This window comes from Emys orbicularis, chromosome 24, assembly GCF_028017835.1.
Source record: "Emys orbicularis isolate rEmyOrb1 chromosome 24, rEmyOrb1.hap1, whole genome shotgun sequence".
Classification (NCBI taxonomy): Eukaryota; Metazoa; Chordata; order Testudines; family Emydidae; genus Emys; species Emys orbicularis.
Genome location: NC_088706.1, coordinates 15,206,986 through 15,338,739, shown reverse-complemented (window position 1 = coordinate 15,338,739; position 131,754 = coordinate 15,206,986). Strand labels below are relative to the sequence as shown.

At 47.2% G+C, this 131,754-nt stretch overlaps 3 protein-coding genes across 3 annotated transcripts; 1 reads left to right on the top strand and 2 right to left on the bottom strand.

Moving 5' to 3' along the window:
- Positions 1–12,515: 12,515 nt before the first annotated feature.
- Positions 12,516–97,553, bottom strand: ELL (elongation factor for RNA polymerase II). Its single transcript, XM_065422086.1, has 12 exons — positions 97,410–97,553; positions 56,600–56,647; positions 44,675–44,796; positions 41,676–41,839; positions 38,348–38,601; positions 33,711–33,835; positions 29,004–29,100; positions 24,955–25,444; positions 20,678–20,744; positions 16,860–17,031; positions 15,534–15,578; positions 12,516–13,097 (listed from the first exon to the last, which is right to left on the bottom strand). Exons 1-12 carry the CDS (start codon positions 97,542–97,544, stop codon positions 12,993–12,995), a joined length of 1,824 nt encoding a protein of 607 aa, XP_065278158.1. The 5' UTR covers positions 97,545–97,553; the 3' UTR covers positions 12,516–12,992.
- A 7,407-nt stretch (positions 97,554–104,960) lies between these two features.
- Positions 104,961–118,340, bottom strand: FKBP8 (FKBP prolyl isomerase 8). Its single transcript, XM_065422189.1, has 9 exons — positions 118,268–118,340; positions 117,211–117,538; positions 115,375–115,544; positions 114,420–114,508; positions 113,673–113,890; positions 112,827–112,999; positions 112,598–112,675; positions 105,944–106,075; positions 104,961–105,189 (listed from the first exon to the last, which is right to left on the bottom strand). The coding sequence occupies exons 2-9, from the start codon at positions 117,506–117,508 to the stop codon at positions 105,103–105,105; spliced, it is 1,245 nt and encodes a 414-aa protein (XP_065278261.1). The 5' UTR covers positions 117,509–117,538; positions 118,268–118,340; the 3' UTR covers positions 104,961–105,102.
- A 7,146-nt stretch (positions 118,341–125,486) lies between these two features.
- KXD1 (KxDL motif containing 1) lies at positions 125,487–131,578 on the top strand. The gene is made up of 5 exons (XM_065422134.1): positions 125,487–125,550; positions 126,359–126,471; positions 127,178–127,330; positions 128,534–128,580; positions 130,200–131,578. Exons 2-5 carry the CDS (start codon positions 126,377–126,379, stop codon positions 130,433–130,435), a joined length of 531 nt encoding a protein of 176 aa, XP_065278206.1. The 5' UTR covers positions 125,487–125,550; positions 126,359–126,376; the 3' UTR covers positions 130,436–131,578.
- Positions 131,579–131,754: the final 176 nt, after the last annotated feature.

The following is a 131,754-nucleotide window of genomic DNA, read 5'->3' as shown; positions in this document are numbered from 1 at the left end:
ATCCTAGCTTCCAGCATGCAGGCAGGAGGAGCCCGCCAGCGACCCAGACGCGCCACAAAGAGGAGCGCAGAAGTGCCTGGGTTTCTGTGAGGCTGCGGGATGTGGGTCGGGGTAGCTTGGGTCAGGCACCGCACCAGGCCAGGCTCATTGCCAGACAGCAACAAAACAGGCCTAGAAGTTTGGCTTATTCCAACAGGTGCTTCGGGCTCACGAGGGCAGGGAGGCATCGGGTTGCTTTGCTGGTGCCTGGTGGAACGAGGGAGAAAGGGGCATGGGGCACGGGCAGCCCCACCAGCGCCCAGCCCAGGACCCCAGTGGACCTACACAAGCCAAAATAACCCAGGGACAGGAGCGCAAGCCCAGTGCAGCCTGGCTGCGGCCCATGACCCCCGCTCCAGCCCAGACCCCCTTCTCCACCCACCGCCCCCGGACAGTTAGTGCCATGACCTACAGCACACCATAGGCAGGGCAGGAGGTGGGGGGCCTGGCTGGGGGGGGTGCTCCCCCAGCTGCTCTGACAGGGGCCGGCCTGGGCACGACGCCCCGCGATCTCCGCTGCCCAGAGCTCACAGACTCAACCGCCCCGTGCCTCAGTTTCCCCCATTTGAATCACGAGGAGCACGGTCGGGCCGCGAGGCTAATCGGTGCCCACGGAGAGGGCTCGGTTATGGGGCTCTCCCACCGGTCCCTCCCCGCCCCCACAGCCAGCCCTGCCATGGGGCAGCAGCTCAGCGGGGCGGGGCCCCGGCACGGGGGGGGCGGGGCCGGAGGGGAGGCACCATCCCACGGAGAACAGGGGCCCGGCCCGGGCAGATCCCAGTTCCCCAGTGCCCCCCAACCCGCGGGGCGGAGCACCCCCAGCGCACGCTCGGGCCCGGGGGGGTCCCGGTGGCCGCGGCCGGGAGCGCTCGGGGGGGGTAGCTCCCAGCCCGGGAAATACACGCCCCCCCCCCGGACCCGCCATGGGAGCCGGACCCGCCCTGGGCTGGGGGGCTCGCCCCGGGCTGGGAGCTGGGGGGCTCGCCCCGTCCCGAGCGCTCCCGGCCGCGGCCACCGGGACCCGCCCGCAACCCCAGCTCACCTGGCTCGGCTCGGCTCTGCTACGGACCCCCGGGGCATGCGGCGGCTTAATCGGCTCCCAGGGCCCGCCCCCCCCCGTGGCTCCGCCCCGCCGTAAATTTCCATCAGCTGCGGATTCCCCCACTCGCCTGGGCCGGACACGTGCCCGCCCCTGGCCTGCCTGTAGCCAGTGCCCCCCCGGCCTACACAGAGCCGGTACCTCTGCCCCCCCCCGCCCCTCCGGATCTGCCTGTGCCTGACAACCCCCTGCACCCAGCAGGTGCCTGCACCTGGCACCCCCATAGCCCCCCCCGGCCTGCCTGTAGCCAGTGCCCCCCAGGACTGCACAGAGCCGGTACCTCTGCCCCCCCCCTCCCCCCCGGATCCGCCTGTGCCTGACAACCCCCTGCACCCAGCAGGTGCCTGCACCTGGCACCCCCATAGCCCCCCAGGACTGCCTGTAGCCAGTGCCCCCCAGGACTGCATGGCCCCAGCACCCTCTGCCCCCCCCCCATGTGGCAGTGCCTGGGAGACCTGCCCCACGCAGCACTCACAGGCTTTCCCAGGATCGCCCCTTTTCTGAGGCAGCTGCCCGGGTGCCAACCCTCCAGGATGGTCCTGGAGTCTCCAGCAATTAACCACTGTGGCATGTGCTGAAACACATCCAGCCAAAACATGCTGCCAGCTGGGCCGCGTGATGGGCTCAGGCTTCACCCATAATGCCCTGGGTTTTGCCCCCGGAGGTGGGCACTCCACCCCATGCCCAGCAGCTGCAGGCACCGGCCCACCTTGTCCACACACGCACACACCCCGAGGGATGTGAGCCTGGCAGCCCCCAGGCAGCATCAGTGCCCAGCACCCCCTGGGACCCACTGTCCTGCTGCTCTTCCCCTGGAGGGCATCACTGTTTGGACCGGGCGATCACCCCTCACAGCCGGTGCCGGGGGGGGCCCTCAGCTAGGCACAGGGCATCCTAACACTTGTTTTTTTCAGGAGAGGGTCGAGTTGCGTATCAGACAAAGCCCCAGATCCCTCCTCACCTCCCAAACTCCACCTGCGGGGGGTGGCGGGGTGGGGGTGCAAAAAATCCTGCCCCCCCGCTTCAGGAAAGGCAAATGCAGAGTTTGCAAGCCATGCATGCGCCACAGGGCCAGGTCTAGCAAAGAGCTTAGGGCTGGCCAGCAGGCCTCTGGCTCCAGCCCACAGCAGAGTCTTGGTAGGTGGAGCAGGGCTGGTGGCCATGTTGCACTCGGCAAAACCCTGCCACCCAGCAGCTTCTGCAGCCCTCCGAGCTCGTTCTGAGGGAGAGGTTGGGATGCTGGAAAAGGGGCCAGCGCCCCGCGACAGTGACCCCTTGGGCAGCCCTGGGCTATGAGCACTGGCCACAAGTCCCACAGTAGCGGGGGGAGGCCGGGCGTAGGAAGCCTGGGCAGAGATTTATCAGGAGCTCAGTGCAGACCCCTTTCACCTCAACAGCCCCTGTTCTTCTGCCTTTTGCTACCCCCCGTTTGCGTCTCTAGCATCCCCAGCAGCTTGCAGAGGAAAGCTTCCCAGGCCAGCGCTCCTGGGAGAGATCCTGCTGCTCGCTGGTCGGCTCCGTGTCCCTGGGAGGAAAGCATCCCACGCGTGAGCAGTAAACGAGGGAAAGGGGCCGGGAGAAGCTGCGGCCCCGCCGAGGAAGCCTGGGCCGCTGGCCCCCGCTGTACAATGCTGGCGCCGGTGGGCAGATGAAGGGCAGAACGTCCTGAGCGCTGGAATTCCAGACCCTCAGCAAGGGCTTGAAACAAAACCATGGCTTTATACCAGGATCTTGGCTCTGAAAGTCCTGGCCAGGAGGCCTGGAGCTGGTACTTTTCCACTGCTTCCCCTTTTTACCCCCTCCCATGACTCCCCCCATTGTTCCTGTCCCGCCGCGCCGGCTCCCCCCTCCCTGCCGGAGCAGCACGTGAGCAGGGGCTCCCTGGCTTCTGCTTTTCCAGCATCGTGGCGAGGCCAGCAGCATCGCTCGCTTCCCCAGCCCTCTTCTGAACACCAGCACCAGCACGCGCTGCCTTCTGGCAAAGTGTCACCCCCGGCCCGTGTCCATGGAGACCAACGTGACCTCGCCAACAGCAGCACTTAGAAACCACCATGAGAAGCCCCCCCCGGTGAAAAGTGAGAGCTGCCCCAGGCTTCTGCAAGGAGCCCTGACCACTCGGCCGCAGGCCGTTCCGCCGCACGGGGCCGTTTTCCTGCTGCGTGAGCCAAGGGAGGCAGCAAAGGCCTAGCTGGAGGAAAGGCGCCTGGTCCCATTAGCAGTGCTCCAGGGCCTAACCCCCAGCCCCACTGCTGATCTGTTTCGCAGGGCTGGAACCGGGCAGAGCCGGAACCGGGCAGAGCCAGACTGAGATCTTGGCATATCAAGAGAAGCCGCGTACGGAGACAAGGGCCCTGCCCCACGCGAGGGGAGGCCCCCGAGGGCTGGCGGGCAGAACCCAGGGAGGCCGGAAGCGTTTTGAAGTGAACAGAGACAGGAGCTGCTGGGTTTTGCTCAGGGTTGGCCTTTATGGGAGGTTTGTGCGCGTCCCAACGGGGCCCTGTAGATTCACACCCTGCCTGGCTGCACACAAGCTCTGGGTCTCCTTCTAATGCTACTGTCCCCCTTAGCAGCAGGCCCCTGACCCAAGGCTGAGGGTATTGCAGATACCAGAACCACGGCCTGCAGCGGGCAGAAGGGAGAACTCCCAGGAAAATCCAGAGACCAGGCTCAAGAGCATCCTTGAGCGTTTATTAAAATGGATTTGGAGAAAGTCCTACGGTCCGATCTCGCCTTAAGAGCCTGCCTGGCTGGAGAGCAGCTCTGGCCAGGTCTGCCCAGGGAAATGGACTAGAATCGATGGGGTAATAAACTATTCTGAACTAGCTCCGCCTGTCGATGCTATTCCAGAATCAAAGTGATTTTATTCCCGAGTAATTACTCCAGGCTGGAAGCAATTCTGGTCACCTGACAATGCAGCTAGAAAAGCCCTGAGAAAGGCATCCCCCAAAGCACCCCTGTGCATTCACTAGTGAGTGTGGCCTGGAGCCTGAGGGAAGGGGCTCGCGTAGCCTGCCCGAGCACGTCTCCATCTACTGTGTTTATCCTCCCACTCCCAGCTGAGGTAGGACAGAGCAGCATCCGCCCTACACAGCAACTCGGTGACATCATATAAAGCAGGAAGCTGCTGCAAGGAGCTCTGGGGACCCTGGGAGGCAGACAGTCACACTTCCATAGCCCTGGCTTTCTGCCTACAACTGGCACCTGCTGCCTTGGGCTTTTGCGATGGTAGGTTTTGAATTCTTCCACCTTAAGGCTACCCCGAGGGAACCACCTTTGTTAGCTCCCACAGATGAACCTTGTCGCTGTTTGCCTCACAGTTGGCAACATCACACTAACTTCAGAGCAAGGGAAGCAGCAGCTTGTGCTTGATGTACCGTAAGTTGACCCCCGCTTCCCCTAAGGGACCAGCTCTACTGTGCAGCACAGAACTCCCTGGGAGAAGTTGGCCAGAGGCGCGTCCTGCACCAGAACTAGCCAGGATCCATTGCTCAGCATGTCAAACTGGCCCCTGTTAACCCATCCCTGGCTTCTGGCCACCCCAAGAGAGAGCTGGGGTTTGGGAGCACGCAGGCTGAGAGCCAATTAGTGATCACACATGAAACGTGCAGCTAAGGGACAGGAGAGTCTAATTTCCAGACAATTAGGTTCCGATAAGAGGGAAGCTTCTGTGGCAATGCTGGGCGTGGCAGAGAGGAAGCGGCCAGTAAATTTCCACTGGCAGTTTTCTCTCGTGCAGCCCTGCTAATGCTCTAAGCAGTCTGCTAATTAGTTCACTTCTTGATCCCGCCTGGAACACAATCTGACAGCAGTTTATGGACTCGGAATTGCCTAGAAGTGACAGGAAAGAAGCAATTTAGTGCTATTTACACACACATTCCATTTTGGCAACCAAGAAGTAGCCTCTGTCCAAAGGGTAAGCTGTCTTCATCAGCGTTGCTAGGTATTGTTTGTCTTCCCCGAGTTCAGTGCTTGCTAGAGTCTCAGGCAGCCCCCTGCACAGGTCCTGGGAACAAGGGGAGGAGATAGAACAGGACTTTGGGATCAGCTGTTCCACACACTGGCTTTGGGAGACTTCCATGTGAAATAAATTGGAAAGCAGGACACAGACAGTGAAGAGAACATGATAGAAACACACAAAATAAGGACTAGAACAGAGAAGAGAGATCTGGCACTCCTGTTATGCATCCGAAGAAGTGGGTTGTAGCCCACGAAAGCTTATGCTCTAATAAATTTGTTAGTCTCTAAGGTGCCACAAGTACTCCTGTTATTTTTGCGGATACAGACTAACACGTCTGCTACTCTGAAACCTGGCACTCCTGTATCTCCTCTGATAACAAGATGAAAGGAAATTCAATGAGATTGAAATAAATTTAAAAATGAAAACAACATTTTTAACAGAACATGTCAAACTATGGAACTCCCTGCCACATGAGATCAAGAGCTTAGCAGGATTCCAAAGAAGAATTGACCTGTGCACATATGGATCACAGCAACCCATGCAGTCTCTACTGCAGCTACATGTGTACGGGATATAAACCCTCATGCACCTACGTCACCAGCCATCGTAAGGAGGTTATGGAGGAGCCTTTGTTATAGGCAGGTTATTGCATTACATGGTTTCCTGCACCTTCCTCTGAAGCATTTGCTATTTAGACAGACAGGATCCTGGCCTAAATAGAACTGCACTAGTCCCGCATAGAGACAGATACGGAATCTCTGGGTGACATTCTGGGGCTTGTGTTGTCAGACTAGATCAGTGGTTCCCAAACTTTAACAGCCCGCGAACCCCTTTCACTAAATTGTGAAATCTCGTGAACCCCCTCCTAAAAATGAATATTTCCAGGGATTTAAGTTTAAATTTCCTCAGTGTGATGGATGCCCCAACTGCCCGCCCTGCTCTCCCTGGGGCTCGGGCTGCCAGCCCTGCGTGGGGAGCGCTGTGGGTTGGGCTGCTGGCTCCCCCGCTGACCGCCGGGACTTGGGCTGCCAGCCCCAACTGCCAGGCCCCGCTCTCCCTGGGGCTCGGGGTGTCTGCCTTGCAACCGGGTCCCACCTGCTGTCTGCAATGCCCGGGGTCCTCTGTCCGCCCTTAGTGAAATTTTTCCAGCGAACCCCCTGTAATGTTCTGCGAACCCCCATTTGGGAACCACTGGACTAGATGATAAATAAAGCCAGAAGGGACCACAGATCATCTCGTCTGACCTCAAGCATAACACAGGCCTGGTCTGAAATACTTCATTTGCACTAGGGCAGATCTTTGATGAAAGCATCCGGTCTTGATTTGTTGCCAGGGCTGGAAAACTCACCACTACCCTCAGTAAATTGTTCCAGTGGTTAGTTACCCTCCTTTGCAAGTTTGCACCTTATGTCAAGTTTGAATTGCTTTAACTTGCAGCCATTGGATCTCGTTAGACCTTTGCCTCCTAGACCGAAGGGCCCCCATTATCAAGTGTTTGGTCCCTAGATAAGTCATTCTAAACTGTGATCAAGTCAGTCCTTAACTTTCTCTGTGTCAAACGAAATAGATTGAGTTCCTTGAGTCTGTCATTCTAAGGCAGGTTTTCCAGCCCTTTAATCATTATCATGGCTCTTCTCTGACCCCGTCAGTTTATCGACATCCTTCTTGAGTTGTTGACACTAACTGGACCCAGGAGTCCTGTGGATGGTCCCTTTTGGCCTTAAAAAAAAGCCACCCACCACCTATGGACACTTGCGTTCCTCTCCCCCTCCAATACAGCCCGTGGTCACAGAACAGACAGCAGCTATTAAGGGAAGAACAGAGGCTGTTTTAGGAATGGGTTTGGATACTGACCAGTCACTAGTAGTTCTCATTTCATTCCTGTGTTAGACAGGATTTCCCCACCCAGCCTGCGCTCTCAGTGCTGGAGGATTCCTAGTATCCCTCATTTACTCTCTCTTTTCAAGTATCGGAAATAAAGGGACAGGCACTTTTGGTGTCTCAAGTTAGACTCCACGAGCTGGACTGCTTTGTTGGGTCCGTTCTTCCGCCTCAAGCTCAGCCAGCCCTGGAGCTCTGCAACCTCCGAGTCCCGAGCCCCTTCACACGCGCCAAGGCATTTCATCTTGAGCTGTCACACTCCCCGCTGCTTCACCCCTACTCTCCCCAGCAGGCATTGCAAGTCATAGGTTCCCGCAGGAAGTCAGAGATGGAGGCAAAGAGCAGAAGTCTTAAGGGGACAAAAATCCACCTTTTGAAGTAATGCCACAGCCTAGAGTTTCCCACGAGAACTTGGTAACGGCCCCTTTAAGGCATGTGCCGTGTTTAACTATGCAGCGCACAGGTCTCATTTGCACATTAAACTTTCAGCATGCCAGAGTCAGGTTTCTAGACAATAAGATGCAAATGAGGAGTTCAGCTTAAGCAGCCTGGGTGGGGCACGGGGGAGCCTGCCGGAAATTTCCACTAGCCAAGTTTTAAATTCTTACTTTTCTCAGCTCCTTCTGAGGGCTCTGCCACCCTATCGACAGGGATCACGTCTCTGACTGCGGCACATGCCCATGGCAGGGGAACGGGCAGAGCTAACCCCCAACCAAGTCTAGTGAAAATGCCCCAAAGCAAGCAGGGGCACCAAGCGCTCTGTGTGGAGCAGGGTCTCCAGCAGCACAGCCTGTTCCACCCGTGCCATGAATCGGTACCGACTGAGGGTGCACCAACACCGCCTCCCGCCCATCAGCTGAGCAAACGTTCCTGGATTGCGGAGGCCTACACAAGGGCCGTAAAGGCAGCCTGGGTCAGGTGCTCTGCTCACTGGTTTGTGGAACAGGAGATGGAGTCCCATGTGACAGCTGAGGTACAGGCCGATTCTCCCTCCCCCAGCACTGCGTGTGGTACAGGCTGTTCCTAATCACACCTGGTGTGTTTTCAGTTAGAATTCTGCTGTTCTTCCAGGTGCTCTCCCACAAGCCGGCCTCAAACCAAGGGATCCCCTTCCACCCTCCCCTCAAGGGCTGCAGCCACTAGGGGACTCCCTGATCCGTCTCCCCAGTTCAAGCTCTCCACACCACTGGGCTTGAGGCTGGGAAGGTGCCTGGGGTTTCTGCTGCCAAAGAGGATTTTCCCTGAGTCAGTGGGAAATCAAACACACCGTCAAGTTTAGACTGACAAGAATGTGTCCTAAACAAAGCAAACCAGGCCATTCCAGGGCCATGGAGAGCACTGCCCCACTGGTTCTCAAACTGGGGGTCATGACCCTCAGGGGGTCGCGAGCGGTCAGCCTCCACCCCAAACCCTGCTTCGCCTCCAGCATTTATAATGGTGCTAAATAGAAAAGAAGTGTTTTTAATTGATAAGGGGGGGTCGCACTCAGAGAATTGCTGTTTGAAAGGGGTCACCAGTACAAAGGTTTGAGAACCCCTGCACTGCCCCCTGGTGGCTGAACATTGTCATACACCTCACTAAGCCAGTTTGGATCCAAATGTGCTGTACACACTGAGGTCAGGCAAGTAGAACGCAGGTTAATTCCTGTCGGTCAAGCAGCTGCATGAGCAGCACTGGAACAGGGACATCCAGCTCCCTCTTGCAGTGGAGGTCGGCCGTTTGTGACATTTTCCACAGAGTCACAGGTCTCTATTTTCGCAGCCCTTCCATCCCCTGAACAGACGCAGGCAAGTAGGGCAGGGCTAACAAAAATAACTATTAATCCCCCAGCAAGAACATTCTGAGATTAGGATTAGTCCACTTCAGAGAGCACCTTGCCCACACTTTACCCAGAAGGGGGTTGAGAGCAATGGAGCACAGGTAAGTATCTAGGCACTGCAGACAGACAAGGCTTTGGATTAAGAACCACCGGGGGAGAGAAAGGGGATAAATCACAGCCAATTAGAGCAAACCTGATCCTAAAGCTCCAAGGACACAAGGCAGCTGATCCTGAATTCAAATCTTGAGGGAGTTTTCTGAGCACCCTGAGCCTCCGTCACACAGGAACAGCGAGATAAAAACTTCACTGAAAGCTACATTGTTCTGCATCTGCAATGATGTTTCCTGGGTGAAAGTTACCAAGTCCTTTGAGGGTGACAGGCTGAACGCTAGCCCTGGGATGTACCCCATCACAACCTGAAAAGTGTCAGACCATACCCTGTGCCATTGTTCCTCTCCCTACTGCAGCGATAACGCCTTACGTTTTGGAATACAGAATTTTAGTACAATATTTCAAACATTCGGGTTCATTCTTTATTGGGGGGTTAAACCCCATGCCAGCCATTTACCCTCCGAAATAAACTCTGAAAAGAAATATACAACCTTGTGCTTGTTTTCCAATACAGTGAATTTATTATATGTTGCAAAATCAGCATTCAGCTTTTTAGTGTACAAAAAGACACTAGCTCTTTAAGAAAAGATTAGGAAAGCTGAAGAGTATGCTGCCTTTAAATTGTAACATTTTGGCAAAGTGAAAAGCTCTTTGTAAACTCCAACTCCATGGCTCAATATAGTTTTATCCACAGTACAATATTACAAAGTAAAACACAGTATCAATAAGTTAGATCATACTTAATCATCTAGAACTGGTTTCTATTAACCCAAAAAGCACAAGATTTGCCTAGCTTCATACTCTCTAAAAAGAAAAGAAAAGAGAAGGGGAAAAAAAAAAAAAAAAAAAAAGGCAGATTTGACTACATAACACAGACCAAAAGAAAAGTGAAGCAGAAAGTTGTTAAGCTAATTGGGTCTCACAGTTTGGATAGTCATTAAATATTTTTTCAGCTTTATATTCGGATTCTAGAAGTTCCAGAATATACATGTAAATGTACATAATACATCTTTGTATACAACTGTTTGCAAAAATATTTTATAGCAGATGTATAAAGACTGAGATCCATCTCTACTTCCCTCAAAAAAAAAAAAATTTCCAAAAAACCCTTTCAAAATATTAAGGATCAGAATGAGACGTGTTTCCATGGAAGAATTTATTTATCTTGGTTCATAACTGATGCCCTTTTCTGCCATTTGGAGTTTTGTGGTTCCTTGCGTTTTCAAGAGGAAGCATACTTTGTGTTTCTTTTGCTAAAAAAACATGTTGGCTGATAAATGTAGTTTGTGCTACAGATTAGACCACCAATCTGAAAGCCACTGACGAAAAAACTCTTTCAAGCCCAACTGCTTGCATCGTCTGGTAGAATGTTGCTGTTTGCATCCTGAAGTCATGATGCTGCCTTCTGGCAGAGGGTTTACACAGATTTAGTGCTGCCACCAGAAAATGCTGGATTCCCACAACTGCCGGCTAGCAAAGCTGCCTACAGCAATACAAAGTTGCTTTTCGGGCCTTGCATTGTGAATCCTCACAACATGCCCAGAGATCTCTGCTGACAACAGTAAGAAGTACACAAACAAGGTGAAAAGGGAGCCCAATAGCAGAGCAATGTAACCCCCCACATTAACCACAGCTGGAACAAAACAGATCACTGATGCTCTAATAAAATAGATCTTGATGCGACTCACAGCCACAGAAAGTCTGTCGGATCAAAGCTGTTTCAGATCGCCTATGTTTTTAGCAGGATTTGAGCTCATACAAGGAAAAATGGACGTCCTTTGTTTCTGATATTCCCATGAAACCACCACTTGCTGTTGGGGGTGAGGGGGAACTCATGCGTGTAACATCAAGAGAAAACTCATTTGACAAAAGCTTTTCACTTTAAATCATCCATATTTTTCAGCTTTCCCTATCCACTGGAAGCCCCAATGGGGCAGGAGATGTTCTGAAGACTGCTACTTATGTCCACGAGACAAGAATAACCTTCCCCTGCTCTCCTCCCCCACGGAACGTTAGTCTGCTCTGTGGGTAGGGGAAGCAAAGACACCAACATTTTCCTTAAAACTTCAGCTGTTTCTAGGACTTCACTCCCACAAACACTGGGTTCTTCCACCAAGTCATTCTGCAGACCTCTGTGAGAGCCTCCTTGCCCTCCCAGCTTCTTACTAACCCTTTACTGCTTGGTTTTGAAAACACATGAGGCCCTCCTGCTAGTCTGCAAATTGTAACTGGCCACTGGCTAGTCATGGATCACAGCTGCAGAACCCCTGTACCAGACCCAGCATAGCGGTATATGCAAATGGCTCCCGTTAGCACTAAGTCAGATCCCCGTGGGAGCAAACTAGGGTAGCATCAGTGATCCCACTGGTGTTGGAGGACTAGGCAGGAAAGAGAAACTGACACTTTAAAACTATCTACACCTTGAACAAGGGCCTTTTAAGACGACAAATGGTGAGAGGTTTTGGAGCACAAGCCTATTAAACTAGCAGCAATAGAGTCCAGCTAGAATGGAATTATTTCAGATGGACGCACATTTTCTTGGACAGCAAAACACAAAACAGAACCTAGTCAGAGAAGAACTAGTCCCCCCTCCTCATTCCTGATGACATGACTCTGCCATTTTACTCTCTCAAAAAGGATCACATTCTCCTGATGCAAGGAGCCACTACTGGGAACGAAATAAAACCTCTGCTGTTTGGAAGATAAAATGGAAGCGGGAGCGAGTAAAATCACACAGGCTGGCAGGATTAAAGGTAAAAAACACAGAGCTAAAGGGCACCTTTGTGCTTTTTGCTGAGTTCCTCACGCCTCGGCCATGTTCTAAAGTATTCCCTTCAAGTCCAAAAATCCAGAGGAAAGGGTTGGACAAAGCACAAGAGTGTAAGTGACCCGCACTGGACATGCTACCTTACTTCTCTCAAATTTCTCTCTTCCGGTTCCTGTTCTGAGCGTTTGGATTCTCTGCTGCTGCTTCTTTGGAAATGTGCAGAACACAGAACAAGAAAGCATCGCCCTCCCCCACCCCACCAAATCCTTTTTTATCCCATTAGAAACAACAAAATAACTTCTCTGGGTAATTATCCAATGAGCATTAGTAATACTGCAGTTATAAGACAGGGAAGGTTCTGAAACACTTGGCCTAAAAGGAAAAGGGAGGCACAATTTTAGAAAAGATGCTTCTTTTTATATATATATAGAGATATATATATATATATATATAGAAAAATAGACCACAGTCTCATTAGCAATTAATAAAATTGGCTGTCTTGGTATAAAACTATAAAAGTCAAAAGACAGACAGGTCTCAGTCTCCCTGGCCTTGGTATATGAAGTATAATGCAGGCTGACTGAATTGTGCACACGGGAGAAGCCATGGCAAAGTTTACGCCGATTGTTTCCAAATGCACAAGCTGGATAAGAGATTTCATATATGAAGAATCCAAAAGTCTGCATCGGACAAAGCATTCGGTGCAGATTCCTGGGCAGTTTCTCTCCTGCTGACACCGCCACCTCCAGGAGAGCACAAACTGGAGAAGATGACAAACAGGAACAAACAAGGAGAGTTCTGGGAAATTGAGTATTTAACATGGTGCCATGTAGCGCAGACAGCTTGCATATCAACATTGCAGGTGCCAGAGAAGGAGGTAACTTAGCAGCATTCCAGTTCCTCACCATCTGCAGAACAGAATATGCAACATGGCAAGAGCTGGGCCAGCGATAACTAAACTTCATTCCAAACTTTATCCATGAAAACAATTGATTCTTTACCTTTGGGAGTTTTATTCACTTTAGGCGAGTTTTCCCTTAAGTGTCAAAAGCTGGCTTCAAAGAAGCAGATTTTCCTTTATTTTCCTTTCCAACATTCAGAGAGGGTAAAACTGGAGAGGACTACGCCAGGCACTGGTTTCACTACTTGGCTCAGACACTGGCGTGACAGACTCCGCGTCATCATCATCTCCAAGTTCTTCCACCACGAGGACTTCGTGCTTGGCTCTGAAAGGAATTAACTTTTTTTGTTGTATAAAGGAAACTAACATCCAAGTGAATTTTTTTTGCACTACCCAGTCCAGATATTAGTGCCAAGACTAAAACTGCTGTTGGTCATACTCTGCTATCAGTTTTTTTATATGAGCCAGTTTGTTGTGGAGGTATTCGCAGCGATTTTTTTCTTGGCTGTAATTAGGGTTTGTCTGCAAGGAAAAGGAAGATACAATTACCGATGTTAATAGTTCTCCAGTTCTATCATAACACACATCACAGATAGAGTGGGTCAGACAGCCCCAAAATGCAAACCATATTGATGCTAGTTAACAGTAGGCACTGAAGTTTGGTTCCTTTGCTGGATGGACAGTCACTGATTAGCTTAATACTTTTACCATCCAATTAAGTTTCTTCATCAGGAAGATCTTTCCTCCTCCCTTAAAAAGGCACTTGGATTTGTTGTTGCCAGGTTACAGCAAACGGTGCTGGTCCTGGATTGTGTGGACCAGTTCTATTCCTCAACCCACCCTCAATCTAAAATTGGAAAGCTGTTCTGAGCAGGGTAACTCCAGTAAAAAAGCAAAACATCCCCTTTAAGTGGGAGATAGCTATAAGTCCCCCTTCCTTCATGAGGTTAGGGTTAGGCAAGGGCAGGTACTGCAGTGTGTATCCTAGCAGGTTGGGTGTTGCAGGTCTGGGAGGGCACAGGCCAGCAATTTGTACGTTTCTCATGAGTGAAGCTCGGGAGTGAACTCCCCCCACCACTGGGGGATGGAAGGGGAAAGAGGTGCCCATTACTTTTGAGTCACTTTATATTACTTATAAAAAGTTTGATTAATAGACATTGCAAGAAATGGTTAATTGTTACAGGTTATAATAGGTTGTTATATTACCATCTACAACACACCGTTATAAATGTAACGTGCTTATAACATTAAACCCTTATAAAACTATCAACAGAACCTTAGAAATGCAACCAGACTTCGTTTCGATTAAGATGATGCCCCTCCTAACAGTGCAAGGATATAGGCCTCGGTGTCTGTTCTGTAACTGGGGCCCCCAGCCCCTGAATTAGGAACGCTAAGTAGGGTATTGCTAGAATAGCCAGATTTTGACTACACTTGAAAAATTTTAATATCAAACTGCAAGTGACCAAATAACCAAGCTCAGCCAATTTATTGTCTAAAGGCAAAGCAGCACAATACAAAAGAGCGCCTCCATGAACCTGTTTTTTGCAGCCTGTAGTTCACCTTACACAGAGGGTATTGCCGGAAGTATGCATTCATATTCATCATATTTTTTAGTAGGGCTATGTACAAGTTAAAAACACTGTGTGTGTGTCACTTAAGATCCAACCTATTCGTTCGTTAACTTGTTCTGCACCTTCCTTTATCTCCTTCACCGGACACCACAGTCCAAGTGCTAGGGGCTGGGAAGACACCTCTCAAGCTGAGGGCATGACATTCACGTGGTCTGGTTTCTGACACGTTCCAGATCTGCCTAGGCCAAGTGCTGAGTTGTGCTGTGCAGGGTATTGTGGGATATACACCTTGACACGAGTGAGCAGAAGGGAACAGCATTGTGGGAAGAGCACAACACATTCAGTTACCATACCTGCCCCCATGCTGGTTACAATGACGTGCAATGCCCCTAACCTATGTATTAGCTAACAAAGGGGGATGTGAGGGCCTCTTCCACAAGGCCCCAAAGGGGACACAAAGGTCACCTGTGTAGATAGGCTATCAAGCAATGGCACAACAGCTTTATCTGCAGCCCGCCAGCTCTGCTCTCCCTCCCCGCCTCGGAGCTGAACCACGGGATTCTTCTAAAAGGGAAGTGGAGCGCAGGGGGGAGTGCCCCAGAAACTCACTTCACAAAGCCCACCAACTCCTCAGCTAAGGGAGGGCTCAGTATCCCTTTCACAAACTAAAAATCTGATAAAAGAAAAACCACAGTGGTTCGAGGTGCACCCCACGTCACTGCTCACCGCTTGGCTCGCTGCCCCCCTGCATTTCTACCTCACCTATCTAGACTACAAGCCCTCGGGGCAGGGACCATGTTGTTTTACATGTCTGAGGCACATAAAACACTACAGGTGCTACACAAAGAATAAAACCAACAGGCCATTATCCTCAGTGGAGGATTTTAATGGCCAGTCCATCTGTATTAGTAGCCACTTTGAACGTAGTTATATCCTCATGCATTGAGAAATGCCAGTGACACCACACAACAAGGGGGACCCCAATAACTGTCACTCAGGCTGTGCACCTCAAAGCCTCAGAGGTGCCCTTTTGCTATCCCAGGCACTAACACAGAAACGTAACTCATTCCAGGGGGCCATGTAGGGATCTGGGGCAAAAATCTGATCTGTTTGGGGATTGGTCCTGCTTTGAGCAGGGGGTTGGACTAGATACCTCCTGAGGTCCCTTCCAACCCTGATATTCTATGATTCTAACACAGACGAAGTGCTGACTAACACATCTCACTGAAGGGCCTTGCCTCAGCCATTGAGCCCCATCTAACCAGCAGAGGGAGCCCTTTCCTTCCTGACAAATTGCAACCAGACAAATCACATAAGCTAAACCTTGTCCCTGCTAAGTGGAGAAAGGGATTATTTTCGTTTGTGGCTGAGAGTTTTCACTCACCTTTTTGATTTTACGATATTCCTGTAAAATTTGATCATGGATAGTCTGAAAAAGAAAGGACATCATCAAGTTCTTTGTTTCTATAAAAACAATACAACTGGAACCTACTTTAGTGAGTGGCACTTTGACTATTCAAAGTTGAGTCAAGTGAGACCCTGACCTCTTTCCCAGAGGGCGCTGTTTATCAAACTATCACATGGAAAGAATTACTGTATATTTCCCCCCCCCCCCCCCCCCCCAGTTTCTTGCACCTGGAATTATTTTGGTGTGTTTTAGGTCATCGTGGCCCTTTCCAAATTGAAAAGTGGCCAGTTGAGAATTTCCACTACAGTGTACAGGAGGTATGCTAACTTAATGGCAAAATAAATAAATAAATAAAAATGCATATTTGCATTCACATAAAAGAGTTGGCTGTTCAATATCAAAAGGGAAAAAAGCAGCTATGGTTTAGTGGAGGAGATGTGGCAGGGACAAAGCCTGAAATAGGTACAGCTGCCCAACAATTAGTTGATCCAAAACAAGGGCCTGACCCCTTCAACAGTTACTGTGCGTTTTACTGCGAGTGGTTTCATTGGCTTCAATGACTCACCCTGGCAATGGTTACACCGACAGCAAGTGCTGGAAGGATCAGGCCCCCAGAATGCAGTTCTTGAGGCGAGCTACCTAGTCTACTCTGCAAGTAGCTTAACTTTCCTCCACTGACGAGTGTTGAATAATATTGCTTTCCCAAGAAAAGCAACAGCGAAACAAAGGGTATTTCAGGGGAGGTGAAGGACATTGGAGCAGTACAAGAAGTGCTCCGTAAAGAACAGTATTATCCTCAGTGAAATTTATTTTCTCAAGCTAATGAATAGTTAAAGCTCTTAAAAACAGTCTGACAGGTTGAATAATACTCTACTATTAAGATCAAAGCGTCAGGAGAAACAGATGACCCCATATTAGCTCGCTTTCCATCTTTAATAAGCTCTCATATGGGTGAAATATTTTTCTGGCGAGGATGATATACTAATGTAATGATATACAGCAGGATTTGGCTGGGGACACCAATTGTCTCAGTGAGGCTGCTCGTTGTCAACAAGTACCACAATGTGTGTTTCAACTGAAAGAACACAGGGCTGTTGTACAAACAGCCTGAAAAGCTGTCAGCTGCATGAACGCTCTGCCTCCATCAGTTCTGGGCTGTGTACAGTGCATTTAATACAGTCACCCAGTGCCTGATGTAAGTCCTCCCAAGACACCCCAACAAGAAGGCCATGTGAACTACAACCAAACCACAGCTCTGTGAGCGGCAGGGTTAGGTTTTCAAACAGATATTCCTGCTTATACCTTATATTCTTCAGAGCCCTGCGAAAGCTGCTTCAGCTGGGAATCTAACTGGGTGAACCGTCGAGTTATCCTCTCTATCCGGGCGTGCAAGTCTCTGTACTCATTGTACTCCGCATTGAAGTCATTCTTATAACTCTGACGCTGCTCCAAAGAGGAAATGGATGCATATTTTCTGAAAGGAACAGAGTTTAAACAGCAGTTTACAACAAATGTCTCTTTTCAAGCAGCAATGTTACTGCAGTTCAAAGAAGCAGGTCTGGCAAGTTCTTGCCTTCCAGGACAAACAGTGTTATTTGCATTGCAACAGCACCTGGACGCCTCAGTCAGCACTGGGCCCCCATTGGTCTGGGGACTGCACAGCACTTCCCATATTAAAAAAGGGGACATATCCCCTCTTCACCTTCTGAAAATACCTTGCACAAACCGAACACACAGAGTGCCCATGCATATCCAAAGGGACATCTCGTAGGTCATTTAAAAGCCATTCAGTTTAATCAAACGCAATTAACCTGACTTTCAGCAGGGCACCTTCTAACTAGTCCAATATAAGGGATCACTCTTCCCTTTTCATCTCCATGTTTGACCTCACATCTGCTTTAACAAGTTTACCATAGGTGACACCACCAATCTCTCACCTTACTCTTTGCAGCAGTGACAGGGGGGCTGGAGATCTGCCAGGCTAACACAGGTCTTGAGTGACTGAAGGAGAACAGAGTGAAGGACTCTGAACTATTACCGCTCTGTATTAAAGGGAGCCTAATTTATTAAGATGCACCACTAAAGTGACTGAATTGACATGTATGTCGTATGCAGTGTTGTGATAGCCACGTTGGTCCCAGAATGAGAGACACAAGGTGGGTGAAGTAATATCGTTTATTGGACCAACTTCTGTCGGTGAGAGACAAGCGTTCCAGCTACAGAGCTCTTCCTCGGGGCTGGGAAAGGTACTCCGAGTGTCCCAGCTACATATCAGTTTATTAGCGGATACGACTGTTCTCTGTGCTGCAAAGTTGTGGTTTTACTGGGCTATTGACCACCAGACTGCATAGGAGAGATGACACAAAGCGATCACTCCATACCTGAGCTATCAATCCTCACCCTCAACATTTTCAAAAGATGAGCCTGGGAACTTAACTTCATAAGCTGCTGGGTACTAAGGCAGTGTCTACACTAGCAGTTTTGTTAGTAAAACTTTTGTCAGTCGGGATGTGAAAAAAAATAAATAAAAAATACACCTGACTGACATAAGTTTCACCGACCGGGGTGGACAGTGCTACGTCAGCAGGAGAGGCTCTCCCGCCAACACAGCTACCGCCGCTCGTTGGGGTGGTTGAATGATGCCGACAGGAGAGCTCTGTCCCGTCGGCACAGAGCGATGATGCAGGAGAGCTCACAGCAGCATAGCTGTGCTGCTGTGAGGTTTGCAGTGTAGACAGCCTTAAAATCATGGTCTTAATAAAGACACTGGATTTATGGCTTATTACAACGACCTGTAACTACTAACCCCCCACCCCTGTTTTTGTCCTATGATACAGGGATGTTAACGGGCCACTTCACCTTGAATGGTCCCTTAGTTTAGCATAAATACTTAGCACATATTCTATCTGTTCCAGCTGTGATGCTGGAAGTTCCTTTCCCAGACCTGAGGAAGAGCTCTATGTAGCTGGAAAGCTTGTCTCTCTCATCAGCAAAAGCTGGTCCAATCAGCATTACCACCTCACCCTTGTCTTTCTGAATTGACACAAACTTATTGCACAAACAAGGAGGCGGCTCCAGTGATGCACCCTGGCCATCTCATCAGAGCCTGACTGGTTTGATTTCTGGAAACTTAAGCCACAGTGACCTCAGGCAAAAGAAGCCACCAATATGGGTCAAGAAACCACCAAGCTGATGGTCGTTTCCACCAGCTAATAACCGTCAGGCACTGAGCTGGTCAACATCCCGGTTGGAAGAGGAAGTCAGATGCTTGCTGGAGATGAGTGTACGTTGCAAATATCTATAGTATGCATTAGTGCCATGCAATGAGAAAATGGCACTCAGATGTAAGGTTTCACATCTGTATCAGGCACATGGGGTGATGGTCAGACTACTCAATGACTCAAATATCAAACATTTAAATCAGACCCAAAGACAAGGTTGAGTATATGGCTGGCAGCTCAGGTGTTTTCTCTCTCTGGGTATAACCCCCAAGGATTCCTCACTCTAGAAAGACATGGTGGCCTATCAGAGGTAACATCTTACATGCATGCTGCACTCAAACAGTCCTCAATTCCTTCAACAGCAGTGCCAACATCCGCTCAAAGAACTCAGTTGTGAAGTCCCCTATACACCAATAAAACCACCACTTTGATTAGAGCACGGGAAACAGTCATACCCTCTAATACACCAAGCTGTGACTGGCCATTTTTGCATTGCAAGCAGAATAAAGGATGCCCTCCTCTCCACCTCTTCATGAAACACAAGGCTGCATGATCCCTGGGTACCCCAAAATGGACCCAATGAGGCTAGAAGAGGGCTGGCAGGACTACCTTGCCCGATTCAGGGGTATATGTGCCAGATCTGAGTGACATTTCACAACAGCAGAAAGTGTGGAGTTTTATTTACAAACAGATCTGGCTTGAAGCAGCCAAAAACTCAAGCGACAAAGAGTCCTGTGGCACCTTATAGACTAACAGACGTATTGGAGCATAAGCTTTCGTGGGTGAATACCCACTTCGTCAGACATCTGACTCTTTGTTGCTGTTTACAGATCCAGACTAACACGGCTACCCCTCTGATACCAAAAACTCAAGTAGAAGGGATGTGAGTTACCCATAGCAACAAGTACTGCTTAATGGGAGTCAGGGGGATTTGATTAAAAAAGGAGTCTAAGGCACCATAACCCAGGGATTACCCTTCCTATGAGGAGTAACCCGACCTGGTATTCTGAGCCTGCTAGCGTGCTGCTTTTCCCCACCTAATTCAACTATCCATTAACTTCCCATCTGGAGCCATCTTTCACCCACACACCACCACAAAGACTTGTGAGCAGGTCACACAACAGGTCAGATGTCACTAAAACAAAGGGAGATAGAACCTCACTATCCTCACCACCCACACAGCAAGGATACCAGCAAAAATAAAATCTCATATCAGATTCAGTCAATGACTGGACAAAGGATCTAGAGAGCCATATTTAACACTGATTGAACAAACAGGTTCCTGGCTTAAAAGTGGACTGATACTAAAATCATTAGCAATATTTGTGAACACTAAAACATTACAGATAAAGACACTTAACAGCAAACATTTAAAAAAGCAGTTTCTCACTTCCCCATCCAACTCCGAGTACAGGGTTTCCCTTGCAACAAGATGATCTTTCAGATACACCCTAAGAATCCAGAGTACTGCTGGGAGAGTGACTGACTTCTGTCTAATACTGAGCAAGTTATTTCCTCTCAAGGTCTCCATCTATAAAACAGGATCTTGTTTACCGACCTCCAAACGGGTTGTCAGGATTAATGTGTTTCAAGGGCTTTGACAATTAGATATTGCTATTTATGGGGTAGGTGTAATCAACCACTACAGGGAAAACAGCCTTGAATTTGGGGGCGGAGGGGAGGAAGAACCAGCCGTAAAACGTAGTTGGAGTTTAAGGCCATACGTTTGTGAATTTGGATTCAATACCTGGGTTTGTGTTTGGTTTTTTAAATATTTTTTACAGAGTTCTAACATAGAAATCAGAAAATAACTGAGTTAGTTATGTCTTAGTCACTAGCTGGTTTTGATGGATAGTTTGGAATTGGATCCCAAGGTAATGATACAATGAAGATACTTACAATAAATAATCTGGCATTTCCGAAGTTGATGTTGGTACACTAGAATTATTGCATGTTCCATTTAAACCTGCAAAAAATAAAAACCCACATTAGCTAAACATACCTTTGTAAGATGTAGGGCTGATGCAAAAGTCCAACTTCATACCCCATTTACAAAATGCATTTTCCTAGATAGAAAAGGATTTGTGGTTCTAGTTTTAACAGACCAAAGGCAGAGTGTATCAACATTATGAGATGGCTGGAATTGCAAGATTTAGCTAATATTCATCTATTTGCAAATGTGTTGAGCAGCAAAAACATCTCAATTTAACTGGTTCGTAAATATTGCTGCATGCCACCCAGCAGGGATAACGTACTAATCCCAGCACTAGTGAACTGCAAAACAAATGAATGCCGTCCAGATGGGCAGATCAGAAAGTTGAGCAGAGTATAATTATTTCCCCTTCTGTTCTATGCTACATGCTTTACTGCTATTCACACTATAGATTCCTGGAGGAAGTTTTACATGTCAGAATGGGATGAAGGGATATGTTCAACACTGCATTTAGAGACGTATGGCTTCATAAAGCAAACGCCTGCTGTTATTCATGCATGTCTACGGAGTAGGCCATCCACACACAGAGCACAACAGGAAGCACTCCCTATTCCAGAAAGCTTTTAGCAACACGGTTGTGTCGCTACAGCCATGCCGCTAAAAGGCGTGCAGTGTGGCCGCTGTTTGTCGGCTCTCTGCCCAACAAAAAACTTCCACCCCCCCACAAGCAGCGTTTGCGTTGTTGGCAGAAGAGCGTTTCTGCCGACAATGCGCTGCTCATACTGGCACTCGTCACAGCAAAACTTGTGTTTCGGGGGAGGGGGGATAACACCTCTGAAAGACAAAAGTTTTGTCGTTCAATTGCCAGTGTAGACATCACCTAAAAATCCTATAAGGTTTTCTTGGGGTAAGAGAATGGCACCAGATCTTGGCAGGCATAAGATTTAGGTCCAAGGTAGACTTGACTTCAATCTGAGCTGAACACATAACTATTCCTTTCAGGTGACAAATCTGAGGAACTGTCCCAGATTGAGGTGTCATTAGAGGAGGTTTTGGAACAAATTAATAAATTAAACAGTAATAAGTCACCAGGACCAGATAATTTTCACCTAAGAGTTGTGAAGGAACTCAAATGTGAAATTGCAGAACTACTAACTATGGTATGTAACCTACCACTTAAATCAGTCTCTGTACCAGGTAAGTGGAGGGTAGCTAATATAACACCTATTTGTAAAGACGGCTCCAGAGGTGGTCCTAGCAATTACAGGCCGCCGATATTGTTAATTTCAGTACCAAGCAAATTGGTTGAAACTACAGTAAAGAACAGAATGATCAGACATACAGATGAACACAATTTGTTGTGGAAGAGTCAACACAGCTTTTGTAAAGGGAAATCATGCCTCACCAATCTATTAGAATTCTCTGAGGGAGACAACAAGCATGTGGACAAGGGCAATCCAGTCAAAACAATGTACTTGGACTTTCAGAATGCCTTTGACAAGGTTCCTCAGCAAAGGCTCTTAAGCAAATCAAGCAGTCATGGGATAAGTTATCCTCTCATGGATCAGTAACTGGTCACTGGTCACTCAAAACTGCTCTCTGCTGTTCTTTCCCTCTGAAGCATCTGGCCACTGGCATGCGATATGGCTATGTTCTTATGACCACGGCAGGGGAGGATACCCCATAAGCAGTGGGAAATTAACTTGAAAGGTGAGAAGTGTGCAATGCTCTGATTGGCCCTACTAGGAAGTCAGCTGCAGTCTGAGAGGAAGAAGCAAGTTGCAGAGGCAAATGGGGGTGGCTTCAAAGCCACAGAACTGAGGGTGTACTCATCCTATTTTGGAGAAGGACAATGTGATTCAAAGCAAATGAGTCAGCAAAGCAAGTAGAATCTTGACTATATATTGATCTTGTAATACAGAAATGAGTTACATAGGAATGGTAGCATATTCCCCAAGACCCACATTTATAGCATCAGCTACAATTACTTTGGCGTTTTCATCCCCCATAAAATTCCTCTGGAGTAGTTACCCCACAGCTACGTCTGAAGTAATAAATCCAGTCCTAGGATGAGCTGCCCCAATTTTCCCTTTTAAGATACATTCCTGTCGGAGGTTGTATCAAGACTTCCCTAAGGCGAAGGAAAGCGTACCAGAAACAGGAAGGGGGCAGAAGAACTATCAGCAGGAGTTCAGCAATCTTGATTTCTGATGGTGAGCGGAGACAGTCCTCCCCACCAAATTACTTACCTACCTGAGTATGGGTTAGTGAAGTGAAGGACTATTTGGGACAAGGGTAAGAAGTAAAGCAGAGAGGAGAGAAAAATAAATCAACGGAGGTTCATTTTGCCCCTGAGTGGCACCTACTGTCTAACTCAGGAGACCCTGATGTGGTCTTCATCTCCAGCTAAAACAGAACTAGTAATAGTCTGCAAGGACAAACTCAACTTCTATACAAAGCATCTGGGAGGCGTGGAGGTGAACCTAGCTAGATTTACCCAACCAGTTACAAGGCTGAATCTATGCATCACCTACTACAGTTTGTTTATGATTACTTATAATCTCCAATCACTTGGAGCACTGCTAGGAATTGCAGAAAATAAGTTACTTTATTAATGTATAGATGATACATGTGGGACAAGTGAAGAAGAAATACCTAAGCCCAGTTCCCATTAATACAGCAACAAGTCAGAACTGCAAAACTGCTGTTTTACCACTTTTCTACCTTACTTTCTGGTTTGGGATTTTTAAAGTGTCAGTAGCTCATTAAGACAGACAGAAAGAAAATTTTGCAATATTTTGCTACTGAACAAGAAGCATCAGGAAAACAGCATGTATTTCCTGCATGACTTATGCCAAAAATTAAGACAGTCACACAGACAAAAACAACAGGAAGAGAAGAAATTCACAGAAAAGTGAGACTCACAGTAAATAAGATCAAATTGTAAAATGAGGTTTGATGTATTAATGGAAAGCATCCTGAAGTACCAAAACCTCCCCCATTTATAATGGTCAGAACAGCCTACACAAGAGCAGTTGAAATCACTTGTCAGCAATCAGATCCTGTGTACATGAACTGCTCTGGCTAGGACGGGAAATCATGAGATTTAATATCTTCTCGATTGAGTTCACCCCATATTGAACTGGAAGTTCGTTCTCTAAAACAAGTGTGTCCCTTTATCAAAAACAGTTACATTGTGTTAAAGCCCAAATACAAGTAAAAAATAGAATGCTCTCCTGTAAAAGATAAACTCTACTCAAAAGAAAGGAAGCTATATGCATTCTCATGCATCAAAGGTGGAGAGGATTTAGTGTGGTTAAAAATGGAGTTTAATTAGAAGTAATGGGGTAAAATTAAGGAAAAAGGCTGGATGTAATGTATAATTTAGTGACAGATCTATGAGCCTTGAACTACTATTTCCAATGGCTGCAGTAGAAGCAATCTCACTTGAGACATTATAAATTAGACTTGACAAAGTAGTAGCAAACAGGAAACATGACTGCACTAGCAGGTGAATGGACTAGATTAGCCAACAGATGTTTTCCCATGTAATTTCTGTGAATCTACGCAGTAAGTAATCTTTGAAACACTGTATTGGGGTTGTTTTTTCCATTCTTTCTTTTTAACACTTGAGATGTTGGTAGCTTTGTTGATCCTTGAGAAAATTAGATCAGGTAAATAACAAGATATAATAATGAACTTTATTAGCTTGAAAGCTTATACTGTCTGAGTCCTAACAACAACAACAACAACAACAGGTATCATGTTAAGTTTATCTACAGCTTCTGTTGTATCCAACATTAAAAGCCTTTGATGTGACTAGTTTTTCCATTGTGGAGTTAAAATCAACACAATGATCAACAATATGAAAATGCAAATCTGTTGGGAAATAGAGTGGCAGCTATAAGTAATCAGTGACAAACTGGTATTCAGACCAGAATGACTATCCATGTACTAATACAAGGCTTTTAATTTAATTAGGAGAAACTTGACACAAATCAGAAGTAGATTCCAAAACAGTATAAAACAAAAAAAATTAAACAGGAAAAACTTGATATACTCTGCACAGAAAAGCCCATATGTTGATCTAGATAGAGATAGTGAGAGTTTCACTAGCATACAGTCTCTGGCCTTGGATCTATAGGCAGGACACTGTTTCTGTTCTAAACCCACCATACAATCGATATTTTCCATGCAGCCATTTGTTCGTACAGGCAGACAAAGAGTTTCAGAATTCACATACCTATGACACCCTTGGAGGTATTCGTTTTTAAGCCACCTTTCTTGATTAGTTCACAGTCCTGCTTCTCCTCTTTGCATTTTTCTTCACTTTTCTCTTTTCTCTCTTTTTCTTTGTGCTTTTTGGATTTTTTCTTTGTTTTCACATACAGTGAGCTACAGTTGTGTTTGCTCGTTTGGGGACAGTCTGTTGACAAAGTATTAGTCAATCTGTCAGTTGCCTCTGGGTTCTCACAGTCTCTGCCATTGTGACTTAGGTCACTGCTGACATCAGAAAGGGGGTCATGAGGCCTTGGAAGCTCCAGAACTGGTAAGTGAGAGCCGGAGCTGACAGAATCGGCCACAGCCGACTGCACCGCAGAAGCAGGTGCATCTTTCCCGTTCGAGGAGTTCAGTTTCCCATTAAAAGTGGGCTGAGTTCTATAGGCCAAGTGAGATATCCTAGGCTTTTTGTTGGCTAGTGGATCAATGAATTCCAGAGGCTGGGATCGTTTCTGAGGACAAAGAAAAACATTCTTTTAAAGACTAACAAGACAGTGATTTCAAATCAGTCATTTGCTTTAAGTACTCTGCTTCACCAGTAGGTGGCACTGCTGTATCATTAAGCAAACAAAAGTCACTAGAAAAGAAATAAAATAAAATAAAGTACTTTGACCAGTGGCCCAATGCAGAAAAGGCATTCAATAAAGGTAATCAAACATTCTTGTTCTGTATATGGGGGAAAAAAACAGATGCAGTCATATTATAACTTTCCATTCCATTAGTATCTCAGGAGGATACTAAACAGTAGCTACTAAAGTTGGACATTTCTAATATCAGCAGGTCCAGATAACTTGCATCCAAGAGTTTTCAAAGAGCTGGCTGAGGAGCTGGCTGAACCATTAAAGTTGATTTTCAATAAGTACTGGAACCTAGAGAAATTCCAGAAACCTAGAAGTAAGCTAAGGTTGTGCCGATATTTAAAAAGGGTGAAGAGGATGACCCAGATAACCTTAGGCCTGTTGGTAACGTATAGGACTCAATTAAAGAATAAAAGGAGAGTAATCTAATTAATGCAGTCAATAGGGGTTAATGGAAAATAGATCTTGTGTAACCTGATATCTTTTTCTGATGAAATTACAAGTTTAGTGAATAAAGGTGATAGTGTTGATGAGACTTCTGCAAGGTGTTTGACTTGGAACTGCATCTAGCAGCTGTCTCTCAGTGGGTTACCACAGGGATCAGTTCTTGGCTTGATGCTATTTAACATTTTTATTAATGACCTGGATAGACACAAGGAGCTCATTCTATTTAGCTTAACACAAAAGTTAAGGGATGACTTGATTACAGTCTACAAGTCCCTGCATGCGGAACAAACATTTAATATTGGGCTCCTCAATCTAGCAAAGACAGGTCTAACATGATCCACTGGCTGGAAGCTGAAGCGAGACAAATTCAGACTGGAAATAAGGCATACATTTTTAACAGTGAAAGTAATTAACCAGGCTCGTGGGGGATGCTTCATCACTGGCAATGTTTAAATCCAGATTGGATGTTTTTCTACGAGCTCGGCTCTAGGAATTATTTTGGGGCAGGTCTCTGGCCTGTGTGATACAGGAGGTCAGACCAGATGATCACAATGGACCCTTCTAGCCTTAGAATCTATGAATCCAATGCAAATCCACCAAGCTGTCTCACCAGAGACCCCAGATAGGACATAAGCTTGTGACTTAGAGTATAAGCTGCCAGCCCTCAATCCAATACAAGGAGAAACCGGATTCTGCTACCCAAGCAGCTAATTCTCTTAGAGACCCTAACGATAACTGCACAGCCACACAAAAAGGAGCGGGAGTGCTACACAGGACTAGAAGGCCCTTGGCCCAGAGAAGCTGTATGAGCAAGTGGATAGAGAAAGCTGTAAGGGGTCAGGTCCTAAAAAGTAATTACTGGTACTACTCTGCTCTCTTCGTCTCCTGTAGAAGCCCAAACTCACCCCTGTCAGTCTCTTTCCAACTTTTTTGTTTCAAATTTCTCCCGGTGGGAGCAAAGCTACCCCCATGCAAGGGGTAATGGAAGAACACTAACAAAACAGAGGGCTGCAATCTCTTCTGTCTGGAGAGCATTTCCAATAAGTATTTGCCAAAGATGCTGCTTTTGCAAAACACCTACGTAGGATAATGGCAAAGGAGGAAGTATATTCAGTGGTTAGAGCTCCAAGAGTCAGGATTTCTGGATACTACTCCAGACTGATACTGACTTACTCTGTGGCCTTTGGTTAGTCACTTGAACTTTGTGCCTCAGTCTCTTCCCCTATAAAATAGGGGTAATATCCTTCCCCACCTCAAAGGGATTCGAGGAAGGCGAAGTGGGCCCAAGGCTGAATGTTTGTAAAGAGCTGTGAGTTCACAGTACGAAAGATGCTAGAGAAATGCTGAAACTTAGGCACTTAATCTTAACCACTACTGACATATGGAAAACTCCTGGCAGGCTGGAAGTAGAGAGAAGGCAGGAATTTTCCACTTGCCCTTTCAGACCTATTGGGATGGAGTTCTGAAGATAATGCTTTGAGAAAATGCTTTTCAGTGATAAATCCACTGCTGATGGATGAGGGTAACTAACCACATCTGCATCTTAAATCAGGTGGCTGTTGGGGGGGTCACAGGTTACCTTAGGAGGAGTTACACTGTGAAAGAACCTTTCTTCAGTCAACGTACAAAAAGCTTAGCTTGGAGCCAGAAGCTATGGCTGCCAGCCCAAATCCAGTTTCAGAGGCAGCCAAATTACCTTGGGTAGCCTTCAGTACCACAGTGTACATTTGCCTTGCTGCAAAAGGCTGCACCGAGTCTGAGGCAGGATTATTTAGCACCTACTGGAATACTGGGGATAGTTTTGATTGTGTTTCTTTTGGATATTTAATGATTGTCCTTACTGTCTCAGACAGCACTGTTGTGTTTGCAAGTGGAATTTTTGTTCCCTCAAAGCGCATTTGGAATTTCAGCTCCTTTGATGGAAATCATCCGATTAGCTTTCTTCTTCCAGTTAATTCCCCGCATTTGCCAACTCGCGAAGGCCCAAGAATGCTTGGTGACAGGAAGTCCTGCTTTCCAGACTAGTTACAATCAGGAGGGATGTGGAGAGGAAATATGCACTCTGCCAAGGATTTATGGGGCAACCACATCACTTCCTCAATGTCTCCTGGTGGCTTTTCAATACTGTTACCACCTCTTTGCTACAAGGTGCAGGGCTGGGCAGACAGAGGGAGGGATGATGAAGACGACTACAAGCAACCCCCAATAAGTGTGCCCCACACATTCTGATGCCTGCAGATCCTGACAGATGAAAACAAACCAAATAAAGAATGGCCAATTTTTACTCACCTTAAACTAAGGCCTGTATTATTGCTAACACCAACACCACCTTGATTTTCTTGGATGAAACATACTAAATACTCATATTTTAGAAAAAGTTCAATTTGAGAATGAGGTACACAGCAAGCACAGTGAAAGTCCCAGAGTGTGCTGCAGCAGTCTCGACATGGGACGTTACTGAGCAGCAAGACGGTGCACTACAGATTCACACCTTGACTTGCCACATAGTAGTTTGCATGTAGACAAGCCCTTAGTTGTGCTTGGGAGCTGGTCGTTACTGGCTGGCTCTAAATTATTGGTAAACACTTTTGAAATTTTTGAAAATTAAGTCCCAGAGAAGCAGAAGTGCCTCAGGATTTCAATAAGCATTCCAAAGCATTTAAGAGGCGAGGTGAAGAATCTTACAGACTGCTGGCTGCTGAACCACACAGACCGACAGCACAGCATCTTGGGAGGGGAATTGGATTCATGTGCGGCTCACAATAATGCTCTAACTTTGTACAAAGTTTTATAATCGGTTAATCTTCACCACCCTTGTGCAGTAATGATGTCCAGTTTTACAAATGGGCAAGCAGAGGCTGAACCACCTCCCCAAAGCCCAACACTGAGCCAGTCGTTGGGTTTAGACTGTGGTGGCTCCAGGCTGGTGCTAATCACCAGACACCAAGCTACCCCACATACTAGCCCCGGCAGTTCACCCACCTACCTGAGGAGGGGAAGAAGAGTTCACGTTGTCTTTGGGGGGACTCAAGGAAGGAGTGTCTCCCACAAAACTGCTAACATTCTGGGGCTGAGAGAGTTTCCTGAAAAACAGAATGTATGGTGGTTTAGACCCTGTACCTGAGGGACAACAAAGCATCAGGTGTCATTGAAGACCCTCCTCTAGCATGAGAGGATCATCTGAAAGTTATTCAGTAAATCTGCACCCATAGGAAAGCTAATGTTCTAATCCCGTGCAATGCCTGGAGGTCTAGTGGCAAAAGTAGTTGCAAGCTCTAAGGGCCAGTGGGGACTTTAGCATTCCAACTCCGACAAATTCTGTAAGCAGCAATAGCTGGTGTGGGAGAAAGCCCTCCTTACCTCAGGGACAGCGGCTACTCTGCCCTTACAAAGGGAAAGGGAGATTCCCAGACAAGTCAAATCTCTTGGAAAGGAAACAAAAGTTCAAGACATACAAAACTTTGCCCAGTAAAATACTGAGGGCACCAAAATAGTGGAGGAATCTCCCTCTTTCCCCACCATTGGCGTATTCATCATGAGAGAATAGGCCCATGTAGTGCCTCCAAGGGTTGAGTCAATAGAGCAGTGAGTACCCCTGCCTGAGAGACTGGGGTCAGCATTCCCTGATGGGGAGGTAGCTTATTTTCTACACACTTACCCTTCGGCTTGTTTTCCCTGATGCCTAGACCTAAATATTGCTACTGTAGAAATTCATTCTACTCTAACAAAATTATTCCTGAGGCATGTCAGATAAAACATTTATATTAAAACTAAAAAGTCACGTGACTGTACTGGATGGCCACAGTGTTCTAGCCAGTGCTTGACGACTGATGGATGCCCTTTAGTAATCAGAATTCGTTTAGATTCTCACTGACTTTTCAATCGTTTTTCAGTCTTGTAGGGTTAAGGTTGTCTTACAAAAAATTAATCAAAGCAGAGACATTCTTACTGGGTCCCTGCTTTGAAGGTAAGTTCAAATGTTAAATGGAGTAAATATCTCCCCATGAGGAGAGCATTTTAGTCCACAGAGGGTGGGACAATTATCCCTTAAAAGTGAACCATTGGGGTGGTAAGGGGGAGAAGAGTGGCATCTCTGACAAGAACCTCATTGGTCTGTTATGCACCAGGCACATTTAAGGCTCCATAATAAATACCCTTTAAACTTGCACCTCCCAGACGATTGCTCCAAGTGCTGCACTTACAGTATTGTCTCAGATAAAATGGCAACCTCTTGCATCAAAACAAGATACTACAGTTCACTTTGATTGCTAAATCCATCCACCTTCTTTTAAGTATCAATCTTATTTTTCTATGCAGTTCCATAGCGACCAGAGTAAGTTTCAGAGAACATTAACTTTGCCCGGGGACTTTTCCAGCATGAGTCAGAGAACCCATGTCTTAAATCACTCAGGAAATAAATGTCTTCTACTGAATCAGGTTGCATCTGTAAAGAAGTTAACTCTGAAGAGGATTTAGAACAACAAAGAAGGTTTTACTGTAGCAGTTCTACAACCCACATGCCGATGTTAAGTATCCAAGATCTAAGTTTTCCCATAAAATGATTCAGTACATAGTTTTAAATTGAAGAATGTTATTTTTTTTAAACTTAAGTTATTTATTTATTTTGCAAATTTGGAATACTACTACAGAGATATCTGCAAAATTTCAGAGGAACTTGTTTCTTTCCCTAACCTGAAGCTTTGATTACACTTCAGCAATACTTCAGCAGCTAATTTCCATGTTTAAAGCCACATTCTCTTAATTAAGAGATTTAAACTAAATGAAGTGACAATATAAACCAAACAACCATGCCTCAATGGTAACGGTCATCTCAAGAAACATGCTTGAGTGGACAGTAATTTGTACACCTATGAAGGGGACTAGCGGCAATGCATATAGATTACAATCGTGTTCTCTGTATGTGTATATAGATCTCCTCACTATATGTTCCATTCTATGCATCTGATGAAGTGGGCTGTAGCCCACAAAAGCTTATGCTCAAATAAATTTGTTAGTCTCTAAGGTGCCACAAGTACTCCTTGTTCTTTTTGTGGATACAGACTAACACGGCTGCTACTCTGAAACCTTTTTAAAGTCAGTTTCTCATTGACTAGCCTCAAGTAGGACGAATTCACCTCCTAAACTAGTTAACAAAAGCAATTCCAGAACACCTTTCTTTACTGAAACGAAAGGTATTCAAAAGGGATAAAGCCACTGAATCCAATGCACAGTATAAGTTGCGAACACTCAGGCCTGCCTACAGTTAAAACTGAGGCTGACACAGTTACCTGCTTAGGGCCAGGGGTGTGAAGAATTTGCACCTAAGCACCGGCGCTATGCCAACCTAATCCAGTGTAGACACAGTTAGGTCGGCAGAAGAATGCTTCCTAGACCTAGCTACCGTTGCTTGGGGAAGTGGAGTTCCTAGAGCGACAGACAGGCCCCTATCATTGCTATAGTCTGCATCTACACTAGTGCTTCCTGCAGCATAGCTGTCGTGCCATTGCTACGCCGCTCTAGAGCCCAGAGCATAGACATGGTCTTCAAAGACTGCGCTACAGCACAGCAGGGAGGCTGGAAAAAGGAAGCAACACTGGAAAAAGCAAATCAACCCAACATTAATTTTGTTAGAAACAATTTAAAAGGTCTAAAGCTGGGTTATTAAAGCAATTCCTAATCCATCCCAAGTGTTTCGTGAGCATAAAAACAAGGAGCTAGAGTGGTGTCAAAGGATATTTAACAGTTGGACAGAACTAAGCAGCAACTGAGGCTACCATGGCAAAACTATGTAAAACCCTGCATCTGGGGTCTGTGCTCTTTGAGAGTGTTTTTCTACCAGCTTCAACTCTACATGTTTTTTCCATTTTGTAGTCTCATTACCTGCATTGGCTGAGCAGGTCTTTGTTTGTACAGTTGAATACATCCTTTCCAGGGTCTATTTTTAGATCTCTGCATAACTGAATGCCACAATTCGAGAAAAGCAGTAAACACTTCTCTACTAGGAAGAATCAACTTTTTTTTTTTTAAGCCATACAGACTGTGTGGATAGTTGTAATTTTCCATTTAACTATAATTCAGCGTGAAGGATGTTTAAATTGGTTACAACACATCAATTTGAGTTTTCCTAAGTATGCCAAAGAACATTTAGTGTTACAGACTTTGCTGGTTTAAAAAGTCTCATCCTCAAGCCAAACTGTGCTTTCAAACCATGGAAACTGTTCAAACAAAAAGCTATATTTTATATTAACCAAAATCACAACAGAAATAAGTCTCAAAACAAGTCCAAATCAAGTCTCTACCTGCACAACAAACAGTGCAGACTGAGAAAAACATGCAGAAACCAGAAGTGGGACTATAAACCTGTAGAACAGAGTAGAGTCCCCTGAAAGATCTGTAGGGCTCGTTGTAATTTAAGGGGTATAGCTGCAAAGTACAGGTAGGATGAGAGTCTCTTCTGGGAACTCCCAGACTGAGGGAGACTTTCAATTCTAGGGACAAGTACCTGATGAAGTGGACAGATTCTAACAGTCTGCTTACTGCCCTCCCCCAGCAATAAACAGGCTTTCACTCTTTCTGCCTGCCAAACAGAGGTTCCAATCCCACAGGCTTTAATGAGGCAAAACTCAAAGGCCTGAAAAAACAGCTGGAAACAGAGAAGCCATCCTAGCTGGCTCTATGAGGGGCTGCTAGTAAATAGGGAAATGTACAAGGTAAGAGGCTTCTGTCCAGGTGGACACCTGGGCAGTGAAGGGTAGGTAAATGGGCAGGGGGGGGGGGGATGGCTGCCATATGCAGAGCTACATTGCCTTGTTTGCTTTAATCTCCATCCACATGAGGTTTAATGTGATTGATCCTGAGTCACAGTTAACCCTGGGGTGACCCTAGGTTACCTGGCACAAACTGTAGCACAGCAGACACACAATTGAGAGACTTGTGTTTGGACACAAAGTGTGTTAAATTGTTCTAGGTGGAACAATCTATGTTAAACACGACCAAAACCTGTACACACAGATACGGCTCAAGAGGATTAAAATAGAAGCTGCCATAAAAAGACATAGCCACTAATGCGAGGGGAATGTCCAGAAAGAGCAGGGAACACAGTAGCCGAGCAACATGCTCAGGGCAGAAGGGGGAAATCACATCTTTGGATAACCTGTCCTCAGGAGAAGGGACTAACAGAAGTCTGTGCACAGAGGACAGCAAGGCAACAAAGTGACATGTAAGGGGAGGGGCAGAGAAGGAGAGGGGACATTAAATGAAGAGCCAAATTTGATGGAGAACTACATATCCTCACTAACTAAATTCTGTTCCAGAGTTTAAACAATCGTTAACTTCCCATCTAAGGAATGACCTTTTCTTTCCTCCCATATTTTTCCTGTGGCTTGCATTTTCATTTGTTAAGAATACAGTGACATGTAACTTGTGAAATTCCTAAGTTTAATAGAGACTGCATACAGTTTTGATGCTCTTGAGCACATTCACCAGCCAAATTTAGTAGCAGACTAAATAGGCTGCATGTTAGAATCAAGTATTTGACACTATGGACCAGATCTGCTTGACGTAGTTCTATTGACTTCACTGAGCTACCCTGATTTACACCAGCTGATCTGGCTCACTATTTATAGGCACAAATTAGTAGATTAGTAAGAGATCCAGCTAGCAGATGACATCACAAAAAGTGTGGAATAATTACCGAACAAGTATCCTCTTCAGTAACTGCTGATCTCCTTCCGAGTAGCCAGGCCAATCTTTCTGTACATCTTTGTACATACAATCTTTCAATGTATAAGTGCTGTCCTTGGCACTCAGATTTGCCACCTGAAATAGAAAAGTAATTTGTGAAAAACCATTAGGGTTTCGCTTTCACACATTTTTACAAAAAAATCTGGATGCAAAGCTGCAGCAGATTTACTGAACCAGTTCTAGTCATAAGTGTCAATAAGCACCAGGATTAATATTTGCTTCCAAATTATTTATCCAACTGTCTTTTTTGTGTACAGTGGCAGCACAATATTATTAGCACCTAGGAGCCCCAGCAAATGTTCATTTATTAAATACATATCAAATTATACTGAGATGCAAGTACAAAAAATTAAGGAGACTACAAATGGCCATTCAATACGGACACAAAATAATCTGGGGCTGCTCCAACGTGAGCTAAGGGAAACATCTGGAAATAAACCCTGCTGGGAACAGGCAGACAATTTATCAAGGCTGTCCAACACCTAAGATGAAGCTGCATATTAACTGATATACAAACTGTTATGGTGACAGCTTTGTTCACAGCTGTCTGAAGACAAAGTTTCCCACTGTAGAGAGGAGTAATTAAAAACAGAAAAGATGTAATAGTCTGGAAGGGCAGGAGAAAGAATGCTTCCCTCGATACTTCAGGGTCCTCGCAATATGGTTTTATGGCATATACTTCTAGTTAAAGTGACCTGCTTAGTTTTATGGGAGAAGAAGCAGCGGTCATGTTGACAGCTACTACGAGGAGAGAAAGCAAAACCTACCATTAATAACTTGTACTCCAGAGCTTAACAAAATAATCACCTCACCCAATAATCATATTCTGTAACTCAGGCCTGCACAACATGCGGCCCGCGGGGGCTCACTGTGCGGCCCGCGGGGGCTCACTCTCAAGCCTGGGAGGAAGGGGGAGCAGCGGCGCGCGAATCAGCTGTTTCGCGCGCCGCGGCCGCTCGGGGTCTCCCCGTCCCTCCCAGGCTCTCAAACCCGGGAGGGAGGGAGAGATCCCGAGCGGCCGCGGCGCGCGAAACAGCTGTTTCGCGCGCCGCTACTCCCCCTCCCTCAGAGCCTGGGAGGGAGGGAGGGAGGGGGAGAAGCTGCGCCCGCGCCGCGGCCACTCGGAGTCTCCCCCTCCCTCCCAGGCTCTCAAACCCGGGAGGGAGGGGGGGAGAGATCCCGAGCGGCCGCGGCGTGCGAAACCGGCCCCCCTGCCCCAAGCGGGACACGGGCAGGGAGCCCTCGTGCGCCGCCGCGCCTCCCCCCCCCCCCCAAGCGGGACACGGGCAGGGAGCCCTCGCGCGCCGCCGCGCCTCCCCCCCCCCCCCCCCCGCCCCAAGCGGGACACGGGCAGGGAGCCCTCGCGCGCCGCCGCGCCTCCCCCCGCCTCCTAAGGCGCCACTTTTGGATAATGTGCTCCGGGGGAGCAGCCGCTCCCTCTGCTCCCCCCCAGCTACGGTCCTGGTCACTTCAACTTACCGGTTGTTAAATTTAGAAGCCCTTTTAGAACCGGTTGTCCCGCGCAGGACAACTGGTTCTAAAAGGGCTTCTAAATTTAACAACTGGTTCCCGCGAACCGGTGCGAACCGGCTCCCGCTCACCACTGGAGACTCCCCTTGCCGCTCTCACCCTAGGAGACAGAGACCTCCCAGCAGGGCTGGTGAGTGCGGCCAGGGAAGGGTGTGGTAGAGTGAGTGTCTGGGAGATGTGCGGGGGGTGCTGGGCTGTGAGGGTGTGGAGGGCGCTGGGCAGTGGGGGAGGTTTGTGTGTTTTGGGGTGCTAGGCAGTGGGGGCCTGTTGGGGGGTGCTGGGCAGTGAGGGAGATCTGTGTGTGTCAGGGCACTGGGGGGTCTGTGTGGGGCATTGTTTAGTTGTGGTGGTGGGGCTGTGGGGAAGGGCACTGGGAGGGAGGGAGGAGAAATCTGTGTGTATTGGGAAACTAGCGAGTGGGGGGAACCCGCGGGGCCGGGAGGTTTCGGCCCTCAGCTGTTTTCTTTGGAGTAATATGGCCCTCGCCGCTTTACGAGTTGTGCAGGCCTGCTGTAACTAATACAGCACATGACCTTGGGAAGCTTTTTGCATTTTGACAGAACCTACCACTGAGAGATTTCCTATACACAGAGACCATTCGAGGCCTAATGAGGAACTCTGTTGGAGCCAACAGAAACATGTCAGCATGGAAACAACTTTGGTTTCCCCCCTGTAATTCATCTTTCACTAGTCAGACTGAAATTTAAACTCTCAGCTGCAATTACCTTCTCATCTGAAAAATACAAGGTTCATACAAATTTATTAGTAACTCTTACACATCCAGGGATCATGCCTTTGTAAATACTCGACACGTCTCTACAGCCTGTCAGAGGACTGCAAAGCACTTTCCAAAGCAACAGTCAAGGATCACAGTTCACTTATGGGATGAAGTACTAGGCTCACTTTTACAGAAAGGGAAACTGAGGCACATATGTTAAGTACTTGTGCAATGTCATGTTTACAAATAGGCAAAGACAGGAAAGAAGTTTCAAATTCCATGGGTTCTTAGTTCCCTGTTCTAAAATAGGTTGCACTTTAAATTTGGACATGTTCTCTTAGTTTGTCAGTGGAGATATGTTTAATCTCAAACTGATAAATAGTGTTTTCTAGGGTTTACAGAGCTCAGTAGAAGCGGTTACATTTTAGGTTGTCTTTATGGATTGTAAATTATCTTGACAGCACACTGTATGAAATGTGCTATTAGATTATCCTCACAAAACGATAAATTACCCCCATAAAAAACAGAAAGTGAAGGAGCAGGAAAGATGACATCTAACAAGAAACACTATGTGCCAATCTCATCTAAAGTTCTAGTCAAGGACTGAATATTGCACGTTTTGCAGATGAGAGATAAACATACAATTGTCAGTTTACATGACAAATATTTTGTTTTTCCTTTCAGTTATCAATGTTCCAAAATCCTGAGCCAAGCAAAAGATGAATTACAATGTACGTTACATGTAAATCACACAGTAATGTCCAATATGAAAAAAATAAGGGAAACAAAAAGCCAGTTTCTGCTTCACAAACTCCCCCAAAATATCTTCTATCAATACCCAGATCATTTTTCCCTGTTGCACCAACAGCGTGCCAGGTACTGTACAGACAGGCCCTGCTCAGAAGGTTTTATAATCTACTCAGAAAAAGTTCTCAGGATTTTTTTAATTGCTTTCCACATCAGCAAGTCCGGGGAACACCGCAGCTCCTGGGACCTGCACGCTCCATTCCCCCAGTAGTATCTTTTGAGAAATTAGACTGTACACTCAATACTATCACAGTCCTGTGTAGATAAAACAGCATAATGAACTGACACCCAGACACATTTGGGCAAGAAGTTAACACAGCCTGTGTTCTGTAGCTTATCTGTGTTTGCTTGAGGATGGGAGCACCACTGCTGCTGAGAGGTAATAAATTTACAAGTGATAAATTTCCAGCCAAGCCAGAGTTATCCTAATCATGTTAGTAGTGTTGTGACTACTATACATAGTAGCAACCTGCTAGAGGTTTGTGACATTATTAGTAAAAGATTACAGCAGACACTGTTCATTGAAGTTACACAACATTAAGACATTCAGGAGGTTAAAAAGAACTCAGAATGGTACTGAACATTGAGGCAGTAGTTCTAGTGGATTAAAATCCAGACTGAGAACCAGTAATGCCAGAGTTACAATCCTAATTTGGCTAATAACTTGCTGTATGCCCTTGGACAAGCTACTTCACCTCTCTGTCTCAATCTCACCAGCTACAGATGAAGGTTAACAATTCCAATACCTAAAAGACAGGGATGTTGTGGGGTTTAATTAAATATTGGTAATGTGCTCTGAAAATGTAAATACTATAAAAGCAGTAAAGATAATTATTACAAATGGCACATTCAGCTAGCACAAATAAAGTCGGAGTATTCAGGCTGGTATTACTGAATTGGTACAACTGGAAGACAAGCATTAACGTCTGGCATACATGAGAACATGTCTAGCAAGAAGCTGCATGATCTTCAGAGTTAAACAATTTAATACATTTCTTTAGCAGTAAAGGCATGATTTGAGAGAAGCTGAGGGACACAGTGAGCAGGGAATATATTTTCTCTTTTGGATGGAAAATATTGCATATGCCAATTTATTGACGTTATTGTTTTGGATGTATTATGAACACCTCTGAACCCTATCGACCATAGTTCATATCAATTCATACTCAAGTGTTACATGTTTGCCACAAAGCCAAAAAACAAGGAGAGGTCACAGTTCGGTATTAAATAGCCAATATACTGCAGTGCAATTTGAAAGTGTGGAAGTGACCAAAATGTCTGTCCTAATTTGGTAGATAATTTATACAAATTGGTTATAAACCCCTGAAAGTGAAAATGTTGAGGGGCTGCTAATGTCTCTCTAGAAAAGCCAATGTAACACTGCAACCTATCCCTTAGTCGATTCTTACCGGGCTCGGCCATTAAAGAAAATTAATCTATGGATCACATTAAAGCTGCAGTTTAAATATGGACTAAGAAAATCTGCCAACATTATGACACCACATGTGTCTTAATGATTTAGGCAAACTAACCTGTTGCAGGAGGCTGTCCAGCAAATCCTTGTCCTGCTGAGAAAGTCCATCCTTTTGCAATCTGAGAATAAGTTCAGGTTTCTTATAAGGCTTTAGTGCCAATAAGTGCACAACCCTATCTTTGAAGGGTCTCTGAGAAATTGCACTATTGCCTCTCTTTATTGCACTAGCGAGGTTGACTGGTGTTGGCCGTTTCCTAGCGGGAACAGCATCGGAAGCTCCTGGTGCAGGCTTACGAAACTGAACCTTTTTACCTAAAATGAGATGAAAACGTAGTGAACTGCAGGAGTCACCTTGCAAAGTCCAGTGTTTTGCCAATGTGCACATGTACATCATAAACTCCACCATGAAGCCCTGACAGACAACAATGGAAGACTCAAATACACACACTCCTGTGCCAATGAAAGTCCGGGACAAACATTCTGCGAAACCTAAGAAGATTTAATTCAAGCGTGTAAAAAGTAACTAAGTCCAAAGCAGCGTCATCACACACGGGGAACATGGCTATTATTGGCTACAAACTTGTCGAACTTCAATTCTCTGCTCACCAGTCCTTCCTTCTTCACAATGTTCTACATCCTCTACTTAGTCCAGCCAGATTTTTCCTGTGAAAAGCAAAGTCCCACAATTGCAATGTACAGCAGCGCTGCAATACAGAGGGATAAGAGCAGAACTGGTCAATGGGAGGCTCCCCCGCTGCTGATCTCAGCGAAACTCTTCTCCAGCAAATGTTTCTGTTTTTAGAACAATAGGAACTTTATGGGTCTGGTTCCACAAGCCTTCCCCAGAGAGCAAATACAAGGACATGAATGGGGTCTAACACTTAGATGACTAGACTAGCATGCATCATAACGACTATTTAATATGACGTTTCTATTTAAGTAATAACTTTCCGCCTCTTAATGAGCATTTGTGTACACTTGAGAACTGTAAAATAGTTTTTAACATTCAGTTCAAATCCCCCAGGAAAACTTCCTCAATTCCTTTTTGGGAGTTTTGTTTTTATCTATTTCCTTTTGATTATACCCTCTGGGCTTAAGTTTTTCCAGCTACCACATAAAGCCTGAATTTTTTTAAACTAGAAACTGTTTTCATGTGACGCAGAGACAAACTGCATCATTTACTGGAAGATCAGTCACCCCTCCTTCTAAAAAAACCCTGGGTTGTTTCCATATGGAAAACAAGAGCTTTCTTAATGAAAAGCCAGATTCTATTACTAATCATAAATGTGCCCCCATGACAGAGAATACAGTCTATAGAAAAGAAAACTAGATAGCCAAACCAGAGGCAAAAGTCTTCATATTTTGCAGTTTTATAGAAGCCATTAAAAAAATTAACAGCCATTTTAGTTCAAGCAAACAGAGTGATCTGATCTGGCATAAATGAAATCCAGCTATTTATTCTGACAATATTTGGAGATCTTATTTCAGCATGGCAGTTTTCTCTGCTTAGGAAACAATGTTTTCAACTGAGTCATCTGAAGATGCTGCTGACTGTGTGCAATGTTTGTTTATTCTACTGAAATGTAGGTTGCATAATTTTTTTAAGTCATCATTTCCTGGGTTCTGATTACACACATTGATGCAAGTCAATAAAGGCTGTTCCACTGGTGAGGTTGAGTGAAGATAAAAAGGGAGAGAACAGAAACGTCCACACATGTTGTTAAGCATCCAGAAGTTCAGAGGTCTAACAGGATCTAATTACTAGAAATAGGATAAGAAATGTCACAAGAACAGACTCGTCAGGTTTCTAGAGCTTGCTTGTTTTTTTGCCAGGAATCAAACACCAGAAATGTGTTTTTTGTAGCGTTTCCATTTACAGCTGGAACCAAGAGGTGGAGAGATACACACAAAATATACTTGATGTTAAACCAAACCCTTTTTAACCTCAACAAGCGTTATGTTCAAGGGTCAGGCTTATCCAGACTGCTCTAATTTTCACACTTAATGAAGAAACTAACTTCTTCATAGCAATCAGGTTGAGCTGCCCGAAATCGCTACATATACATCTCATATAAACATTAATTTAAAAAAAAAAAAAAAAAAAAAAAAAAACAGCTTTCCCTCCTCTTAGATCATATAAAGTCAACAAGTCACATACATGCTTGAGGAGCCTGTAAGTCAGATGCAATGTGCACCTTAAAAGATGAGGCTACTCTGAATACGCATCTTTAACCTTAGGCTGGAGAGCAGGACCCCGGACCCCTCTTCCCTCCCTTTCCTTGAATAAACCTAACTACTGTGCTCCCAGTCCCCTCCTCCTCCCCCCTCCTCACCCCCAGACATTTTGACACCAAAGTCTCAGCTTACACAGTAAGCCCCACCTCCACCCCCACCCTTGTGTGGCTTTGTCTTCATTTTATAAAGGGAAAAGTTCTAGTAAGAATTTTAAAATTTAAGTTTTATTATCCTTTCTTTCTGGGAAGCTGTTTGCTCATGAGCCTGACAACTTTATCCCTTTACTCTAATGGTTTTTCAAATATGAAGAGTTAAACAAAATTATTTTCTAGAGGACAGGAAATCAATGAATTTCCTTCCTGATTACTATCTTACTTCTCAGCTTTGAGCACTTGGCTGATAAAACTGTGAGTGAAGGTCAATTCTCCATTCTGCAACTCACCGTTCTGTTCATAGACATCCTCTGTGAGGAAACAAGTCATCAGATCACATGAGCTGGGAGAAGAAAAACCAACTGACTCATAAAAACTGAGACTGGGTCTTCTGGGTTGCACTAATTGTTCATGTTTTTGGCAGGGGATAGGGATCTGAGTCCAAAGAAAGCACCTCCCCACTCTAGTTTGGAACCCACTGATTTGTCCCCTCTCGCTCTTCCTTCCTAGTAGAGATTCTACCTTTCAGCTTGTATACTAGTTCAGTTCCCAGATGACATTTAATGGCTTTCCTTTCACTGCAGATGCACTCCAGGTATGTAGAATAGGACGGGTGGGTCATGGGTTGTGTACCTGGTCAGTCGGCCAGTAAAGAAGCACTTTTTGTGAAGCAGTACAACGATTTGGTCCCGGTAACAGAAATAAACGAAGACTCTCAAAAAGCAAACTATGTAAGGCCAATCCTCAGCTGCCATCTAGGAACAGAATGGTCACTGAGTATCTGACCCCTAGCTCTGCTATGCTCAGCATCTTTACTCTAGAGACGTTACCAGACCCTCATCAGACACTACCAGATACCGTTTAAAAGAAGATTTGTGAAGATGTCAGATTTGGCCAACAAACCACTTACAGTCAAGCCATGAATAGCCCACACAAACACTAACAGATGCCTCCTAAGTGGGAACCAGGTACAGCTCCAACAATCAAGTTGCTTCTTACCTACATATCTCCCGCCGGGTTTAATAACTATTGCACTTCGGCTGCGCGTTTCCTCCTCAGCTTGTGCCATGCTCTGCCTTGCCTTCTGGTAGGAATCATCAGTAGCGCACACAGTGATTTTATCCTGTATGCTTCCAAGACAATCCAGATGGATATTACCATTGCTGTAAAAAATAAATGATATCATCAGATATTCCTAGGATTAACATACATTTCGCTGTTGGCCTAGTAAGTGAGCCATGGAGAGACCTGAAGTTACCTGAAAGCAGCTATGCTCATCATGGCCTTTTGGTAAATGTCAGTTCCTTATATAACAAGCCATACCAACATTTTTCTATATATGCAGGGGGGGAAAAAACTGCTAGCGAGCTAATCAGTTTATTATATCAGATTCCTGCCAGCAAGTTATTACAGAAATAATTACACTCACATGGCTACGCTTCATCTAAACAGCTCAGACTCTTTTACAAATATGAATAAAGCCTAATATCCCTGTAAGACGACATCTTCATTTGCCATGTGGTGAAGCTGAGGCTCAGTGGTTAAATTGACCTGCGCAAAGTCACACAGGAAATCTGTGGGAGAGCCAGGAATAGAATCCAGATCTCCCAGCTTCAAGTCCTATGTCTTAACCACTAGACTATCCTTCCTCCACAGTGGATTTCTGCAAAATGGGTTCAAGAGAAAAACTTGCTATTCTCCAGCAGCCACTGAGCAGCAAGCTGTTTCTAAAGAGCTGAACCCTGCCAGAATAGTAAGAATGGAAAATTCAATGCAATGGTCTGTGACGCAAGCACATCAGGACTAGTGGATGCCTGAGCTTTCCAAGCCACTGGAGAATTAGGAACCTTTTCCTGTGTTCAATATCTTCATTAATGATCTGGAGGATGGCATGAATTCCATCCTCAGCAAGTTTGCAGATGACACTAAACTGGGAGGAGTGGTAGATACGCTGAAGGGTAGGGATAGGATACAGAGGGACCTAGATAAATTAGAGGATTGGGCCAAAAGAAATCTGATGAGGTTCAACAAGGACAAGTGCAGAGTCCTGCACTTAGGATGGAAGAATCCCATGCACTGCTACAGACTAGGGACCGAGTGGCTAGGCAGCAGTTCTGCAGAAAAGGACCTGGGGGTTACAGTGGATGAGAAGCTGGATAGGAGTCAACAGTGTGCCCTTGTTGCCAAGAAGGCTAACGGCATTTTGGGCTGTATAAGTAGGGGCATTGCCAACAGATCGAGGGACGTGATCATTCCCCTCTATTTGACATTGGTGAGGCCTCATCTGGAGTACTGTGTCCAGTTTTGGGCCCCCCACTACAAGAAGGATGTGGAAAAATTGGAAAAAGAGTCCAGCGGAGGGCAACAAAAATGATTAGGGGGCTGGAGCACATGACTTATGAGGAGAGGCTGAGGGAACTGGGACTGTTTAGTCTGCAGAAGAGAAGAATGAGGGGGGATTTGATAGCTGCTTTCAACTACCTGAAAGGAGGTTCCATAGAGGATGGATCTAGACTGTTCTCAGTGGTACCAGATGACAGAACAAGGAGTAATGGTCTCAAGTTGCAGTGGGGGAGGTTTAGGTTGGATATTAGGAAACACTTTTTCACTAAACCTTCCTTAGAGGTTTTTAAGGTCCAGCTTGACAAAGCCCTGGCTGGGATGATTTAGTTGGGAATTGGTCCAGCTTTGAGCAGGGGGTTGGACTAGATGACCTCCTGAGGTCCCTTCCAACCCTGATATTGTATGGTTCTATGTTCGTCCCCTATCACTGGCAAAGTGTCAGTAAAGTCACTGTAGCTTTCTAAGGATAAGAAAGGTAGGAAATTACAAGCATGGAAAAGGATTGTAGCCCAGATACTTAAGCCCTCCTGCAAAGCATTAACCTAAGACTTGCCAAGGATCTCACTGACAGACCCATTAACCCGTCACTTAGTTCCCAACCACGTTTTTCAGAGGCTCTGTGCACTGTAATGCAAAGGTTTTCTCCTTCACAGTGCATCCTCCCCAGCCCAATTCTCACTGAAGGCAGAGCTCTCCCTGAGGCACACTACAGGGCAGGGGAAGTGGGGGGGGAGGAAGCACATGCTGTTAATCACCTCTAGTAAGAGATTTTATACAGTACAACTAGCTTGTTTCTGCCCCAAGTCAGGCTGAATTTGGTCAGAAGTTTTGGAGGCTGGGATTTTCAAAAGCACTCAGTACTTCACTAGCTCTGCTGCCACTGAGGTCAATGGGTTTTTTCCATTGACTTGGGCACTTTTGAAATCCCACTTGAAAGCTTTAGAGGAACACTTTAAACATAAACAAGCACTATCTACCCCTGGAGCAAAAAATTGTGGTAGCTGTAAGGTTTGGGGTTTGTATTGAACGTAGAGAAAGGATTACTAACACTGTCTCTTTTGTAGTGCAGATTGGGCTATAATGATATATCACAGTCTCCAAAACTACTGACTGACATCAGACACGAACAGGAATCACTAGCCTTGCCTAAAAATTTCCCTGCCCTGCTACCATTTAGCTCCACTGAGGATAGTGAGGCAGGATACTTCGTGTGCACAGGCTGGCCACCAGCATTTTAGTCACCAAGTTTTCTAGACCTGCTGGTCTAAGTGGGGCTAGTCAGTGTGCGGGTTAAAATATTAGTGGCCATTCTACGTTAGCACCTCCACCATTGCTAGAGCTGAAATTTTAAGAAAAAGAAGTTTACAGACACAGAAGAAGCCTGTAAAAGAACAAAAGAATGTGGAATGTGAAGGAGGACAGCGGTAGTCTTTGAAAGTATCTGCAAAAAATCCAGAAAGTGGCTGGGACAGGTAGTCATTTTTCTGTGCATGACCCCTCTGCACACACACTAGGTCCCACAAAGGGAAAGCCTCCTAGAAAAAATAAAAACTTACTTTAAAGGCACATTTACATTTCACTTCTATCCATAGCGTAAGTAAAAAACCCTCATTCCAAGCAACAGGATTTTTTTTCCTTTTTGACGGACCACTCACCTGGATACATACTGCTGTATACAGTCAAAACTCCCCTGGGGGCTGTCCCTGCCAATATTTGAAAAATAAAACATGAAAGTTCGCACTTCCGTTTGGCAATCGGGCCTGGGAATAGTGATGTGCTGTTTGGAAAGAGAAAAAAAGTGGATCATTGGGAAGTCTGCTCTACCACAAAACACCAGACATTCAGAAGGTCACTTAGTGCTGTATTTCTCTTTAGTCACTTTCAGCACTTAACAAAAGTAACGTTTGTGAATTACGGCACAGAACATAGGAATGATGGCAAGCAAAAGGAGCAGTAGTAGGGGATTTTCATATAGTTAATGAACATTAACAGTTGCTTCTGTCTTCCCTTCTCCATCCCAACTCCAAGTCATTTTCTAGTTTTATTTATTTTCTCCAATTATACAGTACCAGAAAATGGCAATCTGGCCTTGGTCACAGAAGGGTAAGATGTGTGAGAGATTTAGAAATCGCGATAGAATGAGGGAGAAAAGCATTATGAACTTTTACCAGCAAATTCAATCTAAGGCAGTAGTTAGCTTTTTAAATTCTGGTTTACCACAGCAAGAGGGAATCCAAACCATCTGGGGAAGGTTTCTGAAGAGGTATACTTCCTATGGATTTTAACCTGCCAGCAGGTTCACCCTAGGGCTGTAGATTCTAGACTTGCCTGCATAGCTATGTCAGTTGGGATGTGATTTTTTGCCAACACAGCTATGCTGGTAAAAACCCTAGTATAAGTGCAGTTATATGGGTACGGAAGAGCTTATGGCAGTATAAGCTTACGTCAGTCACGGAGCCAGCAGTAAGTTATACTGCTGTAGACACTTTGATATCAGTGTAACTACATCTACACGAGGAGGGTTTTGCCAGTTTAGTTAAACTGGTATCGTTAAACCAGCAAAAACCTCCTAGCATAGACTAGACTTTAATGATAGATATTTTTTGGAGGTAGGAAGGCTTAGCAGTAATGCACCACTTAAATCTAGATCAAAGGCTAGACAAAGCCATTTGAAATATTTCTGCCAGATTCCAGAAAGATAAGCTGGAAAAATTGGCTGTGGTTTCAGAGCTCTTAGTAGTGAGAGGAGGTGCTCCTCTTGTCCCCCCAAAATTTCCTACAGTTATCAGCAGTTTTGCTGTTCCACCTGTGTGAGCCCTACTGTGGACAAAGCTGTTTTTAACACCATGTCACTGAGACTTCTCAGAGCAGGTCCAGATGATAAGGTGATAAGAATGCTGGTGAATACCAGTGCTCTGTCTGAACCAGTGCCATCGGTGTCACTACCACTGAAGGAGATGCACTGGTACTGCACCACAGGTGGGAACTTTCAGGGATTTTTTTCAGTGTGCTAGTGTAGATAAGGCTCTAATGTGCTCCTTCATGTAAAGCAACAGCCAGTTCCTTGAAATCCACTTATCTACCCCAAGCTCTAACGTATCTGGCTGCGGGATCAAGATTCACCAGCCCAAGCTTTTCTTCTCTAGTCTTGTGCTCTGCCAACTCCAGGCATTCAAAGATCATGAGTCAGACCCCCACACACCCAAAAAAATGAAGATTGTCACGAGTTTTTTTTTTTTTTAAGCCAAAAATTTGGGATTCTTTTTATTTGCTTTCTAGTTTTGGAGCTTAGAGAGCATTAGGGTTATATTTTCAAGTTGCTATGAAACCATAAGGACTAGAAGCATTTTTTTTTTTTTAACTAAATGAAAGCTGAGATTCTCACAATCACTTGATTCCAGGAGCTAGTGATTTAATAAGATACCAGGTACTGTGATACTCACAGTAAAGTTGCAAGAGCCAGCGTAGCCAGTTTTTGCAACACTTGGTACAGCTACAAGAACACAGCACCTGGTGCCAAAGATCTCCCAAGGGGTGCCCTCCTCACGCCAAGTAGCATGTAGTGCTCAAAGTGGAAGACAGGGAGGTGGGAGACACAGAGTAGAATAAAAGTTGCCACACACACAGGCTTGAAGAAAGAAAAACAGGACAGAGGCAGAAAATGAGCAAAGAGGAAATGGGCCAAACAAACAAACAAAAAATAATAATAATAAAAAAGAGCTGAATCTGTATGAAGGCATGGGTGGGGAGTGACAGCTATCTGCCAATCAATCACAAGGGGAGGGAGGAAGTCTCCCCAGAAGACACTGACAAACACCGCTCTAGGAAGTTGGTCCACCCTCATTCATTCATCCTCAAATCATGGTTGCTCTTGTCAGTGTTTAATTCAAACCAGTGTAGGCTGGGTTCTTTAAAATTAGTGATCTGGCACTAAACAGTGCAAGACAAGCCACTAGAAATCATGATTATTATCTCTTGATAGATTACAATTTCCTAATCAGGATTTCAGGCTCACATTGGAGCGTGACCCTGCTATTATATGAATCAAACATTCAGTGTGCTCTGCAGAGAGCCCTACAGATGACACTGGCATCAGCCGAACTTGTACCATTTTCTCATGGATAACGAATTCCCTGAGTCCTACCGCACTAGTTTTTCAACTGAAAGAGCTGCTTGTCTCTTTTCCATGTATGTTCTGTGCTCAGCATGGATTAGGGCCTTCCACAATATAAATGGTTTATAATTAAGATGGTTGCCAGCAGAGGGTGCAGAATGAATGTCCGTTGTAATCTATTTTCAGTGGTACCATACACTATTTAAAGTTTGACTGTCTATAAAGGCTTGTCTACACAGACAGTTAGTACAAAGGCTAGCCAGAGTGTGAACTGACAGTACACCAACTTGCCACAACACTAACTTGCCATGTGAACACTGGGGGACTTGCTGGAGCAGTGTTCATATGGTGAGTTAGTCCATGACAAGCTGGTGCAATGCGCCTGTACACCCTGGCTTCCTGTGCACTAATTCACCTTGCAGACAAGCCCTAAGTGAATTACTGGTTGTATCTTGTATCACCATACATGCATATATTTCACATCCATGTCTACCATGTCCAGCACAGCCAGGGGTCCAACTGGTAGCCATCTGCTGAATAATATAAACTCCACTTAGTAGGATCTATATGGCTTTCTGGGTGCTCAGAGGCACTTAGTTTTGGCCTCCAAGTACTGTAACAGCAGAGTGCTCTAACAGCCTAGGAACACATTGCTTATTATGTCTTACTACTGTTCTGGCAAGAAATGCTTCAGGGAGCAGGGCTTGGCAAAATGAGCGCCCCTAGTGCTTCTCCCCTACGCAAGTATAATTTCTACATTGACAAAGCTTGCCTGCCCCTAGTTCCTAGAAGTGGTTTTCCTCATTTCCAGAAGAGCAGGTAAACATCAAACGTCACTTCACACAGTTTGCAAATGTGAAACATGACCAAGTTATCCAATCTAGGAATTCACTACTTTAATGTAAATTCACTGGACTTGATTGGGTAGAATTCCAGCTACCAGCGCTCTACCAAGATATAAAGCCAACTCTTCCCCTAAAGTAAAGTGCAGTGGACTGAGTGCTGGGAACTTCTCAGCTATCAAACACATAATGGGTGACCAGGGGTTTCAACCTGTCAGTTTCCTCATCTGTAAAATGGGTATAATTCTGGCCTCTGACTAGTGACATGAGGGGAGGTTTGAAGATTTAAAATGTTAAGTGTCCTCTATTAATTTTTTTACACAGTTAATGTTCCCTTTTATACTACTAGATACACCAGCATGCATCGAACATAGACAAGATGATCTAGTGGGCCTTTGCTCTCTCTCTCTCTCTCTCTCTGTGGAACTGTTCCTTACAGTACATTTTCAAGTGTTTTGTCCAATACTAAGAAGAAACCAGATCAGAAATTAATGAGCTACTACAAATTTGACACTTGGCTATAACTAGACAATGATTGCTACTAAAGTCTCAAACCTAGCACTTCTGTAGAATTTCTCTAATAGTTACAAAGCCAGCGTCCTCCAGGGACACAATTGAGACTGAGGTGGCCAAGATCCGCAATTAACATTTACGTTAAAATTTGCTTGTTTCAGTACTGAAAAGTAGATTTAATGCAAATTGACAGTTATCTAGGAATTATTTTTAGCTGAAGCAGCAGGTTCTCCAGCCACCTAATCCACATAAGTAGTCTTCAAAAGAGCCCCAATGCTGGTGTTCAGTAATCACTCTACCATGTAACCACTGGTATTTAAAAATAGCCCATTTACAGATGTGACTTTTGTTCTCTATTACAAGAAATCACTGGAAACAAAACGCTACACAGATGAATGCAAGTTTCACTTAGAACATTACTGCCAATGCAAGTCCATGCCAAGAAGTGGAAAAAATGGCATGTTTCCAATTAAGTTGTTAGTCACACATTTTGGGTTTTTAAAAATACCTTGTGAAAATATTAAGATAAAGCTGCACAAAAGTATCAGAAGGAAACTTCAGATTTTAAAATTAATTTTAACTAGTTTCTTAACTGTTTTTCTCTCCTTGCTCTTTCCATTCATCACCTGCAAATCTGACCCAGCACTAACCCCCCACTCAGTACATCCTTTTACTGAAATAGAAACTATCTTCAGCAACTCTTGTACATTTCACAATAATTTGCACTGCAAGAACTGCCACCCTTGAGAACACTGATGTTGAAGCTTTTAAATTCTAATTTGGAACCGTCTCACGGAAAGAGTGAAAAGCGAATATTTTATGAAATATTAACAATAAAGTAAAGCGTGTTGATGATGAAAAATATTTATACAAATGTAACAAACTAAGTTCCTTCAACATCAGCCTCTTGAAGGAGCTTAATGAGGACCATAACAAGGCAGCTTATTTCAGCGATGGATCCAGAACCTTTGTGTACCTGCTTTAAGGCAGAGTAACACTTCAGCAATGAAGACCTATTTTTATTATTACAGACATTCTGAGAAGGCCGAAAGTTATAAAAACATTACATGGTAACACTGAGAACGTAGTTAACAAAACCATGCTAATTTGAAGATACACATTTCACAAGAGCAAGGATAATTTCCAACGTGTGATTAAAACGACCTGTCAAAGCTTTCAGGACCCAAATGTAATCTACCTGAGATTTGGAAGATCTTTCCTCCTGATCACAAACTAATAATTGAAAGCTGTCAGTCATATTTCAAGACAACAGCCGACAGCCTCCCTTTCAGCTTTGCACTCCCTAGACAATGAAGAACACTGCCATGCCTCGCTCTTAACCTGAACTTTTTGTGCCTCCCAACCTTAATATCATTTTAATTATGGAATAATGATCAAGACGAAAGGTATTTCCAGGGGATGAATGGACAGCTGGGAGATAGTGGTCTGAGGTACTTACTGCAAACATTACATGCTAATGAAAGAACGTGGACATATGGCTTATTTTAAAATGGGTAATGAAGACTAAAATGGCATGGAGAGCATGTCTAGAGAATTAATGCCAATGTAAAGGAAGATGCATTTGTCTTAAAATGTTTCTCACCCTCTCATTCCCCCTGCTCCCTCCCATCCCCACCAAAACATTTCTAAATAATTTGCAGCATTTTCTTCTCTGCAGGATGGAGGCATACAGGGAAAAAATGCCTCAGCCTTTAAAAACATGTGCTGCTGGAAACTGCATCTTTAAATGATATTCTCTCTTTGAAATATGTCCCAGATACAGAACTTGTGACCCTTAAAAGTTATGATATAAAACTCATCTCCATAGCAACATACATTCTGAGGTAACATACAACGGCAGCAAACAGGTGGGGGGGGGGGCGCAAGAGGATAAAGGAAGAATGGGGGGGGGAAATAAGTTTGTTTCAAAAATAATAGACCAAAAAAAGTATTCATGTGATCATTTGGATGTGAGGACTTGTTAATTACTGATCTTAGCTCTTATTTGTTCCGCTTGAATTAGAGAATTTACCAGAAATTGTTTAAAGCTAAACAGCTAATTCCTTAAAGTGAGGCTCTGTCCCGACGTATATGAATACTACATTTAAAAGCAGATGGTTACATAACTGCCAGCTTCTTGTCCTACCCAGCAAAGACAACAAAAAAAGACAAAGCTCCTTCTATCTGCCCCAATTGAGCTGGTTCTCATCTCCCTTCAAAGCTCTACCTTTGGCCTTTACTTGGCAGTGCAATTAATTACACAGTTGACAACAAGGCAATCAGAGGTCAACTCTGGGCTGCGAACAGCCTCTTTCCACCCTCAATGCCTCAGTGCAGCTCAAACCGTGCAGGTCTCTGTTTCACTCATTAAATGGCCATGTTAGAGGTAACCACACTGCTTAATTCCCTTTTCATTCAACATAGACTACAATTACAGGTGACTGACCGCTGTTTCCATTAAAAACTATTCTGTGAAGCTTTAAATTAGTGGCCAAAAAATTCAATAAAGTACACTAATTTTTTTCTCCTTAATCTGTTCTAATTATCAATATTTTTTTAAAGTATGTTTTATTTAAATTAGGCCAAAAACGCAATAGCTTTAAGAATGCTGGCCCCCAGTGATACTGGTAACTCTGCAATGTCAACTTCACTAAATAAAGGGACGCGAGAGGGAGGACAGGGGCTGTATTTTGAAGTTGTTCGGATGAATTTTCCCACTGTTAAATTACATCCTTGGAGGAGGAAGATAATGTAAACAGCTAGAAAGGGAAACTTCTTCTAACTCTTATTATTATAAAGCTCTACAGTGAAAATCGTATTTAGATCCTTAAAAGATGACCTGCCAAGGAGGAAGTTTGTGCACCTTGTTGGCTTCTTCATTGCAGGCAGGGCTGACGGCACTGCTGAATTAAGGCTGCCCAACACATCCCATTATAAGGCCTTGTTTTCAATTGCTTACAATTGCCAATCTTTAACTTTTGGGGCATGAATTTTCCATGCTGAGTGTCTGCCTCACGTGGAATTTTTCAAAAAAATTCCACCATCTATAAAGAAAGCCTGAAAGTGGCGCCTTCTCTGCATGCCTCCAGCACCCAAAACCAAGAAGGGGCTTGGGGTTATTTTTGTTTGAAACCTTACCAAAGCTATTATACCTTGCTTTCCCTGTTTTGTTGGTGGGCTGCAGAGCTAATGGGATTGCGAAACTACAAGGCACTGAAAGGTGAGCACCTGCGCAGGGAAGGGATTACTAGAGTTTGTTAACACCTATTTAACGCTCACATTTGGAAGATTTTCTTTGCAACCACATAAGGGCTAGAAGTGTAATATTTACAAAATGACAGCATAGATTCTGCTGCACACTTCTTTGGCGAGGGGTGGATTCTGCAGCAAATTCCATGGCTGCAGAATCACAAAAGAGACAGGGAGCTGAGCACAGCGTTTGAATTAAATTCTCATTTCAGCTACAATCCTGTGATGGCGAGTCAGAAGGTAAAACTTTGCTTCCAAGAAATAGACTCTGTAATTTTGCTCTACTTCATTTTCCAAGACAGTGAAACTGAGACACAAGATCCCTGCTTATAAGCTAAGATCTCTCTTGGAAACTGCCCCAGATATCCCCAAATTTGAGTACAAATCTGTTCCACCTCTACTAGGAACGTAGTAATTGCCATTCGGGAACAGACCAGTGGCCACATGGTAGAGTATTCCATCAACAAAGGGGAGTCCCACATACTTCAGAAGAAGCTGTAAGAAACTTTTCAGACAGCTACGGGATAGCTCCCCCAGGGAAAGTTTCCTGCTGACCCCCAATAATTAAAGCTTGACTGATGCTCTGAAACATGAGGGTTTATATCCCTTCCTTTTTTTAATTATTAATTATTATTATTATTTGCCATAAGAACTCTAGATATTCTTGTTACCAATAATCCTTTTTTGAATCCTGATAAGCTCTTGGACAGTGATATCCTGTGGAAATGAGCCTCACAGGTTAGTTATGTTGTGTGGAAGTATTTATTGGTTTTGAATTTGACACTTAATTTCACTGAAGGTCCCCTTGGTCTTGTATTGGAGAGAGGTACCTTACAGTACCTCTGGTTCTTCAAGAGGTGGTAGTCAGTATGGATTCCACTGCAGGCATAATGGGGGGAGCCACAACCTTCCCTCACTTCCCCTGTAATTCAGAGCCAATGTTGTTGAGGACTTTGAAAAGTGGGGATAGAGGGCGAGTTGTGGGATCCACACTGACAATAACATCTCGAAGAACCACGGTCATTGTAGGGTAAGTGACCATTCTTTCTTCAAGTACATGTCCATGTGGATTCCACTGCAGGTGACTGGCAAGCACAACTGCTCAGTACATGGGACTCTAAGCAGACGAGGCACCTGCTGTGTTCCTCTTTCAGTGGAATGAGCCCGTCACAAGATAGGTAGTGCTTGAAGCTCACAGGTTTCAAATCCGCCATGTTGCAAAGGCCTGCATCCGTGTCTGGCTGAACATTCACTCCAGATGGACTGATACTGTTACAGCAGTGGCATGTCAGAGACTCAGAAGAGTTCTGGACATTGTTATGAAGTGTTTAAATAAATGTAGCCAAAGCTAAGAACCAGCAAGTTGGACACTCACTAGGTTCCATCTTGCTGCCACAAGTAGTAAAAGGGAATGGAGGGAAGGTCTTGGCCTCCCCACCTTTTATGCCCTGATACAGGAGTACGAGGGGACATAGGGTGCATGCATGGCCTGGACGGACAGTTACTTAAAAAATCCAATCGCACATGCACACTTACAATAGGATCCACATCAACTTAAATCAGAGAACAGCGCTCCTGATTTCCTGTCTCTATACCATTTATTTTGTGTATTTTTAAAACGTGTTCTCTTATCTCCTCTAGGGGAAGTAGTCCCCAGTTTTTCAATCTGCATAGGACAGCAATTTTCCATGCCACCAATTCATTCCTGTTGCCCATTTCCCTACCCCCCTCTAAATCAGCTACATCTTTTTTTCAGATCGAGTGACCAGGACTGAACATTCCATGTGAGGCCAAACTATTTTTAGGAGGCATTATAGCATTGTGTGTGTTGTTCTCACACACATTCCCTATGCATGTTAACATTTTGTTTGCTTTGACTTCTGCTGCATGTTGAACAAAGGTCTTTATTGAGCTGACCACGATAATGCCCCACTTTTCCTGTGTGCATCCAGTTAAATACATCTAGAAGGTGTGTGAGTTCTAAATATTCCCTCCAACATGTATTTCACATTTATCAACATTGAATTTATTTGAATTTTTATGAAAAGACCTGTCATTTCCACTACACAACCAATCCCTATCAGTTCACTGAGTGGTCAGGAGAGACTGGCCTCGCTGTATATTCAGCCACATTGGAGAGGTAAATCATGTCATCACAACAACATGAGGTTTAAGACTACTACAAGATGACAGCCAGAGAATTCCATCGCAATCCAGCATCCCAAAGACTCCCTCGGGTTAGAGATCAGCATCCCATTGGGATGAGCTGGCAGCAGCAGGGAAGACTTCCAGAACCTGCTGGCCAACGCTGCAGCCAACGATTCAGTGTGAAATTATTTAAAATGAAAATGCCTTGGACGTAGGTACAAACCCTATTACAAAATCCAGGAAGAGATTTGTATACTTTTGGGGCTCATGAAAGTTAAGGTTAAACAGGGTTGGGAAGGAGCCAAACATACATTTGACAAAGTTCTCATCTTAACAAGGGAAAACAGCTTTAACAGGCAAATTATATCTGAGGGCATAAAGTGGGCCCTTTAAACAAAGGGATAAGAAATTGCCTTTACATAAGCAATTTAAAAATCTGACTTCAAATTTACAGTCCCATTCTGTGCCAACCACAACACTCTCCTTTGGGCTACATATTATACTCATATTTGTTTTCTTTTCCAAATAGCTCAGTAGCATTGTGCTGAAAGTGTTGTGTGCGCACCTGGGGGAAAAAAATTGTACGTTTTGCCGGCTATATATAAACTTTCGTTCAGTTAAATGCTGGGATTGCATTTCAACCTAAACTACCTACTTTGATAGAAGTTCTTATAACTTGGTTACAAAAATAAGTGTTCAAACCAGAGTATTTAGAACCATCTTGGTAATCGCTGATTAAATAGGCACTGTTGATTCTGTAGCCATTGTTGTTTGTAATTCTATTTAGAGAAGAAATTGTTCAAAACAGCTTTTGCCCACAACTTGGGCTCCATGTGTTCATTATCTTTATTTAGGGCCAAGTTCTCTCACACTGATGTAAACTCAGAATGACACAATTTACTTCAACTCATAAATTACATTGAAAGCTGCACATATTCAGCACTCTAAGGCCATTTTTTATTTAGGTTACTAAATATGAATTTAGGAGCTCAAGTTCAGGTACTCAGGTCAAAATTTTCAAAACCAAGTTTTAAAACAGGGACCATATTCAGTGTTTAGTTACAGCTGTGCAAACACACAAACAAGACAATGGGATCACACAAAGCAGAACCTGGTTTGTAGAAAGAACACAACTTGTTTCAGACTCCAGGGTAAGTCTGCACTACTAGTGATTAGGAATAAAAGTCATCCTGGAAATGGACCAAACTTGATCTGGAGTTAAGACATAGTGGGAATATCTACATGGCAATTACAAACAGCTGACTTGGGCTCCCAGGACTCAGGCTAAGGGCTGTTTAAGTGCGGTGTAGACATTTGGGCTCGGGCTGGAGCCCAGGCTTTAGGATCCTGCGAGGTGGGAGGATCCTAGAGCTTGGGCTGCAGCCCAAGCCCAAATGTCTACACAACAATTAAATAGCCCCTTAGCCCAAGTCAGCTGGCGTCTAACTGCAGCAGAAACATACCCAGTAAGGGAATGTACAGTGCCATTCAGAGTAGAATTGTCCTTTAAAGGAAATCATTTAAACAAAATCAAGAAGGGTATATACTATTAAGGCAGCTAGTCAATTCTTAGCTCGCCTTCCTATGCCTAAGCATGTCAACACATGATAATTAAAATGACTCAATTCTAAGACTCATGTAATGCTTCGATACAAAGAGTGCGTCAAGAACTGAGTAGCAGAATTGATGAAGAATTATTTTTCTTTTTTCTAGTTCAGAGTCCCAATGTTAAAAATAACACCTTTTGTATTTAAAGATCTACAAGTGACAGCTTTAAAATGTCTCAAAGTGTGGAGTTACTTTTAGTTGAGATCATGGAAATTTAGCCCCTCCATTGTCAGTAACTAAATAAGACAGTTTCATGCTTCCATAAACATCTGATGAATTCAGCAAAAGGAAGAGAAATTATAAAGGAACCAAGACTCCTGAACAGAAGAACTTTGGGCTATGCTCAACATAGGAGCTGCACAGTTGCTTGGGACTGACTTTATGTCAAGCCAAATATCACAGCGCACTAATAATTCAGTCTACCAGCATTATTCTGATTCACACCTCAAAATGTAGCATCAGAACTGCCAGGTTGGGTGAGGTGTTTCCCCAGGGCAAAGGCAAGGCTTCCATGAATTGCTACACTTATCACACATAGTAGTATCACTTGTATTTTTGATTTCCTCATTCTTCTTGGCAGCAAGGCTTTTTTAATGTGCCCCACCATGGTTATCAACAGTGATAAACAATGGTGAGAAACTGTAAGGAAAGGCAGTCTGTGTAAAAACACCCAATGCTCTCACTTGGACAACACTGTGTGCGCACAACTCAATGCTTTAAAAAAGAAAACAAAACAAAAAAAAAAAAAAACACATCACCCAGTAAGGTAGACTTTGATACATGCATAAGAACAGCCAAACTAGGTCAGACCAGTGGTCCATCTTGCCCAGTATCCAGTCTTCTGGCAGCAACCAGAACAGGGAAATTTCAAGCGATCTATCCCGTTGTCCAGTCCCAGCTTCAGGCAGTTGGAGGCTGAAGGACACCAGGAACATGGGAGTTAGCCAAGATGGTCCGGGATGCAATAGTCATTGATGGACCTATTCTCCGTGAATTTACCTAATTCATTTTTGAACCCAGGACAGATCTCACATAGGTTAACGTCAAAGCAGTCGGAATTCACACCCATGGGACAGCCTTCCAGCCAGACCCATACACAAACTTACCCCTTGGTTTCCTTGAAATTGGATTGTTGGTCTCAATGCAACAGAGTCCTACAAAACAAGGAAAAAACAGTTTCAGTCATAACATGCACTACCAAAAATATTCAAATAATTCAGTTTGCATTAACAAGGACACTACAGTATATATCTTTTGAAGGAAAAGGTACAGTGAACTAACCACAAAGTATTGCTACTGATCTTTTAAGTTGAAAATTTAATAGGGATTTGTCCCTAGAATAATAAGAAATGCCATACTGAATTAGACAGTCTATTATGCCATCAGTAGTGTTCAATACCCAACGGTAATACTTCGCACTTACAAAAAGTCTTTCATACATGCTTCAGAGGAAGGCAAAAACCCTATAATGCTCCTGGCACCTTTGAAATGCCACATATTGAATTCCTTCCTGATCCCTGTAATCATTAACTTACACCTTGAAACATTATATTTGAGGCACATACAGACACATTGGTTGTATATTTGCAATGCTTAAGTAGTTTGTAAGCCTACATTCTTAGTAGAGGATTAAGGGAAAAATCTGTTACAGCACTCAAATCTAGAATTTTAGGTAAATTATCATTCCACCTAACTCTTCAAGGTACTTAGCTGTCAGGTTCCTGTTAACAATATCTTACCGATGAGGTTGTGATGCTTTCCGACTGCCCACTTAAAAAACAAACAAACAAACAACAAACAGGTTTTTCCTGTGACACTAATTTGCTTTCATTTCAGGAAGTTGCACTATTGTTTGTTCAATCACGACCCTATAAAAAGTTCCTTATAACAGACATCAATTGAATTCAATAATTAAGTTTTATTTAGATTATGGATGCACTGTAATCCAAAAAACAAACAAAAAAAAAAAAAAAACCACCAAATATATGGTTTGCATTCCCTGATACTTCAACCTTTGATGGCACTGGAGGCTAAAGAAAAGTCAGCTTGAAGTCATTACTTAAAAGATACTAAGATTGAAAAAAATATTAATGTATATAACTACGAATTGGTTTGGAAAGCTTGTGTAATCGGTGTAGGTTCTTTTCACTTCCTAAACCCCAAAACATTTCAGTGCATTTTAATGCAATATATACTTGCCAATAGCCCAGCAATCATGCTCTATTGATAGGGTAGCAAGCATGTCTGATTAATGAACATATTTCGGTGGGGAGACTGATTTCAGTATCAGCCTTCCAAGTGATGAAAAGCAAGTACACCTCTACCCCGATATATCACAAATTCGGATATAACGCGGTAAAGCAGTGCTCCGGGGGGGTAAGGCTGCGCACTCCGGCAGATCAAAGCAAGTTCAATATAACGCGGTTTCACCTATGACGCAGTAAGATTTTTTGGCTCCCGAGGACAGCATTATATCGAGGTAGAGGTGTAGTTACATATACCTTGACTATGGCCATTTCAAAGGAATGAATTCCATTAGGATTTCTCTCTGAATTGCTTTAACTTGTCTGATGTGACTGGGTGCACACAATAGGGGAACGCTTTCTGTGCTACTTCCATGTACCTGGGACATCCCGACATTTCACAGACTTCAATGATTAATCGCCCCAGAAATATGCATACGTAAGAGGGTGTGCCTCGCTGTGAAAGAGTCAATGGCTTCAGAGTCTAGTAAGCAAAGTTTCCCTATTGAATTCCATAAGGGATCTTTCCAACTGACATCAAATTATTGTGACTTAGCAAAGAAAACCTCTGATCTAGAAAAAAAGTCTATAGATAGACAAACAAGCTTAGAGCAAGATGAAACCCACTGGGTGTTTCACTGCACATCCATTATGATTTAAGTCATTAACATAACTTCCAACAATGTAATCAAGTCAGGTACCCACTATCACTAAAGAAAAACAGTGGTCTTGAAATCTGGAAAGCACTCACTTTCTGCATTGTACTGAATACTCTGCAGACATAATATAACTTCATAGTGAAATGATAAATGTCTTTCATGCACTTCATACAGGGTTCACTAAATTCTTTAAGTACCACGACACTGCATACCACAGCACACTGTTTATAGACAGACTGGCCAGCTCTTGTTCCTGGTGTCAGCATGTACTGTACAGTGTATGTCCATAAATCCATATGACTGTAATTAAGGGGACACTGAATTTGAAGGCATTTTAAAGAACACTCACTGCATTGCATAAGAGCATTGCATTTTTGTATCTAATTATAGATTTAAAATCATCTGCACTTAAATCTGGAAAATTACTTAAAAAGCAATCACATGAAGTCCAGACGTATTGTATGCAAATCATGACAAATTTATAAAATAAGTTCTGTGATTACAAATGTACCTATCCAACAAGCAACATTCACTTTCACACCACTGCAGAAGTAAAAGATGATTTATGAAAGATCCCAGGGGAAGGAGTCTCATGAATTAGGTGACAAGCTTTAGCTTTATTTTACAGGTTTCAGAGTAGAAGCCGTGTTAGTCTGTATCCGCAAAAATAACAGGAGTACTTGTGGCACCTTAGAGACTAACAAATTTATTAGAGCATAAGCTTTCGTGGGCTACACTTGAAGAAGTGGGTTGTAGCCCATGAAAGCTTATGCTCTAATAAATTTGTTAGTCTCTAAGGTGCCACAAGTACTCCTGTTATTTTTACTTTATTTTACACTGTACTTTCCCCTACCCTCGAAAGTTTATCTACTGTTCTTCCCTTCCTACACCCAGAGGTTGGCGATTTCTTTGATCGCTTCGTTGGTGATGAAGTCTTTCCATCCAATGGCCAGGATCTTTCATAGGCACTTATTTCTGAAGGAGTCTAGTTTTGGTCCAACACTTTGGTAGATCTCTAGCTCTCGCAGCCGTATGTTAGCACTGAGATTATGTTTGAATTGAAAATGCTCAGTTTTGTTCTGACATCTTTGATTTCAGTTTTTTTCTAGTATCTCTGATTTCCATATGTTGAGTTAAGTAACTGCTGTGGATGCCTTTCCTGTCTAAATGTTGCTTCCTTCTTAAGGTCTCCATTGGTTAGTATGATGCTGCCCAGGAACTGTTCTACTTTCCTTTTGCTTTTGCCTTCTACTGTGATGATGATGCTTGACATCTACGTTTTGAGGATGTTTGTTTTGGTGCACCTAATTTTGAGCCATGCTTGGCCTACTGTTTTTGCCATGTTATCTGTCTTAGAAGCTTTAGGGCAGTGACGCTCTGTAGTGCAACCTCACTGGCAAAGTCTAGACCTTCTAGGCATTTGCTATCTACTCACATTGCAAACATCCTTCTTCATTACCAAGTCTATGGCAATGCCAAACAGTAGACATAACACACTACATAGTGTTATTTGCTCTGTTTCATTATTGTTTCAGATGCCTCAAAATAGGAACTACAGGCAATGATAAATGGATTGAAAGTTTATCAAGGTTTCACTCTTTCCACAAAGACTATTAGCTACTTCCCACAGCAGTAGACCTTGATCCATAAGACAGGTGTCTCCAAGCCACATCCTGCATTACAGTAACAGTGAGGTAGCTATTTTGTGCTCTCTCTAGTAAGATCACCATTAAACCAAAGCTGTACTAAATCATGGTTATGGTCCTTTCTATAGTAGTAGAGTTTTTCTTAAGAGTGAGGGCCAAGAAGTCAGACACTGGAGAGTTTGTACGCAGTGTAGTTGGAGCCATGTCGGTCCCAGGATACTAGAGAGACCAGGTGGGTGAGGTTGGGTCCAATAAAAGATATTACCTCACCCACTTCGTCCCTAATTGGAGGTCTTATAAGTTTAGGGACTAAATCATCTACTAAAGACTTAGACATAAGCACAGATTTCTCACACCATCTAGGATCTGAGCTAGGGAGCAGATTGTCTCAAGTGTAATTTTATTTTTGAAAGATGTCCAAGAAGCCCTACTAAGCATTTACCTAGAATGAGAAATAAGATATATTTTTCTTAATTCATCCATTCCACTCAGGAAATATGATCCTTCCCACCGAGGCTCACAGGTGTCACCTCTCTCCCAGTTCCCCACAGTTAACACAAGTTATTAGCCAACATTAGACTAAAATGAAGCAGGGTTGTACTCTGAGAAGGTGTACAGAATTTTAAGAAAGAGTTGAAGACTTGATCAAGCAATTCAGAATTATGAATAACCCACAGCTCCAACTTCAAATTTGATGCATGTTCTATTTCACAACCTCCAAAATCAGTGATAATCCTGCCACTCTGATAATCTCCAAATTTCACTTATTTAAACAGTGAACTTTACACCCCATCACTCACTTGTTCCCCAGGAGACACAGCCTGTCTCTCCGTTTCCAATTTGTTAACTGCTACTCTCACTGCTCCTGCTCCACATCTCAGTTATCAGTGATGTACAGTAGTAAATTTTCAAATACAAAAGCTCTAGACTAGAGGTTTCAAACTGCTAGTCTGCAGGCCAGATTCAGTTTCTGCAGAACATAAGCATTCATTTTTTCGCTGTTTCTAGGCATTATGGTTGCACAGAAAGCCTTTCAAATGTCATTCAAAGTAGCAGTCTGAGGGTATGTCTACACTACGAAATTAAGTCGAATTTATAGAAGCCGGTTTTATAGAAATCGGTTGTATACAGCCGATTGTGTGTGTCCCCACATAAAATGCTCTAAGTGCTCTAGTCGGCGGACCGCGTCCACAGTACCGAGGCTAGCGTCGACTTCCGGAGCATTGCACTATGGGTAGCTATCCCACAGTTCCCGCAGTCTCCGCCGCCCATTGGAATTCTGGGTTGAGATCCCAATGCCCGAATGATGCAAAACAGTGTCGTGGGGGGTTCTGGGTACATGTCGTCAGGCCCCTCCCCCTCCGTCAGAGCAACGGCAGACAATAGATTCGCGCCTTTTTACCTGGGTTACCTGTGCAGACAACATACCACGGCAAGCATGGAGCCCGCTCAGCTCAGCTCACCGTCACCATATGTCATCTGGGTGCCGGCAGACGTGGAACTGCATTGCTACACAGCAGCAGCAGCTAACTGCCTTTTGGCGGTAGACGGTGCAGCATGACTGGTAGCCTTCATCGGCTATCTGGGTGCTGGCAGCCGTGGGGCTGGCAGCCGTAGGGCTGCATTGCACCAGCCCCTTGCCTTTTGGTAGAAGATGGTATATTATGACTGGTATCCGTTGTCATCGTACTGCAGTGGCTGTCAATCATGGGCATCTGGGCAGACATGCTCAGTCCTATCGAACTGTCTTGATGATGATGGCTATCAGTCATAGTATGCTATTTTCTGCCAAGCGCCCAGTATTTTCTGCTAAGCACCCAGAAGAGGCCGAGGGCAATCTGGGTGCTGGCAGACGTGGGGCTGCATTGCTACACAGCAGCAGCCCCTTGCCTTTTGGTAGAAGATGGTATATTATGACTGGTATCCGTCGTCATCGTACTGCAGTGGCTGTCAATCATGGGCACCTGGGCAGACATGCTCAGTCCTATCGAACTGTCTTGATGATGATGGCTATCAGTCGTAGTATGCTATTTTCTGCCAAGCGCCCAGTATTTTCTGCCAAGCACCCAGAAGATGCCAAGGGCTATCAGTCATGCTGCACCGTCGTCTTAAGATGTAAAAAATAGATTTGTTCTGTATTCATTAGCTTCCCCCTCCCGCCGTGAAATCAACGGCCTGCTAAACTCAGGGTTTTGAGTTCAATCTTTGGGGGGGGCCATTCTGTGTGACAGTTGTTTGTGTTTCTCCCTGATGCACAGCCACCTTTGTTGATTTTAATTCCCTGTACCTGTACGCCATGTCGTCACTCGCCCCCCCCCTCCCTCCCTCCTTCCCCTGGTCCGTCAGATACTAGTTTCGCGCCTTTTTTCAGACCAGGCGCCATAGCTAGCACTGGGATCATGGAGCCCGCTCAGATCACCGCAGCAATTATGAGCACTATGAACACCACGCGCATTGTCCTGGACTATATGCAGAGCCAGGACATGCCAAAGCAAAACCAGGACCAGCCGAGGAGGCGATTGCAGCGCGGCGACGAGAGTGATGAGGAAATTGCCATGGACATAGACCTCTCACAAGGCACAGGCCCCAGCAATGTGGAAATCATGGTGTTACTGGGGCAGGTTCATGCCGTGGAACGCCGATTCTGGGCCCGGGAAACAAGCACAGACTGGTGGGACCGCATCGTGCTGCAGGTGTGGGACGATTCCCAGTGGCTGCGAAACTTTTGCATGCGTAAGGGCACTTTCATGGAACTTTGTGACTTGCTTTCCCCTGCCCTGAAGCGCCAGAATACCAGGATGAGAGCAGCCCTCACAGTTGAGAAGCGAGTGGCGATAGCCCTGTGGAAGCTTGCAACGCCAGACAGCTACCGGTCAGTCGGGAATCAATTTGGAGTGGGCAAATCTACTGTGGGGGCTGCTGTGATCCAAGTTGCCAGGGCAGTGAAAGACCTGGTGATATCAAGGGTAGTGACTCTGGGAAACGTGCAGGCCATAGTGGATGGCTTTGCTGCAATGGGATTCTCAAACTGTGTGGTGGGGCCATAGATGGAACCCATATCCCTATCTTGGCACCGGAGCACCAAGCCACCGAGTACATAAACCGCAAGGGGTACTTTTCAATGCTGCTGCAAGCCCTGGTGGATCACAAGGGACGTTTCACCAACATCAACGTGGGATGGCCGGGAAAGGTACATGATGCTCGCGTCTTCAGGCACTCTGCTCTGTTTCGAAAGCTGGAGGAAGGGACTTTCTTCCCGGACCAGAAAATAACCGTTGGGGATGTTGAAATGCCTATCGTGATCCTTGGGGACCCAGCCTACCCCTTAATGCCATGGCTCATGAAGCCGTACACAGGCAGCATGGACAGGAGTCAGGACCTGTTCAACTACAGGCTGAGCAAGTGCCGAATGGTGGTGGAATGTGCATTTGGACGTTTAAAAGCGCGCTGGCGCAGCTTACTGACTCGCTCAGACCTTAGCGAAAAGAATATCCCCATTGTTATTGCTGCTTGCTGTGCGCTCCACAATATCTGTGAGAGTAAGGGGGAGACATTTATGGCGGGGTGGGAGGTTGAGGCAAATCGCCTGGCTGCTGATTACGCACAGCCAGACACCAGGGCGGTTAGAGGAGCACAGCAGGGCGCGGTGCGCATCAGAGAAGCTTTGAAAACGAGTTTTGTGACTGGCCAGGCTACGGTGTGTGAAACTTCTGTTTGTTTCTCCTTGATGAACCCTCCGCCCCCCCCCCCCCCCGGTTCAGTCTACTTCCCTGTAAGCCAACCACCCCACCCTCCCCTCCCCCCTTCGAGCACCGCTTGCAGAGGCAATAAAGTCATTGTTACTTCACATTCATGCATTCTTTATTAATTCATCACACAACTAGGGGGATAATTGCCAAGGTAGCCCGGGATGGGTGGGGGAGGAGGGAAGGAAAAGGACACACTGCAGTTTAAAACTTTAACTCTTATTGAAGGCCAGCCTTCTGATGCTAGGGCAATCATCTGGGGTGGAGTGACTGGGTGGCCGGAGGCCCCCCCACCGTGTTCTTGGGCGTCTGGGTGAGGAGGCTATGGAACTTGGGGAGGAGGGCTGTTGGTTACACAGGGGCTGTAGCGGCGGTCTCTGCTCCTGCTGCCTTTCCTGCAGCTCAACCATACGCTGGAGCATATCAGTTTGATGCTCCAGCAGCCGGAGCATCGACTCTTGCCTTCTGTCTGCAAGCTGACGCCACCTATCATCTTCAGCCCGCAACTTGCTCTGTTCATCCCGCGATTCAGCACGCCACCTCTCCTCTCGTTCATATTGTGCTTTTCTGTAATCAGTCATTGACTGCCTCCACGCATTCTGCTGTGCTCTGTCAGCGTGGGAGGACATCTGGAGCTCTGTGAACATGTCATCACTCTCCTGAGGATAACAAAGAGCGATAAGGAATGGATGTTGTCTGCATGCCAGCAAACACCGGGACCATACGCTGCCATGCTTTGTTATGCAATGATTCCAGACTACGTGCTACTGGCCTGGCGTGGGAAAGTGTCCTACCATGGCGGATGGGATAAGGCAGCCCTCCCCAGAAACCTTTTGCAAAGGCTTTGGGAGTACATCCAGGAGAGTTTTCTGGAGATGTCCCTGGAGGATTTCCGCTCCATCCCCATACACGTTAACAGACTTTTCCAGTAGCTGTACTGGCCGCGATTGCCAGGGCAAATTAATCATTAATCATTAAACACGCTTGCTTTTAAACCATGTGTAATATTTACAAAGGTACACTCACCAGAGGTCCCCTGTGTGCCCTCAGGGGATGGGAGCACGCCTTGGGTGAGTTCGGGGGTTACTGGTTCCAGGTCCAGGGTGATAAACATATCCTGGCTGTTGGGGAAACCGGTTTCTCCGCTTCCTTGCTGCTGTGAGCTATCTACATTATCTCCATCCTCATCTTCCTCATACCCCGAACCCGCTTCCCTGTGTGTTTCTCCAGTGAGGGAGTCATAGCACACGGTTGGGGTAGTGGTGGCTGCACCCCCTAGAATGGCATGCAGCTCCGCGTAGAAGCGGCATGTTTGCGGCTCTGCCCCGGACCTTCCGTTTGCTTCTCTGGCTTTGTGGTAGGCTTGCCGTAGCTCCTTAATTTTCACGTGGCACTGCTGTGCGTCCCTGTTATGGCCTCTGTCCTTCATGGCCTTGGAGACCTTTTCTAATATTTTGCCATTTCGTTTACTGCTTCGGAGTTCAGCTAGCACTGATTCATCTCCCCATATGGCGAGCAGATCCCGTACCTCCCGTTCTGTCCATGCTGGAGCTCTTTTGCGATCCTGGGACTCCATCACGGTTACCTGTGCTGATGAGCTCTGCGTGGTCACCTGTGCTCTCCACGCTGAGCAAACAGGAAATGAAATTCAAACGTTCGCGGGGCTTTTCCTGTCTACCTGGTCAGTGCATCTGAGTTGAGAGTGCTGTCCAGAGCGGTCACAATGAAGCACTGTGGGATAGCTCCCGGAGGCCAATAACGTTGAATTCCGTCCACACTACCCCAATTCCGACCCGCTAAGGCCGATTTTATCGCTAATCCCCTCGTCGGAGGTGGAGTAAAGAAACCGGTTTAAAGGGCCCTTTAAGTCGAAAGAAAGGGCTTCATCGTGTGAACGTGTCCAGGCTTAATTCGATTTAACGCTGCTAAAGTCGACCTAAACTCGTAGTGTAGACCAGGCCTCAGTACAAAAGAGCTCTGGGGTGTGAACTATCATCAAAAAGGGAAATGTACTTATCTTATAGTAACTGGAGGTTCTTTGAGATGTGTGGTCACTATCTGTATGCCACTGTGGGTACACATGTGCTCAACGTGCCCAGAGCTGGAGAATTTTGAAAGCGGTGTCCGATGGTCCACACTTGTGCCCTGGCTCACCTCAGGCCTCTGACCAAGGAGATAAATGACAGATCAGACCGACTGCCTCTCCAGTTCTTTCTCCACCATGAATCAGAGAAGATCCGACGCAGAGGGGAAGGAGGGCAGACAGTGGAATACAGATGGATTAGACAACAAATCTCGAAGAACCTCCAGTTACAATGCTGCTACTGAGGGTGCCACTGGAAGAAAATCACAACCCGAAGATGGAATGGGAGACAAACTCCTTCCAAAGGATGGCTCCCTGGTGGAATAACCACCTCTCTCAAAAGGGAGGGACCCAAAGGAGTGGGAGACTCCAGGTTTGGAAGAGCGAAGATGACCTCAGGAGGAGTGTAGGTCTCTGTTCTTCCCAGCATGAGAAGAGTCCTGTCTGCCTGAACCGCAGGAGCTGCAATAGAGACAATCTGTGCCACAGCTGCTGAAAACGAAGATAGAACTGCGGATGATCCGTGTTCTCAATCAATCAATCTTTGTCGGTGCCAGCGGATCCCAGGTTTTTGCTTGGGAAGTACCACAGGCACAGGCACCAAAAGATTGTGATCCGGTGTCAATGGAACACTAGACTGTGGGCTTTCGTATCGTGCCTCAGACTTAGGACATCCTAAATTCTCTTGAGCTGAGCTAGTGCTTGTTTAGGCAGGGCTGGATCAGACCTGCTTGAAGTGGATTTGGAGGAAGACTTAGCCTCATGAGTATGAGAATGCTCCCTGCTCTCCCAACAAGACCCGGCCAAAACTAGACTCCGCTCCTGATTTGGACCTTGTGGCAGGAGGCACTGTCTTTGCTGAGTCAGGCAAATGTACAGGGGAGTGCCCGAGTCTGGGTCCGATTGCTGCCTCATGGCCTTTTCCATTAGGTGCTTCCTAAGGCAAAAGTTCCCACCCTTCCCAGCCATAGATAAGGAACGAACTAGCCCTTACTCTTATAGGAAGAGAGTGGAAAACATGACCCAAGTGTACCCTAAAGGCCCAAAAAAACATAAGGCAAGTAATTCTATTTGTGTAAATCTCATGACTTATGCTCCAATCCTATGATATACTCAGCACAAGCAGACCCCTGTGCCCCACTGAAGTCCTGAAGAGAGTAGTTTTGATTATCTACTATTTATTGTTTTGTTTCAAACACCTCACCCCAGTCTTTCTGCAGAGTGAAACTACATGCAGCAAAAACCAAAGCAAAAACATCCAAAGGCTAATTGCCAAGGAATCATAAGAGATCCACATCTCAGAGTCCCAAAGTTCATTAAGAGTTCTAGTAGCACAGCATACAAATCCCACTGGTAATATCTGTAAGGAACGTACTACAGGAACATCAAATGGTGGGTGAAGAAAATTCAAGTTCACTAGTCACCAGTTAATTAAGTTAGCATCTATAGCTCTGAAAAGGGCATAGACATCTTTCATCTCTATTTAGCCTATCCCAAGACATTCCAAAGTCTGACTGCATAGAGACACCATCCATCCAGAAGGGCATATTGTCTGGAATACTGTCAACTCACCTATGCTTTTAAAAGTGAAATGTACCACCTGTCTATTACTTATATTATTAAAATGGTGCCTTCTTGCAAGCCAGGGGTAGTAGCACCTACAACCCTCTGACATGACCAAGACCCCGTTTTGCTAGGTGCTTTACGAACACATAATAAAAAGACACAAGAACAAAAAGTTCACTTGGATTGCGAAGTGTTAATCCACCATAAATTAATAGTTTAGAAACCTATACTGTTTTCCTTGCCCCTCAACCACATACTCAAACTGTATTGGCATAGTGAAGATTCCATCTCCTCAGCAATGTAGCACCTTAAATTAGATGTGCTACTTCATTTCTGTTCCTATTAAAAAGTTCAAACTGACGTTTTGGTCAGAGTGCCAATATGGAGTTAAAGGCACTTAAAAGATTTTAAGCTTCCAGAACTATGGCTTTAACTTGGAGAATTTCAGCACTAACAGGTTCAAAACAAAACAGGTGCCAGCTTTTGTAGCCCTGTGATTTTTAAAAAGACCACTACCAATACCAGCCCACTTGAGTCACACGAGATGGTTACACAACAGTCAGTTTAGGGAGTAAGATTTACAACTCCTGTGGAGCAAGTTAGGTTTTGTACTGTGAGCGCGCACACCCACACACACCCCGTCCCTAACCTGACAATAGTGTGCATCAAACCCCCAAGCAACTGACTCCCCTGTCATCAGGATATCACTTCACAAAGAACTCTCGAGCTAGCTCAGGTCGAGTCTATTCTCTCACGCATGCCCAGATACAATGATCTCTTCTAATCCAGGTTAAAAAATAGACTGTATTGGAAAGCCAGAACTGTATTTCTTTACATGATCCTTGGATGGAGAATTCATTTGAGTTTAGATTCTCAATTGAACATAACTGAATCCCTTAACTGTGAACTGCATTACAGGAAACCTGTTGTCACTTCACTTCCCCATCACACAGTAGTTTGAGAGATGTAGGAACTTCCTGCAAGACACACTCAGGACTGCTATACTGCTAGGACTCTGGAGGCAGGACTTCAGAAGGAGAGAGGAATCCTAATTTCTGTAAATGGACAGGTTTGGAATTGACCTCAAGTTTTAAATGCAACTTGCCAAAGGACTTTTTTTTTTTTTTTTTTTTTAAACCTGCCCTTCCCGCCACCCCTACCCCCTTCCTCAACCCTCATGAATAAAGGCAGCCTGGAAGATTGGTTTTTTTTAACCTTAGAAATATCAGGAACATGAAGTCTGGCCTTCCCAGGGTTCCATTGGAGACATTCCTGGGGTGGGGGTGGGGGAAATCTCACACAAGCCCAGTGGGAGCTCTCACACCTTACTTGAGGGGATGGAACGCTGAATTGTCTGAAACCTGAATTGTCAAGGTGTCTTTTCACCCAAGGGTTCATTAAGCAGCAAAATTTAGATGTTAAGAAAAAACAGTAACAAAGATTTAAATATGCCTCCTTTCTTCTGTTGAGCTTTCAGTCTCTTCACTCTTGTGATGTTATAATTTCGTTAGAATTCTGTTAGAAATTGGTTAAGAGACAACAGTAATTAGAACTTCAAATTAGCTTGAGAGGAGCCCAGTGTAAGACACCTCCAATCTATAAGAGACAACAATTAAATTTACAGTCTGATGTGGCAATAATTAACACGTATCAGAACAAGAGATCTTCAGCCACTGAACAGATAAGAGTTTTGCTTTACCAAGATCCTCATACTGCACTCAAGGACTGGGCTTGCTACCCATAGAACATGTGCTTCTGCCAAGTCTAACCATGAAAAATAACTTGTGAAGACAAACTAAAAATCACTATTTTCCCCTCAGAAAGTCTGATAGTAATTAAAGGATCATTAAATATACTGTTACACCACTGAAAAATGAAAAGGTTAAAAAGCATCATTTAGAACAATCTCGATGCAACAGCTACATGATCACCAAGCATCTTAAGCTATGCTACGTGTACAACAAAAAGTAGGTCACTAAATCAGATTCCTGAACTTCTGGGCAGCAGTTTCCAGAATTTGTTTCATTGCTCTGAATCTTGCTGGAAGAACCAAACTGGAACAATACTTTTAAGCTTCAACCCATCACAGATAGAGCTTAATTAGGATTAGTCTTACTAACAATATCCAGATTGTTAGTTGGGGGGAGGGATAGCTCAGTGGTTTGAGCATTGGCCTGCTAAACCCAGGGTTGTGAGTTCAATCCTTGAGGGGGCCACTTGGGGATCTGGGGCAAAATCAGTACTTGGTCCTGCTAGTGAAGGCAGGGGGCTGGACTTGATGACCTTTCAAGGTCCCTTCCAGTTCTAGGAGATGGGATATCTCCATTAATTTAAAAAAAAAAAAAAAAAAAAAAACCCTTCATAAGATTTTGTAAAAACAGTTTATTTAAAAAAAACAAAACAAAAAACAAAACACCACCACTCTTCAGCCAGTTAAGATCAAACTTCAATTGCAATATCAATAAAAAAGTTATGAATTCTCGGTGGATGTTGTCATAAGTGAGGTTACTATGGTCAAAGGTAGACACATGCTAGTGTTAGCTTTAATCTTCATCCTTTTGACATTTCATACACTTGGAATTTAGAGCTTCCATTTTGTACACTTATCAGTTTATGAAAATGTATATATGAAGTTTGAAGTGGATCTTAAATACTGCTAATTAGAAATATATTCAACATTAACAGTATGTGGTAGGAATTGAATCTATTGGTTGGGAGCAATCTAAATGCAGGAAGTTATTTCACTAAATCCCACTACTGTTTCTTCTCATTTTCTATTCTGGAAAGCAGTTTACTTTGAACAGCAGCAACTCAGTTTCTCACAAACAAAATCTGACGAGCTATTAAGGAGTTTCCCAAATTGTTATGAAGTACTCTCAGAATATCACTTTAAAAGATGCTACAAAAAAATTAGTAGCCAAGGGTTACTGCACAAGCAATTTTATCCTCTTAAATGGTATCTCATAGCAACTGCCAATACTTTTTTCCAAGCATTTACTAGAAAAATCTAAATGTATTCTGTTTTTGGGGCGGGGGGGTTGTTTTAGAAACTACAGTGGATCTACTCATTATGACTCCAATCCAGTAAGACACTTAAGCAGGTGCCTAACTAAGCACGTGAGCAGTACCACTGCAGTCACATTACTCGGTGAGTCAAAATGCCTCAAGACTCTTGCAAGAAGTTTCAGAAGCTATACAGAAAATGGAGAACATGAACAGGCAACGAAGGGAGTTGTATCTTTCAACAAGAGGCTTGTCAGACCTGATGTGTGGAAGGAGGATTTGTGTCACAATCAAGAATCTAGGGAAATGGAATGCGCTCCAACAAGTGGAGCAAAGTCAGTATTGGGAATGCACTGGCATGAAGAGATTTCAGAATGAAAGTCAAACCTAAAGCTGAGCTTCAGACAATGCACACACTGAGCTAATGTAAACAAAGTGTATTAAAATGAGCCAAGCGTGCAGCACCACGGATAAAAAGGAACATGGTGTATTTAAGTATGGAATGTTTAAACAGGCCCAGCAGTACAGTTCCCTTACTAAAAGTGAATTTGTCCACTGCTGGTATTAAAAAATGCATTCGAGTTTGCCATATAAGTTATGTAGTCTGATTCACATATGTAGTTCAAGACTTTTCCCCTAATCACGTTTAAATCTAGTTTGAAGTATAACTGGATGATCCCAAAACTTGTAGAAAGGACAAGAGTCTGGTCCTTCTAGTTATATCTGATACATACAGCTCAAGTTAAGCAGTTTGTATGCGTGGGACGCAGGACATAGATCTGTCATGCTACAGCAGATGAAATATAAACGTGTACTTAAATATGCACCATAGATCCGGTACAATGGGTACTTCAGCCTGCTTGCAACTTGGGGCACAACCAGACCTCTCACTCACCGGCAGCAGAGGACCACCCTGCCACTGAAGCTCCCTCCAGTTGAGACAGATTCCATAGCCAAGATAATTCCATTCTATTTTCCTAAATTACAGATTGTATTCAATATACTTTGAGGAAAGAGTATGATTTTTCCTAATGCAGACCATGTGAAATTCCCACTACTGAAACAAACCCAAGTGTCTGGACATCAGTTCTCATCTCTATTTGGGATGATCGGTATCTCCTAGGCAAGAACCTTATTACTTGGAGTGTTCCTATTCTTCATCATTCTATGGTCCACAGATCAACAACAATAAAAATGGGATCTTCACACCCTGTACCTCCAGGGTGGGAAGCAGGTTTATCCTTAAATACAGGCATCTAAATGAGGTATTTTATATATCCTCCATCTTCATCTGGGTACTAAGGCATGGAGAAGACTTCTACCAAAAATATGGCTTTGGCTGAAGACTAGATGACTGACAGATTCTTGGTAAATTTATGTACTGACAGACACCTAGCAGATCCCAGTACAGGAGAATGTACTTCTCTTCCCTTAGATGGTCAGTGGTCCTAAGGTGTGGACTTTGATGCTTATCAGAAGGAAGAATATTTCTTGAATTTACGTTGAGAATGAATGCTGTGATAGCTGGGAGATCTGCTTGTCTTAATTAAAAGCACAACACTAGATGTCTCATTTCAGAAAGCTCCTAATTTCAAAACTTGTCTGACTGGAGATCACTATCAGGAAGTCTACTTTGATAGCACAGAGAGATTCCGTCTGGATAATTCTGTAAGGAGCAGAATGAGGTTCCAAGATCATGCATAGGGAAGGAGGCACCTGAGCTCTGCAGTCCAAAGTGTGGCTGCTCATTTGGGCTCTAGGGACTTAGGCACAATCCTCCATCTGGTATGCTGCCCTTCCATTATCACTCATCTCATGAAGCTGCTTACCCCTTGAGGCAGTTTTTCCAACCCTGCCTGGTGTCGGCACAGCTCCAATGAAACACTTGATAAGGGGGTGAAGCCAGAGACAACCTCTGGCTCTTGGCCTACCTCTTTCCTTGAAGCTTGTAGGGACAGCAGCTGCTTCAAATGCCTCAAAAGGAGAAACAAAGCTGAGAGGGCAATCTCCCCAAAAGGAAAACGCAGTCCTGGGACACCACTGGGAATTAGAGACACGGAGCCCCAACGGTTATCAGAAATTTGAAATAAAACTTTCCCTCAGAAAAAGCCCTGCAGCAGGCTGCTGGGGAGACAACTAAAACACAGGGCAGAGGCAGCAGGTTTGTATAATTTTGGTGGTGCCCAGAACGGGTCCAAGTACCCCCCCCCCCCACACACACACACACACACACACCCCTGCCTAAGGCTCTGGGAGGGAGTTTGGGTGCAGGGTCTGGGCTGTGGCAGGGGGTTGGGGTGCAGGAGGGGGTGCAGGCTCTGGGAGGGCGCTTGGGTGCAGGGTGCAGGCTCTGGGCTGGGGCAGGGGTTTTGGGAGGCGGTTTGTGGGACGGTGGTTGAGAGGGAGTTAGGGTGCGGGCTGGGGAAGGGGGTTGGGGTGCGGGAGAGTGGTGCAGTGCTTACCTCAGGCGGCTCCCAAAAGCCACCCGCACCCCCCTCTGGCAGCAGCTCCTAGGCGGGGGGGGGGGCAGAGGGGTGTCTGCGCACCGCTGCCCGCAGGCACCACCCCCGCAGCTCCCATTAGCCACAGTTGGCAGAGTGGGCACTCGGGGTGGGGGCAGCATACGGAGATGCACCCCCCCCCTCCCCCAAGGACCGCAGGGACATGCTGGCCACTTCCGGAAGTGGAGCGAGTGGGCAGGAAGTCACCTTAGCCCCGTTGCGCCGCCAGTGGTGGCTAAAGTAACCATTCTAATGGAACTGTGGATCTCAGCACAATAAGGAATTGGGAATTAAGTGCCTAAATAATTCATTTTATTTTTTGGAGAAGCTGCAACTTGGGAGGCTTGTACAAGCAAAGGGGAGAAGAGTATGTCTTGGTCATGATCTCAACAGTAGGAGAAATGAATGCATCCCTACAGTCAACTGAAGAGATAGTCTTGTTGGGAACTAGAGAAAGGGAGGACTTTAGAAAGGTTTCATCTTGAATTTTAACTTTTTTAAAAAGAGCTCTTTAGGTCTAAAATTGTCCAGATGCCATCAGAACATTCTGAAACCAAGATACGGAGTAAACTTCTTGAAATTTTTCTTTGAGGTTGGTTCTATTGCCACAACTTGTTTGATATGTTGAACAGTTTCTACCACTTTGAAGAGTAAGTGGATTGAACAAAATGGGTGAAGGGAAGAATTAGCTGTGAAGTAGCCTCAAGTTTACTGTGGTAAGTGGCCGATTCCTTCCAACCCCCATCTGTCTGATATGGAGGAGGTCCAATGGAGGCAAATTAACAATGCAGTCTTCTAAGCTCCGTAGTATTCCTGTTTGATAAGAGGGTTTCAAAAAGAGCTCTAACACTGGTAATTAATATTTGAATGCAATATTACTATGATTTGTTTACAGAATGGTTTTAAGTTACATAAACCTTCCCTTTAAGCACAGTGAAAACTGTTTTAATTTCAATTTCAGTGCTGGTGTAACTTCACTTCACTAAAGGCTCTTGTTCTTGAGAGAATTTTCACCTCGCTGCAGAGCCACACTGTGTTTTTACTTACACTGTATGTACAAAAATAAGCCTTTAACACCCAAGAGAACAGATGCCTCTGAGACATGAGATGTGATATTCTGAACCTCTTTTTAGCACCAGCAGACAAATATTGTGAAAGGCACCTTTGGTAATGAAATCAACTCACTGTACACCATAGTTAAAATCCAGGGACTTGGAGTAGACATTACTTGCAACCAAAAAAGCTAAGGCATTAAGAAAAAAACAGGATACAGTCTTCCAACAAAAAAAGGTGCACATAGTAAGTACAGGTCAGGGGTGTCTTTCAGAAGGAGAGCTGCAAGAAGTTCAATTCCTTACAGAAACATTTTTCAAAATAAATGGGATTTGACTTTAGCACATGCTAAAGATTATGCAAGTAAACTAAAATAACGCCGGAGATTAGGCACTTACTAAACAGCCGGATTTTCACAAGTGCCAAGTGTGATGGATGTGGAATTGCTATGTAATCTAATACGGAGATGTAAGAATTTTATGTACACTATATGTGACCTGGTCAGTGAGGAGAAATTATAACCCAATATACAACAATATTTACTGGACGAATGTATTGATCTAGTTTATTAGGGAGCTGTAAGAAAAACAAACAGGGATCCAGATAAGCAACCTCCGAGCAGAAACTTGAGAACAATTACAAGACAATATGGGAAACTATTAGCTCTGCAGATCCTACATCATGTCTCCCGTGAAGATGCAAGCCTTCTTTTGCCAAGCTAGAAACCCAATGATGACGAACACTTAACAGTTAAAAAGTCCTTTTCGGGAGAGGAGAGGTCAATTGTCGGGGGACAGGTTGATAGAGAAGCTGTGTAGGAGTCTCAAAGAGCTGTCTCTTCCCCCACATCCAAAGAATGGGAAGCCTTAGGAAAAAGCAGGCATGCAGAGAGACTGGTTTATTGTTTACAGTCTGTCTAATGTTTTTGTTCGAAATAAATGCTGTAAGAAAACAGTTGGGTCACTGGATGCCACTGTCATTACTCCTGGAGGGAGCAGATCTTCAGTGCCTGCTGCAGTAATCATGGTTAATACCAGGGGACTGCAGTTCAAGGGTGGTTTGAGAATAGGAGAATCACAAGAGTCAGGTGATGTATAAAGCAGTAGTTCTCAACCAGAGGTCTGGGGCTTCCTGGGGGGCCACGAGCAGGTTTTAGGGGGGGCGCCAAGCATGGCCACAGGGTCACTGCAGCCCAGGACAGAAAGCCAAAGCCCTGCCAAGCAGGGCTGAAGCCCGGGACCCCGCCACCCAAGGCTGAGCAACTTAGCTTTGCTGAGTCCTCTGTGGTATAGGGCCCCAGGCAATTGCCCTGCTTGCTACCCCCTAACACCAGCCCTAGCTTTTATATGCAGAAAAACAGTTGTGGCACAGGTGGGCTAGCTATGGAGTTTTTATAGCATGTTGGGGGGGCGGAGGGGGCTCAGAAAGAAAAAGGTTAAGAACCCCTGGTCCAGAGGCCTGAAACCTATGGGGGGTACACTCCAAGAGACCATCAGGTGCAATTAGTCTTGTAACCCAGACACCAAGCACCCACCATTCCCAATGAAGTCAATGACAGCGACGGATCCTCCGTGCCTATGAAAAATCAGGGTATGTGGTTAGGCGCCCAAGTTTGGAAACTTTGGCCACAATATTTCACACCTGTTTAGCATTCTATATCTTCACAATATACGACACCTTAATAAAATAGCCAGTTGCCTACTATTAATTCAAATTACCATCCTAAACATCAATAAGAAAATAGCTAATTGGTCACATACAATGTGGTAACACCAGTACCTCCCGACCCACTAAAACATATGCAGAAGTTTGAGAGATTTTTCTTCTTTTTGTTTTTCCCCCCAGAAAGTGTCAGGATTTCAGCCCACTGGAATTTGAAACTAGGTTAATAATGGAAAACTTTACTGTGCCATTTTAAATGTAATCTTATTAGACAGGAATGACAATTTCCAGGATAAGCTGCACGCATCGCAGAAGAAGCCCACCAGTATGCTTACAAGTTACATTCTGATAACATAAGAACTTTGTTTCTGAGAGTAAGAGTTCAAAAATTAGAGCCATTGGCCTTACAACAAGTATTATCTTCATCTCAGCTGGGATTTTGGGTTAAACAGTGACTAGACTTAATTTCTACTCACCTATACAGTTTTTAATGAAGGCAGGAAATACCTGAATTGAAAGGATTCCGTAGCTTGTAGAAAAAGGTAACAATTCTGGAACACGTCACTGTTTTACCTTTGGACAACTACTACTTTATCATGATGTAATTGCTTTTTATTTAATGCAGGGAGGCCCTATTGCTACAGTTTAATTTATATTTAATTGTTTTGTTCACTCACATTCTGAGTATTTCTGTCATCTTTACCATGGATGAGAAATAAACCTCACCATAAGAGAGCTCCTGATAATATTTACTAATTAAAACCATTCCAATAAGGTTTGTGGAACTCTTTTTTTTTTTTTTTTTTTTTTTTTTTTTGAGGTGGCCATCCTGAATAAACCCACCTAGAGGAATGACAATCAAGAACTCTCAATTTGCCTTGCTAAAATTCAAGGCTAAAGAAGTCTGGAGGTGACTAGCTGGGGGAAAAGACACTTATCCACAATCTTCCTCTAAACTCACTGACAAAACTCCCAAGGACTATGGAAGCAAAGTTAAGCTCCTTAATGTTTTATTTGCCAGAAAATAATAGGCCAAACCCCAAGTGCTCACAACCACTCCAATGGAGTTGAATGGCCTTGCACCTCACAGCATCAAGCCATACTCAACAATTCTTAAACTATAGTATGATCATTCAGAACAGTCCAGCAGTCTGCTAGCACTTTGTAAGTTATTGTTAGTGACAGCATGTGAAACCACTCCCATCCACAGTGTAATATCATGAGCTTTGGAAACTTCTGTTAAACATGGCTATTCTTCTCTCTCTTTCTGTTTGTGTATTAGGAACGGACAGATTATATTGACAAGATAGTTCTTATAACTCTCAGACTAGCAGCAATAAAAGCCAATACCAGGAGAGTATAAAACAAGTTGAAACAATATTTCCCAGAGCACTTGAGAGTATTATGCTGGGCTGTCAAATTCACAGTCAAGAGACAGAAGTAGAATAGAAATAAAAAAATTATACACTTTTTTGCTTGTAAAGGATATAATACAACTCTAGGAAAAATCCATTCTGCATTAATGCAACAGTTCCCAAAACCCATTTCTTACAAAAATACCCCTCTACCCCGATATAACGCGACCTGATATTACACGAATTCGGATAGAACGCGGTAAAGCAGCACTCTGGGGGGGCGGGGCTGCGCACTCTGGCAGATCAAAGCAAGTTTAATATAACGCGGTTTCATCTATAACGCGGTAAGATTTTTTGGCTCCCGAGGACAGCGTTATATCGGGGTAGAGGTGTAGCAGACATTTAGTGATTTGCTTATGAAGGGGGAAATGTTTTAGAAAGACTGAGTCAGAATTTAAGTCACCTCTGAAGGCCAGTACCTCTATATCGCAAAGCACAACCATGTACCTTCTAGCATAGTTCTGTTGGTAGAATCACCAGCAGATTTCAAGATTGCTCTGCGGCTCAAAAATAGGATAGGGACAAAAGATGAAATGACTGCATTTTCAAAGCGTGTACCAACAAAACAAGATCTTTCCCTTTGTGATTTTTGCTTTTAAAACCAAGGGTAGAGTTCTTAACCAACAAGGCAGAAAAACTTTCACACCAGTAAAGTGTACATAGCAATTCAGAAAAATTGTTATAATTGTGCAATGGTGTTAAGGTTCTAATTACCAACATTATCTCTCAAGAAGCTCAAATGATGCAGCCTACTGTATATACAAGTTCAGGAGGTCTCCTCTGTATTGGAAGTTAGTTTACAGAGACCTCAGTTCTGCCAAGATTCCCATGAAGCCATTCATACTCAAAACTCCCTAGATAATCTCTTGGATGCAACACTGGTTTTTCTGAAGAAGTATTTTATTGGCATGATCAGATCTTGTTAAATTGGGAAAGGAATGAAAAAATACGGTAGAAGGAAACTGAATATTCCAAAATTCCCAACCCTGTTAAAAAGTGAATAGAGTTGCTATTTTCCCCCTAAAGATTTTAAGCAGTTTAAGATTCAAAAATCAGTAATATCAGTTAACTATACAGTTAGACTTCATTAGATTAATATGTCAAAAGCCATTTCCCTGAGGCAGCTTGAGGTCAGGCTTCTGTACTCCCTCCAAGAGAGAAGAGCTTTCCTGAACTACTTACTAGTGCAGCGTCTCTCAAACTTTTGTCCTGGTGACTCTGAGTGCAACCCCCCGTATAAATTAAACACACTTTTTTATATATTTAACACCATTATAAATGCTGGAGGCAAAGTGGGGTTTGGGGTGGAAGCAGACAGCTTGTGACCCCCCATGTAATAACCTCGTGATCCCCTCAGGGGTCCCGACCCCCAGCTTGAGAATCCCTGTACTAGATGCTTGAGATGTGATCACCTCTCATGAGGGAAACAAACAAGTTGTGGCCAGGAAGAAAAGAGAGAAGAGTTAAGAACTGTCTGAAGTACTCTGAAAATTTTAAACTACACACAGTTCATTAGTGAGCTAGGTTCCTAGATAGTTTGGAGGTGGTGAGGGATTTCCCACACATGACTGGAAAAGCAAGGCATCTTTCACAATACACTTCACCAACCTTTCCAAAATAAAAATTGTAGACTAATTATTCCTGCTGGTCTATTTTTTAAAATGAAATCACATTACTTTCAGAAGAGAAGTAAATCAGAACTCCTGGCCATTTGTGGACAATGGAGATTCCATAGCATTTTTCACTAGGGGTATTAACCTATGGCTCTGGCCAGTTACAGCCTGCTTAAAAATCCCTTTCCTCTTCAACTTGTTATGGTATTCCTTCCTGAGCTCCTGTTCCAAACTTTTGTGTAGTGTTGTAATGCATGGTTAAACAGCTGCCATGTTCCACTACAGAGGGGACAGAAGTGACTCCTGTATATAGTGCAATATAAATATATTATTAAAGTGCAACTACAGTTAATACAAGTTATGTGTATCTGCCGAAAGAAAAATAAGCCCTTTGTCTTCTATACCACATTTCCCCAAATCAAGAGCTACTGAGTGTTTTATGGCAAATTTCCTCATACAAACTGAACAACAAGAATAGTGACTGACCTAGTCAACCTTCCATCCTTTCCCTATTGGCTTTTGTTTGAAATGCTTTGGCCAAAACTAATGAACTTTGACATTAGTAAAAAAAAAAAAAAAAAGTTGCCACTGCTTCTCTCCATTTAAACAGTAAAGTAGTTCAAAGAAATCTTTTCCATGCTGAACTGTATCAAATACAGGCACTGCTTAATACTACAGACTGTTTATTTAAGCTCCCTGTTTATTTTGGCTTCAGTCTTTGTACTGTACAAAATCCTGGACTGTGAAAAGAAAGAGCTGCTTTCCCACATGTAGCAAAATTGTCCCATGGAAGTCTATTTCTTCCACAACTTCCTTCTCGCCCACTCCAAGAAAAAGTGAGAGAATATATATAAATTAGTAAAATAGCCAAGTTATTCCATCATAAAACATCTTCAAAAAAATAAAGTACTTATGCTGTGGAAGTTTTATCAAGTGGCCAGAGCACAGGATTTGGAGTCAGGACCACGGTTCCATTTCTCCTCCTGCCACAGGCTTGCATGACCTTGTGAAGCCACTTCACCGCTGTGCTCCTGTTTCTTTCTGTAAAAGATGGCTAACAACTTATGTGATACACAGGGGTGCTGTAAAGCTTAATTTATTAATATCTGCCAAGCACTCAGATCCTCAAAGGAAAGCTGGAATTTAATCAGCATCTTTAGAGTAATACTGGAAATGGGAAAAATCTAAAATCCCCTGTCATTCTGGAGCTCTTGACAGTTCTAAATGGTTATTTCTGGTTATCACTGTCATGTCAAACAGCTGATTATTTTGCCATAACTAAGCATTTGTTGCTAGCCTCCCAATTACTGCCAAAATGAATGAGCATCATTGTCCTTTCCTTTTAACACTACCTAGTGGGTTTCACTGAACCCTCAAGCACCTTTTCACCAACAGCTTTTTAAAAAAAAAAAAAAAGGTGTTGAAGAGGCCCCGTCAAGTTGAAGTCTAGTCATTTAAAAAAGTAATACATCTGCCCTTTTGCTCCCTTCCCAATTTGTGTGTGTTTACAGTTATTTTCCTAATTTTTAAACTATTTCTGTTTTTAAGTGAAAGGTTCATAAAGGGTTGGCTATACAAGGTAAAGAATTGACGAATCACAAACTCCTAACAAATGTACAAAGTAAACAAAGCAAAAAATGGGGAAAAATCATTTTCCATTAGTGTAACAATAGGTAGTCAACCTCACCTCTGAAAATTTACATGACCGATGTCCCCTTAATCAACTAGTTCTAAAAGGCTGAACAGTTGCACTAGCCTACTAGTGCTTTGCATAGGGAAAAAAATATTTCCAGCTGTAAACTAATAAAGGGAAGACAACCAACTAAGGCTGGTAGAACCCTACAACAATGGAAGAATGTAAAAATCTTGAGACTGCTCTGGTAAAAATCCACTTGTAATGGAGATCCACTCTCCTTGTAATAGACAAGAGAACACTGAGCCCTTGGAAAGCTAGAAAGAAAAGCTGAGAAGTTGAAAAACCACTGGAGAAAACGGAGAGAGGGTTCACAGCACAGATACGCCAATATAGTCACTTCAGCCTGCCATTTTTTAGTCCAATATAAGCGATAAGGTATCATGTCCTATACAGAAGTCAAACAAACACAACCCAATAACAGTCCATTGCAAGTAAGTTTGCCAAACAGAAACCAACGAGAATGGACTTTCAGGCCCTATTAAATAGAAAACACTTAAAACATTAAAAAACAGACTAAATTCCATGGGAAATAAGGCATTTAAAGTGCAAGAGTTTCTGAAAATTGCAGCTCTGAGTTCTTCCTCACTTATTACGCTACAAACATCAAGATTCCACCCTCCCTAAATTCCATTTGCACCTAAGACAAGTTGAGAAGTCAGTTCAGAGCCCCAACACCCATGATGCCAATGACAGTTGTTCAGATATTGAGTGTAAGGTCATTTTCAGAAGACTTGACAAAATGTTTTGCTTATAAAAGTTCCATTCCTTTATTAAAATAATTGTATAGATTTATACTCAAATTCACATTATTACTGAAGTCTATTGTATGACAACTGCACCAGAATAAGTGTCAGCCAGTAATATTCCCCTTAAGTGTGTCTTTTTTATAGAACTTGAAGAAAACAGCATAATCCTAAACATTTGAAAAAATGAGAAACAAATTGTAAACAGAGTCTATAAACTGAAAGAGTGTAAAAGAGTAGTCACTACTGAATTAACATTGTCACCCCCTATCGCAGCATACATGTACCAACTGGGTTATTGTTAACCTAATGTCAAATCATTCATTTGAGGGGTTGCTTTTAAAAACATGCAGAATTGGTTGAAATAAGTACACACTCATACGTTAGGACATCCATGGTTTTTTAATCTTGCTAAAGGGACACTGTCAGGCAGTTTAGGTATCAAATTTAAGTTAGTAGAAAAGCAGTTTTATAAAAAAAAAAAATCAAAAATATCCTAGAGATGATCTTATGTTTTTGGGGAGTTGGTTTATATTGTTTTAAAACTTAATAAATGCTTTTTTGTTTTTTTTTGGATTGAAATGCCAGTGCTTCATTTGCACACAGAGTCACTAGAAAACAGAAAAGTATTAAAATTCATTTGTATAAAAGGCTTTGTTAAGTATTTTTCCCCACAGACAGATTGATAGGGTTGGTCACATGCACGCTGTTGACTTGCAACTCCTGTAAAGGAGTCCTCGGGGACTTAGAATGCAATTGCATTTTAAGTCGAAACATTCTAAGTCGAAACTGCTTTTCCTCATAGGAATCAATGGTATGAAGGGGGGATTGGTTCCTGAACCAAGGCTGGATACACTATTTTCACCACAATAACCCAGATTTTTGTACTAAAGTGAATTATAGATGACGAATGTTGCAACATCAGTGTATTTACTGTACACTGTATTTTGTAATCAGCATTCAAATGAACATATAAACTCACATATGCTGCTCAGAATGCTGGCAACACAAGCTCAGAAAGTCAGGGAGAATGGCACACATGCTGAGCCTCAGCCAATCACTGTTCAAGCTTTCTGATTGGCTCCCGGGCTCAGCCAATCAAAAACATGCAGCAACCCCACCTGGCAACAAGCTACCCTGCTGCCTCGAAACCAATCAGAAGCAACCCCTTCCAGCTCCATACCAGTATAACCCATGAAGTGATTTCAAGCAAACTTTATGCAAATCGAGCGTCGTAAGGGCAAAACAAGCATCGTAGGGGCGAAATGGGCAGTCAATTGAAAAATGTCCTAAGTGGCATCTGACATAAGTCGAGCGTTGCAAGTCCGAGGACTCCTTGCACTCTCACTCAGAAATGCAATCTATTAAGGTCCCTCCAACTACAGGCAGTTAGTGGCCATTTGTAACCCCCATGAAGTTGTAGGTCACCGACCTGAAATTTGTCTGGCTTTAAAATGCCCTTTGTACTAAAAACAAAGTTACCAAACTACTAGCAACCGAAACTTCTCTTCCAGGCTCTAGAAACTACTACATTTAAGTTCTGGAAGTTAGTTTCTGAAAAAGGAAGTTTAGCCAGTAGACCAAGTGATAATCTAACGGGGGGGGGGGGGGGGATAGCTCAGTGGTTTGAATCCTTGAGGGGGCCATTTAGGGAACTGGGGTAAAAATCTATCTGGGGATTGGTCCTGCTTTGAGCAGGGGGTTGGACTAGATACCTCCTGAGGTCCCTTCCAACCCTGATATTCTATGGCTCTATGAAGGGTAGCAATGACGACACCAGTTCTGTACCCCATTCTCATTACACAACGTAAACATTAGTGATTGTAATTCTGTTAACAGTCAGTTAATGGATATTATGAAACCACATCAAGGCTGAATTTTAAAGAGGGTTTTTTCTCTGTATTCTTTTAATGAAAATATGGTAATTCCAAGCCTCCAAGTTCAGTAAAGGAAACATCTCATTTGTTTTAGACTATGCTAAACAAAATACAAGGCTCTTTCATATGACTACTTGCCCACAGAAGGATCTTTGCTAGTTGGCAGAAATGTCACTGTGATCCTTACGCTACTTTTGATGCGGGAGAGACTACAGCAATGGAACTGAGAGTTCAGATTGACTTAACATGCCCACTGTCCCAACCATGGCACATACTTCACCACATGCATTGCTGAACCTGGGACAAACAGCCAGAACTGGTTTTCTTGGTTTTACTGCTGTGGGACATTTATCTTTTTTAAATAATTAGGCTGTACAGTTGGAGCAACATGGAGATGAAAGTAGGCTGCTGCAATGCAAGGTACACGACCTTCGGAGGGGGAAACAAGAATCAAGGGAATCCTGAAGAAATCCCCCCCAAATCCATCCCAACCATAAAAAAGGAAGCCAAGAGTCCAAATTTAGCTTCCACCATGCTTTCACGCAGCATCGCCAGCTAGGCCAAGGCGCTTTCAGTCTACACTGGAAACTTCAAAGCGCTCCCGCGGCAGCGCTTTGAAGTGCGAGTGTGGTCACGGGTTAATCCACCTCCACGAGGGGATTAGCTCCCAGTGCTCGGAGCCTGTCTACACTAGCGCTTTAAAGCGCTCAGACTTGCTGCGCTCAGGGGAGTGATTTTTCACCCCCCTAAGCCAGCAAGTTAGAGCACTAGAAAATGTAAGCGTAGACAAGCCCTTAGTAAACGTCAAACACAACATGAACTGAAGAGCACCGTTACACTCAATCAGGGCTCCTCTGAGTCACAGAAATTCAGGGAAACCACTAGTTCTTCCTTGCAGATGAATGAGAAATGGAGTCATTGCAAACACTCAACACTTCCACTGGAATGATACTGAGTTTGTTTCCAACGAAGTTGACGGCGTTATGCAGCAGACAAGTTAACTTCACAATTCATTCATCTGCCTAACTATCTTTCCCTCCCCATTCCAATTACTGCGTGCTGCTGACAAGATGCAACCACCATCCCTCTGTGCTGCTGGACGCTTTCCTCTCTACTAACACTTAATTGGCTGGAGAGGCCTCCGTTGAGTAAAGTGAGGCTCTCCCTTCCCCTCAATAGACCTTCTGGATGAGAACACACAAAACTAGCACTGTTCTAACTACATTTTTATTTGCACTGCCAGGTTGATTGGTAACAAAATCCATTCCAAAAATAAACTGACAAACAATAGAAGAAACACTTCTAAATTGAAGAAATCTGCCCTTAAAATCAGATGTTTCTCTGCTCCCCACCAGGCAGTCTGTGAAAGTTAATGGTTACAAGGGATTCCAAAAGTGAATATCAAAAGTCTTAAGATAAGAACAGTAAAAATATACTACCTCTGCTGACTAAACAGAGAAAAACCACATCCCTGCATCAAACCTCACAGTGGTACAAGCTTCAATGTCCTCGAGAGACTTTTACAGCCTAGCAGACAGAGAATCTCTTTCACTGAGCAGAGTTAGTCTAGTAACACACATGCGAAAAAGATAGTATGGCTATTGAATCTTCACCCAGTTATGTGATCAGAATTTTTAGCCTTAAAAGAATGGTAATTGGAATGCTAGTGGATTGTTCTAAGAAAGCAAATGGCTGGGCTATCTGAGCTCAGACACAGTATGTTTCTTTGCTGTCAGTTCATCCAAGCTTTATTTTATGATCCAATTTTAAAAAAAGCTTCTCAATACTGGGCTAGATGCAGATGTGAAAGATGCAGTGTAATCTTTAGACAGGTAGGTACTACCACTGTGGGTTTCTCTACATTGCAAAGGGTTGCAGAGTCTCAATTGGAAGTCGTACAAATAAACCTTAATATCCAGTCTATACACCGCAAAAATATCAGCGGTAACTCTTCCTGGTAAAAACAACGAGGAGTCTGGTGGCACCTTAAAGACTAACAGATTTATTTGGGCATAAGCTTTCGTGGGTAAAACACCACTTCTTCCTGGTAAGTGGGAGTAAGACTTTTTAGCTTTAGGAATTACAAAATAAACATTTTCGTTGATCTTGATATAGAAATCAGTCCTGCACTATTTAAAAATGGCATCAGTGGTGTGTGCGCAGCTACAACAAAGTTCTTGTTTTATTCTTCTAGGACTTATAAATCATGCCCCTAGTAAAATAGTTGCACCAAGTTCCTAATCACCACTGTTACACACATTGAAATTCAGTTTTCAAGCAGATTTAAAAGGATATCCCATTTATTTTCATCAATGTTATATAACTATCCTCATACCCCATTGTTGACAATAATCCTTTGGAAACTTGAAAACCAAAGCCAACTTCCTTGGTAAACTTATTTTTGTTCCAGCACACCAGGTTTGTTATTGCAGACCTGCTTCTTAATTCTGAGCTGCACATACTGGTTTGTTATTGTAGGGTCACTTGCCTGCACTGATTTCCCACCCACTCCCACTTAGGATGTTGCTCTCATTCTCACTTTGCAATAAAGTGAAAGTCAGGATTAGTAACTGCTTCTTATGGAGTCAAACTAAACTTTAAGGGTTTTGTTGTTTTCTGAGACAACAAGGACCACCCAGAAACTTTTAACCTCAAACTAGAAACAAGCCCCAACTTCTGCTATGGCGTCACAAAAGGCAGCCCGCAGGGCTCCATTACTGCAGCTGCAGGCAACTGCTGTGGCAATACAGGAAGCACCCCCCACTCCCAAATCCTGAATGAGTGACAGAAAGCAGAACAGACCCCACTGATACCATATACTGGAGATCTAACGGAGAAAGCTCGCATTCCCACAGACAGGCAAGGATTCCCCTTCTTACTGAACGGCTGCCCATGGGATGGGGACAGGATGCTAACAGTCCATCCCCACATAATGCAACTCCCAAGGCAGGAGTAGAGTGGGGAAGGCAGAGGGCAAGGACTAGCTCACGAAAGTCAAGATGAGATTGAGCGTAACGTCTCTTTCAAATAAAATACTGAAGCACTTCTCAGGGGCTTTTCGGTATGGAGGAGGTGGGCGACTAGATTAATAAGATTTCTGTTTTAAAGGATAAAAAAGTGTAAATCAAGATTTGGAATTTACCAAGATTGATAAGTACCCCATTAAACCCCCCTGAAAGTTCAACTGATTTGTTCTTCGGATCTCTTCTTAAAACATATTAGGAATATGGGAACAGTGATATGAGACCAAATGAATGGTCCATTTGGTCCAGCATCCCTGGTTAACACTGGCCAGTACCAGATGCTTATAAGGAAGGTTCAAGAAACCCCATCATTAAAAAGATTATGGAATAACCTGACTAAAGAAGAAGCTTCTTTCTTTCTTCCCCTCCCCACCTTCACTTATGTCTTTATTTGGGAAGTTTTAACAGCTTTATAAATCCTAGCCATGTAAGTATCAGAGACAATACAATAATCATTACAGCAGTGAGCTTTTGTTTAGATAAACATTATACAGTAATAGAATTATTGGAGTTCTCCATTTAAAAGGATGTTACCATCTTACAGAGTAAGCATCTTTACACTGCTTATGATATGTCATTTCTAATGATTTTATTAAATTGAGTGAATTCTTTGATTACACATTTAAACCAGTTAGGTCTACCAAATTTTAATCATCAAAAAGATTGGACAGGTGTGCCGGAGAAAGTTTCTTTCTAATTCCTTCAACTTATGTCTATCTCAGGGGTAGGCAACGTATGGCACATGTGCCAAAGGCGGCACACGAGCTGATTTTCAGTGGCACTCATACTGCCCGGGTCCTGGCCACCAGTCTGGGGGGGCTCTGCATTTTAATTTAATTTTAAATTAAGCTTCTTAAACATTTTAAAAACCTTGTTTACTTTACATACAACAATAGTTTAGTTATATATTATAGACTTACAGAAAGAGACCTTCTAAAAACATTAAAATATATTTCTGGCATGCAAAACCTTAAATTAGAGTGAATAAATGAAGACTTGGCACACCACTTCTGAAAGGTTGCCGACCCCTGGTCTATCTTATGTCTTGAATCACAAGTTTATATCCTTATATTCTTATCCTATCTCATGTAATTGAACTTTCTTATTACCCAGACATATGCATAACCCTTTGTGAATCCAGATATAATTGTGAAACTCACTGCCATAAAATGCGTTACGAACAATACCATTTCCTTTTACCAGTTTAAACTTGCAACTTTTAATTTCTTCCTGTGAGTATCATGGGTTATTTTGTTTTCAAAATCGAGTCCAACTAGTCTGTATTAGTTCCAGTAGTGAGATCTAATTTACATTCTATACAAGAAGATCTAGTATAGTTATTTCATCAGACTGAGGATGTTTCTGAACTTTGACCATATTTATTGATATTTTTCCAGGTTCATTCTTTCCCTGTAGATGGGTTCTTCAATGGATGCAGCTTTCATCAAGCAAGGTAACCACAGCTTCACACATGGGACTAATTTTTTTCCAATCCAGATCAAGACAGTGCTCCATTTGCCAGTCAGAGTTAATGATAAAAAAGATCTTACTTCTATCCTTTATATTCAGTAGGTCTATTCACAGTAGTAAGGCAAGTATGATTTAGGTACAAATCACTCAACTTATAACAGCAGTCCATCTCTTTTAAAAGACGAATTCACAGATTCAAGGGATGGCACCAAATTTTGCCCCCATTGAAGGCAATGGAAAGAAGACCAAGTCCACTGAGAATTTGTTTGCTGGAATATTAAAGACCTTACAAACCTACAAATACAAGAAAGTTCCTGGTTGAAAATGGATTAGAGCAGTTCTGACAAATTAAAAAGCTGCTTTACTCCAGTCTCAACTAGGAATTTTCTTGCTTTTGTGGGTTTAAGTCAGACTCTGTTATTTTTAGTTTTAGAAAGATTAAATTTGAGTCTCTAATTTCCCTTGGGTATTTTTTTTTTAAACACTCACAATAAAATTCATATACATCTCATTCACTGAAAGATATTTGTCCCACTGAACCAATTAAGAATTTGTGATCTTTCCTCACACCTGTCATCTCATAACCAAGTGGTATGACTTCCAGGCCATTGCAGATTTCAAAGTGCTTTCAGAATAGGTTTACTTGACAACTTGCCCAAGTGAGAGTTTCCTCAGCAAAGCCAAATTCAGTGGCTAACAGGTTATACAAGTGAAGTTTGGTCAATTCCCTTGTTCCACTGCTTTTTTTGGGGGGAGGGGGATGCGAGGGGGGAAGGGATGGGGAAAAAAATCAACAGAGAGACTATTTGATTTTTTCACAATGACTATGAGCCAACAACAATTTAAATCTGTGCCGAGGAGCTGGAAAGGTACAACAACAAAAATCATACAAACAGAGTCTAGACACTGAAATGTGGAATATGATTCTAATAACCACAACTGGCACATAAGCTTCTGATTGCAGCCCATCATATAATGCAGGCCCTCAGCTAGCAGGAATATAAAAAACAAGATTAAAGCTTCTTCCACTTAGGGTATTGGGAGATGTAGCTCCTTTGGGTATAACACAATGTGGATTAAGCCAGTATTTCTTCCATCCCTACTAGTATCCTTTGCTAGGACTGTGTGCAACATTCTTATTCTCGCTACACACTATTAATTAGTCCATACTTAACTCTTCTTACTATCAAGACCTTATTAATATGAGCAGAAGTGCTGTAAGTATCAGGAAATGACTTTTCTCTCTAATCAAAGGAGGGGCACGTCATCCAAGTGACACAAATTACTGAACTAGAATTTGGGGCTTGAAAGCTCTTAACCAGCTCTCCAAAGAATAACTTGTAAAAGGGATGTGGTAATAATCAGACTTCACCAGTAAACACATATAGGAAATGACAAATGTTTTAGAGTGTTCTGTAGTACCCGCTAATCTCTGTCACATGGAGCTGCATAGATCTAAAAAGGGGAAATCAGTCTCTACCTTTAAATAAATAGCATAATCTGGACTAAAGGTTCAAGTAGAAGCAGAACTCCGGAATCCTTGGTTCACAGTCCTATGCTCAGACCACATCTCTCAAGTCACACGGTCCACCCCTTTTCTCTACTCCAGTTGGTCCAAGAAGCGAATGCATCAGAAAGGCTTTATCTTTTCTCCGTATCAAAGGGCCCAGGAATGGTTGCAGGCTGGGCACGTGAAAAGAGGCCACACATGGCTGCTGACGGGCTGGAACATCACCTGTCGGACAAGGAGCAGCCCTCAGGAGCAGAACAAAACTGGCCGGCCTTCTAATAAAACCTTCGCATCAAGTACTTGATCTTTGCTGATACAGTCCAAACTGCATGAAATTCTCTCCTAGATAACAAAGGCCAAAAAAGTGGTTTTGCTGCATAGATTGTGGGGGGAGGGGGGAGGAGCGAGGTTAACAGAAGCCACCAGACTGTAGCTAGATCAGAGAAGCCTCAAAATGGGTGGAGGTGGGCTGCCAAATAAAGTCATATTCATATGCAGTGACCACTTTTCAAAGTTAAACAAATCTGGTTTCTTTAAATTAAAAAGGCATCCGTCCAAAACAAAGAAAGGAGAGACTAAGTGTACACAGCAGTGTTTTTTCCTAAACCCTGTCTATTCATTAGAGCAATGCAAAATGCATTGGATTTTTAACGTTTCCCTTTTCACTGCAGTACTGGAACTCAAAACAAACTATCCGGTTAGGACAACAGCTGCAAAAAATGGTGCCATCCTGTTTATTATACCAAAATTCTTAAAGATCAGTCAACACACAACACTAAGTTACTACAATGTGCAAAGGCTGCCTTAATGTCCGGGATACTCTAAGCAACATTAATGCTACCACAAAGTTATTTCTCCTACAAAATCTAAGCTCCCTTCTCTGGATGATGCCTCCAGGTAAGGGTTTAGGCATGCTGGCCGGGGAGAAAGCTGGCTTTACTGCTGTTTATTCTGTGCCTGCTCTGTGGGTAAGACGAGGATGCTAGTCTGGGGGCTGTCGATCTGGTTCCTTTTGTTAGGATGATAAGGTTCATAAAAGTGTCATTATCCTTAACATTTCAGGGGTAAGCAGAAAGTTGTTAATGCTCCTGAAATTACCGCTGATGCTACACTAAGAACCCCTCTTCCCTCACACCAAAAAACCATTCCCTGGCATCCTTACAACTGCACATACCAGTCTGACTACTCTAGCTGGTGTGGCTCCAAACTTTACCTACTCTTGCAAAGCAACTCCATCCATCTCACTGTCTCCTCTTATGCATTATTAGCAAACTGCTAAGTCAGCCAAAATGCATTCCTCTTTCAGGGATTATTTGGCATAAATCGGTATTAAAGTGATGCATGTACTGTCTCTCCCTTCTCACTTTATAACATGCACAGAGATTTAGAGATACTTTGCAAACTCGCCCTGCCCGCATCACACAGTGGGGTCTCTGCAAATTATCCAGGAAACAAACACATAACTGATCAGCCTTCATTTTTCTACACTGAGTTCTCAAATTTTAGGTTTTGTTTTTTGGGGGCTTTTTTGTTTTTTGTTTTTTTAAAAGAATCTCTCCTCCCCCAGTTGGTAACAAAGAATTGCTCTGCTAGCAGGACAAAAGCCTGTACTATGTAAGTGAGTGACTGCGACATAGGTGTAGTCTCTCTGCCAGGGAACATTACAATAAACTAAAAAAATAAAATAAAAAAAATAAGAAAACACATTTCCAAGTGATGAAGACACATGTGTTTGAGGGTCACCTATTAATAGGCAGTGCTCTAAGGTCAGCCGTTAGTTTATAATGTAAGCATACAAGCCACTTAGAGATATATACTTTGTAACAGAGCACAGGGCTCATCTTAAAAGGATGTTATCAAAGAGGGTTTTCTTAAGTCTAATTTTGGAAGACCAGAGTTTGATAAGATATACTTCAAATAAGAGCATGAAGTTTAAAAGTATTTTGTAAGGAATTTTAAATGTGTTTTCTGTTCCCCTGCTGATGTTTATAAGATTTTCAAGACAGAGGCTAGTTGATCGTTCAATGGAAACAGTGGAAAGAAGCAGGAGTTTCTTCTTGCAAGATGCTGAACACGGTGGCCTTAATCCAGCTGCTGGATTTGTGCCACAATGCTCAGCACCTTCCAGGATTTAAGACCTATCTGCAGATGAAGAACTGGGCACTAATCTTTCAGTGTTCCTTGCTCTAGGAGTTACTTGTTACAATATATGGATAAAATATTTCAAGGCAGAATTGTGAGTTTCAAGTTAATGGTGTACCTTCTTTAAGGCACAAACTTGCTGCAGCACTTTTCAAATTCTTGCTACCATTTTTGGTGACAGCCTGACAAAATACTGTTCTCTCTACTTTTCACTGGCATATCACCAAGTAGTCCTAGTTTTTAGTCAGCTACCAGCAGTACAAAAAAGCACATAATAGGTTTATAATCTGTCACTGAATCCCATAGCAACTGTACGTCACTTTATATGTAAATTATAGACAATTCCTTCCCATGCAATTTGAAGAGTAGAGAGATAAATCTATAATTTGAGCAGATCTAAATGATATATGGTTGGGAAAAAAGCTACCCTAAATAACTGAAAGGAAACAGCCAAAACATACCTCAAACACAAGATTAAACCTCTGTCTGTACCCTGTCTTGAAATGGAAGAAAGCACATTTTAATTCACAAGATTAAAAAAATCTTTAATGGAAGTTTTAACAGACCAGTAATGTTTGATATATCCTGCCCCATCACTGCTGATCATCAAGGGGTGTATGTGCAAACAGATGAGTTTCCTTTCTAACCAACCTCTGCCTGACTGAGTCACTTAGCAACGTCACAATCCCATGTTAATGATGTCATAAATGCTTCAATTTTGATGGACTGAAGGCGTCAATGAACTAATGAGGCAGGAGAAGAGAGGTTACAGAGAAGGAATAATTATTCAAAAAGCTTTAAGATAATTTAATGGGTTCTGATTAAAAAGCTACATGCTCTCAACAAGCACTGAGACATGTGCATCCCTGTGAACAGTCCATGCTGAAAATTAAAGGCCTCATTTTTGATTTCCCACAAGACAACAAAAAGAAAACTCTGTGTGGCCATACATGTTGTAAAATAACTTGATGTGCAAATGAACCAGATCTCTTACACTCAGCAGCTGCTTCGGTAGCCTTCACTTTACCACTGAGAAATTCATGGGCATTTGACTGAAAATAAAGCCAAGAGTGCGACTGGCGCAGGAGCAGTACCTCACTCCAAAATCTGGAAGATTCAGATTTGTCAGCAGACCAAGGTTCCAGGATTGAAGCCAAAGACTAGAGCATGCTGCGGAGGGGCAATACCCTTCGGTAGTCCACATCCCAAAATTCACTAGTCTGGCTCAACCGGTGGCCTCAGCTCAAGAGAGGCGCTATGGAAAAGTAGGGGTGGAGGAGTGCCTGCAGGCTAGGACTGAGCTTGCATCGTCTCCACCTGCCATACTCACGGCACACGAGCTGATTTTCAGTGGCACTCACACTGCCCGGGTCCTGGCCACCGCTCCGGGGGGCTCTGCATTTTAATTTAATTTTAAAATGTTTAAGAAGCTTCATTTAAAAACCTTATTTACTTTACATACAAAAATAGTTTAGTTCTATATTACAGACTTATAGAAAGAGACCTTCTACGAACGTTAACATGTATGACTGGCATGCAAAACCTTGAACTGGAGTGAATAAATGAAGACTCGGCACACCACTTCTGAAAGGTTGCCGACCCCTGGGCTAGAGACTCAGGAGATTCACAATTAAAGGTTCCATCATCAGCTTTAATGCTACCCACATACCCTCCCCCTCCCCATCACAGGATGTAGAACCTTGCCGTTTGCTACATGACATTTAAGCCTGACATGTCACGTACACGCATTTTAGTACAGTATATGCTCATTTAGCCAAAACTCTATTATCTGAAAATAACTATCATCTGAATAAAAACTACAAGGAGTACTTGTGGCAGCTTAGAGTCTAATAAAGTACTCCTTGTTTTTGCTGATACAGACTAACACGGCTACCACTCTGAAACCTATTATCTGAATCTCTTCCTTGTCTCCCAAGTATCTCACACTGCGGGAAAATGAAGGGACTGGATAATGCGGAGGTTCAGATAATAGAGCAGAGACCCCCAGTTAGGAGTGCGAGGAGGACGACCAAGCCCCCTGCCGGGCGGGCTCCTGCAGCAGGGCAGGGAGCCCTCTGTGGCCCCACTGACATGGGGCTGTGACAGCCGAGTTGCAGAGATCTCCCTGCACTGCAGCAGGGCCAGTGACACCTGATCCCTGTAAGCACAAGGTGCAGGGAAGGCTGTAGCCCTGGTGGGGAAGTGCAGAGTCCTGGCTGGAGGTCTTTGCTCAGTCCCACACCTTGCACCTGCAGGGATGGGGTGTTACCAGTCCTGTGGCAACACAGGGAACCCTCTGCAGTCCTGCTGTGACGGAAGTGAGTGAGTGGGGCACAGCAGAGACCCTGGGCTAGGGTTCAGAGGAGTCGGTCATCGTTCCAGGCCACTCCACGGCTGAATGGCTCCTGTCCTCTCCATTTATCTGAATAAAATCCCAGTCCCCCATGCTACTCAGCTAATTGGGAGTATCCTGTACTATGGTTTTCAGTTGTACAACAGGCTGAAAGGATGGGTACAACTTATGTCGTGTACAAGGGGAAAGGGTGGTGAGTGGATTAAGATCATATCTTTGGTCCTGAATTAGGAAATGGGCCAACACTAATAGTGTACAATGTTCAGGACCCAGGCTAAACAAACAGAAAAACAGAAGTGCACCAACAGTGTCTTGAACTGACCCTCTCAGGAGCGTCATGGGAATTGTTGACTGGCCAGAAGGAACAGAAGGCAGGAGAAAGCTGGCAGTTGTGTCCTGCCTGACGCACAAGGTGACTGCCAAGCAGAACATATGCATATGCCAATAGCGGAGATGGAGTAAAGCAAAGCTGATGCACAGCCATCTTCCTTGGATTGCGGACAGAGCTGTTTCAGGCTAAGATGTGAAATATTGCCCCATTTTATCTCTGTGGCTATTAGTTCTTAAACCGTATGATGACACAGAATCAGATATTCAAACGTAAGCTGTGCAACTGTGCATCTAGTTTTCAAAAGTCCACAATCATGAGGGTAATTACATGGGCAAAGGGTCAGCCAAAGGACAGAAATAATAGTGGTCCTAGAAGTGCATTCTCCTCTCCCCCCCAGTGATGCTGAACATAGCATTGCTACAAGTTTTGTTACTACACAAGGGTCATAGCATATACTTGATCTTTATGCCCACTTCATTGGGAGATCCATTGTGGATCAAGGGGAATATATGACCCTAACTTTATACACTTGGGTCATGGACAATTAAAAATGTAATTTGGCCTTCTCCAAAAGGAGTTTTATGCCCTCTATCTATAAATAATATTTCAAGTATTCCCAAGTCAACGAGAATGGTACATCAAAGTGACTTGGGCCAAAAATGACTTACCATATATCAGCAAAGACCCAGCTAGGGGGGAGAAGTCCAATAAGCTGCTCAGAGGCTTCTAACTAGAAGCCAAGTCATGGAACAGAAGTTAGCTTTGTCTATGTTACCCGCCGGTGGTGTAAGCTATTATCAAGCATGCAAGAACATGGAGGGGAAGGGAAAAATCAAAAGCTGATGGCAAATACTCCTTTTGGGTGTTCACTTATGGACTATACACTCAACACATGCATTACAAAGTCAAAGAGCAAACGCAGCAAGTAACTGGAGATAGTCAAGGTAAAAAAGTTGTTTTGGCAGAATTTCAGAGACTGGCCACAGGAATCACACTAACATACTATACAGGGATATGGACAGGTCAGACTCCAAACAGATTTGACTTCAGGTAACAAACAGTATTGGATTTTTACATTTTCTTGGATAAGGGCTAGACCAATACTGCAGTCAGTTACACCAAATTTAAACTCAAAAAGACCAGGACAAACCCTTTGCAAGATCCTTCCATTTACCTTCTACAAGCCCAAATGAAATTAAAGACTAGCCTTCACATATACTGAAAGAGCAGTAAGATGGCTTCTTGGCACAGCACATTTCAGAGGAAGAAGACAAGTTCAACAAGCTAGAGAAACTGTTTATAGAACAAACGCAGAAACAGCGTATGTGTTTAATAGCCCACGAATTGTCACGTTATTCATTACACAAACTAGTGAACTCTTATCCTTTCCTACCCATTTAACCATTAGTAGCCGACAAGCCCAACTGTCTGTCGCTGTCAGATGGGGAGCAGAAAGCAAAGTCCATTAGTAGCCCTTGGCTACCAAACAAAGATAGAAACCACACTTCATTTAGAAAATAAGCAACCCTATTCATGTGTGACAAGCACTCAAACTAGTTTCCCAAAATATTTAACACAGCTGCCTAAAAATCCTTACTCCTCCCCACACCCCAAAAAACAACAACTTTCCTTGACAGACTAATTTTGGAGAAAAGCTACTGCACTATATTAGAGGCCTAATGTTTCCTTCACTCGCTGCTGCTGACTTTTCACAAAGCTGATAAACACTCATTAAAATATAAATTGCTGTTACCAATGTTAAGTTGATAAACCCTGGGACTGTAATTACCTTTAACCCTCATGCAGAGATTGCCCAACTCGCTTATGTGATGTAACCAACACCCTAAATTAAAAATAGTGTTGTGACAACATATGGTTTATTCTACAGACGCTGGCAAGCAGGATGTTTCTAACAAACAGGTTAGAGTCCCAGCTTTTACCACCTACCTGCAAGGTGAAGACAGAAAAATGTGCACTGTACAAGAGCAAAGAAAAAAGGTATCTTTTTAATTAATTCTAGAGACATCCTAGTAAGATATGTCCAGTGTTTCCATTTTTATTTATTTACGCAGTAGCTAATAAGCTAGCGGGATGCAATTTGTGGAAACATCTCAACAGCCTTCCTGGAAATTTTGAAGGTATCAAAATACAGCCTCAACGACGACAAAGAGAAAGAGAAAAGCTAGCTCCCTTCTCACCTATAGCAATCAACAGTCTGCTCTAGAGCATGGGGAACCCTTGTCTATGGTCAGCGCAAGACATCTGCCTGCAACAAAATCTGGAAGGAGAAGCCGATAAATCAGAGCTTTTAGCGAGAACAGCAGTAGTAATGATGGGGACAGGAGAAGGAAATTCCCCATTTTACCCAACCGTGTTAAATATTCACCAGTGAGTGAAAGCTGTCGCCTCTTCCTTCCTGGGAAGTGTTTCTCTTGAATGCTCCTACAGGGCGGAAGCTGGGCTCTTTCCAATTGAGGACAATCTGATTCACCCCTTCCTTATCACCCCATGATATGTAAGGATTAACTCCCCCTGAATTGTTGTGGTGCTGAACCCCTCATTACAACATAGATCTCTGCCTCACTGGTGTGTGTGTGTGTGTGTGTGTAAAAATTCTGGGTATTTTCAGATTACACGGGTGAAGTTTCAAACTGAGGGGTACAGCCCCCAGCCCAAACGAGGGAGGACGGGGTCTGAAAGTTCACAATATAAAACCCATCATTGGCTCTTGGCAGGGAGCCGAGGATTTGAACCCTTTCTGGATGGAGGTGACCCAAGCCCCACCACCCTGGATTTCTACTACATGGGGGAGAACCTGTCCCAGCTGCCCCCCTCCCCCCAAAACCACCACCAAAGGGGTGTGCAAGGTGCCTCAATAACATTCTCTTTCTACTTGACCCTAGCTAAGCCCTATGCCAGGCCTGACACCAAGCCCAGTGCCCCCTGCCGCTCCTTACAGCATACAAGGGGGATCCAGGCCCCTGGCCTGGGAAGCTGGGGCAGACACCCCATGGGCTAGGCTGGGGGGCACATCCCCACAGAATACGTACCCTGGCAGGAATGGGTACCTCCTGGATCCCCCCATCCAGCTCCCCTTAGAGCAGGAACCTCATCAACACCAGCGCAGGACCACAGAAGCAGCCCCCCAATCCCTGGGACTGGGGGGGGCACACTCTACCCTCACGTTGAAAGGGCCCTCACCTGTCCCCCCACTGCCTTCCCTGCCTGTGGGGAGAATGGGGTCAGATCCTCGAAACCCCGGGGGGGGGCTCTACATCACTCCACTGCCCGCCATGCCCAGGAGCCTGCCCCCCACGGCCGGCCCACCCAATCCCCAGCTGCACCCCCCCGGCCGCCTCCCCATACCCAGGAGTCCCCCCGGCCGGCCCCCCCATACCCAGCTGCGCCCCCCGGCCGCCCCCTTGTATCCAGGAGCCCCCCGGGACGGCCCCCCATATCCAGCTGCGCCCCCCGGCCACTCCCCCCACATCCAGGAGTCCCCCCCGGCCGGGCCCCCATACCCGGCTGTGCCCCCCGGTAGCCCCCCGTATATCCAGAGCCCCCGGCCGGCCCCGCGGTACCTTGCTGCCCTGGTAGCCCTCGAAGGCCCGCACCGCGCTGTCCGTCAGCTTGACGTGGAAGACGGAGACGCGGGTGCCCCGGCCGAGCCGCCCGCAGGACAACCCGTACCCGCGCTCCGCCTGCAGCGCCGCCATCTTGGGACCGTCTCCCCCTCCGCGCTGGGGCGGTCGGGGCCACCCGCCCTATGACACGCCCCCTCATGTATTATTCACCAGGCGATTCGCTGAGCCCCGCCCCGCCGGCGAGCCTGTTGCTGGGCTAAGAGGGGGCAAGTGGGCGGGCAAGCGCGCTCTGATTGGCCAGGCCGGTGAAGGCTGGCTTCCGATTGGTGTAAGGAAGTGAGAGGCGGGGGGTAGTCAAATAAAGGCCGCTATACATTGTGGGTATTGTGGTCCTGAAGCCACCCTGAGCCGCAGAGCAGTGGAGGAGAGGCCCCAGGGGCACCGGGAACTGGAACGAGGCGGGCAATAGGGGTTTTCCAAAGCTGAGTATCCGCTGTAAGGAAACCTGTTCCCTGGGTGGTGGGGCACGTTATACACTGGGGGAGTTAGGGGGCAGCCTGTGTGTGTGAGAGAGAGAGAGAGGGAGGGAGGGAGGGTGGCAGAATTGGGGTTCAGGCTGGAGTGGGGGTGGTGGCACCCCACAAGGGGAAGGGGCTCAAGGTCCAGGTTTGACCCCGAAACCACCAACTCTTCAGTTTGTAGCCCAGGCTCTGAGTGGGGGGGTTTCAATGTTCTCTCTGGCCACAATTACAGGGTCACCAGTGTGGTTAAAGCAATACCTGTTTATACCAGAGTCACTCCAAACAAAGTCCTACATCTTAACCCAGTATGGGAAGGGGAATTCGCTGTACCCCTGTAAGGAACTTTTAATGGCATCCGTGTGAGGGGTTGTATGGGTGAAATACTCACCCCTCATTGTTACAGTGCTACTGGGACAAACGCTGTGTAGCCCACATTGGTTGCAGTGATTTAGCTTCTGCCTGATGCAAATCAAGCCGATCCAAGTGCCCACATGGCAAGTTGCACAGCAGTCAGTAGCTCACTGTCCACTCCCCCCAGGAGCTAAGCCGCTCTCGGTGCAGCAGGCCTTGTCTACACAGGGCTGGCGAACGGAAGGGCGGTTATCCTCCTTGGACAGCTGGGAAAGTGACGGCTGGTGCAGTCTCTGGCACGGGCCCAGCCAGTGTCTTAATGCCAGCACCAGCTCATCCCTTTAGTCCAACCATCTTCTCCTCTGCCCCCAGCAGCCCATGTAGAGTCCACTACAGCACAGGCTCCAGGATAGGGTCTAGGGCTTTAGGAACAGGCTCACGCACATGCTAAATGCTCCAGCCGTACGTTTAAATGCCCAGAGGAGTAGGGCCCACCTTTGTATAGTCTACTAAACGAATGCATGGGGTTGCTGCCACCAGAGAAAGGGTGGGCTGGGGTCAGCCTGGAAAAACCTCGTCAGACCTAGCACTGCAAAGAGGCTGCAGTGTGTGTTGAGCACTGGCCCTAGCTGCTCCCCCGGGCTTCGTTAGCAGGCTCAGCTCTGTCGTGGAGCCAGGCAGCCACCAAGCGAGTCGCTGAAGGACGTGCTGCTAGCAGCCCTCTACGTGTCAAAGTCCCAAGCACCTGTGACTAAGCGCTGGGCGTTGTGGCGAGCACAGCGTACAGTGGAACAGCTGGTACAGTACCGGTGGTGGGTCCCTCTTGCTCCTGTGTTGGCCTCGCTTCCTTCCTCTGCTTGCGGGAGGTTTGTTCCTCCTCTGCCGAGGCAGTGAAGTGAAACAGGGGGAATGTTCGTAGTTTCTGGCAGCTGCACGTCATTGCTGCACCCTACCCCGCTCAGCCTCCATTGCCAGCTAGTCTCAGGGCTACGGCAGGGAACAGCTCTAAGGCTGGGATGAGGCTGGAGGATGTTGGGGTTCCCCAGCCCCCCAGCACTTGTCAAGAAAGCTCGTGGTGTCATCTCTGGTACTTCTGTTGTTAGAAAAGAAGTTCCTCAAAATGCAAACGGGGCAGCCAGTGAGCCAGGCTGCACCTGCTGCCCTGGAGGGAATGAGCAGCATCTGGGACGCAGCCCACTGGCTCCCCCAGCTGGGTCTGGCCTCCTGAGCTCGTGCTACGCGGCGGGGTCATGGGGCAGAAAGCAGGCTCCTCTCCCCAAAGGAAACGCTGCATTTTGGTTTAGTTTAACATCTTGCTGTTTGAAATGCAGCGAACCTGTGAAATTCAGCATGGGCACCACCGGGCAGCAGCCTCAGGAACAGCCCGTCTGGCCCTGAGCAAGGGGATTAGAATAACCTGTGCACCTTCCAGAGCTCCTGGGAGGTTACTAAACAACAGCAGCAACGGCCGCCCAGCCAAGCCACGTCTGTAGGTCTGCTCGGGCTGCCACCAGCAAGACGGGGTCTGCGCCTTCACTGGAAACCAGGATGGAGTTTCAGTCTCCTGAGCAACTAAAAATAGCTCCAGACCCAGGAATCAGCCACAGTACCCTGAGCAGGGCGTCATGGGGTCTGTCCACACTGCAATTAAAAACCCACGGCTGGCCTGTGCCAGCTCACTGGGGCTCGGGCTAAGGGGCTGTTTAATAGCGGTGTAGACATCCGGGCTTGGTCTGGAGCTGCAAGGTGGGAGGGTCCCAGAGCTCAAAATGTCTGCACCACAATTAAACTGCCCCTTAGCCTGAACCCCGGGAGCCCAAGTCAGCCGGCACAGGCCAGTCACGGGGGTCGAATTGCAGTGTAGACAGACCTTTGCAGGGCACCAAAACCATAATCACAGCATCTCAAAGAGCCAGCAGCCAAGCATATGGTGAGGGGTTTCTGCCCCTTTCTTCCAGCTGTTGCCACGTCTCTTGCGCAGTGTCACATTAGTGTGCAGATGCCCTAGCCACTGCCCCAGACACACGTGGGCTCAGTCTTGGAACAACTGCGGGGCAGCAGCTAAGCACAGCCAGTGCTCACCCTTCTCCTTCCCCAGGTGCGTTCATAGCCCACAGGTGGGAACCGAGCAGCCATCTCAGATCCCAGCTAACCCGTACCGAGGATGCGAGGTGCTCCAGGCTGCTGGGCTGGTTTTTAGAACCCAGGTTCAGCCACTCACAGATGAACGTGGCTCTTTAGGAGTTGCTCCAGGGGCCGGGGATGTGCTTCCAACCCCTGTGGCATTCTCCCACAGCCCACGGCTATAGGGGCAGGTCACAAACCTTGGCTGAACAGGGGAGATTGAGGCTGTTTTCTTGAGAACATTCTTTTCCAGTTCCTCCCAGCTTCCCCCTGCCCAGCGCTGGCTGGGAAGGGAAAGGCTGGGCTTGTCCCCTCCGCCTGCCAGCTGGCACCTTGGCCACTGGGCACCCGGTGCTCTCACCTATGGCAGAGCGCGCTGGCATCCGCAGTATTTCAGCCACAAGGGAGCCAGTGTTTTTCTGGACCCGTCAGCAGGTCTGAGCCCGACGTGGCGCAGAGAACACCGTGGTTCCTGTGGCGGATGGTCTCCCATTGGCAGTGGAGAAAGGGCCAGGGTCCGACCGAGCTCCACGCTGCCAACTCCCGTGGTGTCATGGCACATCTCGTGCTAGCTCCTGGGGTCCCAGAGGAGAGTCCCAGCTGCTTTCATTAAAAACACCAAGGAAGGGGCTTGTTCCAATGGGTCCAGAGAAAAGTTTGGTCACGGGACGCAGGTAATGGCTCAGCAGCTCAGAAAGCAGCAGGCAAAGGAAGAGCCCAACACTGACTCCCCTGCCCTGTTCCCATTGCAGACACCGAAGTGGGGCTGGCCTGTGAGTTGGGCTGCTAGATGTGGAGAGGCTTTCAGGGGTGCTGGGGGTGGGGAGGACTCACTCAGCAGCTCCCCCAAGGGGCATGGCCCATGTGGCACTCCCCCTCGTCCCACCCGACGGGAGAGGGCCCCAAGAGGAGACGGTGCAGGGCTGCAGAGCCACCTGGCCAGACACAAAGCTCTGCTCTGCAGACTGCAGGGCACAGGTGCCCATGGGCAGACAGAGGCTGGGGTGAATCGTGGCTCCGGTGCCTGGCAACCTGGCCTGTGGGTGGACTTGGTTTCCTTGCACAGCAGCTGAGAGTCCGGGGGGGTGGGGGAGGGGGAGGGAAGGGGTAAATACAGGGGCAGGTGCAAGAGTGTGACAGCAAATCAGAAATCCCCATCCCTGCCCTCTGGAAGGGGTATGCCGGGGGGGGGGGCTGGATCCACCTGCGCAGGGCCCTGGGGTGGTTGCCCCAGCTGCAGAAGGAGGCTTTTCCCACCAGGCTGTGAGGTGCTGGACACGTCCTGCTCTCAGCGGTGCATGCCCGTAGCCCAGCCTGCAGCTCCGCCGGTGCAACCAGCCATTCTCCCCCAGCCCTGCGGTGCTGGGACCCCGAAGGCGTCTCCTGGGAAGGGCGGCCTGGCCCTGCCGCCTGACTGACTGGGTGCTGGAGAAGGTGCCAGTAAGACAGGCCTGTTCCCCTATCTGTCCCCCCCCCCCCCCACCCAGGGGCTGGTTCTCTGCCAAAGGCTTCCCCTCCCCGAGTCTGAGCAGCGCTGTCCCTGCCTGTCCCACACATTCAGCAGCAGCGAGAGAAAACACAGCTTCAGCCCCCCATTGCAACCTGAGCAACAGCACCGACCGCTCCCCTCTGCCCCCGAGGGGGCCAGCTCACAGGCTGGGGGTGCTCACAGTGCTGATCATCGGGGGGCTCAGCCCCCCAGCCAGCTGTCCAGGGAAGCCAGCACAACCACCCTGCCCCTTATCAGCCACTGCCCAAGCACCGCTAAGAATCCCCCGCCCACTGCCTGGACCGTCTCTCCACGCTGGCCCCAGGCAGATCTCCAGCCAGCAAAGCCCCACAGGCAGCTCCCCTAACAGAAGAGGGGCTGGGTATTTCCTGAGCCCCAATTAAAGACAAGAGTTTTCCCCTTGGAAGATGACAGGCCATGGGGGGGGGGGAAGGATGGGCTGAGGGGCAGGCAGGGGAGACCCCCCTGAAGGGGACAGCCTGGACCACACACTGCAAGTTGGATCCTTTCACAGCAAATGTATCGAGGACCAGCTGTGGCTCCTGGCCAGGGGAGGGTCTCTCCCCCCCCCCCACCCCCATCCTTCCCTGCTGGGCCAACAGAATCCAACAGGTCCCTCCTCTGGGAGGAACCAGCCCTAGGCCTGAACCAAGGGGGGCACGGATGGGCAGGGTAAATAATCACCTCCCCCCACCAGCTTGTGGCCACAGCTGCTGCCTCTGCCCCATTCACAGCCCCTAGTGCGAGGGCCAGGCGGTCACAGCCAGGTCTTGGTCCTGCCCCAGCAGGACAAACCCAGAGCACTGCGAATGGCCCTTGGGCTACTGCTCTTGAGACCCTGGGCCCAACGGCAGGCACTGGGCTCTGATCCCAGATGTAGACTCCACCCCAGTTAATACAACAGCTGCAGCAAACCACTCATCCCCCTGCCCCACACCTCATGGGACGCTCCCTGCCTGAGGTGCCAGCGCTCTGCCCGCAGACAGGCCAGGAGTGGGGGCACCAGCAAGCCCACGCTGCAGTAAACAGAGCTTCAGCAAGAAGAGGAGCCGGCCGCTGGGCAAGGGCCCTTCAGGGAAGGGCTAAGAGAAGGGCCGAGGGCCAGGCCGCTGGCAGCTCAGCTCCATGCCCTGGGGAACTGGCCCATTCCCAAGGAAGCCCCTTGGCAGTCCCAGCCAAGGCAGGATGCTGCCACCAGGGAGCAGCTAAGGGAGAGCCCTCCTGTCCCCCAACCCCCCCTTTCCTAGGGACTGTCCTGCAGGGTTACCACCACTGAAAGGGGCTGCGTTGGCCTCCCAGTGCTCCAGCTGTTGCTCCAGCTGCCCCTCAGCCACAGCTGGGACAGTGGCCAATCCCAGCACACCCCAGTCGCCCCTCCTCTCAACAAGGGAAACGCAGGCACTGCAACCTGCCGCCCCCTCTCCCCCAGTCAGTGACAGAACCCAGCTCTCAAGCGCTGCTCTTTAGTGCTGGGAAGGGGGCAGGCTCCCAGGGCAGCTGCTGCAGGGCAAAAGGAGACGCTCCTGCACGTCCCTTGCAGCAAAGCCGCTAGGTGAGGGAACAGCCCTCGGCGGGGCGTCCTCACACGGTGCTCTAGGCACCCAGGGCCACAGGTGTTTAGGGCAGCACCTGGGTGAGCACAGAGGTAGTGCTAGGCAGAGCTAGGCAGACTAGGGTGCGCTGGAGGTCGGGGAGCTGCTCCAGGGGCCTTGGTTGCCTGCCAGGGAAATTCTTTTGATGTTCCCTGCAACCCCCGCCCCCAAGGGCCGAGCCAGCCAGCAGTGCACCACAGCGATAGAGATCAGCCCAAGGACCCAGCAGCTCCCCCACCTGCCCTTGCCTGGCAAGGAAGAGGCCCAGCTCTGGAGGAGACACAATTGAGACTTGTCGGTTTATTGGGGGTTTTCACAGTTGATTGTGGGGGTGGGGGAATAGTACTTTGACTCCGTAGAAGTGCAGCTGGTAGGACAGGGCAGGGGGACAGAAGACAGGGGCCCTGCTGCACAGTGGGGAGGGAGGCAGGAGCAGGACCAGGGCTGGACAGCGCTACAGGCCGAGGGGAAATACCCTCCCTAGGGGACCTGCAGAGAGATCAAAGCCCTGGGTGCCAGAAGGATGAAACGGACACGCAGACATTTTGCTCCTCCACCGTTCCTGCCACATGGCGTTTTGCTTCCCGGGGGCAGCTCACGCTCCTGGGACTGTTCTTGGCCATGGCACACTAGACCCCCCCCTGTAGTGAAGAGGGCAGCGGGGTGTGCGTGAAGGCTGGGGGGCAGGGCGCGCTCCAAGAGAGCCCCCCCTCGTCCCTGATGTACGAGCGAGAGCTCTGCTGGAGGGGCTGTGCTCTCCCCCCTGGCCCCACTGCCCAAGGGATCCAGGGACAGGGCCAAGGCGCCACCTCCCAACACCCCGGGGAGCCTGTCGCAGAGCATGGTGGCTGCAGGGGCACTAGAAGCCTTTACAACAGGAAAACCAGCCCTCGCTAGCTTTTCTGCGACAGGCAGCTGAGGTCGTGTTACTGGGGCAAGTTGGGTTCATTTCACAATGGCACCCACGGGCACAGCTCCCAGCACCTAGGGGGATGGGTGCTGATTGCATGCCCTTCCCCACAGCCACATGGAGAGCATCCCCCCCATGGACCCCGGCTCTGCAGAACCAGAGTCATGACCACACAAGCCCTGCCTGCTCTACCCTCCCCCAGAAACAGCTGCATCCCTTAACAGATTGGTGGTTTAGGGGAGCCCCTCCTGCTGACCATCAGAAGGGGGCAGATGGCACCGGAAGTTACTGCTCTGCTGGCACCGGGGCGCAGGTTCTGCCAGGGTAGGACGACGACGGCCCAGCGGTCAGTGTGTGGAAATGCCAGGCTCTTCGTCCCACACTCAGAGGGCTCACCCGCCCTGGGCATCTCCACCTGGCCTGCCAACCCTCCACCCGCGCCCCATCCTGCTGCAAAGGTGCCGCCGCAACGGCCGCTTGCCAGGCCCCTCGGGCAGAGCAGGTCGATTCTGTGATTTACAATCAGTGGGTAAGGGGGAAGGGAGCGATGCACAGAACCCCGGCTCCGTTCTGAGGGGAGGAAATCAGACAGTCCTCACCGGTGCAGGTCCCGAGGTGCCGGGGCAGCTGGTGGGGCAGACTGGGGCATGGCACGGCTTCTTGGGCCTCTCCGCAGACGACACTAGTTCCTTGCGGCTATGACAACGGACAAGGCCACGCCACCGAGCGCGACAGCTGTTGCGCCGAAGAGCCACTTCCAGGGAATAGACTGGAGGGGAAGGAAAGAGCCCACGAATGTTAGAGGAGAGCCAGCCGGGGGGGCTCGAGGGTCAGGCCGCCCTTGACAGGGAATTGGTTAGAACCCCGCTGGCTCTGGGGCCGGAACGCAGCCTGGAAGGAGCAGGAGGGATCAGTCCTGTGCCTGTCACATGGGGGGGTCAGGAACCCCAATCCTAAGTTGGGGTGCAGGGAGGTTCCCTGCCCCAGGAGCATTTGGGCAGCCTGTGCTCAGCAGAGCAGGGGAGGGGGCTCCCTCTATCTGGCCGGGATGGTGCCATCAGGTGGACCGATGGCATTGCAGCTCTCTGGGCTGCCGGCTCGGGGGGCCATGCCTCAGCCCCACCTGCAGCCTGCCCCTTCACGACCAGCCACAGCAAGCAGGCACCTCTGCCCTCTCCACCACGGATCCCTCCAGCTGGCAGCTCCAGACTCAGCTCAGAGCCTGGCACACAACAGCAGTTTCCCTGGCGCGTGCTGGCTCTGTGCTGACTAGGAGAGCCCCAGCAGGGCTCACGCACTCTGCAGCCTGCTCTGCCAGCACGTGGGGGCACAGGCAGTGACCCACAGCCCAGAGCTCACGCACTCTGCAGCCTGCTCTGCCAGCACGTGGGGGCACAGGCAGCAGCAGCCAGAACACAGCGAGTGTGGAACCACTCTGGGAGCCGGGAAAGATCTCAGAGGCCCCAGAACGTTGTCGCTGCTTTCCCAGGCTCCTTCCCACCCCCGCATCCTCCACCACTCACCCGGGGCGACTTGTCTTTGCACGGTGCAGGGGTGCTGCTGGCGTTCCCCAGCATCTTCCTGTACATCGCGCTCTCCACGTTCTTCTGCTCCGCGTGTTTCTTCACCAACTTGGAGAGCTCTGCATGGATAGTCTGGGAGCAAGACAGCCAGGCATACATGAGATGCCAGCCCCACTTCCCCTCTCCAGCCAGCTCCCAGCGCGCTCCGCAGACGGGGGCAGAGAGGAAAGAGCAACACGACAGCCCTGCGAGGACACAGAGCCAGCAGCCCCTAGGAGCCGGGCTCTGCCGAACTGGGCGGCCGAGGCTGCACAAAGGAGCTCAGACACCAAGGCTGCTCCTCCCCACTGGGCAGCAGAAGCCACGTGTGCCCAGGCCGCCTCTCCCCACTGCACCTAGCCCCCACTTGGAGCAGGGGCAGCACACCCGGGCAGGCCAAGCCTCTGGCCGGGAGAGCAGGCAGACGTGCCAAGCAAGCAGCTCAGAACAAGGACTCCTGAGTACGGGTCCTCGCTGTACAGCCAGACACTTCACTTCTGTGCCTCAGTTTCCCACCTTTGAGAGCCGCACGAGTGGGCGACAGGGCCTTGTATTTGCTCCAGCCCTCTAGAGCAGGGGTTCTCAAACTGGGGGGTCGGGACCCCTCAGGGGGTCACAAGATCATTAGATGGGGGTTGTGAGCTGTGAACCTCCACCCCAAACCCCGTTTGCCTCCAACATTTATAATGGTGTTAAATATATTAAACAGTGTGTTTAACTTATTGGGGGGGGGGGGTGTCGCACTCAGAGGCTTGCGATGTGAAAAGGGTCGCCAGTAAGAAAGTTTGAGACCCGCTGCTCTAGAGGGCGAGATGCACCCTAGTGGTGGGTAACGAAGCCACACCTCTGCAGCTGGTCTGCCAGAGCCCCACCCTGGGGCAAAATCCTGTTACAATTTCCCCCCCGCCACCAAATCAGATCCCGCCCCGAGCACGTGGCTCAGCCTGGCTCCATCAGCCGCAGCAGGCCCATCACAACCACTGGGGACAGTTCCTCAGCGTGCCAGGAAAGGGCTGCTTGCCCTGCCTGACTGGGGCTTCTGGTCATCCCCAGCAGAGGGGGGAACTCCAGCAAGGGCAGGACAACAGGAGGCCCCAGGCAAAGCAGGTCCATGGCTTCCAGCCTCTTCCAGGGTGGAGCTGCAGCCAGTGCCACAGCTGTTATGCCAGGAGACTGCCGTCAGGCTCAGGCCTGGGCTCCTGGCAGGTGCTGGGCATGGCGGCCTAGCCAGGTTGCTCCCAGGTCCCACTATTTTCTGTGCCCCCAGCCCCGAGAGTCACGGACACCCGGCTCGGGAGGAGGGGAAAGCAGCCCAGGCTTGGAGTAAACACATCTAGGAGACACGTGGATCAGCATCAAGCGGGAGCGGAGCAGAGGCCAGCCCACCTCAGCCACAGAAGGTGCACTGCAGCGTGGGGCTTTACGGGGAAGAGCAAGATGGACGGACGGACACACCACAACCCCGTCCCCCAACAGCTCTGAAGAGATGTAACGGACTTCAGATTCCATCCTTCATGGAAGCTGAACCTGCCTCTGCTCACCGGGTAACAGGGCCCGTCGGAAGGGGACTTTAGCTGGGTGAGGGGCCAAAGGCCACCTCACAGGAAGCGGTGCCGTGTGCTGATTGGGAAAGGACTTTTTTTGGTTGTAAAAAAGACTAAAACTCTGCCCTTCTTGGTTTCCTGGGCAGAGATGCAGCAGTGTTTGTTCGGATTCCCACCGGAGAGAGGGGACAGGGAGGCGAGGGTCAGTTAAGATCAGCCGGAAGTTGGACTCTAGCAGGATCTGTCAAGCCCCTGCCAGTCTCTTTAGGGTACGTCTATACTTACCGCCGGGTCTGGCGGTAAGCAATCGATCTTCTGGGATCAATTTATCGCGTCTTGTCTAGACGCGATAAATCGATCCCGGAAGTGCTCGCTGTCGACGCCGGTACTCCTGCTCCGCGAGAGGAGTACGCGGAGTCGATGGGGGAGCCTGCCTGCCGCGTCTGGACCCGCAGTAAGTTCGAACTAAGGTACTTCGACTTCAGCTACGTTATTCACGTAGCTGAAGTTGCGTATCTTAGTTCGAAGTGGGGGGTTAGTGTGGACCAGACCTCTGCGTGGTCACCCGGCTGCTCTAAGAAGCAGTGACAAAATGTAGTGGGATTCTGCGACTGAAATCCGCTCCCTCCCTGCATCCCTGTGAGCACCGGGAAGTTCAGCTGGAAAGCCCCGAGGTTTCACAAGAGGTGCGGGCTAGTCCCTGCGCAGCCTGGAACCGAGCTCACTGCCAATGCTGCCCTGCAGTCCTACCCTCTTAGAACTGAACTAGGTTCATACACGACAGGTTCGAGATCCATTTAGGGGCATTTTCCCAGCACCCTGGGCAGCGAGAGGTCACTGTCTCAGCCCCACTCTCTGGGATACAGCAGTAATAGCCCCTGCCCCACGGGCCGAGGATTCCTAGCAGCCACTAGCCAGCTCCCAAAGCCCACATCAGAAGAACCAGAACAGAGCCGAGTGCGGACAGACACGAACCCAGGGCCTGGAGAGAGTCAGCTATTTGGCTTCTGGCCTTTGCCACTTGTGTAGTGGGACTGCGCCCTCTGCTGTGGGAAGCTGGATACTTGTCTCTTCACAGCGGGCAATCCCACGAAGTGGCTTTGTAAAGGCACACAGGCATGGTGAAGAGTTACCTAAAGGAGCCAAGTACCTGGACGTCTGTTATTTATCCTGGGTGTTTCTAAGACTCAGCTAATTTAAAGGATCCAAGTTTGCTGTTCCCCACTGATGGGCTCTCCCCACGACTTCTCTCCTTTGGAGCAATGAGAAGTCAGGGCCGTCGCGCTCTGGTTCCTGTACGCTAGCCGAGCGCTGCAGGGGAAGGGCTCTTCCTTTACAAGCTATGCAGCATTTCCAGTTTGTGCCTTTCATGGAGAGAGCTTTAGGCTCTGGAAAGAGGAGCCTTTCCAAAACCAGCCTTTCGGGCCAAATTTAATCCGACCGTTTCCAAAGTAATAAAAGCCAGTGGCGCCCGAGAGAAGACTGGATTCCGGACGGTGTATTTTTAAGATGCTTTTGAGAGTGAAATGCAACAAGTTAGTCCAGTGATTGCTGCTTGTCTGCCAGGTCGGTCCTGTTGGGAGGGGGTCACGTCCAATGGCTTTCATGAGAGTTGCGAGCCCATGAGGAATTCTTGGGGGCAGCCCCCTGCTGTGCAGCAAGACCTCTCCAGACCCTGCTCCCGTGGGGGAAGGAATTAGCCAGCGCCCCCTTGTCCCCTACTTAATTTGAAGAGTTAGAATCTGGCACCTCCACATAGAGGGTGGGAAGAGAAATGCTCAATATTGTGGTGTGCTTGGCTTGCACCCGGTGAAAGGCGCCTGACCGACAGCCCGGGGGAACGGAATGATCAGACCCAAATGAACATGATTTGTTGGGGGGAGAGTCAACACGGCTTTTGTAAAGGGAAATCCTACCTCACCAATCCATTAGAATTCTTTAACGAGGTCACCATAAGCATGTGGACAAGGGTGATCCAGTGGCGACAGACTATTTGGACTTTCCAAAAGCCTTTGACAAGGTCCCTCACTAAAGGCTCTTAAGCAAAGTAAGCTGTCCTGGGGTAAGAGGGAAGGTCCTCTCATGAATTGGTAACTGGTTAAAAGTCAGGAAACACAGGGTAGGAATAAATGATCAGAGTTTTCAGAATGGAGAGAGGTAAATAGAGTCCCCCAAGGGTCTGTACTGGGACCAGTGCTGTTCAACATATTCATAAATGAGCTGGGAAAAGAGGTAAACAGTGAGGTGGCAAAGTTTGCAGATGATACAAAATTACTCAAGACATTTAAGTTCAAAGCTGACTGTGAAGAGCTACAAAGGGATCTCACAAAACTGGGTGACTGGGCAACAAGATGGCAAGTGAAATTCAATGTTGATAAATGCAAAGTAATGCACATTGGAAAACATCATCCCAACTATACACACAGAATGATGGGATCTAAATTAGCTGTTACCACTCAAGAAAGATCTTGGGAGTCATTGTGGATAGTTCTCTAAAAATACCCGTTCAATGTGCAGCAGCAGTCAAAAAAGCAAACAGTGTTATGAACCGTTAGGAAAGGGATAGATAAGGCAAAAGAAAATATAACAGCACTATATAGATCCATTGTATGTCCACAACTTGAGTACAGTTGAATGCAGTTCTGGTCACACCATCTCAAAAAAGATGCATTAGAACTGGAAAAAGTGCAGAGAAGGGCAAGAAAAATGATTGGGGGATAGAACGGCTTCCGTGTGAGGAGAGAGTAAAAAGGCTAGGTCTGTTCAGTGAGAAAAGAGACAACCGGGGGGGGGAGATGATAAATGATTATAAAATCATGACTTGGTGTGGAGCAAGTGACTAGGGAAGTGTTTTTTACCCTTCCCATAACACAAGAACCAGGGGTCACCCAATGAAATGAATAGGCAGTAGATTTAAAACAAACACCACAACACACAGTCACCCTGGGGAACTCATTGCCAGGGGATGTTGTGAAGGGCAAAAGTATAACCGGGTTCAAAAAAGAATGAGCTGAGTTGCTGGAGGACAGGTACCTCACTGGCTAGGCAACCCCATGCTCTGAGTGTCCCTGAACCTCTGACTGCCAGAGGCTGGGACTGGACGAGGGGGTGGGTCACTCGATAATCCCCCTGTTCTGTTCATTCCCTCTGGGGCACCTGGCATTGGCCACTGTGGGAAGACAGGACACTGGGCTAGACGGACCATGGGTCTGACCCAGTGTGGGTCATGTTCAGACTCCTCTAAGGCACAGAGCAGGTGAAGCTACATTCTGCAGCTCATGAAAAACAAGTCCTAGGCAGCACATTGTGAGCTAGCGAACATCGCTGCCCTCCAGATCCCTGCAGCCTTCGCTTCTGGGAAATCCGACAGCCCAAAGGACTGGCCAGGTCTCTGCTGGACAAGCAACCCCTGCTAACATTCCTGATGTGCACGAGATGCTTCGGGGAGAGCTGGGATCGTGGCTAGCAACATCGCTTGCGTGCCATCACACTGGCTATCCCAGCCCCCAACTGGGCCAGCTTGTCTTTGGCCTCGTCCCGATGAGGAAAAGGCGCGTTCTCCCCTCAAGCTACTGCACACCCAGTAACACCCGACGGAGACAAGGCAGTTTGCTGCTTTTGCACAAGTGAAACACTAGGCTCGCCCGTCCGTCTCCATCGGCCCCGGCTTGGCTTTGACGCCATTCGTGGTATGGACAGATTAGGGCAGAAGAAGGAATTCTGCGACATGGCCGGCACATCACAGGGTGCGGTAAGGTCACAGTGAGACAGGCTGAGCAGCCAGCCCGCCCATCTGAAGGGCCTAGCTAGAAATCAAACCGGGTGGCGCCTGACCTGCAAGGAGGCCAAAGAGAGTTAACACCACCTCTCTTCCTAGCAGAGATGCCCCCTTTTACACTGTAGGCTCTTTGGGGCAGGGACTGTCATTCACTAAGTTTGTACAGCCCCTAGCACAATGGGCCCATCTTATCTGTGGTCTTTAGGTGCCACAGGGATATAAAGTCTAACACCTCTGCAGTGAAATGCCCACTGAGATGCTTTTTCATAGTCAGGGGCACTCGCTGACAGACAGGGAGAGCTCATCCCCGAAGCAAAGCGCTGCTCCGCTCTCTGCCCTGACACATGGAGTGTTTGTGTATTCTGCCCTGGTCCACAATCCTCACTGTCATCCTGGGTATTTCCAGGCTGCCTCAGGGCTTCCACTCCTGCAGCAGGAAATTCCCCACCCAGAGCTCATCCCGGCCCACGTGCTGAACTGGAGTCTAGCTCTTTGGGGCTGCTCCCAGGGCAGCGTCAGTCATGCCCTGCAGTGCCAAGCAAGGAGCCAGGGCTTGGTTCCCGCCCCACCTCCTGCAATGATGGCCCAAGACGCTGGGAGTTGCTGGGCTGGGACCCATTTTTAACAAAGGATGGGCTGGAGGGCGCCCTGCCTCCATGGGGCTCGATTTTTTTTTTTTTTTTTTTTTTTTTAAAATGGAGATATCCTATCTCCTAGAACTGGAAGGGACCTTGAAAGGTCATTGAGTCCAGCCCCCTGCCTTCACTAGCAGGACCAAATACTGATTTTGCCCCAGATCCCTAAGTGGCCCCCTCAAGGATTGAACTCACAATCCTGGGTTTAGCAGGCCAATGCTCAAACCAATGAGCTATCCCTGCCCTGATTCTGGGGGCAAAGGAGGAAGGGGAAAAAGCAGAGACCCAGTAGATCCGTTTTCCCATCCGTAGCCACAGCAGGTTCAGTCCCTACACTAGGCAGTGTGAACACATGCCACCTGGTGCCATTGCAATCTGAGCTCCCAGGAGAGACTGCCTGCCTCGCACGGGCCAGCAGCGCAGCGTTGACCTGCTCCCGAGGGTGCCCACCAGTCGGCCTCCCCACGCCGGGATGGCTGGCAACAAGAACACAGCGTCTCCGCGAAGCAATGCCACACAACCAGGAGCCTGGCGGCTCCAGCGGGGTAAAGCCTCAGCTGGTCGCTCGCTTCCATCCCAGCAGGAAGAGGAACCCGCTAGCCAAGCCCAATGCAGCAGCAGCCCAGCCGGCAGGGCGGCAGCGGACACAGCAGCTTACCTTGTTTGATGGCTCCAACTTCAAAGCTGCTTTGAGGAGGGGTATGGCCTCGCTGTACTCGCCCTGCTGTGCCAGCACCTGGAAGACAAGCCACAAAGCTGAGCAAAGAGGCCCTGGCCAGCCCCCAGTGAACAGGCTCCCACCCAGGCTGCAAGAGGCCAGGGTCTCCATCCGACGCTCCCACTGCCAAAGGGAGGGGGCCCCGCGCAGCACAGAGCCCCACCCTTACCTTCCCCTTGCGGAAGAGGGCCTTGATGTTCTCCGGCTGGTGCTCCAGGACTTGGGTGCACGATCTCAGGGCAGCCTCATAATGGTCCAGCTTGAGCTGAGAGGCTGCCAGGTTGTTGAGACATTTCACCTTCACCTCCAGCAGCTCGGCCTCCTCCTCCGGGCTGAAGTCGACTGTGGAGATCCCAGAGCTGAGTTACACCTGCAGCACAGCTGCTTTCCAACCCTGCTCGAGCTCCCTTCGTTTTGCATTGCAGGGAACCCGCCTCCCTATCCCGCAAGCCATGGAGATGTCTAGACCTCACCTGGGCCACCCACAGCCCGGGAGGGTTATCCCTGGGGGCTGCTGCTGGGCTCTGGGCAGGGCAGAAAGGAGCCAGCGTCTGCCCCAAGGGGCTCACAGCCACGGACAGACCAACCGAGGGTGCCCGTGGAGACCCGGCTCTCAGAACCGTGTTGCTATGGCTGCCCGCGGGGGACGCTGGGTGAGGAGCAGGTGTGTGCAATGGAGGAAGTAGGCTGTAAAGCCACCAAACGCTGCTTTCCAAAACATCTCCCCCTGGCACTGCAGAAGGGCCCCAGGCAAGGAGGCATCTTAGAGGGCAACAGCTCCCGAGAGACACAGGCTGCCAGGAGACCCAGCTCCCGGGCGGGGGACTCCCCGGCTCAGGCGAGGAGACGCTGTTCGACGAGCAGCGTGTCCCAGAGGGGCCAGCGTCACACACGAGGATGAGGAGGGCTGAGCCCCGAGGGTCGGGTGGCGGAGACGCCTCAGACTGCAGTAACTCCACTTCCCAGAGCCCCGCTGCGCGGGCAGGACTGGCTGACCCCAGGGCAGGGCAGGTACCTTTGGAGCTGGAGTCGATGGTCTTCAGGGCGATGTCGTAGGAGTTGATGGCCAGCACGTAGTCCGCCTGCTGGTAGTAGAAGTTCCCGCACTCCCGCTTGCGATTGGCCAGCTGGATTTTCTCTCTCCCACGGAGGAGCTCCAGGTCAGGAGCGTCCTGCACGGCCAGCAGCTGCACTTCCAGGGTGAGGGCTGCGTGGTGCGGGATGTCGGGGCTCCTGCTCACATGATGGAGGAGACGCGATGGCACCTCTCGCAGGAGGAGGAACGGGCCCAGCCCAGGCTGCGGTGGCTCTGGGGCAAGCAACACTATCGCTCTGCATCAGAGCTGCCCCCCCGAACACCCACGGGCTGCCGAGGAGCCATGCCGATTCAGTGCTGGGGAAAGGGGCAGCCCGAAGACTGACACGCGTGGAGGCAGCCAGACCAGGGAGGGCAGCAGAACAGACCCTGTTGCCAGCTATGGCTCATTCCTGCCCTGGAGAAATCCCACCCCTCCCCGATGGGCAATGGGGCCCACTGACGCCTGGACTTATCTACTGGGACTGTGGCTGGGGGGTGAACTGCGCTGGGGACACGTCGTTGAGGAACCGTAATGAGACCAACACCTCCTCTCACTCTCCCCACGGCAGAGACTCCAGCCTTTGGCCTCGCGGCTGCAGGCCAGGCCTCCTCTCCAAGGATCCCCCCACTCTCTTTGGTCCTGCTCCGGTTACCCTCCTGGCCCGGTCCCAGGACCCCACTCACCTGCCCTGCGGGCCGTAGCAGTACTTGGCATCCGACATGATCGAGGCAGTTTCTCCCATTTCCATCAGCTGCACACACAGGTCTAGGGCCTGCAGAGTTCAGAGGGAGGTCAGCAGAGGGCCCTCTCTGCTCGGGAGCGGGTGGTCATGGATTCAAATCCCACAGCCAGACTTGGGCTCCTCCCCAGCGGGCTGCTGTAGTGTGGGCAAAGGGGCTGTACTGCTGGACAGGCCATTAAACCAGCACAGGAGCAGCTCAGCATGCCGGCCGGCTGCCAGGCAAACCAGAGTGAGCATGGCACAATGCAGGGACAGAGCGGGGCAGGGCAAGAGGGCATCAGCCTGTAGGTCCCAGAATTGGGTCTCTGCGCAGAGCACCGGGTGAATCGGCCAACGCGACCAGGTGCCTTTGAGCAAGGCAGGGAGCCCCGCCGCCCAGGCGGGCGAAGGAAGCACTCACATGGCTCCTGTGGGTCGCCAGGGGGACAAGCTCCCTCCCCCACCTCCTCTCTCGCCCCAAGTTCTTAGAAAATAAAGCCAGCTGCCAAATCCACAGAGATACACGGCAGCTGGGCGTAAGATAGACAGCCTCTGCTTCAGGGCATAGATATCCCCTTTGGGGATAAAGAAGAAATTGCCTGGGCCCCTCCTCCCCCACATTGCCTCATATACAGCATTCCTCAGTTAGCCAGGTGCATTACGGAGGAAGGAGAGCTCTCCCTGGAGCACCAGGTGTCTGCAGTCACTCGGGGCAGGCAGGATACTGGGACCAGAGGAAGTAGCAGTCTGACCCACACCGGGCCCTCCCACCTGAACATTCCCAGGTCAATGAACCAGGCTTTGCACGCAGGCTGGGCTCCACCAGGCAGGTCAGTGCTGTGCAGAGACTCTTCTCCGCCCCCGCCCCAAACACCTCCAGCTCCAGAGCACACAGGCCTCAGCCACCGCGCACCTACCTGCATGACGTCGCAGTCTCCCAGGGTGAAGGAGAGGCTGGGACTGTCCTCCACGACGCTGCCATCCTCCAGCATCGCCTTAAGTCGGACAGTGACATCCTGGCCTTTGCGCGGCCGGCTCGCCACGCCTTGACCTGGCACCAGGGTCTTCTTCTTGAGTAAGCCACTCCCTGGGCAGACAGATGGGAGCCAGAAGCACGTCACAGCCAGCGGGAGAGAGAAAGGCGGTCTTGGCTCATGCCGCCCACGTCCACTTGGGTTTAAAGTAGGAAGGGAGGCAGCCAAGTTGGCACATTCCCACTAGGGGGCTGATGCCGGGCTCAGAGCTGGCCACGCAGCCACTGCTCCCGTGGCTCATGTTGACAAGAACATGGCGGCCCTGAAGAGCCACTGGATTCACAGCCTTGGGGAACGAAGGCTCCTGGATACAGACATCGAGGAGGGAGAGCAGGACAAAGCAAACTCACCCCCAGCAACTACCACCAACCTGTTGCTATCCTGCCAGGGAGGGACGGGGCTAGAGACAAGAGTGAGGGTTCACGCTCCATGGCCTCTCTGCTGAGACATTAGCCGGGGGATCCCCCGAGGAGCTGCCACTTACCTCTCGGGGGCAGGGGCTGCGTCTCGCTCAGCATTTTGTAGGTTCCAAGGCCGGAAAGGACCGTTGTGACCAGCTAGTCTGACCTCCCAGAGACCTGCCCCCTGTTCATTCTAGAGCAGCTCTTTGTATTTAACCATCGGGATGATTTACCAAGGGGGGGGGGGGGCGAGTCTCCATCACTGGCCGTTTTTAAATCAAGACTGGATGTTTCTCTAACCAATCTGCCCTAGGGATTATTGTGGGCAGGTCTCTGGCCTGTGCTCTGCAGGGGGTCAGACCAGATGATCACAATGGTCCCTTCTGGCTTTAGGATCTATGAATCTTTGGGAAAATCATCCAAGCTTGATTTTAAAATCACTAGCGATCGAGAACCCACCTCGCCCCTTGGTAAATGAGTTAACGACTCTCACTGTTGAAAATATACAGCTTATTTCCAGTCTGAATTGGTCTGGCTTCAACTTCCAGCCCTTCGGTTGCGTTACATCGTCCCCTGGTCTGCTACGCCGAAGAGCCCATCATCAGATCTCTGTTTCCCAAGTAGGGACTTACAGACAGACCAAGTCTTTCCTTAACCTCTTTGTCACACCAAACAGACCGAGCTCCCAAGTCCCTCCCGGAGGGGCACGTCATCAAATCCTTTCATCAGCCTCGTGGCTTTTCTCTCAAAGCCCGCCAGTGTATGAACATCCTTCTTGAACTGTGGGCACCACCGCTGGACACAGGATTCCAGCCGTGGTCGCACCAGTGCCATAACACCTCTGCGCCCACTCGCCATCCCCCCATTTGTGCTTCCCAGAATGGCATTAGCCCTTTTGGCCACAGCATCTCAGTGGGTGCTCTCGTTCAGCGGATTAGCCACCACAGTCCCCAGATCTTCTTGGGAAGCACGAGCACGCTCTGAATGCTGCAGTGATCCAAGCCAACAACCTACATGCTGCTGGGGGCTGGGCCGAGACCTCTCCTGAATGAACGCACACCTGATTCACAGGAGGCTGTGACTGCTGACACCTGACCTGGGTACAGATAGGTGGCCCAGAGGCCAAAGGCTCCATAGCGAGGCATCTGCCACACCTTCGGGCCCCCTTTCCCACACCACTACAGCATCTCCTGAGCTGCTGCCGGGGGCACATGGGAGCCCTGACTTCAGCCTGCTTGCCCTCACTGGGAGGCAGGGAGAAGGGGAAGGGCTTACGACAACAGGAAACAGCAAGGCATCATCCTACACAGGATCTTACCCAAGACATCAAGCCACTCCTCAGCTGCCTGGGGCATGTTGGAGGCCTCCTCTGGGGCTTGCTCTGACCCGGGCGCCTGGGTGTCATCTCTGGCTGGTGGGGTCCTTCCCGTCCCTATGTCCTCCAAAGGGGGGAGTTCACTCAAGTCGTCGTCGTCATCCTCATCGAGGACTTCGAAGTCCTCCCCACTGTCCAGCATGGAGGCGCTGGCCTTGGCGAGGCCTGGCGAGCTGAGATCGATGCTGGTGTCAGCCCAGTCAGGGGAGCCATCAGCCAGACCTTCCCCTCCAGAAGCCATGGCAGAGAGGTGAGGCGAGGATCAAACTAACTAGGAAGTAAAGACAGAAGAGGATGTTTTGTTTGGGGGTTTTTCCCCGGGGGGAGATTAAGAGGAGCTGTAGTTTGAGATTCAAGAGCTACCTTGAAATGGGGCCTTAGAACCCAGCTCCCGCCTCCCCACAGCCCAGCAGCCCCCGGGGAAGTCGGCACTCACACGCTGATATGCAGCGATCATCACTCAGCCACAGCCAGGGTCCGGGACCCTGAGCTACCACCACAGGGTTTGCAAATCGGACAGAACCAAAGCACCTGAAATTGCTACTCCCTCACTGCAGCACCGTGGGCACGTCTGCCCATTGCTCCCCAGCCCCCATCCAGGCCGGTGCCTGAACTCTGGGTGCACACTGACCCGCTATGTTGTAGCTTGCAGCTGCCTCTGGTCTTTGCCATGAGCTTTGCGGGGCTTCTCCCCCGGCTCTCAAAGCCAGAAGCCCGGCATGACAGAGTTAATCTGAAGCCGATCCCCGGATCGCTGCCACCACACGTTTCCCTAACTTGTTTCCATTTATAGCAAGACCTAGGAGCTGGGCTCCGCTGGGAGACGGAGCTGAACGTGGCGCAGCATGGGAAGCCATCAAGCTCACAGGCAGCAAAGAGCCTAACTGGCACAGGGAAATATTTCCCAGCTCCAGATCCCACAGCAGGGCGGGTGGCAGGCGAGCCTCTCACCAGGGTCTTAGAAAGGCCTGGCTGCCAAACACCCGGCAGCGGAGATTACCCTGGTGCTGGAGGAACAGGGGCGGCTGGTACCTCCGGGCTGGGCTTCACCCTCAGGCAGGCTCTTGGTCTTCAGTCAAGGGGACAGTTCCAGAAGGCCAGCCATTCGGAGAGAGGCTTCATTCCTCTTTTCCAAGGGTATCTTAAAATAAAATCAATCAATCAAGCTTGAGGAGTCTCTTGCAGAGTCTGAAATCCCCATCCAGCCCCTGTTTGGGGACCGCTGGACCCAATACCAGAGCCACCCATACACTAGGCTGCTTTAGAGCCAAGTATTGCAAAAAAATCCCTGGGAAGAGGCGAGCGAGTGATGCCGCCAAGAGTCCAAGGGCAGACAGATTATGTCAACCAGCTTCCCAGCCTGGCCTCACACTCAGAGGGTGGAGGACAAGCCAAGGCCTCAAAGAGAAACAACAGGAACCTTGTGTCACCACCGCAGAGCCCACCGCTGCTCTGGGTACGGCAGAGAGCACTCCCAGCACCAAGGGAAGCTTGTTCACAGCAAGAGCTCGGTCTGCAGGCAAACGCCATTCACTGGGAGCTGTTTATTACAAGCAAAGCGCCACAAGCAGCACGCTGAGGAAAAGGCACCTGCCGCTAACAGATCAGCTCCCAGCCAGGGCAGGAGAAGGGCCAGGCACCCTCCTGCGCTGGGGCAGGCAGCTTGCAGACGGAACAGGAACGCCCTGGCTGGCGTCAGACACCATGCGAACCCAGCTCCACAGAGGCTAGATGAGAGCAGAGTGCCCATCCACCTGGGCGGAGCAGGAGATGAACATGTAAGAGAACAGGTTTGGGATGGACAGGAAGAGACTGGTCTGGTGACAGCTGATGGAGATCAGGTGCCTTGGCATTCTCCTCTGGAGTAGGTGTCAGCCTTGCTGACAGCTAATTACAGAAGCGAAACCAATGCTGGTCTTGGACACCAGCCCAAGACAACAAAAGATGACCCATGACCTACACTCGGAACTGGAGACATGGAGGCAAACAACTGTGGGGGCCACATTCAGCAGCCATAGAGGGATTGTGAGCAGAGTCTGCAGCTCAATCACCCAGACAAAAGCTACAGTACCGTGCCTAGCACCTTGGGGTCCCAGCCAGGAACTGAACTCTGAGGCCCTAATGCAATCCACATGATAAAGGATACAGCTCAGAACCATCCACCCACCAGCTCGGAGCTCTAGGCTTGCCGGAGAGCATCCTTCTCCCCGTCTGGGCCCTTCCAGCCTCCTGGCTAAAGCACCATCATGCACCAAACAGCAATGCCTAGCTCTAGACATTTGTATCCACTACGGCAGGGGTTCTCGAACCAGGGGTGTGACCCCTCAGGGGGTCCCAAGGTAATTACATGGGGGTCACAAGCTATCCGTTCTATGGGGCTGACAGCCCTGAGCCCCCTTTAAATTAAATTCCCCCCACCCCTGTTTTTAACTTATAAGAGGGGTGATATTCAGAGGTTTGCTGTGTGAAAGGGGTCACCAATACAAGTCGTTTGAAAACCACCGCTCTACAGCAAAGGCACAGGCCGGAAAAGAGCCATGTTTTAGGAAGTTACTCCTCAGTGTCACGCCCACCCCCTCCAGTTATCGAAAGGCAAAGACTGGGGAGTTTTTAATAAAAGTTCTCTCTTCACCACTGCCACGGTTCGTTTCCCTTTCCCTCACTTTGGGACCGGGAAAGATGCTCAGATCCACAGCGATGAGGACCAGGTGAGTAGAGGGGAATCATAATCCTGACCGTCTCCCATCCTTAATCCCTGGCCTGAAAGGTTGAACAGTGTAAATCAAAGGCCCGTCTCACACTGCAAGTCAGCGCAGCACTCAGCACCAAGGGGCCTCTGAGAGCTACCTCAGTAGAATAATGAAGATCAGGCCCATAAAAAACAAATAAATCCCGCCCGGTCAGCATCCCCTCCTGGTTCTCAGGCCCTTGCTAATGGCCAAGCTCCTTGCGATCCCAATGCAACAGGGAGGTAAAGTTACACTCCCTCGAAATGTAACAGCGACATTCCTGTTCACACTTGTCACTCCGAGGAGTGTGCTCCCAGAACCCTGGGCCCTGAAAGGACAGGCACGGCTGAGACAAGCCCAGGAACTTCCCTTAACCAGTCACTGGCCGGAGAGACTCAGGGGTCCGACAGGGCTGCGTATGGCCTGAATGAATTCATCCTTGCCTTAGCCACTGCCCCCACAGCCCATTGCTTGCTGGGCTTTGCCTCTCTCACTGCCAGCCCCTCCAGCCCAGGCTGCCAGCCCAGCTAGGAGATGGGCTGCAGCTAGCGCAGAAGGCAGCAGCCTGCTGGGTCACCAGAGGGGGACACGCACCCAGCTGGGACGCTTTGCAAACAGCAGGCAAGCTAGAGGCTGTAGTCACCATGCCAAGGTACAAGTGCTTGAACAGACAGGACCCTAGCTACCCGGTCTCACTTTCCTGGGCTCCTGCCCACACCACCCTGCCCCAAGTCACTCGCCAAGGGGGAAATTCAGAGTAAAGCCCCCAGCCAAGAGCACAGCGTAGATTGGCACCCCCCAGAGAGAGCCCATCCAAAGATTCATGCCGTACCAGTCTACAAAAAAGCACCAGAAGGCAGCTTAATTCTGTGAGCCCCACAATGCTCAGAGAACTGCCTCGATGTATGCGACAGTGTTTCCCATCGCCCCTTCAGTGCTCCCCCATCCCCGCAGCGTGGGGCAGGGGGAGGAAATCACATTTCCCCTAGTAGGCATTTCAATTAGAGAGCGACAAGGCCTCTGTGCCGGGCCCAACCCAAATGGGCAACGCCCGTAGGAGCCTGGGCCCAGCTAACAAGCCCAGGCAGACGTGCAGGTATCGTCCCCTCCAGCCGTTGCCCTTTTCAGGCCCCGCTTCCCAGCAGGAGCCACCTGCAGAAAGAGAGGTCAGGACACAAGCACCAACCTTACCAGGAGCTCGCCACTAAGAAGGTGAGGGCAATATGGGAAGGGGACCCTTCCGCTGCCCCAAAACCCCAGGGAGCAGGAACTGATGCCCCCCCCTTCTCTGCCAAGCCACTGGGGGTCACCAGGCGTCATGGGGGAACTGCCGCTTTGGAACTATCCCCCTCCACACAGTCCTTCTGAGCACCCCACTGCTCCTGAGTGAGGCCCCCCAGCTCACCCCACCGCTCCTGGGTGGGGGCCCCCAGGCACCCCACCCCAGGCTCCCCCACCTCACCCCACCGCTCCTGGGTGGGCAGGCTCCACCACCCCACAGCTCCGGGGTGGGTTCCTCCGGGTTCCCCCAGGCTCCCCCACCCCACCGCCCCTGGGTCCTGGACCCACGATTCCATGGCACTCTCAGCCCCAGCGGGCTGGGGAAACGGCTTAACCCAGTACAAGGCGCCCCTGCCTTTCACAGGCGCCTCACCACGCACCCCAAGTCGAGTCAGGGCCACCCCTAGCCACGGGCTAGCCCGGGAGAGAGAAGCCCCCGCCTCAGCCCGGCCCCGGCACTGCCAGGCAGGCACCGGCCGCGGTCTGACGCCTCCTGGGCACAGGCACGTGGCTCCCAGGCGGGGCAGGACCCCCCGCCGCAGAGCCCAGCCCCAGCCTGGGGGCCCCGCTCCCCCCGGACCTTGGCTGGCTGCGAGCCGGGGGGGGGGGGGTCACGGACACTGGGCGGGGGCAGCCTCCGCGCCCGGCCGCCTCCGCGAGCACCAGCACCCACCTGGCCTCCGGGATCAGCTGCTCCAGCCCCGCCCCCGGCTCTCATTGGCTCCCCTGGGGGGGAAGACTGTCGCTACTGGCTGGCTGCAGCGCCCGTCCCGCCTGGATCGGCCTTTGCCCGGCGCCTTCTTAAAGGGGCCGCGGCCCGGGGTCTGCGCGCAGGTGGGCTCAGCCCGGGCTGCGGCTGCTGGGACGTGCAGGGGCTCTGGCCTGGGTCCCCGGCGCGGCACAGAGGGGAGCAGGTCGTAGCAGCCCCCACTCCCATGCAGAAGGGGCAGCCAGCAGGTCCCAGCATGCACCGCAGCACCCCAGCCCTGGGATATGCCAGCTCCCAGCATGCACCGCTGCACCCCAGCCCTGGGACATGCCAGCTCCCAGCATGCACTGCAGCACCCCAGCCCACTGGGATGGCACAGCCCATCAGTGCATGTGCCACCTGATGCTGGCAGCCTGGACTCTGCCTCCCCTTTGCAACTTAGATTGAGACAAAACCCCAGAAGTCCTTGTGGCCACACAGAGCTGGTGTCCCTGTTACTTTTGTGGTTGAAAGTTATCTACCTCCGAAATGCAGTCACTGCACCCTCATTCAGGGTCTGTCATACGCTGCATCCCGGGGGGGCCTGGCAGGTTCAGAGGTGTGATCAGGGCAGAGCACTGCAGTCCTTCTGCAGGCTGCACCTCTTTATTAATGACACTATGTATGTGTGGCTGAACTCTGGGGGGAAGAGGGTGCATTCTGCCTTCCGCTGGAGTAAACCTCCAATCTTCCTCTCATGTGCTAATAGCTCAATAAGTTAACACGTTCATGGATGCTTCCCGTCTTATGTATTAGGACCAGGATAGATTGTACCAGTCTTCGGGAATTCTCTTGTCTCGGTTTGTTCACTCTGCTCATCCATTTTGTGCCTCTCTCATGCAAGACTTTCACTAGGTCTGCTGTCAGTTCATCAGGTCCCTCTGCCTTCATTTCCTGGACTATACTTCTCACCTCCTCCTCTGTTAGGTCAGGCTCAGGCACAGGCACCACATTAAGATCATATGGTGGCAACTCTGCCCTAAAAGGGGTTTGTCTATTTAAGAGCCTCTCAAAGTATTGTTTCCAACTGTCCTTTTGCTTGTTTGGGTATTACTAGCAATCTCCCCTGACCATCATTTACAAATGGTATAATAATACCACCCTCTTTCCCTTAGCCCTTCGTATGGTTTATAGCTCAAAATTAAATAACTATTGGATCTTACACATTATCACAACATAAGGCACAAATCCTCATCATACCCTCTGACACCAGAGAAAATATTTTTTAAATTCATAGAAATCTGGGGCTAGTACAATGCTAGGTACCTCCAGGAGCTATCCAAAGAACTTTCCCTAGAATGTGTAAAGTATGATCCAGTAACATCTGTCAGGCAGCATTCTGAAATTGACACCGCAATAGGAGAGCCTAAAGGAAGAGATGAAGAACTAAGCCCCAATTCAGAAAACCATCCCTATTTGGGACAGCACTTGAGCATATGCTTCAGTGCTTTCTTGAATTGTGGCCCTAGACTACTCTGCTTTAATACTCATTTAACAAACAGAAACTCAACACAGAAATTTGAGATTTAAACAAAATAAGGTCACTGCCCCTGCCAGGATAAGCAGATTAATTCTTCTCCATTATTCATATCACTGTGCAAGGTTACTGATTTACCTCTAGGTTACATTTCAACCAGGAACTTGCAGTATTTTAATTTTTCTGTAAGAAAGGAAACGTGATTTTTTCCTAGGGCAAAAAAGCAACCATTTGTGACGTATGTCCAAGGTCACCAGATCACCACCTTGTGAGTTTTTTTCCAGGTCACTTGATCACTGGTATATATATATGTATTTATACACACCACTGGTTCATATGAGTATTTTTATATAAAAGAGACCTTACTGGACAGGGGCAGGACTTCATCCTCCCTTCTCTTCTTTATTTTCTGTCTGAGTCATGCAAGTTTTTAAAATGACACCATCCACATCAAAATCTGAGGAGAAACATTGAACATATTCAGTAATCCATTCACATGGCCTTGCAAAACAACCTAGAGATGCATAACTTTTTAAAACTGAATTTGTTTTTGATTGCTAGGCCAGTAGCGAAAGAGGATGAAATTTCCTTTCCTTCTTACAGTCTGTGATGTTGTACGCGCACACACACACACACACACACTCTTCTGGTGTGAGTGAGATGGATGAAATTTCTATTAATGACAGATCCTTGATTTAGATTATTAAGGGGAAAGAGTGCTAAATGAGGCCCTCTTTTTTGAAAATCTGGAAGACAAGTGGAAAAGGAAGCAGCATTACAGCTGGTCTGCCTATCTGTGCTGGCAACATGTCTGCCTTGTCTGATTTATAAGTATCTTTGAGGCTTACTGTAAACTGAGAAAATAGTGAAGCAATAATTTTCCTGAAAAAGCCCTGCCAGCTCTAGTACTTTTTCTGAGAAATGACTCACAGAGACTTGGGAACTTTTCTCTTGGTGATTTGTGCTGGCAAAGAAGCTTGAAGTTGAACCAGCCTGTGCACTGACCGGACCTTATACGAAGTAGGAAAAAGTTGCTTTGATTTTATTCCAGTCCACTGGGCTCAACCTGTACTCTGCTCAGCCAATCTGTCTTTGATTTAGTTTCCTAGTGATATAAAAGAATGTACAGCTCCCAGAGAACCTCGTAAATATTTCTCTGCCTGTGTAGTTACCCCAGAGCCCTTCTGGTAACATTAATCTTCTACAGCCTCATCCCTGAGGAAATTTATCTCTAGGGATGTGGGGGCACTTATGTTATCCATATAGCTGAGGGGGGTCACATGAACTTGAACTGTTACCCACTGGGCCAGGATCCCTACAACGTCAAGGCCAGTTTCCATGCTCTGCCAGAGTCCCCACAGTGCCCATGATCCCTGCCCAGCTGGCTTCTCCACATCAAAGCCCACAACCATATCACTGCTGTTGTAGCCTCCCCCTCGAGAGACCCAGAGGGCAGCTGTGGGAGCCCCTCCCTTCATACAGACACTGAGGGGGAGGGGAGCTGAGGGGGGGGCATTGTAGGGGGGCTCCCCTCATAGAGCCACTGAGGGGGAGGAGGAGCTGTGGGGGACTCCCCTTGGGACACTGAGGGGGAGGGGGAGTTGTGGGGGGCTCCCCTTGGGACACTGGGGGGAGGGGAGTTGTGGGGGGCTCCCCCATAGAGCCACTGGGGGGGAGGGGAGCTGTGGGGGGCTCCCCTTGGGACACTGGGGGGAGGGGGAGTTGTGGGGGGCGCCCCATAGAGCCGCGGAGAGGGAGGGGAGCTGTGGCGGGCTCCCGCCCATGGGGGAGGGGGAGGGGATTCCTTGCTGGACCTCACGCACATGTACGTCCTGACGCGAAGGTCACGTCGTACGCATGACCTCCATCCCGGAAGTGAGCCTCTAGCCCGCGGACCCCACGAGCCGCCGCCGCTGGCCCGCGCTTGCCCCGGCTCCTGCTCCGCCGCGTCCGGTCCCGCCGCCCCACGGAGCCCCCTGGCCGGGGCGCCGCTTCCGTTATGTGAAGGCGGCGGCCCCAGGCTGGGCGGGGGAGAGCGGCCCGTCCAGGTGCGCGGCCTCCGGCGGGGGAGCCAGGGGGGTTCCCAGCCAATGGGGGGCCCCGGCTGCCATGGGGCGGGGCTTTGGGGGTCTCTATCCAATGGGGGGCGGTGATTCCATACGAGGAGGGGTCATGAGATGTCCCTATCCAGCAGGGGAAGGGCTTTGAGGGTCCCCATCCAATGGGGAGCCAGGGGGTCCTATAGGGAGAGGGGTTATGGAGGGGTAGGGGGTTCCCTAGGGGAGGGTTATGGGGGCGGGGTCCTGTAGGGAGAAGTGTTATAGGGTGTCACCATCCAGTGGGGTCTGCATTCAGTGGGGACGGCTGGGGCCCATAGGGAAAGGGCTTGAGGGGTTTTGGAGTTGGGGTAGTCCCCATCCAAGGGGCTGGAAGGGTCTCTAGCCAGCCACAAGGCCTTTCTAGATGGACATATCTATAAAGGATCCAAATTTCCTTCTTGGGGTAGGTGGGGCAGTACTTTATCCCATGAGCTGTCTAGGTGTGTGGCTTTGGCTGGGCATCTCCGTAGCGGGATTAGATCTTGCTCTCAGGGAGAGGGTGAAGGGCTGCAGGGCCTAGCGAGCAGCTTTGGTCTCATTGCTGCAGTTCTGGTTATGTTTCGGGTAGCAGCGAAGGCCTAGCTGGTCCGGTAGGGATTCTGCTCTCTTCCTTCCTCAAGGCTCTGACTGTTGTGAAAAACAGTTTGAGGGTGTCTGATGCTGCTAATTGTTGCTAGGGCCGGTGAAGGAAGCTGCTTTGTATTTTTTATGAGCAGCCCTATGAACTTCCCCTCTGTATCTCTATCCCTTCCTGCAGGCTGCAGTGTACAGTAAAATGGAGCCCACAGCCTCCGGTGTGTTTTGCAGCAGGGTGCTAAGTATGGTGAACTCTGAAGATGTGAACGCCATCATTTTGGCTCAGAAGAATATGTGAGTCCCGTGGAATCTTATCAGCCGAAAAACCCTGCTGTTCTGTCCAATAAATAAATACAAATATCCTTCTAATTGTTAGTAATTTAGAGAAACTGGATGATTCGGTGGGGTTAGCATGGGCTACAAAACCCCCGGTCATTACTTCAAATCTGTCCTAGTGACTAACTGGCAGCTGTTCTGTTCAGTGCCTGTCAAATTGAGTTGCAAGGTCTTAGTTCAATTCCTAGTGGGCATGTGTCTGGGCTGCAGGAGAGAGGGTTACATTTGCCACTTGTAGGCTGCCCTAGCTGAGAGGTCAAAGACGGAAAGAGCTGATCTTTCCAGGGCATGGGTGAGCCGCTTTGTGGTAATGCAAGCTTCCTCAATTGCTGGTGCTTTGTCAATTCTGGGAATAAACAGAGGCCTTTAGTCTGCAGTGCTGTCAAGTCAGCACCATTCTTAGTGCTGAATTCATTTCCTTTTTTAAACAAATTTTAAATATTAAGAAAAGTCCATCCGGCACGTCTTAGCTGATCTTCACGTCTGTTCTCCCTTCTTGCTGCTGCTTCAAATTCCTCAATTCACTTATTTTGAATTCTTCCCTCCACCCCCAAATTTCCTGACAACTTTTCTGTCAGGAGAAATAGTCAGTTAGACTCTGATTGATTTCACTAGGGTTTTGCCCACGATGGAACAAATTTCCCATGTCTCTTCCTCACTCTAGGCTCGATAGATTTGAGAAAACCAACGAGATGCTGCTCAACTTTAATAATCTATCCAATGTACGCATGCAGCAGATGAATGAGAGGTTCCTGCATCACACTAGGACGCTGGTGGAAATGAAGAAAGATCTAGATAGTATATTCCGAAGAATCAGGTGGGTTCTGGATTCAGGGTCTGGGATCCTGCATCTCTCTACAGTGCCTCCTGTTGGATGATAGAGGAAGGGCCCTGAGAGGATTCAAAGGGTGTCCTGCCCTGCTTTCCCTGTCCCAGACAAGGTTACTGAGACACAGTGACCTCTGTACAGCACCCCGGGAGGGTCACAAAACAACAGAATGGTGACTAACAAACACGTTCAGAAGGGGAGTGAATAAAAGGCATAGCTTGCTTTTACTCTGCAAAACAAACCAACGTGGGAGGAGGAGGGATGTGGCGCTTTTCATAGTACATTGGGTGTCAGGGCTCCTGGCTTCCAGTCCTAGCTCTGCCACTGACTGTGTGACTGATCAAGCTACTTCACCTCTCCATGCCGCTGCAAAATGGGGATAATGCAGACCCACCTCACAGAGGCCTTGTGCGGCTTAATGCTTGTGGGGATGTGATATCCTTGGGTAAAAGGCGGTAGAGAAGGATTAAATATTATTTAAAAACTTCTGATTTCAATTCTGGGGACAGCCTTGTCTTTGCTAAGGTGGAGGTAAAGTCATGAGACTGTCAATAGTCTGCAAGGCAGTAGAGTATTTGTTGATTTATAGTGAATTACTTTATTCAAAAGCTCTGGGGCGGGGGGGTGTTTTGTCCCCTTTACTTCTCAGTGCATGGAGAGCAGCAGCAGGTGCCCCTGCCATACGGTGGGGAGGTGCAGCAAGCAGACAGTGCGTGAAGAGACCAGGAGGCTGCTGGAGCCATCAGGGGTCCTAGAGCTGCTGCTCCTTGGTTGGGGCGCGTGACACATCTCAACGCAGCAGTGCCCCATTTCCAGGGTGGGAAGGGACCTCAGGCTCCCTGCTTGCTATGGGGTTTAATAAAGTGCTTGAAGGGAAATGTCCCTTGGGGAACATCTGGTGAGAGGAGATGTGGTCAGGACCGTGACACTTCACACCTCACATCTAGCCTTTGTTCAGCAGGGTCCAGAGCTCAGGAGGGCCTGGGATTTCTGTTCCTGTGACAGCATGAACGTGCAGCGCAATGGCATTTTATCTTAATCTGCTTAAAGGGTTCCTGCAACAAAACTTGTTCTGCTGAATACTTGGCAGCTCTTTCGTTGGAGCAGAGGGGGGCAGAGGGTTGGTAGAGAGATTTATGTACTTTGTTCAAACTCCACTCTCTTTTTCTTGTCCCTCCTGTCCCCTTACAGGACCCTGAAAGGGAAGCTGGCCAAACAGTACCCAGAAGCTTTCAGCAGTGAGTATCTCCTTGTTATTCAATCTGACTTGCAGCCTTTATATTGGCTTCCTTCCACTCTGATAAATCAGTACTTCTTGGTAATAAAGCACTGGTCACTCTAGAGTCCCAGGGCATCTGAAGCTAAAGAGAAATGTGTGTTTGGGCCAGGGGCTGGCAGCTTGCAGTGGGGAGTCTTGAGAGAGATTTTTTTAAACACCTCTGTGTTACCCAGTGAAAGGTGGCTGCGTGTAGGGTACAAAGCTGCAAATGGCTGCCAAGTTGAGTGCACATCACAGCAAAAGAGCTGGCAGGTTTTTTGTTACTACAATAATGAGCAGCCAAAGTTTTTTGAAATAGAAATTGTAAGTTCTAGCTGTAACGATGCGGTTCTGGCGGGACCCAACTGAGAGTGCCAATTCAGGACAAATTGCTTAAAACAGGGCAGTTACCGCCCTAGATTGGGGTTTTTCCACCTCTAAGGCAAACCAAACCAGCCAGACAAAGAGGACTTTGGTCTCACCCCACTGGCTAACCACAAGTCACACAAGCAGTTCCCTTAGACACTCCAGTTTCCCAGTATCACCACCAGTGCCACTTGTTATGGGGACAAATGGTTATGAAAACCAATACCCCAGTAAAAGAAAAAAGGCTCTCCTGATCCCAAAGGATCAAGCCCCAGACTCAGGTCAATATACAAATCAGATCTTACCCACAAATCATGCTGTTGCCAATCCTTTAGAATCTAAAATCTAAAGGTTTATTCATAAAAGGAAAAAGATATAGATGAGAGCTAGAATTGGTTAAATGGAATCAATTACATACAGTAATGGCAAAGTTCTTGGTTCAGGCTTGTAGCAGTGATGAAATAAACTGCAAGATCAAAATCAAGTCTCTGGAACATCCCCAGCTGGGATGGGTCATCAGTCCTTTGTGTAGAGCTTCCATTCGTAGCAAAGTCCCTCCAGAGGTAAGAAGCAGGATTGAAGACAAGATGGAGGAGAGGCATCAGCCATTTATAGTCTTTTCCAGGTGTAAGAACACCTCTCTGTCCTTACTGTGGAAAAATGGAGTCTGGAGTCACATGGGCCAGTCCCTGCATACTTTGCTGAGTTGCAAGGCGTATTTGCCTTCTCTCAATGGGTCAATTGTATAGCTGATGGTCCTTAATGGGCCATCAAGCAGGCTAGGCAGAGCTAACACCAACTTGTCTGGGATGTTTCCCAGAAGCATAGCATAAGCATAGAGCCAATATTCATAACTTCAACTACAAAATTGATACACACATATAGACAGCATAATCATAACCAGCAAACCATAACCTTGTCTTAGACACCTCATTTGACCCCCTTTATACAAGATTTGGTGCCACTACAGGACTTTGGTTGCAACCATGTTCTATATGGTCCCAGATTACATCAATAACATCATACTAGCACTCTTGAGTCCTTCCTGAATCCATTTTGGTGGTGTTTGAGGATTCCTTCTGCACTCATCTGTTTCCTCTTGCTGATACCTGTACCATGTCTTCTTTACTCTGGGTAGTTGGAGCAGCTTATGTGGCAAAGATACCTGGAGTCCTGTCATCTTTATGCAGATAGAATAAACAGCCGAGGTAACAATTGTCTCTCTCCTTTCAGATATTCATGAATCTCCAATTCTAGAAGACGACGATGATTTTGACCCTATTCCTAAAAGCACGGCGACCACCATTGCTACCTCTGAGCAGAGCACAGAGTCTTGTGACACAAGCCCTGACATTATTTCTCCAACCATGAGTCAGGATTTTGAGGATTTATCACAAGGCCGGTATGATTCTCCAGCTGTTAATGGACAGAGTCTAACAGATGATGAAATGGCCAATGAGCTGGACTAACACATACTAAAAACTAAGGCATCAGCTGAATCAGCTGCGTGGACTATGGAGCACAACCAGAGAACTTCCTGTCCTGTATTTATATTTCTGTGTTTCCTTGGCCATTTACTTTTTTGTGGGGAGAGGGAAAGTGAAGGCTGAGTGGAGAGGGGCCCATCACATGGTATTTAAAACTGCCATCATAATGCAAACATCAAGTCTGGATATGGCAAACATGCAAAATGTACGGATTGAAATGATTGTTGTCTGTTCTTGTTTGTGTGTTCAGGGGAGAGCAGTAAACCCGAAGTTCAGCTTTGATCATTAGTTTCTGGACAAACAGAGATCTTCTCAGAAGAGAACTCTAACTGCTTTTCTTTATCCTTTTCTTAAATCATTTACTTTGTTTTACACAGAAATCTTGAGGCTCTGTAATTTACAGTGCATGCAAACCCAAACTATAGCCTCCTCACCGGCATGGTACAAATATCTCTCAGCTGTGGCTTGCAGGAGCTTGTACTTCCAAAGCAACAGCAGCTTGCTTCTTGGGGTCTTCTCTGCCTTCTGAGAGGCCTGCCTGCACTACAGGGCCATGTAGCTAATTAATATATGCTAATGATTTCTCTAGCACCTACAGAACGGCTTTTCCCACACAGTGGCAAGAACCTGAAGTCCTCTTTCCTTAAGTGCTCAGCTATCCTGTGCCGCAGCTTGGATTTTCATGAGGGAATCTTTCATAACTGCACTTACATTGCTTAATGGAGATCTTTGAATGGAACAGTTTGACAACTGCTATGGCTGTACCTTGCTCTCTATAGTGTTCATCATATGTTACATTATCAGATAGTTTCTTTGGGTAAAACCTTTCATTTTTCAAACAGTGATAAAGAAAGACGCTGTACCGAAATGTCTGCTTCTTGTCTGTTTTCACCTGACTTTGCCAATGTCTGTGTTAATGTATTGCTGAGAGCCAGGGTGGAAATAACTAACCCTGTTGTAAACCTAGGAGGGAGGGGAAAGTTGCCCTCTAATCCTCAGTGGTTGTGATCAGCATATCTCCAGAAAGAATATAGTGAAAAGAAAATATTTTTGTATTACATGTTTACAAATGCTAGAAGAAAATAACCACTAGAGACTCCATTAATAAAACATCCATCCAAACCACTTCATGTTCCTTCTTTACTAGGTGGAATTTGTGCATGTACGCTGTAACTTCCGGTCATTCGAGGTGAAGTTTGGTTTCTCTGATAGGCTAAAAGAATTACAGCCACTGCAGCTATCACATAAGGGACATAGGAGTGGTCCTAATTCTAGATATGCGATCACTACACCATGATTAA

Bases quoted from the DNA above. Each gene is read 5' to 3' on its own strand.
- ELL (XM_065422086.1), bottom strand. From the start codon at position 97,544: ATGGCGGCGCTGCAGGCGGAGCGCGGGTACGGGTTGTCCTGCGGGCGG. The intron at 41,840-44,674 runs GTGAGTGGTCCG...TATTTTTTACAG, and splicing joins ATACAGCAGTATGTATCCAG to CAATGGTAATATCCATCTGG. The intron at 17,032-20,677 runs GTAAGTATCTTC...TGTTCCTTTCAG, and splicing joins GAAATGCCAGATTATTTATT to AAAATATGCATCCATTTCCT.
- FKBP8 (XM_065422189.1), bottom strand. From the start codon at position 117,508: ATGGCTTCTGGAGGGGAAGGTCTGGCTGATGGCTCCCCTGACTGGGCT. The intron at 115,545-117,210 runs GTAAGATCCTGT...CTGTCTGCCCAG, and splicing joins GGAGTGGCTTGATGTCTTGG to GGAGTGGCTTACTCAAGAAG. The intron at 106,076-112,597 runs GTAAGCTGCTGT...TCTTGCTCCCAG, and splicing joins AGTTGGAGCCATCAAACAAG to ACTATCCATGCAGAGCTCTC.
- KXD1 (XM_065422134.1), top strand. From the start codon at position 126,377: ATGGAGCCCACAGCCTCCGGTGTGTTTTGCAGCAGGGTGCTAAGTATG. The intron at 126,472-127,177 runs GTGAGTCCCGTG...TCCTCACTCTAG, and splicing joins ATTTTGGCTCAGAAGAATAT to GCTCGATAGATTTGAGAAAA. The intron at 127,331-128,533 runs GTGGGTTCTGGA...GTCCCCTTACAG, and splicing joins AGTATATTCCGAAGAATCAG to GACCCTGAAAGGGAAGCTGG.